Below are 121,896 nucleotides of genomic sequence, written 5' to 3' on the forward strand. Positions count from 1 at the left end.
CAACCCTTTGATCTTCAGTTCGGGGTTATTTGTTATGTAAATTATTCAAGCTAAATAATCTTGTTTTAAATTATTGGAAATTATTATGGGGTTTTTTTATAGGTGTAGATTTTACCACAAAGTGTCACAATTTCTGTGGTTGCATCTACACATAGGTTTTAATCATGATATAGAAAATATTGCATAATATACTTTTTGACCTCTGCAAGCAGCAGTCAATGTAGGATGGTGGATGTTATGCATGAAAAAATTCAATTTGTGTACTTTTTAATGTGAATATTAAAATGGGTTTTGTTGTGCTATTATTTTGTTATATTTGATAAATTCAGTCAGGTGGTTTGGTTTGTATGTGCTTCAGTGGAACTGGACAAAGATGATGAAATTTTATGAGCATTTAACATCTATTCTTTATCATTATATGACTCTTGCAATTGCAATTATTTTTAATGTACTGTAAAACAATAAGAATGAAAGTGACCATTTTATTCTATTAATTCTATTTGATACTATCAACAGTATTGTTTCTCCTCCAACTCAGCATGCTGTGTTACTTTCTGACGAAGATTGTAGCACTTTCCTCAATTACTTTGTAAATAAGGTGATGGACTTGAGATCCAAAATCTCCTCAAGTGCCTCCCCCTATGAAGATGCCCCTTGTTGTCCTGGGTCATTTACTTCTTTTTCTCCAATCACACTCAATGACTTAATTGCAGTAATAGGTAAAATGAAATCCTCATCATGCTCCTTAGATATATTACCTCCCTCTGTCCTGTCTGGGACTCTCACCAGCATTGGTCCCACACTACTATCCATCATCAACAATTCACTGAGGCAAGGCCTATTTTAAACATGCTGAGGTAACCCCTCTGTTAAAAAAAACAGAATCTAGATCCTACCTCCCCTAGTAGTTATCGTCCTATTTCAAGATTGCCATTTATAAGTAAATTACTAGAAAAAATTGTAGAAAATCAGTTCAGGTCCTTACTATGCCAATTGCAGATTTTTGACCCTTTTCGGTCTGGCTTTCAAAAGCAGCACTCTACGGAGACCGCACTCTTAAGGGTCTATAATGATCTACTAATGGCATCTGACGCAGGAAATTGTTCCGTGATCATTTTGCTAGATCTTAGCGCAGCCTTCGATACCATCGACCACAAAATCCTACTCAACAGGCTGAAGGTTCTGGCTGGTATATCTGTCACCGCCTTAGACTGGTTTTCTTCCTACTTATCAGACAGGACCTTTTCTGTTAGGACTGATAGGTTCTCCTCTAACACTGCCGCCCTAACCTGCGGGGTTCCACAGGGTTCAGTATTGGGTCCTTTATTATTTTCTTTTTATATGCTTCCTTTAGCTGGCATTATTCAGTCTTTTAGTGACCTGTCTTGTCATTTCTATGTCGATGACATTCAGCTGTATATGTCCTTTAAGCCTCCTCAGCTGGATAGGCTGTCCACCCTAGTCCAGGCTTTAACTCAAATATCTGATTGGCTTTCTAACAATTACCTTGTTTTAAACATGAACAAGACAGAGACCATGATCATAGCTCCTCCTGATCTATATTCTAAAATCAGTCAGGTTCTTGCCCCTTTCTGTTCTTCTGCTAAGCCAAATATTTGAAATCTTGGAGTAATATTTGACTCTTCTTTGGACCTTGACTCACACGTAAAATCATTTGTCTCGTTCATGTTTCTTTCATTTAAGGAATATTTCTAAACTGCGACATATGGTCTCCTTAGCTGAACTGGAAAAAATTGTCCATGCATTTGTGTCATCGTGTTTAGATTATTGTAATTCCCTGTTTACCAGCTTGGATAAATCATCTCTTTCTCACCTCCAAGCTATACAAAACGCAGCAGCCAGACTACTAACTCGCTCTAGCAAGCGAGCTCACATCACTCCTATTTTATGTTCTTTACATTGGCTCCCAATAGATTTTAGAATTCGTTTTAAAATTATTGTTTTAACGTACAGAGCACTAAATGGCCAAGCCCCAGATTATTTATCCAAGCTTCTCACAAAATACACTACTGCTCGCCGTCTCCGCTCACAGAGTCAGAGTTTGTTGGTTGCTCCCAGAACACGTCTGAAGATGAAAGGGGACAGAGCCTTTCAGTCTGTGGCACCAAGGCTGTGGAGCAGTCTACCTCTACAACTACGTTTGGTTGACTCTGTTAATCCTTTAAAAAACAGTTAAAAACTTTACTGTTTAAACAAGCTTTCTGTTGACCAATGCTTTTCATATTTTTATATTTTTTAATTTACATTTAAACTCTATATTGTGTATACTGTGCATTTTGCTATTTATTGTACTGTTTATTTTAATCTCTGTGTGCAGCGCTTTGTGACTACCTGTCTATGAAAAGTGCTTAATAAATAAACTTTACCTTACCTTACCTTTATGCAATGCTAATGAAAACATTTTGACTTAAAGAACCTTCAACAGTCACATGTCAGATTCTGCCCTGCCCTATGGTGACAAATTGAGCTACTGATATGCAAATTCTTCTCTAATGATTGTGTCACAGAAACAACACCGATGGCTGTCAGTGGAATGAACAATAAATAAATCACATGTGAAAGCTGACAACCTGTGGACAAGACGCTGTAGCTGATTCAAATGTATGAATGTGCCCGCGACACATTTCCAGGTACAGTGGCTTGCAAAAGTATTTGGCCCCCTTGAACTTTCCCACATTTTGTCACATTACAGCCACAAACATGAATCAATTTTATTGGAATTCCATGTGAAAGACCAATACAAAGTGGTGTACACGTGAGGAGTGGAACGAAAATCAGACATGATTCCAAACATTTTTTTTATAAATAAATAACTGAAAAGTGGGGTGTGCGTAATTATTCAGCCCCCTTTGGTCTGAGTGCAGTCAGTTGCCCATAGACATTGCCTGATGAGTGCTAATGACTAAATAGAGTGCACCTGTGTGTAATCTAATGTTAGTACAAATACAGCTGCTCTGTGACGGCCTCAGAGGTTGTCTAAGAGAATATTGGGAGCAACAACACCATGAAGTCCAACAAACACACCAGACATGTCAGGGATAAAGTTATTGAGAAATTTAAAGCAGGCTTAGGCTACAAAAAGATTTCCCAAGCCTTGAACATCCCACGGAGCACTGTTCAAGTGATCATTCAGAAATGGAAGGAGTATGGCACAACCTACCAAGACAAGGCCATCCACCTAAACTCACAGGCCGAACAAGGAGAGCGCCGATCAGAAATGCAGCCAAGAGGCCCACGGTGACTCTGGACGAGCTGCAGAGATCTACAGCTCAGTTGGGGGAATCTGTCCTTAGGACAACTATTAGTCATGCAATGCACAAAGTTGGCCTTTATGGAAGAGTGGCAAGAAGAAAGCCATTGTTAAAAGAAAACCATAAGAAGTCCCGTTTGCAGTTTGCCACAAGCCATGTGGGGGACACAGCAAACATGTGGAAGAAGGTGCTCTCGTCAGATGAGACCAAAATGGAACTTTTTGGCCAAAATGCAAAACGCTATGTGTGGCGGAAAACTAACACTGCACATCACTTTGAACACACCATCCCCACTGTCAAGTATGGTGGTGGCAGCAGCATGCTCTGGGGGTGCTTCTCTTCAGCAGGGACAGGGAAGCTGGTCAGAGTTGATGGGAAGATGGATGGAGCCAAATACAGGGCAATCTTGGAAGAAAACCTCTTGGAGTCTGCAAAAGACTTGAGACTGGGGCGGAGGTTCACCTTCCAGCAGGACAACAACCCTAAACATAAAGCCATATCCATGTGTTAGAAAGGCCCAGTCAAAGTCCAGATCTAAATCCAATCGAGAATCTGTGGCAAGATCTGAAAACTGCTGTTCACAAATGCTGTCCATCTAATCTGACTGAGCTGGAGCTGTTTTGCAAAGAATGGGCAAGAATTTCAGAAGATGATGGACTCATTTTAAATCACTTACACCGGCCAGCTATCACATTTAAAACATGGTCAGTTGTATTAACAATAAAACCCTATGATGGGAAACCTTAGGTTTTGGGATCCATATGGATGCTTCTTTGACACATAACCAATGATGTAGACAACAAGGACTGCAGGTGCCACCCCTCAACCCACAGGATCCAAAGGGTCCGCTGCCAGTTTCACAAGATCATACAGGACACGCCCAGAAATTAATGTGGAAGATGTAGTATGTAGGTCAGTAGTATTTATTTTTATGTGTTAGTAGAAGGCAGATAAATTTTCATTTGTGTCAAGTTGAATAATTATTCCCTGTAAACTCAGTCTCAGTGATTCAGCGTTTCAAGAACTCCCACCCCACTCTTCACATATTTCTCGGCCCATTATGAAATCCTAATATGCAAATCTCATGATCTGAGGCAGTGCCAGTAACCGCAAACAGCTAAATGACAGGTAAGCTGAAGACAAGATACCAATTGTCTGTCTAGCTGAGTTGCTTTTCAGTTATGTCTTCACAGACCGGATGATTTCAAAGTTTGTGGTCTGGTGAGCAGGAAGTGGGTGGTACGTTTATGGTTGTTGTATTGAATCCGTAGTATCTGGCCTGAATTCATGTGGGATTTGACTTCTGCATAATGTGTCATTTGTATTTGCATTTCATGGGGGTGTGCAAATTAAGGTAATGTTCCAAGACAACCACATCCAGCTGGACTATTTACTGTTTTCATTTTAGTCAACTACTTTAAACCCTTAATTCCAGGATAGGGTATATGATCCCTCATTAGATCACATGTCATTAGTTGTTCTAATGGAAACAGATCTGGTGGCTGTCACTAACGATAAGATATCAAGTAAAATGTGTTCATTTTCTCATGAATGCTTTTCTTGCTGCAGGCTGAAAAATTCTCTCTGGGTGATGTTGTGAGGATTACATAATGTATAGGGGTTCTTTTTAACTACTTGCTATCATGCAATTTGTTTGGAATAGATGCCTCCTTACGCCAACATTTTCTACAAAACATGAGGAAGCTTGATGCATATGTCAGCAGTCAACTGTCAGAATAAGCAAAGCTAAATTATTGCTGTTTCTCCCCACAAGCTAAGTCTTACGCACACGATTGTGAAGGTGGGTAATTCACTTCGAAGTCTGTTGTTATTGGGAAAAAAAAGAGCAGGCAGATCTGTTAATGGCCTGGATGATACCGATGACAGTTGTGTTGGCATGAGAACGTTGCCACTCAAAGTTCAGAGGTTAATGAGGATTCCTCTCCTGCACCCATGCCAGTAGCAATACTGCAGTGCTGCAACTTTGCCATTAATAGAAGGATAATAAACTAACCCACTCATGGTAAGCATAAAAATAACAATGTCAGAAAATATCAAAGAAAGCTTACAAAAATTTACCACAACTATTCATTTCACCTTTATTTACATAGCGCCAAATCACAAGAACACTCTCCTCAAGGCGCTTTATATTGTAAGGTAAAGATCCTACAATGATACAACAACTAGTAAATTAACTCACCTAGTTTTTGGATTCAGTGGCTGCTCTCTTTCTTGTCTTTCTTGTCCCAGTCAGGTTCTCTCACTCAGCCCTCTAACCTCTGTTGACAGCTTAAGTCTATTTCTCCTGTGGACCTGTGCACCTCCCACTTCCTTATACCTGATAGTGAGGTACTTCGATTAGATTGACTGTTTAAATGTGTATGGAAATGGTTGATGGGTTGGTTTCAGATTTTGGCAGCTCGGAATATCATCCTCATGTTTTGAGTGTGTGTGTGTGTGTGTGTGGCACTCGTCCAAGCTAGCCCAGCAATAAGAAAGAAAAACCTGCTGGAACAGGTTTCAAAAGATCTACTTGGTGCAGTCACTGGCAGCTGGCAGCCCTCTCTTCCTCCTTCCATCAGTCTTTTCTCTGCCTTTCTGAATGTTTGGCTGTCTGTACGGGACATAAAATACAGCACCGCTCACAGCACAGAGCGGGCATCTTGCCCTGCTTTCTGAGCTTGCCCATGGCAAAGGCTGCCTTCACTATGATCTGTTTTCATTTAACTATTGAGTGTTCAAACAAACATGCGCACAGGTGAATGCAGGCAACACCGTTTGTGCATTTGAAGCCTGCAAGAACACAAACGCGCCAGATGCAGCAATCAAAGCACCAATGACTACTCTAGTGAACAGAAGCAGTCATTCTGGAAATGTTAGTTTCTGATGTAACCAGTAACAGTAAATGTCATACCTCGTGGATATATCCACCAGTTGTTTCTTACGGTCTGCAGAATCTGAAGTCAAACTGATCTTAGGACCATCAGGCAGCTCCCACGTACATTTTAAGATCCCTGATATTTTTAGGAACTAGTGTTTAAAAATCAGCTGTTAAGCTTGAAAAGAAACTGAGGTAGATATTTACCGAAGAATGTGAGAGAGGGAGTAAAGGTATGTCAATACAGGTAGATTCCTATCCTATCCTCCCAATGAACCAGGAACAACAGCAGCCTTAGCTCGTAGCTATACCTTGAACAAACCCTGTCCTCAGTGAGAGGGTGAGGCCGAGTGACAGAGAAAGACTGAGGATTAGTTACCGACTGAATAAACTCTTGTGTTACAATGCAAGGCCTCTGCAGAGTGAAGATAGTGCCCAAGGCCTTTTCTGCCAAAGATGAAGATCTTGAGGAGGGAGTAATGTGGGAACAGATTCCGGGGGGCTCTTCAAAGTCTCAATGTCTTCTGGAAAATAATTGCTCCGGTGCTCGAGTGTTCTCAGTTGCAATATCATGTTTTCTAGAGCTGAAGCAACAAAACAATGCCTCTGACAGCAAGTCAGAGCACAGTTTGTACAGTTTTGAACTTGACTTGTATCTTTAGAATTACATCACACGTAAGCCAGATCTAAAATCATGACAGGTGAGTGAATGTTTAGAATGAATGTTGTTTTCTTTGAGGGCTTTTGCATATAATTTACTCTCTGCTATATGCAAATAAAAATCCTGCAGAAAAAATACAGTTTGTACAGTTTTGAACTTGACCTATATCTTTATAATTACATCAAACGTAAGCCAGATCCATAATAATGACAGGTGAGTGAATGTTTAGAATGAATGTTGTTTTCTTTGAGGGCTTTTGCATATAATTTACTCTCTGCTATATGCAAATAAAAATCCTGCAGAAAAAATACAGTTTGTACAGTTTTGAACTTGACCTATATCTTTATAATTACATGAAACGTAGGCCAGATCCATAATAATGACAGGTGAGTGAATGTTTAGAATGAATGTTGTTTTCTTTGAGGGCTTTTGCATATAATTTACTCTCTGCTATATGCAAATAAAAATCCTGCAGAAAAAAAAAATGCACACTAACTTGCAGATCCAGTTTAGTTGTTTGATCAGGTCAGTGATCAGCCTCTAACCTACATTGTAAGCCATTATGAAAATGAATGGGATAAATAATAAATTAAAAGGATGACATTTTCATGTCTGTTTCTTCTCTGACCATCCCCTCCATGTCACCACAGACTCGCTAATAGCAGATATGGCAAAATGGTATGTACCTTAAATAGATAAATATCTCTACTGACACGCTGTTGACGGGCATGTACTTGTTAAATTGCTTCCTGATCTTTATTTAGCAGCTGACGGCTGGATTAGTCCCTCATAGTTTTTTTTTTTTAAACTTTCTTTTTTATAACAGATGCACCAAGGTACCCGCAAAAACTAAAGTCATTCCTGGAATTTAAAAAAAGACCCCAAAATGATCAACATAAAAATGGAAATTTGCTAAACGTGTTAGCATTATTAGCCTGCTAACTTTGCTTTTGCTCAAAGCAAAGTTGTGCCGTAATATGTTAGCACACCACTCATATGCAGTACCTGCTTCATGACATACTTTACAATGTGAAACAGACGTCATGTTTGTGATTTGTTGGCTAATATTTGAATTTTGACCTGGTGTTGTTTGCTTGTTCTTTAAAGATATTAGTTTTATGTGTTGTTACCCAATACATCACTAACAAATTCTACCATCATCACTAGTCGAGTCGACAGTTATCCATCCATTATGTTAATTGTTTAACTAGTTTAGGGTCCTCTGGGTGTCTGGAGCCTATCCTGGCACTCATTGGGCAAAAACTGGCATTCACCCTGGTTAACTAGCAGGTCTCTCATTGTGTTAGTTATTGATTAAAAGTCATGCATGTATATGTCTACCTTTCCTTTCAATAAAATTTTAATGGTGTTTAAAGGTGGTTGGAGTATTAAGACTAGGTACCAGCTAACAAATGAAGCAGTTTTTTTTGTTTTGTTTTTTTTTTTTGGGGGGGGGGGGGGGGGGGCTGCAATGATTGGCTGATCTCATAACATAAACCCTTATTTTACTCATATCAAATGTTTACACTGGGGAAATGTATCATTTTAAGAAAAATGCTCATTTATTTTGAAATTAATGGCAACAACACATCTCAAAAAGTTTGGCCATTATAGGGTGGACCTTTAATGGTGTGGCTGCACGTGCTCTTCCTAAAGCAGACGTTATGACACGAGGCCATCGACTATATTTTCTTCCTTAGATCCACAGCTTAGCCATCCTGGTTAATTTAAGCATTTGAAGCTACACACGTGTCAGTACACAGTACACAGCACTTTATTGCACACAGGGGTGTGTGCGATAAAGTGAGAATAGAGCTGAAATTCCACATTAGAAATAATGATTTATGAATGGCCTTTAAAAACTCAGGAAAACATTCAGAGTGCCTGAGGCAGCGAGCTTTATCACCAAGTACTTCACATTTATGGCTCAGTGTGCACTTAAATGAATTCAGTAATTACAGTTGGTATCCCAGGGATATTGAATAATAAAATGTGCAGCTGTTTCTCCAAATGACTGTTCTTGGTATCCCATTTGAAAAAAATTACCATTTCATGACCAGTTATTAAAAATCAGAGGTGCATTAAAGCAGTAAAGTTTTCCACCTGCATTTCAGATCATTATGCATCATATTGATTCTCTTCTCACTTATTATTACACGATCAGTAGCTTGAGTCTTGGGATAACCCAGCTGTACTGCAGCATTACAGGGCACAAAACACAACACTGGGATGTGAGTGGTGTAATAACCCCTCACATCCTATATAATGGCATAAATGTTGAGTCTTACCTCTGATAGCTGACATCAGTTGGACCTTCTTGAACCTCCATAACTGTGAGAATCAAATCCCTGAGATCGAGTGATAGATTTTCCTTTGTGTGATGCTGTTGTCCAGCCTTTACCAGGAGCATGGTCCGCAGATTAAATAAAAATGTTCTGGGCTTCATAACTGCTTACTCCTTTGACCCTTTGAGTTTTCTGCTTCCACCATTTTAAAGTCCTTTTTGCCCCATGCCTTCACATACAGCAGATATACGGCCCCCTGCCAAGAGGTTCAATGAAATGTTTTCAATCAGCATCATATAATAGATTTTCCCGACCTTCAATCATTTTTGAATTTCTCCCACATGACCCCTTGAAAGGATTTGCCTCCTGTTCCCATGGCTCTCCTTAAATCAGCCGAGGGGTCAGTGGTCATAATCCTATAGATGGCAATGAGATTTGAGCCCATCATTAGATTTAAAAGTAACTACAACTCTTGGATCTGCAGTGTCGCTATTGTAAAGATGTGCTTTCTTTAAGTAAGTTAAATATTCTACCTTTGATCCAATAATCAAAAGTTTGATTATCACATTTCTGTGTACTACCACGTGTACAATCTAACCATACTGACAGAATTGCAGTTTGACATGTATGCTTAATACCAAAAACACAATTTGTACTGAGGTTGAACAGAGGAACAGCAATCCCCATGAAGCCATTTTTATGTAGATATCCTGTCAGTAGACCTAATGTGAACCATTATGTAAGATGTATAAAATGCAAACACAATAAAATATCCATCCATCTATTCATTCTGTTCTGCTCATCCAATTAAGGGTCAATAAAGTATCATTAAATCAAAATAAACTAAAATGATGCTGCTTGGGAATCAAGTGCAAATTCATATCGATGTTGTGGACACTGAAAGAGCCCATCTAAAATACAGCAAACATAACATTTCAAAAAGCATTTCAATATTGAGTGAATTAAGATATTTTATGGGGCCACATTTTGCTCCATGTTCTCTATTTTTCACTGATTTCACCGTGCTTAAATTGGGGCTAACCCTAAAATCATTATCTATATTGCAAAAAAAGGGGGGATTGTTCATAATATGAGTAATAAAGATTATACAAATCCCCTATATCTAAAATCAAAAACATTAAAATGAACAATCTACTTCATTTTCATATATATATCAACTATATCAAAACCATGTTTACCAGGTTAGGCAAATAACAAACTGAATGCACAGTTTTATACCTGCACAACAGACTTTTCTGAGAGGTCAGAAATTAATAAAGCATAACATTCAACCACTAAAACTATTTTTTCTGCCCAGAAATACAAGTAAAGAACTGTTTGTTATTTACTTTGTAAGTTTGTAACCTGCTTGTTGTAAAACAGAAAATTTGAAAATTGATTGAGTGTTGTCACCCAGTAAGAGGCCTCAGTGGCTATCAGGCCACACGAAGTAGCTTTGATTAGAACTACAAAGACAGCTGCAAGCCTCGTTGCTGCAGTCCTGCAAAAGTAGGAGATGTTTTTCAAATAATTAGTACTGCTAATATTAGCCCAGCTTGGAAATGCACTCAGCTGAAACGTGGCTATGTTCCCCGCGTTAGTGGCTATGATGGCTGTTATGACTCCAGCGGGATGATTGCTGCCTTCGCTCAAAGAAAACAAATTATGTCTAATGCTTGACCCGAGACAATGCAATGTTTTGTTAACACCATCAGCCTTCTAATAAGATCGATGGCAATTTATCAAACCACGGAGGCACGTTCACATTGCATTTGCTGCTTAAGCTTCCTGAGATCAGTTTCCATGGTAATATTCAGGATATTATGGCCATGCAATTAGATAATAAAGATCAGATATATGAGGATTAATATAAGCTGCTTATCAAAAAATTGGATATAATCTTTATCCAAAACCCTGTGTGCATATCAACATGCTCACTTATAGAGCTTTGTATGTAAATCTATACAAACATTAAAATACTATAACAGCCAAATGATGTGCATGGCCAGGCTGTAAAGCTTTTTGTTTTGCAATACACTTTTTTAAGTCACAAATGACCAAAACCAAGATGAACTTATTGAAGTTTTAATACATTTAAAGGTTAGTAAGATATAAGTGATTTGTATCTCTGCCTCTGAGAGTCATAATCACTATGTTGTGGGCTTGTTTGAAAGGTTTTCATGATATACTTCTTCTTATTGTTCTTGTTAGTGTCATGTTGTGTCTCACCATGAAGGCCAGTATAAGTACGAAGACCTTGGTGGTAACAACACTGCTGGAACGTTCAGTGAATGTGGCCAACAGCACACACACAGCAATGTCGAAATGCCAAAGAGATTAACCTCTTTCTTTTTCTTCTTTCTTCAATCCACAGTGGAATTTCAGACTTCTTGATCCCAACATCCGAATATTAATAGACTGCATTATCTTTATAAAAATATGGTCTTGATGAACATCTGGCAAATGCAAATCATCTTCAGCGGAGCATAAAGGATGCTCCGTGGAACCACGACAAGAACAAGGAGACAAAGAAATACAATAACATCAAAAGCATCTCGATAGCTGTTTATTTTCTGTCCGAAAGCCTTCCTCTATATTGTCTCCAGATAATGAATGTATTTCGCAAAGATGAAACACAAGAAAGCTGCCAAATCAGTTGTTAATGTGTAGTTGTAACTTGGTTTGCACTTCAACAGGTTTTTCCACTTTCCCAAAGTGACTAATGGACTATTGGCACCCAAAAGTCTGCATCACACCTTTTAAACCAAGTGTGTGTTAATCATTATGTCACCTTTCTGTGTGCAAAACACACTGATGTTTCAGCTTTTTGAGGAGCACCAAGGCCTTGTTGCTCATAAGCAGGAGCAAGACATGCTCAACTTAAGTTACCAAGGAAGAAAAATTAATCTTTGACACTGAAGTAGTTTGTCTGATGAACAGCACAGCAGGAACTGCTGCACAGGCTTGACCTTGAGGCTATCAGGCTACATCTCTGCAAGGAGTTGGGATAAAGTTAATTAGAAAGCACTGAATCAGCGAGATGAGTTGTCACAGGCGGTAAAAGTAACTGACTGTATCTTTGGCTGTTACAGAAAACAGCATAAATCGTAAAAAAGCTGTGTTTTTATCTTTAAGAGAGAAGTTACAGAGGTTAAACTGTGACGCAACAGTGAAAAGCACACTTTCCTTTGTGCTGCCTGTATAATCGCAGTATGAAAAGTCTTCTTACTTTAGAATCGCTCCTCTTATCCTCCTAAAACAAGCTGACTTGTGCTGTTATGATGCTTGCTCATCATAACCGTGTCAGTGTGACTCTGCAAATGAAAGCACAAATGTAACGATGGTTCCATTTCAAGTGAACAGGAAGACTCATATAAAATAGAGCCGATAAACCTTCAGTGTCAGATTTCATACCTTTAAAATCTGATCCTGAAAAAGTGCCAGTCATCTTTTTATCATAAAAGTGTTAATAACTTTATACCTGTTATAAACAACTATACTGATCTCATTAGGTGACCTCTGGACTTCCCACAGCATCAGGGGTAAAGTGGAGAGGGTGCAGAGCAACAATGATGGTCTTATTCTGGCCACAGAACATCGTATGCCTAATTTCCTATATTAAATTAAAAAATCACGATTCTATTTCAGCAAATGGGTCTAAAAATAAAGCTCCTAGAAACGTGTTAATAAACCCAAAAGACTAGAGAAGCAATTATTACCAGGTTGAGTGAATCATTCATTTGAACATCTGACCACGAAGATACAATAACAGCCCGCACTGATACAAGATGTCGCTATTTGGTGATCGGTACACATCCAAAGCTGTGTAATAAGCAACTACTGTGCCAAGAGTTTGTCTTTGTTAAGGAGCACAGTGGTTTCAGCCAAGTATGAACTCAGACAAAACCAGAAATGTGACTATAACAAGCGCATGCTCCATGCTTTTATATTCATCTTTGATCGCTCCGTTGATTGTTTGGTATGTCTTCTTGCTTTCATAATCCTTTCTATTCTTTCAGAGTTGTAACATTTACAATCCACAGAACCCAAAATAATGAATTGCAGACATAACAAAGAAAGAGCGAGCAGTAAAAGGATTTTGGGAGAAACAATTATCAGTCGCTGACAAATACATATAAATGCACACAGACATTATAACAGTTTAAATATATAGCAGCTAAAAACGTGCCTGCTATATGGTACTGCTATATTCCATGATGCCCATCAATGGGAAAAGGATAACATGCAGCGAGGTACTCACAAGCAAAGGTATGCACTGTATCCCAGTACAGCACCGCTGACACAACACCACTTTGTCTCCTGTGAAGGTAAATAAGGACATTGCTTCATGCATGCTTTATTACCTGAATATGATCCCACATGTCAGTTTGGTCAGAGATTACATGATGCCAAGGGTCAGTGATGGAGGCCTGAACATGTTATAACAAAGAAGACAACATAGAACAATAATATAAATCCAGACAAATGTATTTTTTGATTACCTCTCAATCTGATATATATTAGGTTTTGCAAAGTTTGGATACAAATGTAGATTGTTCTGATTTTCAGCTATTCCTTGTAGGATATTCATTGAAAAACATAAGAAGAGGCAGAAATGCAATTTAGATCAAAACACAGTCTGTCTCTACACGTGTATTATCCCCAGTAAGCTACATGTTACTATGTATTGAGAAAATCCATAGTGACATATAACACTATACACTGTAAAAAGTAAAAGAGGACTGTAAGCTCCTCTTAATAAATGTAGGACCAACCTGCAGAGGTCCTCACCAGGCTGTTCAACCCCTCCCTGACTCATGCCACGTTCCCACCTGTCTGAAGGCCTCTACCATCATTTCCATCCCCAAAAAGACTGGTATAGACAGCCTCAATGACTACAGACCTCCAGAGACCTACTACAGTTTCTAAGGTAGAAATTAAATTTGTATTTTAAGATGTGGTCATTACAACAGTTACATTATCTTACACATTAGGTCAACTGATTTGGTAGTGGGAATGTTGGACGTCATTCCACCTAACTCCAAAATAGCCCAAGAATAAATCCCTGAATGTGGTTGATTGAAAAAGTTGAAAGATTGGTTATGTCTCAATGCAGGATCATCTGTAAAAACATGTTTTAGTCTCCGATGGGTGTAACTTACCAAGAAGACCAATGTTATGATTCCAGTGTAAAACCTTTCATAAAATTAAAATGTTGACAATCCAGAGCATTCTCCAGTGTGTGTGTGTGTGTGTGTGTGTGTGTGTGTGTATGAGTACATGAAGTCAAATCAGTTCTGCAGAAAAGAGCGATCAGTGTTATTGCCTGAGGCAAACATGAGTTGTGTAAAAAATAAAAGCCCCTGATATCTGCAAAGATAAAGGTATTTTTCAAAGTTTTTTTAAATAAAAGGATATCAGTGAGTAAACTTTTGCTTTAAAGATAATATCTTAGGTTGTGATGACATTTCGGTACTGGCATTGTGCTGATGGGTGGTGAGATTCCTATAAGGGCATTGCTCAGGAATAGCCTACAGAGAGTTTGTGCATATGTCAGAAAATCAGAAAGCCTGATACAAACAAAAACTCAAAAAAAAACAACTTTAAATTTCAGATTAATGAGAAATATATTTTAGATAAAAACACAATTACCTACACTCACTGTCGACTTCAGTGGACACACCTTGCAAGTACTGAGTTGGGCCCCTTTCATAGTCAGAGCTGCTTTAATTCTTTGTGGCATAAATTCAACTAGATGCTGGAAACATTCCTCGGATAGTTGCTGCAGATTTGTCAGCTGCACACCCTTGATGTGAATCTCTTCTACCCGTTCATCCCAAAGGTGTTCTATTGGATTGAGATCTGGTGACTGTGGAGGCCATGTGAGTACATAAAACATCCTCCTGGAAGCAGCCATCAGAACATGGTACACTGTGGTCATAAAGGGATGGACACGATACTCAGGTAGGTAGCTCACTGGACATTTTCTCTTTTTCAGACTGTTCTCTGTAAACCTTAAAGAAGGTTGTGTGGCAAAATACCTGAAATACTCAAACCAGCCCATCTGGCACCAACAACCGCGCCACGTTCAAACTCACTTAAATTATCTTTTTTCCTCATTCTGATCCTCAGAATCAACTTCGGCAGGTCGTCTTGACCATGTCTACATGCATAAATGCATTGAGTTGCTGCTATATGACTGTCTGGTTAGATATTTGCGTTATCCAGTGGTTGGTAATAAAGTACCTGGTGCGTGTTTCTGTATTGAATACACCATAAATAACAGCTCTTGCTGTCTTTCTTGTAGTGCCATGGCTACAGGCTGCCAACCATAATAACCACCCACTGAACCTTGTCAGTTTTTTAATTAAACAATTGAATTACAGAGAAAACGACAGCAAGGGCGGCACCTTTTTGTTTTTTACACACCCAATTGCACCTACACATTAGTGTGTGGGTGAAATGAAAGCCAGCAAACATTTTACAGGTGTTTTTATTGGCATGTGGTCGAAACTTTAAATAACCTACTGTCACTGTATGTAATAACAAAAAGAAATTACATTAAAATTAATCAGAAAAACATTTTGTTACAGCCCTCAAGCTTTTCTTACTGTGACTTTTAAATTACTGCCAGATAGATGTTGATAGGAACCTGAGGGCTAATATAAAAATCCATATTATTGTTTGCGTATTATTAAACGCTATATAAATTTTACCATCAATTAAAACTAACAATGGCAAAAATAATAGTGACAGCAATGTATTTTGGTAGATGTGTAATTATTTTAAGTATCTTAAATGTTCTCTGTGCAGCATAAAGAAACTGAAATTTGCTTGTGAAGAAGAAAGATCTGCATGCTGCTGTTGATCACTACCTGAAGGAGTGGAGCTTAAAAAAGGAAAGCACCCATCTGAATGAAATAAAAGCTGCCAAGACTCACAGAGTACTGATGTGTGCTTTCATTTTCAGCATTGCTCTGTCACCATTTCTGCCAATTGACCTGAACCACCGCTTGTGATTCAGCAAACAGAAGTGAAATTAGATTTCATTTGGTCTCAAAATAACTCAGAACCATTTTAGCAGCCTAATCGTGCAATTATTTAAAAGAACTTAGATCTTATATTTATTAATGCTGAGTTATTCAGGGGTGAGGAAATGTTTTATTATCAGTGTTCTATTTTATTGCCGCTTGAGGGTAGATTTCTAAGAGAAGTGCCAAACTTTTACAGCCAGTGTCTTTTAATGTTCCCTTCATGTCTGTCCTTGACTCCTCTGTTTTATTCTCTTCTTAGCCGATTATCTCATCAGGCCAGCAAATACAGATGTTCTCTGTGCCTTTTATACTGACTTTGAGCAGAATAAAAAGAAGAAAAAAACATGTGTGCCCACATGACTCAAATCATGTTAAAATCAGGAAGGATTTTTTCAACTGATAGTGCAGTATTTTTGCAAGGCTGGAAATAAGTGCTCTAAAGTTGGCTTCTCGTTTGAGTCTTAATTTTAGATCTCTTTTAAAAACTACAATTAAAGAATCAAATTATGCAGAATATAGGCAAGTAAGCATCAATACTTTTTCTGAGTCTGAGAAGGTACTTCGTGCAATGATGTTAACAAGCAAGCACACTAAGGTTAACCAACTAGGTGTAACTTATCTATACTGCATGAATCCAGCCACATTTAGTCTGATTTACCAGCCAGATCAGCCCCAGGGGTTCAGATGAATGAATTACTCATAATTATATTAATAACACTTATCAAATTACCAAAATCAGCATGTTCTTACTCTATTATTGTATTCATGCACTGTCTTGCCCTGTTGTTCCCTAAAGATTCCTGATATTTGGATTCTCTGTATCTGTCCTGCGATTGTTCTGGACTTCTTTATATTACAATGAGCATTAAAGCTTTTTGAGTCTCCCAAGTCCTGCATCCGGGTCCATGGTTTGCCTTCCACACAGTTCATGGAATTAAAATTCTTCCAAAATAGGTCATTTCTTTATTTTATATATAACTTCTTGATAATGCCTGTTTACTGTAGGCTATTTATCAATTCAGGCAAACATACTTACACCTAATATAATTATAGTTTTTTGCAAAACACAGCTGCTAGTAAGGTGTAAGCGTTGAAGTGGCCAGTGAGTGTATGTAAATATCTAGATATATAGTAATACAAACACACAAATAATAATACGAAAAAGAAATGTTTCGTTAACATTTTCCTTATGTTTTGTTTACTTGTTTGCATCATTTCAACATTTTAATTTTTTAAATAAACTGTTATGTCATCATCATTGTCATGAAAAAAAATGAAAGAAAAGCTGTAAGAGTACAATCTAAATATGAGAGCTGTGTTGTTATGGGGGGGGGGGGGGGGGGGTAAATTAATTATTTAAAGACATAGTTCGTTGATTCATTTTGGCACTCGTGACCCACCGCAGTTATCATTTCTGAATGTAGTTCACCTCTTCGTCCAGCAGAGGCCGCAAAGCCCGCGCTTTTACGGTTTCATTGATTTTGGCTGAGCTGGCAGTAAAGTTACCTTCGCTCTCATTAGCGTAACCTTTGTTAGCCAGCCGCACACGTTAACACTCTCGTTTTCACTGTATACTCCGTTAACAGGCAGCTTAAACTAGTCAACACACTTAATGTTTACAGTTGAGTGGATTCAACATGGACGAGCGGGACACTGCGGCGATCCTACACGGAGATGTCCTCAGTGACACAGCGGAGGAACCACAGCTCGACGTAAACAAAGAGGAGCCTGGTGTACCGACCACCGACGTCGAGCCTGTTACATGCTCGCTGCCGGTGTCCGTGGAGCCGGTGTTGTTCCTGTCCATGTTCTCCCTGGCCCTGCAGGCACCTCTGTCGACCCAGTACCTGTGGGACCGCATAAGCGAAGACCTCGGCTACAACGGCTCCAAGAGGTCGGAGTGCGGCAACAGCTCAGCGCCCCCCGACCCGCTTCAGAAGGTAGTCCGGTCACCCTGAAATGCACTGCTGCTGCTGTCCACGTCTTTTCTGCCTGGGAAAAGCAGTAGAATTACCCTTTAATTTAAAAACCATGTATGCTGTTACAAATAAAGGCTTTACAAAATGAGTAAATTGTGAAGTATTTTTATAACAGGAAAAGCTCAAAAACATCCTTCATTAATATTACGTTACATGTTTATAACCTTAAAAGTGCAATGTATTTTAACCCTTTTCTTCAGGCTCTATAATGGCGGAAAACTTAAAGGGGTTGTAGACACTATAACACTGTTGATTGATTTTATTAATGAAGCCATGCATAAAACAATATGCCCACCCCCAATAGGTTTAGACTAGTCCCAAGTAGCACCACAGTTTACAAGCACTAAAGAAGTAACCTGACAAAGCCCAAGGAGAAATGTGTGATTTAGTCCACAGAAGGACTGTGGTACCCTGCTTACCCTCGTCTTTTTGCTACTTGGAATATTTATGCAGGCTTTAAAAAGAAAAAAAACATTTATACTTAATATCTTGTATATAAAAAAGATGAAAAACTTCTCACTTTATTTATTATATTTATTTATTTTCGCTGCACACCATGAGTCAGGGAAACACGACATTTCAATCCTGTGTATACCCGGGACATATTGCAGAATGGACAATAAATCTGACTTTGACTCTCACATATCTCAGATCATGACTCACTAATCCAATAATGTGTTGAAAAACCAGCAAACTTGCAGCATTATTTATTATTCATCACAAGCCAGACACAAAGTAATGCTAACATGCTAGATTTACAGTTAAATTAACTGGTTCAGTAGGAGAGGCCATCCCATGTTGTTGATTTCTTCAGGTTGCATAGTTACCCTTGACAAACAACAAAATGAAAACAGTTATTGAAGGAACTGCATGCAAAGCAATTCTAAAAATAAGCCATTCCTGTATCATATTTGTGTACCTGTTCTAACAAGTAAAGCACACTCGTATAGTTATAAGCATCACCAAAAGGGCCATTTTTTATCACGCAAGCCCTTTAAAGATATGCAAGACCTCCTGTCAAGTGCTTACAATTTGGAGAAAACAAAAGCAATGCACAAACAAATACACACATAAAGACATGCAGATGTGTTTTAAAGGCTTTTTTTTACAAGTAAATTTATCATCAGCACCTAAATGGCTGCATGTGTAGTCATTTAAGGAAAAAAGGAGTTGTAAGCCTTGAACCTACAAGCAGTTCAACAATGAGGAACAGCAGTCACATGCTGAAAATGGGAAAAAGGAATACAATCTACATGCTCAAAAAGGTGAAGCAAAACTAGTGTTTGGGCAGATTCGATGCAACGATGTCTAGTTACGCTGGTGCACAGAGTTACACCTGGGATGCAGCTAAGAAACAAAAAGTAGAAACACAGCATCTATTAAAAAAATCTTCTCCACCTCTTCGCTGATCACTGAGATTGATTGTTGTTAAATGTGTCTTTTTCAGGAGGTGGAAACCTTGACAGCACACTGGAACCTGTACATCAGTCTGGGGGGCTTTTCTGTCGGGCTCTTGGTTGTGCCTCTCCTGGGCTCTTGGAGTGACCTCGCTGGTCGCAGACGAGTCCTCATCCTCCCCAACCTTGGCCTGGCCCTGCAGACGATCGTGTACCTTGTGGTGATGTATCTCAAGCTGCCCGTGGTCTACTTCCTAGTGGGACGGCTGCTTAGCGGCCTGTCAGGTGATTTTAATGCCGTCCTGGCAGGCTGCTTTGCCTATGTGGCAGACATCAGTGACAGGCGCTCTCGCACCTTCAGGGTGGCAATCCTAGAGGCGTGTCTAGGCCTGTCAGGGATGCTAGCCAGCATCATTGGAGGACAGTGGCGGCGGGCTCAAGGGTAAGGAATGTGTGTTAAAAGGTTCATTCACACTGCTCTAATATATCTAAATCTATCATATAAGCTTTACCTCTCTATTTCTGTGCTTTGTTTAGTTACATCAACCCGTTCTGGCTCGTGCTGGCCACCAACTTGGTGTCAGCTCTGTATGCCTTCCTCTTTGTCCGTGAGTCTGTGGTGCCAGACCCGAGTGCTAAGCTCCTCACTACTCGACACCATAAAGCTGTCTGGCACCTCTACTCATCAGGAGGCAGCAGCAGTGAGGCTGGAGGACGATTTCACAGATGCAAGCTGTGGCTTTACACGCTGTGCTTCTTTCTGGTGGTGACTGTTCACTTTGGCTCCAGAGAACTGTACGTGTTGTACGAGCTGAGCTCGCCTCTGTGCTGGGGCCCAGACCTTATTGGCTACGGATCAGCAGCTCACCACCTGGGCTACCTGAGCAGTCTGGCGGGGCTAAAGATCATGCAGCGCTGCATGGAGGACTCCTGGGTGGCTCTTGTGGGTCTTGCCTCCAACATTGTTGGTCTGGTGGTCTTTTCTGTGGCCAACAGCACTCAGCTCATGTTTACAGGTGAGAGGTGTCGGAGCACATTTATAACCTCCAGATGGTTTATAAACCGATTGTAAAAAGTTAATCTGAATGTACTATGTGAGGAAAAATGTGAGGTAGGATAAATTAAGTGAAGATGACTTCTACTATTGTAGTACTTTAGCCATGATTAGGTATTTTCTCTCTTCTATTATGTGTAATGGAATGCGGCCTCTGCCCAAGAAAAAGTCTCGTCTGTGTTAAGACTTACAATATATATTGGTGTCAATTTAATTTGGAGTTAAATGTCACTGCAGCATGGTGGCACAGTGGTTAGCACTGTTGCTTCACAGCAAGAAGTTCAACTTTGCTACCTGGCCGGGGGCTTTCTGTGTGGAGTTTGCATGTTCTCCCCATGTCTGTATGGGTTCTCTCCGGTACTCTGGCTTCCTCCCACAGTCCAAAGACATGCAGTTGGGTTAATTGGTGAATCTAAATTGCCCATAGGTGTGAATGGCTGTCTATCTCCCTATCTTAGGCTGGGAACCTGTCCAGGGTGCACCCTGCATGTCGCCCTGTTGTAGTTGGGATAGGCTCCAGCCTCCCTTTAGACCTTTTCAAGGATAAGTGAATGGATGAATGTCTGCTTGTTACTTTAATTATCTTCCTGTATTTGTGCTTTTCAAATCCTTTTACCCTATGATATTGTAATTTTTAAAGCGAATTTTAAACATAATGACATATCAGTGAACAAAAGGCCACTGATTGTAGCCTTGTACTCAGGGTTGTCAGCCCTGAGTACAAGGCTACAATAAACTGTCTCTGATTGTAACCTCTGGAAATAATTAACACAGTTTATTCGCCCGCTCTGGATTATTTCATGGATATTGAACAATTACACGCGTATAAACGTAAAAATCTGTTTTTGTTTTGTTTTTTTTGTCCCCAGGTTATGGTCTGTGTTTGCTCTTCATGACATCGACACCTGTGCTGAGGTCCAAGCTGTCCAAGTTGGTGGAGCCGTCAGAGCAGGGTCAGCCCGTGATCGTGTACAAGTGTTACACATTTAAAACCAAAGCTGTGAGGATTGTGTGAGAGAGAGAGCTCAGTGTGTCAGCTGTGCAGTGGTGGAATGAGCCAGTGAACTAATTAGATCAGCAGCACAGTTGAAGCACATGTTCCCTTGTCACGCGGGACAGCTTGTGCTCTGCAGGTTGTATGTGTAACTGTGTTACTGGGTGCGTGTGTGTGCTTTTTCTTAGGTGCCCTGTTTGCATCTGTTGCCTGTGTGGAGAGCTTGTGTTATCTGGTGGGCAGCGGTGTTTTCAACTCCCTCTACCCAGCAACCCTGCACTTCATGAAGGGATTCCCTTTCCTCTTTGCTGCTATCATCCTCTTCATCCCAGCTGGAATAATAGGGTGAGTCTGTTCATGCCTGTGTGACTGGCTTTAGTCTTATGGGCTGTAAACAACCAGAAAAATGTCATTACTGACCATCTCCATGTCTGTATTTCTAGGACTCTGCAGTGTTTGGAACAAAGGAGAGACCAGAGAGATGCCACAGTGTCCTGACCTGCAGAGAGGTGGAGGGCAGGATCACAAAAGAGAGTGCAGGTTCATCCTGGTGTTAGTCTGAAAGGTGAGCAGAGGCATCTGTCGTGTCTGCAGTTTTATTCGCTCACCCAGGGATGGGATTTTTCCATCTTGTTACACCAGAAAGAATAAGTAAGCGATGAAGAAACCACATCCTGACTGACAGTTCTGCCAAACCCAAAAATGTGTCTTTATAATTAAAATTTGATGTAATTTTTTAATATCATGAGCTATTTTAGAGAGCAGATCATGACACTGCAGTGTCGTCACAGATTCTATGTAACTCGTCAACAAAAACAAAGAAGTTATTTTGTAAATTGCTGATTTCTGATTTTGTCCAAGTGCTCACTAATACAAATATCTGATCAGCTGATCACATGGCAGCACCTCATGCATAATAAGTGGAACCTTGAAGTGGATGTGCTACAGCAGCAGAAGACCAGACACACTCCTGTTAACTAATCCCTGTTAGTTAAAACCGTGAATGTATGTAATTGTTGTATATCTCCAGGTGTCACTGATTTAAGCCATATGTAGAATCAATCAGGAATGTTTTCCATTGTATGAATGTTAATCATTTTTATCTAAATGACTGCTTCTGCATTACACGCTGATCTGTGAAGTAATGCAGAAGCCGTGCACACAGTGTCACGTCCTAGTTGCACAATGAAGGAACAGGAGCTGCAGAATCAGCTTTAAATGCACAAAGGGAAGTTACTTGGCTGAGTGAAGTTTCCACTGACCTACCATTAACTGATTAGCAAGATTCAGGTGATCATGTGACCAAAGCCATCCTTAGAAAACATGTCTACCTGACTGAACTGAACCTGACTGAAACCTGTCTGTTCTTCTATCATTTCCAATATTTAGCAATCTGAATAAATTTTAGAGTACATTGTTTTAAGTGATAAAATAAGAGATGTTTGTGTTTTAACTTTTGACATTTTGTTTTTTTCTAAAATTACGTTTTTAAAAAATGCGATTAAATTATGGTTTTGCACTTCCAGTTCTGTCAACAGAGTGATCTGTTATAATATAAAGTGTGATAATTTAATGATTTCAAACCCCAAATATCTTGTTAATCGAGTTACACAATTTTATTTAATAAACTTGATTAACACATCTGGATGACTGCTTTTGTTGGTTTATACAGGTGTACATTTATGCTTCATGAATACAGGACAGGTGTGTCAGATTGCTGTATTTAATTATTTATTTATTTTCTGAACAAGGATACACTTTGGGGCAGTACAGTGGTGTGGTGGTTAGCACTGGTGCCTCACAGCAAGATTGTCCTGGGTTTGAATCCACCGGCTGGTTCGGGCCTCTCTGTTCTCCAGTGTCTGTGGGGATTCCCTCCGGGTACTACAGCTTCCTCCCACAGTCCAAAGGCACGCATGGGGTTAGGTCAATGGGTCATTCTAAACTGGCTGTAGGTGTGAATGGTCATCTGTCTCTGTGTGTCAGACCTGCGATAGCCTGGCCACCTGTCCAGGGTGTACCTCTCACCCTGTGACAGCTGGGTGAAACAGCCCACCCACTCCCAAAACCCTGACTGGATATGCAGAAGATGGATGGATGATACATTTTCAGTTCAAAAGCAGACATATAACTATTGGACAGACTGTGGTGAAGTAAGTCTTATGTCAGCAGTAATAATGGATTACACAGTGTGGTAATTCACAATTACACCGTAAAACAGAACAGATATTGAGGTACTTTTTACCCACTTTTATTACAGAACAGTATGTATAACGCTACATGGAGTTATTCCCTCTACACATATTTCACTTGTTTATGGTTAAATTTGGGGCTTAGATTAAACTCACAGTAGTCACTCATCCTAAACAAATCAGCAAGTCTGCCAAGGAAGAATTCTTCTATCACAACACAAACATGAAAACGGGAGAAATGTTGGTAAAATCAGAGACCTGCTTTGGTCCATTTGATGTACACAGGTTAAAAAAACGACGACTGCATGTAGAGGAGCTTTGATGAACACTGATGTGTTAGCAGTGATAATGTTGCTGGGTGTCCATGTCAGCTGGTCTATCACAGTTATTTTCCTGAGATACAGAAGGCGCTTACTGTACCTGATTACACATATACAGCACTGACTAACATTAAAGGCTTAGAGTTTTTATATACAATCCCCTTATCAGTTCTATTTATTGTTAATAATTAAGTGTGTGTATATCAGGTATTCCGGTCAGCAAGTAATCTAAACATCCGGATTCATTTCACATGCATTAGGTCAGAGCAGGGAAAGCTGCCAGACTATTCACTGTAGGTTATGTGGAATTTTGGCATCATGGATAGTTATTATAGCTGAAATCAGACTGTGTTTATCTCAGTTTATTTCTTCTGCTCTTTGGAGCCGTCTGAGCGGTCGACTTGGTCTTGGGGTCCTTTCAGAAAGCGCAGGATCTTCTCGATCGTAGCCTCCTGATATTCGTGGGACCACCTATGTGAAGAGACGTCAGCAGGCATTAGATGATGTCGATTCAGGGAAAACAGTTCCCTCTAATCTGAATTTTTACACATCTGCACTAAAGTGAATGAAATATTAATGAGAGAAATATGAGTGCTATTGGGAGATTGTAATAAATGCAGTACAAATGGAACAAACAGCTGTGGTTTAGACCTGGTGGGAAAACAGTTTCCCCGCACATCACAACAGGACTGCGTCCACTGTCCAATCGGAGCACAGTATGCAGGGACTCACTTGATGCCGTTGAAGTTGAGAATGGCTCTCATGTCTTCTGGCAGGGACATGGGGTCAGGCCATGCAAAGTTTTCTGTGACAGGAACTATGTTCTTCTTACCAGCCAGGGCCGTGACTATCTCCTGGAAGATGAAACAAATGAATTGAAGATAATCTATCTGAATTTCACTCAGCAGCTTCCCTCATAAGGGTAAAACTGCCTACCACAACACAAACACTGCTCAGGAACAGTGTGAGCAACACGGCAAAGAGCCCGACACAAGAATCATGCTTTCTCATAATAACATGCATCCTAACCATGTTATTATGAACCTCTATGTACGCTTGGTTAACCTCTAACCAAGGATAGGATGTCCTAGAGCAAGTCCAACCCCACAAATCACAGGGAGCAGACACCACAGGACCCCTCCAAGGGTCCCATGTCCTGTTGAATCAGAGGTATTTAATGGCATAATATTAGGCAGAGTGATTTCCGTTAATTCAGTTTTTAGTCATGATATTTTATTAAAACCAGCCATCATGAATTTAAGTGGGTGTAAATGGAACTATAAACCTATTCATGAGTTTTAAGAGAGTTGCGTTCCACTGAAAATACAAAAACACTATCCAAAAATGACTCCACAGAACAAACTTTAAATGCAAGCTCACAAATCTGATCTGATGTAATCCAATTGCCTCATGAACAGAACTACTGTGGAACATCTCGAGAAGAGTTTGAGGTGCAGTGATCTGACATTTTTCAGCAGAAATTAGACATAATTAGCCCTGACATTTCAACCATCGTGTGCAGGAAATGGAAAACTGACCTTATGCACCCAGTCCTTCATGGCTGTGTCTCCCATACACTTGTCGAGTGCACTGGCAGACAGGACCAGGATGAAGTTACGTGCTCTCTGCACACTCTGAATGAGTTTGTCCTCAAATTTACCAGCCTCCAGCTTCTCCACATCTATGAAGACGCTGTATCCTCGAACCTGCAGGTGCACCTTCAATAGGCTGGGAGCAAAACAAGATGAGCAGGATTTAATTTTAACCTTATCTGATCTCACTCTTCATCCTGAATGACCTTCTGCACAAAATCTCCTCCAGTTCTAACCTGGCCAGCTGGGAGCCCGTAGTTCGTCTGTAGCTGATGAAGACGTCAGGCCCTGAAGGCTGTGCATCTGTGCGGCTCAGTTTTAAGGGCCCGCGGCTGGTAGACAGTATCTTTGCTCTGTGGACGCCATTCTCAATGTGGCAGTCGTGCTGGAGCTGCTTATCGGTCAGGCTCTGGATGTTGTGACGGTCCACGCCTGACTGGACTAGGCCGTAGGTGTACTGACGAAAACGGGGGTCCACCTCGCTTAACCAGTCGGCCATGTTGTTGGGGTCACATGTGGAGTAATTGGCGTAAGTCTTCAGCACACGCAAGTCTCTCAAAAACCTGGATGATCAGACAAATTAGAGGGGGTTTTTTTTCTCAAGACAAATAAACACGGGTTCAAATATTATTCACCACTTGCCTCTTGCGGGTAAGGTTGGTAGTCATGCTCAAATCACAGCTCAAATCTTCATCTGTGATGTTCAGAAGGAGGTCTCCATCCACCTGGAGTTCCTACGTAATAACATCACCAAACACATCAGGTCAGTTTAGTCTGATTTTATTTATAAAGCATGTTTACAACAACAAAGTCGGCCAGCACACTGTACATGAAAATCAGGGTTACACAACATAATAAAAGATACACCGCACGCGCACACCATTGCCCACACACATCAATAAATATATCTGAAGAATCACAAATATACTAGAGGCAATAAAGTACCTAAATACCTACAATTTTCACTCTAGGATAAAAGCCAAGGAATAAAAATGAGTTTTAAGCCTTACTTTAAAAATGTACAAGGTGGGGGCAGTCTAATTAGCAGTCCAATGATATTCTTCGGTGCAAAAGGCAAAACTGACCCTAAAACCTTTCTCTCCACTAAACCACTCCTAAGACCCAAAACACATCCATGTCAGTCCAGCTGTTAAACTGAGCTGTGCGATGAACATGTGGATAGATATTTCATCTTTCTGTAGGAATAATGTGTCGCTCACCTGAAAACGATCGCAGTAAGCGCTGAAGCCGATCTGCTGCAGCCACGTCTGCACCTCACAGGTTTTCCAGTTGGGCACGCTTGACAGGATTCGTTTCGGTACTTCCTCTCCCATCATGCTCAGCGCCCGCTTAGCGAGGGCACAGACTGTGGCATTGCTGGAGTACATGACGATTCTTTTGAGGCTCTGCACAGCACCAATCTCTTGAAATATCTGAAAAGGGAGGAGAAATTGGAGATAAGCCACAATATATTTCAATTTTAAGTGAAATAACCACCTGCCACAACAACAAGGCTTAAAAGGATCTGTCAACGCTAAAACATACATCTCTTCATAAAATAAAGGCAAATAATTAACGTGAGAATTTTCTTAAATTTTACTTTCCAATTAAGGTGAGGTTGTTTTGAACTGTTATCCATCTTATACCTGTCGAGTCATCTAAATACAAGGAGTCATGCTAAATAAAGCTCAGTTATTCAGCTTTTCTTAAGTACTGCTAAATGGTGATTTCAATCAGTAAAGTTTCTTAACAACATTAAAATTGCACAAGACCCTGAAGCACACTGAATTTGTTTGCATGTTTTGCCTCTGTAGGAGGAAGATGAGGCTACTCTTGTCCAGGCTGAACTGAAGAAGCAGCAGAGCCTTTCTTGTGGAAAAACCTGAACTGCTTTCTCTGCTTTTTCAGGCACACTTCCTGCAGATCTTTGTTCTGTTTTATGAGGTCTGTCTTCTCTCTGAAAAGTTCTTCATGCTGCACTTACACCTTCTTACACCTTTTCTCCAGTTCTTCTAAGGTTTCCTGCTTTTCTTCATGTTTTTCTCGCAGTTCTTTGTTTTCCTCTTCCACGTCCTTTTTTGTTCTTCTTTTTTAATGGATTGTTTGTAACGCCTCATGTCTCTGCTGTAGTTCTTGAAGTAAAGACTTCATGTCTTTCTGAGATTTGTCCTCCTCAAACATTACACACAAATCTTCATTGTTTTTCTCCGATACTTGAAGCTTGCACATGATTTGTTGGTGTACCGCTTCCTTTTGTTCCTTCTCGTTAAGCAATTGTGTATTTCTTCTCATTGCTTTGTCTATCTTTCTCTGTGGCTTGGAGCTTGGATTGCATCTCTTCATGTGCTGCTTCCATAAAAGCTCCTTCTGCTCCTTCTCTCTTAAAAGTTGTGTGTTTCTTCTCAGAACTTCGTCGAACATCACTTGCAGGCCTTTATTTTTTCTCCATGTCTTGGAACTTGTACTGCATTTTCTCTGCTTTTCATTTTCTTTCAACATTTCTGTAATTTGTTGCATTTTTCCTCTTTCATTTGTTTAACCCTGATCTTCAGGTCTTGTTTCTCCTTGCATAAATGTTCTAATGCTTTTCTGAGGGCTATAAATACACCCAGGTGAGCAGTGCTGGGATCTTCCCTTTGGCTTGGGTGGTGCTGTGACTGAGACATTTTGGGACCTCGATACAATAACTCTGTAGAGGATTTAGATGTTAGTAATATTTGTTAAGTAATGTTTTAATTAATATGTTGAATTGTTAATTTATTTTATTAATTTATAATCAGTTTTGATTCAAATATCTATAAAATCCATGCACTTCATTAATCTAAAAGATAAATACTATGTGTCAGCCACTGGAAGTATTATTGGTTATTTTATACATCTGATGTTTTTCCAACTCATTAAATAAGAGAGACAGTTTTACCTTTGTGTTGCGCTGACGGGACTTGATGCTGGCCTCAACACACAGGTAAAAGGCTGCAATGCACTTTCCCTCCACTCTCGTGCCATCCAGTAACGGCAAAAGTTGCTGCAGGTCAGATGCGGTCCTTCCCTGCATGCTGTCTGCACTGTCCAGTAAACTGCGGGCAAAGTCCTCTGGATCCAGAGATGCGATGAACGGCTCCACTAGCTCCAAGGTCCCTGATTTCACCACCTCTTTCTCAATTTCTCTGTTTGCAGCTAACACAGTTACAGCCAAGCAGGCATAGAAACGAATGAGTTCATCCTCTTTGGAAAAGGCCAGTGGGAAGAGCCACTCAGCTGCCCGTTTCTCGATCATCCAACGCTGGCAGCAGTGGCCTCCATACATCGCACAGTTGGCCAGTGCCACGGCACAGTGGCGCAGAACAGTGGGGTCCGTACCTCGGCACCAGAAGAGGAGGGTGTCCAGGGCGCCGTTGGTGATGAGGTGGATAGACGTCTCCTCGGTGTGTTTGAACATGTGCTCGAGGATGCCCGAGACGCTCCGAGCCAGCTGAGCATCTTCCTGCTGACGAGTCAGATTGAGGATGACCCCCAGACCTATGCGAGCCACGTAATCCCTGTAGACAAATTTGGAAGATGGTAACAAACGCTAAATACAGACTTCATACAGTCTGGGAGACTGAGTGACAGCACTTAAGCAGCCAAGAAATTGAAGTTTATACCCACCATCCCACATTCTTTATCACTAATTAACAGAAAAATTGATCAGAGTTTATTTACACAGCTAACACCCATATTTGACAACTGTTAGAATTTATATTATGGCATGAACCGATCGGTTAACTAAAGAGAAACGACAGTCTCTCATTGTTTAAAGAACTGAATGTCAGCCAGTCTGCAAAATTGCAAAAATTTTGAATGTGTCCCAAAGTACAGTCGCAAAAACCATCAAGCACTACAACGAAACTGGCTCACATGAAGGAAAGGAAGAACAAGAGTCACCTCTGCTGCTGAGGATAAATTCATCATCATCGCCAGCCTCAAAAAGTTAACAGCACCTCAGATTAGAGTCCAGATAAATTCCACACAGAGTTCCAGTAGCAGACACATCTCTACATCAACTGTTCCGCCACGAATCAGGCCTTTTCGATCAAATAGCTGCTAAGAAACCACTACTAAGGAAAGCAACAAGCAGAAGAGATTTGTTTGAGGCGAGAAACACAAGGAATGGACAATAGACCAGTGGAAATCTGTGCTTTGATATGATGAGTCCAAATTTTGAGATTTTTGGTTCCACCTGCCATGTCTTTGTGCGGCACAGAAAAGGTGAACAGATGGTTTCTAGGAGGTGTGATGGCGTGGGGGTGCTTTGCTGGTGACACTGTTGGGGATTTGACCCAGCATGGCTTCCACAGCATCCTGTAGTGGCATGCCCTCTGTCACCTCTGTCAGTGCGCCCCAGGGCAGCTGTGGCTACAATGTAGCTTGCCATCGCCAGTGTGTGAATGTGTGTGTGAATGGGTGAATGACTGAATGTAGTGTGAAGCGCTTTGGGGTCCTTAGGGACTAGAAAAGCGCTATACAAATGCAGGCCATTTACCATTTACCATGCCATTCAATCCGGTTTGCATTTAGTTGGACCAATGACCCCAAACACACCTCCAAGCCGTGTAAGGGCTATTTGACCAAGAAGGAGAGTGATGGAGTGCTGCGCCTGATGGCCTGGCCTCCACAGTCACCTGACCTAAACTCAATCGAGATGGTTTGGGATGAGATGGACAAGCAAAAGGGATGAGACGGAAGGCAAAAGTGCCAACAAATCCTCCGCATCTCTGGGAACTCCTTCAAAACTGTGACAGGTGTACATAAGAAACACTGCATGGTTTTAAAAGTATTCAGCAGACAGATCTCAGTACATGCAGGTAGAAGGGAATCACTTACAACTTGGTTAATGCAACTAAAAGTGTGCCCTGGAGTTCAGTTGAAAGAACCCTTTCACTGTAATGATGATAACAAGGTGGATGGACTGCTCTGCATATACTCCGACCCAGCCTCTCCTTCAGCTGCAATCAGCTGCTAGTACATTACAGCACAACACGTTTGAAATCCTGACGACACCAAACTGATGATCTTCTCAAATGCAAACTCAAAACCACTGAACCACATCACTGCAGTCCTGGGCTGTGAATCAGTATCTCAGTATAAGTGCTTAAGAATTATAATAGATGACTCACTCTCTTTTACACCTCACTTTCAGCAGCTGTCTGTATTTTGAGGCAACAAAGAGACTTGTTGCTCCCCCGTCATATCAGAGTTGTTATATGCACTTGTATAATGCCTGCAAGGAAGTTCCTTCAACTAAAACTTCATACGATTTCAGGTGAATATAAATGATCAGTTACTTCAGGCTGTAGAAACAGAGCAGAGGTGTCCTGCACAGCTTCATCTACTTTCGAACTGCATCGGGACGCTGTAGCACCACTTGTACTATAAAAATGAACTTTATTGCTTGACTGACGCGTTTCGGCTTGTAGTCTTCATCTGGATCTGGAGAGTAATTATCTGGATCGTGGATGCCAAGCAGTAAAGTTGTTCTTTATGCTACAAGTGTTGAGCTTCACCCTCTTCATGCTGCAAATATTTGACCACCCCTGTGTTCTGGCCCCAGACTATGACATTTATATTGATGACTTGGAAATGTACTACACTTATTTTGTGTATTTTTGCTGAGCACTCATTTCTGAAACTGTACTGCTGCCAGTCTTGGCCAGCTTGCTTGTGGAAAGGAGAGTAATAATCTCAAGAGTCACATTAACCCCATTAAATAAAGGTTCAGTAAATAAAGATCACATTTTATAATCATTTACTAAGTGATTACTAGAATACTCAGACAAATATGGAGACGCACAAACACAAATACTGCACTACCCGCAGCAGTGTTTAAACTTTATGTCTAAGTACAAAAACAGACTGCAATGTAGTACAGTCTACTGCGGTCCTACACCGCATCACACCGTTACACCATACCTGTTCTCTGAGATCAGTATCTGCTCCAGCAGTTTTGCAGACTCGTAAGTGATCTCCACAGCGGGCAACTGCTGGAGCTGAAGCAGCAGCTCCAGGCCTCCATGCAGCCGGATCCTGTTGCAGATCTCCTCGGCCACTTGACGACCCACGGTAGGTAAAACCCAGGCCTCCTCCACCAGCTGGAAGATCTCCGCGATAGCCCTGCGGGTCTCATCTGAATTCGATGTCTCCCTGGATGACTTTAGCCTACTGATGGCGGAGCGCAGTGCGGGAAGTGACGTGTCCAAAACCGCCTGGACGTCGGCATTGATCCCCGGAGAGATGGCCCTGGGGTCGCATGCGGAGCCGCTCCTCCCTCTCTGCAGCCGGCTGACGTAATCCGGGACTGTGAGCCGGTCAGAGCTGAACATGATGTAGAAATGTCGGTAGAGCCTCCACAAGAAGAGCGTCAGGGAGAAAAGCATCTACCGGCACAAACAATGTGATCGATCTGGATGCGCACTTAAGGCCTGTGATCCGTGTTCAGCCTGCTGGCCGCCCTGTAAACAAAGCCAACTCCTGCAGAAAAAGCAAGGCCTCGGTTATTAATCAAAAGTGACAGCTTTCACCAAATCGCACATCTCCTCTCTCTGGGTGTCATACCCGCCAGTAAGCCATTAAAGACTTCTGAGCATATCTTGAGCAGATCAGCGGGTATTTACGCTTCACAGTTGCTGCTTTTTGTCTCTCTCAGTAGATGTGTTAGTGGGCACAATTTGTAGAAGTGTCCTTAAAGCGCACAAGACCTCGAACCGAAACGCTGGGAAGCACGGCCTGCTCGTTTTGCTAAGAAGAATAACAATAAACTATTGTTGTCTGTATCCTCGCTCGCATTCATTCACCGAGGCTTGGCTAACAAAGAAGACTTTTAGTTCTCATAGTTTCCCTTCCAACGCATCCAGCGCGCTGCAGCGGATTGTTTTCTCCAAAAATATCAAAAGTAACGCTCGTACCCTGCGGAAGTTCCTCGCCTGACATCCTTTGGTCAGCATCCGCAGGCTGCCTGCATCTTCAAGGCTTCGCACCGCCCACCGGCCCCGGATATGTTATCAGTGATGTACAGTGAAAGAAGCAGCACCGCTCCTCATCATCTCTCAACTCCCTGCATCACAGCCGGTCAGAGCATGCGTATAGTGGCAAGGGCGTTTGTAAACACTGCAGGCCTTCTGTATGTATGTATGGAGGGCCAGGAGTGGCGAAATGAATGAATTAAATACGCCATTAAATCATTAATTAAATGTGTCGATAATTAATTACAATTTGAAGTAATTAATTAAATAAATATTTAAATAATTAATAAAATGCCCATTCATTTCATTTAAAACATTAAATACATCATTTTTTATTTATTTCAAAATTTATTTAATTAATGACACATTAATTAACAATTGCTTAATTGTATATTTGATTATATAATTTTTGACAAATTTGATTAATTATTTATTTATTTCTTATTTTAATTAATTATTGAACCATTTAATTAATTACTTAATGATGTATTTATTTAGTATTTAGTATTTTTTATTTAGTATTTAGTTTATTTAGATGTATTTCATTTTGGCAGTCCTGACCCTGTGGCTGTCTTGATGAATTCGTTTTACCTGTCAGCCTCACCCATCAAACTCAGGGGGCGGGGTTAACGCTGTTCAAGGCAAAGCCATTGCTTTGGCCTGGTGGCCATTCTTTTTAGTGGGCATTTCTCCACACCAACAACCAGCATGTGGAAACTAACTAAACTGTACTTTGAAAAACCCTGTTTTTGTCTCACCAAATGCACTTTTATTATTTTTTTTAGTAGTGGTTTAATCTTCAGATATCTGGTCGGTTTGTCAAGATAGAGCCTACTTGCAAAAGTTCTTCGATGATTTCGGAGATGTCTGCCCAGCTCAGACTCACAGCAAAGCATGTGATAGACCTGTTCCCCTCATAAGCCTTCGAGCTGTTATACCACCGACAAAGCTCAGGTCCTGGTACACAACTGTCATAACCCCCGCTGACTGTACACCGACTTCATTTACTGAGGTTATATCTATCGGGTCTTTATTTCCTGATGTGAGTCCTACTTGTTTTAGTTGCCAATTCCGAATTAAAACTATCATTAAAACATGTTTAACATAGAGAGCGAGCAAATAAATACGATTGACATCTGAGTTTTGTGTTTTTTGTTCAATAAGCAGTGTGACCGGTGTATACACGCATAATCTTTACTGAAAGAGATAACACTGGTGTTTCCGTCAGTAACTGTTAGGTTTAACTGTAATAGGCTTGTTCGACACTGTGAAATACAGACTTCACATGTTCGACACTAATATTTTTATTGTGAATATTAATGATGAGGGTAAACGGGCAGTCCAGCTGCTGCCTCGGAGCCGTGTACACCAGGAGCGAGGTCAGCTGTTAACCCAGAGTTTCCCAGCTCGGTCACATGAAAGTGTTGCATCAAACTAACCTAACGGTCATCTATGAATCTAATTCACAGGTCATACCAATATTCTTTTACAGAAAATAATGCTCATTACTGCCAACTATTCCAGAGAAAATCTAAAGCATAAAGAATATAAAAAATATACCAGTCTGAGACAACACTGTTATAAAAGAGATGAAGGCTTCAATTTGTCGCAGATCAGATTCATGATGTGTGTTCTGTGGTATCTGCATTTCCATCAGCGTAAGACTTGCTAATTAAGACTGTTAATTAGCAGCAGATTAAAATCAAGTATAATAACATTTATAGGCTACATTTAATAAATCACCAAATGAATACCTGCATGTTCCCGTGACAATGCCAGGCACCATGCTCATTTACAACACATTCCTCCATCATTCCCCCTTAAATCATGCTGTAAATAAAAGACTGAGTGAAAACGTGGCGCTTCCAGATGACTTTAAAAAGAAATTATCAATCAGTTTGAGTTTGTATTCTCTTAGCAGCGGACTTGCTGCTGTTTAAAGGTTTGAGAGTAAAGATTAGATATAAAAACAAACGTCAAACATAGACTCAGTCCACGTATACATTTGATATTAGGTCAGCAATTACAGTGGCTGTGTCCTGTTTTAAGATCTTATATGTACAAATTGTCTGACCTGCGTCAATCCAGCCGCTCAGAGTCCGTGGTTACCATGGTTACTTGCATAAGAGCCTGTGAATTAACCAGTGAGATGTGTTTCATAGTTTCTAACAAACTTTTGACAGTTAAAGGTAACGTGACGAAACACCAACATAGAAAAAATAAATACATAAATCAAAAGGTGAGCGTGAGGGTCGTTGCATACGTCTGCCAACTATCTGTGACCCTGGATATGAACTGTTTAAAAGATGAGAGGTTAAATAAATAACAGATGTTTACAGAATATTGTTTTGGTTCCAATTGTGTCACAATAAAATATACTCAGCATTTCAATATTTCAATTTAATTGAATTTTATTTATTTAGCACCAAATCTCACCAACAGTATTGTAAGGTAAGGGCTACAATAATACAGAGAAACCCCAACAATCAGAAAACCCCTTATGAACAAGAACTTATGTGATGGTGAGAAGGAAAAACTCCCTTTAAAGAGGAAGAAACCTCCAGCAGAACCAGGTTCAAGGAGGGCAAACATCTGCCACGACCAGCTGTGGGTGAGGGGAGGAAGACAAGACAAAAGACACACTGTGGATGAGAGCCAGAGATTAATAATAGCTAATAACCAAATGCAGAGTGGTGTATAAAAGTATTAAAAGGATATGTGTACAATAGTTGCTTACAGTTAAAATATCTATAATTAATATATTGCAGTTCATAATTTGATGCCAAAAATTCCTATTTAGCAAGAGACCAGATATTATTGATAAATGTTTCATTTTTAAATGAAATGAATGAAGATGCTTTTCACCATTTTTTCATCAGAAAAGGCCTTTAAAGTTATTATCAGCCAGAGTAGAATATCTGTCTTTAGAATATTTGGAGTCAACGTTGATTTCAATAATTGAAATCTGTAAAAAATGACCACAAACTACTTAAAATGTACAAACAGCTTTGGTCAGAGGTCAAACAATAATCCCCACACCCACCCCATTGATCTTTTCCCCCTCTCAGTCTGTGTTTATTTGTCCGAGTAGACAGAGGTCTGCAAATAAGGTTCAAGTGAATGAGGAGGTGGGGTGACTGGCACATGCTTCCAATGATAGGGAGCACACAGGCCTTCATTATTTCTTCAGTCTGTCCTCGGACACAGAGGAGGCAACATGGACCTGTGGGCCGTGCTGCTGCTCGCTCTGCTCGCCGACACTTTGGCTTCAGACGGTGAGTCTAACAAAATCTGCTTTCGACTTCATGGAGACTTTGCTGTGAGAAACGTGGAGTAGCTTCGTGCTTTGTTCAGGACCCTGCTTCAGATCTGATTTGGGGCCTATTGCATACAAATTTGGTCGGTAAAAGTTGAATTATGTTCATTGACTGTTGTTTTAAAATGTCTGACGCATAAACTTTGAGGCGCTAGCAAACAATTTGCTTAACAAGTAGGCATATTTATTATTGTCAGTACAGCTAATAAAAAACAATTCATTTGATTATTTTCGTAATAAATTAATTATTTTGTTTCCAAAATGTTGTTAAATATGTGGAAAAATGAGTAAAGTCTTTAGAGCACTTTGTTAAATCTACAAAACTGTAATCATTTCGAATTATTACAACTGTCCTTTAATATATTGCCTAATTCACTTCAAGATTGAGTTTTCCATATCCCATGAGTCTGTGCTGCTGGCATGTAGTCAAAGCCTCATGGGAGCTGTAATCAAATTTACCTTTATTAACCAAAGGAGGAAATGAATTTTGTCCTGAGGTACAAACAGCAGAGAGAGGGAACGACTGAAGCATGTTGTTTTATCTCCAGAGTCATGTTTGGACCGCTGCGAAAATGGCTTTGACGCCCGGAAGAAGTGCCAGTGTGACTCCATGTGCAAGTACTACAAAAGCTGCTGCTCTGACTTTGAATCCACCTGCAATATGATGAGTAAGAAACCTCTCTGCTCATTGGTTCATTCATTCTGTTAAGAACTCACAGGTCAAAAATGGATGTTGACATTTCTCTCACACCCCCCTCAGCTCGCGGAGACACATTTCAGTTTGCAGAAGATGATTATTACGATGGGCAATCTGAGAGCACGCCTCAGCCCACACGTCGTTCAGCACCCAACCAGCTGAGGCCTACGCAACCGCCGGACTTCAATCCCAGAGCGCAAGAACGCCCTGAGACCACGCTGGAAATGACCAGACCGACCAGACTGAGAGTCTCTAACATCCCGCCGACACGTGCGGCACACCCAGACACCCACACATTGGAGGACTCCATCACGACCAGCGCAGCAGCCGAGGTGACCACAGTTCCTGCCACAACAGCCACCACCGTGGCCCCTGACCCAGATGCTGAGGTCTGCAGTGGCAGACCTTTTGACGCCTTCATGCAGATCAAAAATGGCTCCATCTATGCTTTCAGAGGTCAGTGAGTGAATTCATCTGTTACAAGACAACCTTTCAGGCTCTGTCGTGGTCTCGCTCATGTTTGAAAGTAACAAATAAAACAGCATGATCGCTCTGGCTTTGTTTTCCAGGGGAGTACTTCTTTGAACTTGACCAGAAGGCAGTGCTCCCTGGTTATCCAAAGCTCATTAAGGATGTGTGGGGCATCAGCGGGTCCATTGATGCTGCGTTCACCCGCATCAACTGTCAGGGGAAGACCTACATCTTTAAGGTGGAACCAAAACAAATCAAATCCAATTATCTTTATAATTTTGATCACTTTAATTGTTTGCAACTCTCCAAAGAAATCAAATGCTCTAAGAGAACAATAATAATAATTCAACAATAGAACAAAAAGATAATTCAACACAACAATAAAGTACTGTCGGGCGAGGAACCATATTTGGTGACTTAAGTGGACATGAAAATTGGCCTCCTCGTGACTCACTGGGAGGTTGTAGCAACACATGGATTTCTCCAAGCTAATCAGCAAAGATCAGCTTATGTGACATTATTGCATCTGACCAATCATTAAAGGCCTGGAACATTTTAAACTTCCAATTAAATTCTTCCTGAATTTGGGAAATTGGCTTTTCCCCCGTACCTACTCCCACACTTGTGGTTAAAGCATTAAAACTAACAGGGGTTGGCAGGGCTGCACTCTGATATGTGTGTTATATTTATGAAAATTACCAGTGTGAAACAAGGAAAATGTTCAAAAATAAATCCTCCTTTAAATATGTATGTTAGTCTTATAGTCTTTTGTAGAAAAAAATGCTCTAAATGTGGGAGGAATCATATATGATAACTTCAGTGACTTTGCACTATAAAAAAGTGAAAAAAAACTTTGAAAAAAGTTTGCTTTTTTAATGTCCTCCAATAACACTCAAATTTTCCATTTCCATGTATTTCAATGACTGCCTTATAAAGGGCAAAGCCAATATTGGAAACATTATGTCATAGTCTAGTTTAAAAGTATTTTAAAAAGCTAATCTACTACAAATTTGATGTTTACCCATGTAGGGAAACAAGTACTGGAGGTTTGACAATGGCGTGCTGGATGATGACTATCCCCGAGACATAAACGTTGGCTTTGACCGGATTCCCGATCATGTGGACGCAGCGTTTGCCCTTCCTGCCCACAGCCACCACGGAAAAGAGAAGGTCTATTTTTTCAAAGGTACAACCAGATGCTTTGGTTTGCATACATCTCCAGCTGTTCCTGTAGTACTGAACATCAGTGGCTCATCATACCATCCTTTCTGCAGGTGACCAGTATTATGTGTATGAGTTTTTGCACCAGCCGTCTCACGAGGAGTGCATCAAAATGTCTGAGAGCTCTCCGTCCACTCCCTTCAGGCGCTACACTGATGTGTACTACAACAACTATGAGCGTTTCTTCGGCGAGCTCTTCTCTGACCGTGAGTTGTGCAGTTATAGACCTATTTGTGCAGACAGGAGTCACACGTGTGTGTGGTTTAACTTATTTTTAATCTTCTGCAGTGCCTCAGCATCATAGTAAGCACCACTTTATTAACAAGGACTGGAAGGGCCTCAGGTCTCCAGTGGATGCTGCCATGGCGGGCAGAATCTACATCAGTCCTTGGAGGTCGACACGACGCCGCTACAACAGCCAGCAAGGCCAGCAGTGGGACCAGCAGTGGGACCAGCAGTGGAACCAGCAGTGGGGTCAGCGGAGACAAAATCGTTCACCCTCCTGGGGCTCCTTTGCTGAGCAGGGAATGAACATGGGGCGGGAATTTGCTGAAAGAGGGATGGAAATGGGTATGAGACTGGCAGAGAGGAGGATGGAAATGGCAGAGAGGCTGGGACAAGGCTGGGACAGACGGTGGGATCAAGACTGGGACCAGGACAGACGGAGAGATCGTTATGGCCAGAACAACAGAGGCAACTATGACTCCAGAGATGACCGATACGGCTACGACTTCCAAAGGGAGATGCCCATACAGACCGTCTACTTTTTCAAAGAAGGTAACAGATTCAGAATGGGACGCACCGTATCAAACAATGTTTCTGAAAATGTATTCAATCATTTATTTCCACTGCCTTACAACATGTGGTTAATTGGTTATTTTGTAATTCATAGTAATATAAATTAGAAAAGCAGCAAAGCAGCGCATTTAAAAAGAGCAGTTTAACATTTTCTTTGTTAAATTAAGCAACAGTTTGTAGATTTCAGTCCATGTTGACATGATAGCATCACACAGTGGCTGCAGTTTTATCGGCTGCACATCCACCACATCCCAAAGGTTTTCTCCTGGAGATCTCATGGCTGTGGTCATTTGAGTGCAGTGAACTCGTTATATTTAAGGAACCAGTTTGAAATGATCTGAGCTTTGTGGCATGGTCTGCTATCCTGCTGGAACCAGCAATAAGAAGATGGGCATGCTGTGGACATAAAGGGATGGACATGGTCAGCATTAATACTCAGGTAGGCGGTGTTTGAGAGGCCCAAAGTAAGCGAAGACACCACCACCACCCTGAAATGCTGGGAAAAGGCAGGATGGATCCATGTTGTTTTTTTACAACAAATTCTGACCCGACTATCTGAATGTTTCAGACTAGGCAACGTTTACCCAAGCCTCAGTTTCCTGTTTTTAGCTGGCTGAAGTGGCATCCAGTGCGGTCTTCTGCTGCAGTAGTTCATCTGCTTCAAAGGGCTGAGCCTTCAGTGATGCTCTTCTGCATACCTTGGCTGTAAAGAGTGCCTTTTTTGAGTTACTGTTGTCTTCCAATCAGTTCAAAGCACTTTGGCTATTCTCCTCTTACCGCTGGCATTAACAAAGCATTGCACACAGAAAATGCCATTTCCACACTCCAACACTCCATCTGTTTGTGGCAGAGGGCTGCCCCTCCCTGAACCTGGCTCTGCCAGAGGTTTCTTCCTGTTAAAATTGAGTTTTTCCTTCCCACTGTTACCAAATGCTTCCTCACTGGGGGCTGTCTAATTTGGGGGGTTTTCTGTGTTTTGCTGTAGGGTCTGTACAATTTAAAGCACCTTGAGGTGACTAACAACCCTGTGACAGTCAAAAACAACCTTTCTTCACCATTCTACCCCTAACTAATGAAGTTATCAGTGAGTGTACATTAATCATTACAAAGTCAGCTAGAGCAGAAGGAAAGAGAAAAGGCATATCCCATGAGTTATTGTCTTTATTTCAAGGTTTCCTGGGAACTGTAATCAAATCAAATCTATTTTAAGGAAGATGAGGATGTTAAAGAAAAAAAAAATCTCACGCTCACAATCCCCCACAGCAAAAACAGGGTCGTTATTAACAGCAATGCTTGTGAAGGCTACTACAATAATGGTTAAATGACTAAATAACAATGATGATTTTATCATTGTTCAAATATTGTGTGTTTGATCTTCACACTGATGGCACATAAACTAAGAGCTGAGTCACAGCTGTAGACGGCAGACAGCTGGGGGAGGCAACAGGAACTAACGTGCTCTGCTATCTCTCACCACACACTAGTTTCATTACATTTTTAATGCTGTATATAGTTCATACAGCAAAAAACAGATGCCTAAAATTGTTTCTGTTTTATACTTTACTCCAAGTGCATTTCTGTTTGTAATCTTTACGTCATATTCAGTGTCATTCTGGTTTATGTTTAACCACTACTCCACACACTATAATAATAGTATAGTATGTGTACAAAGCAGACAATATGAATGCTAACTGTGACTAATGACTGTGACTGGTAAGCATGTGTTGAGTGAGTTTTTGTGTTTTCTAGATAAATACTACAGAGTGGATATCAGGACTAAGAGAGTTGATCCTGCTGTTCCTCCGTACCCCAGATCCATCGCCAAGTACTGGCTCGGCTGTTCGGACACCCCTGGAGCAGAGAAGAAGTAGTTTCCAGAATTTTCGTTTGTTATTTTGATCAGTGCAACCCAGTTAGCGTATAATAGAGCTGTTGTTTTTACTGCAGTAGGCAGTGGTAGGGGTTAAGTGTTGAACATGCGCAGTGTAACACACAGCTAGCTGACTTCAGCAAATATTGGTGTATCGGTGAGAGTCCACATGCAGCTTAGGGCCAAAGTTCAGCTGGTTGACTTTCAGTCAGCTTTATTAAACGCAGCTAAAGTGAAAAACATTTAACAGAAAGACCCAGAGACAGCAACGTTTATCCGTCTGACAGCTAAACTCTGTTAATGATAATTAATCTGCAATTATTACTGTATTCATTACTGTGTATTCTGAATAATGTATCTACAAAAGCCAAAGTGTTTATTGTCTTTTTATTAATCACGGTCATGTTTATACAGTGAAATAACAATGCTATAAAATATTAACACAGACTTCAGGGGAGGTTTACTTCACCAGTGGTCACAAGCAGGGCAGTAATGTGTTTCTAACCCCACAGCAGTGTTTGTGCGCTGTGGACTCGCAGGAAACTTTAACATCGGGTCACAGAAGTACAAACGTTTTTACAATTCCAGTTCTCTGACTGATTTATACGATAGAATAAACAACCCCGCCGGGCTTTTCCCTCATGTGTAAAGCATGTACTGATTCTGAGTGAATCGCGACTACAATCTGTTACAGCCTGTTCTTACCTGAGTTTCATCCAAGACTAATAAAATATCCACAGAGCAGCAGACTCAGATCCTTTCCTCACACTTAACTGAATCAATCAAATCATGCAAAAAGTTCATCACACTCATTTTATTATCTTCTGGGAACCCACCCAGATGTTCATCACTGCTTCTTTTTCCACAAACTTCCACTCTTTACTTCCATTTATCCTTTCTGACTACATAAGCACAACAGGTGCAGATATTACATCTGTCCATCCATCCATCATGGGGGTGCTGGAGCCAATCCCATGGGTCGTCACACATTCACATTCACACTTTCAGCCTATTTAGGTTCACTAATTAATCTAACATACATGTCTTTGGGCTGCGGGAGGGACTCAGAGTACCCAGAGAGAACAGAAAGGCCCCAAAACAGCCAATGGATTCAAACCCAGGACCCAGCTGATGTTGCTCCTAAAGCTGTTGGCTAATGAAAGTCTAAATGCAGGACTTTCACCCACGAGACTGTAAGTTTGTGCTAATGTAAAAGTAAATATTTTGATTTTTAGGCTTAGATTAAAATAATACTAAAAAGAGTAGTTTCAGTTTTCAGTTGTAGTTGTTTTTAGGTTAAGCCAGAAACACTTGGTTACAGGTTTAGGGAAAATATGTTTAGTGAGTATTGAAAAAGCCTGAAGAAAAACTAAGTTGCAAAGATAAAAATTCATAACAGCATGATCGGTCAGTTCAGAGTCATGGTACTGGGGAAACATGGGTTACAGTGTGGGAACAACGCCAAGGCAACAACGGACTGTGTAGCGTTCTTGTTAGAAAACACCCTATTTTCTTGTTCCATCTGTTGTTTGAAATTTCATTAACGGTTGCTATTTTTAAATGAACAATTTCTCTGTCATTTCAGTCATGTGAGCTGCAGCTGCACAAATCTCTCAGAGAAGCTTTCCCCATTGTTCAGTTATAACTGCAGGATAACAAACATGCGGCTGTTTTTCGATCAGTCCTGCTGACACGTTTTCTCAGAGGTCACGAGTTTTTGATCTGGACATTTTCGTACCAGGGTTCATCAGTCACACTGACCACCGCTCCTTCGTTGGTGATGATTTCAATGGGGCTTGCGCCATCTCCCACGGGTCTCAGAGTCCGGTAGGAGCTCTCAATTTGTTCTTCATGATGCGGGGCAGCGTGCTGCCTTTCGTCTCCTTCGGCCCGCAGATTAGACCCCGAGTCAGCTGACGCCACTTCAGGCACGCTCTTTAAAATGGACGACAGCGGTCGTTTTGGAGTGCCACTCTCTGTTGGCAGTGTGCCATTCGATCCAGCTGCATCAGAGGAGTTGTGGGAGGAGTGCTTCCTCCTGATTGGCTTACAAACTCCAGCCTCCCTTGTAGACGGTCCTCCCTGCTCCCAAACAGCCGCCCGAGCTCCCAGCTTCTTCCTGGGTGGTTTGATGATGCCTTCACTCCCCTTCGGCTTAGGCCTGCCAGACTCCTGCTCTTTTTGCCTCTGGAGGCTGCCCAGTCTTCGCAGCATCGCCTGAACGGGCCCCTCAGAGCTCGGCTCTGTTTTTGCGATGGGCTTACCCGCCTTACCCACCGTCACATACACAGTGGTGACCTTATGAGAGCCCCCTTCTTGAGCATCAGAGGTGGACGATGTCCCTTTATGAGCAGCTGTGTTAGACATAGTCCGTCTCCGTCCTGATGCTCCAGGAACCTGCAGAGTGGATCTTGATGGGGTTCTGTCTACTTCCTGGTCAGCCTCCTCACAGTTTAACTCCTGACTGTCGGTCACATCCACTCCATCTTTCTCCTTCTCGCCCTCAAGTCCGTTCCCCTCCCCAGTTCTAGCTGTGCTTCCCTGACTTTGCAGGGCCGATAGCATCAGAACCCCCCAGGATGATTTGGGTTTGCTGCGAGGGAGAGCACAAGGGTCCTGAGCAGAGCCACGCCTCTCTTTGGGGCTGAAGCGGGTGCCTTCTGCAAATGAAACGGATGGCCGCTTGGCCTTGGCAATGCTGGAGGTGCGAGGGATGTTAAAGGGTGAGGAGATGTCCTCGCTGCTGAAGCCCGACGGGTCTAAGAACATGTTACACTTTGAGCTCATCTCCTGGAACTCACCGCCCGCCACAGCCGGGATGTCTAACAGAAACAGAGCAAAACATCAACCAGTGCCAGAAAGAGTTTTTAAAAGTGGCAGTTCTACCTTGCACCAAAAGAGGGCACTATAAACTTTGTTAACTGGTGAACTTTATTTTTGCCCCTACCTTCCATTGGAGGGACGCAGTAAAGAGCCTCTCCCGTCTCCTCATCGCTGTCGAAGGACGATCCCTCCGTCACCCAGCCAGAGGAAGGAGGCTCAATGAAGCTGTGGTTAAAGGTCAGCTCAGGGTCATGGTGTGACACTGTGTGTGTTTACATGAGAGATAGAAAGCAGATTAATTTAAAAAGAACTAAATATCACAGCTTCTGGTCATAATTCATGCACACAGTACAAGTTTTAAAAGACTTCAAATCTTAATGATGATTAAAATAGTCTTTTTTGTACTTTTATGAAGTTTGTATACAATAGTTGCATTACACTGTGAGCACTGTGAGTGGCAAGACTGACCGGTGACACGAGGCAGGCCAGAGGACCAGGCAGAGATACACGGCAGGGCAGCGCCAATGTTTGCCAGGACGCTATAAACGTGATACTTCATCCGAACCAAGAAGCCGCCATCAGCAACAGTTGTACTACGACCAAAAGAAATCATGTAAAGTTATATAGAGTGATAAACGTAGCCTGCTTTCCATGTTTTATCGGCATAAAATGCCTAAAAGAAAGGTAGCTGCTGACCTGTCTTTGTCTCTGTCACCAGCCGGGCGTCCTCCACAACACAAGCAGCAGCAAACTACAGCAAGAAGCAACAGGAGCAAAGGAACCAGCACACCCGCAAGCACAGCACCTCTGTAACCTGTCATTCAAACACACACACACAAACATGTAAGGGAAAGTACAAGACACACTAATGTACACATTTATACACAAAACTGACAGATAACTGAGTGGATGGATGGACGTACTGTTAGGACAGGCTCCGGTCACAGAGTCGCAGGCCACCCCTTCACCGCAGTCGCAGACAGAAGAACAGTTGAAGCCAAACCGGAGGGCAGGGCAGCTGTTGTTACAGCTGGAAACATCCATGAGTCACAGTGAGTAAGAAAGTTAAATCAAGATTTTATTTTAGTACTGGGTGAACACATAACGATGACGTACAAGCATCACAGAGAAGAAAGTTAAGGGGGCCACGTTTTCCATGTTTTAACCTACTAACCTCAGATCGTACACTCAGAAAAATTTTAAATTTGAAGGCTTCTTGAAAAGACTTCAATGTAGCTTTATTAGTTGAAACCTTGACTGCGATTACACCAGTGGGCAATATATGGTTGGATAATGTAAAGGACATCCAAGTCATGAAGGTAGTTAGTTTCATGTTTTTTACCATGGTTGGTGTGACTACAAAACGTCTGCAATGCTACCACCTTTTGGAACATCCCACAACTAATTAGGTTAATTGCAAGTTTCTAAATTGCTTGATTGTCAGTTAAACACAGTCTTTAACTGATCTGGGAGTGCAGTTTAACTATTTAAAATCTTAACCTTAGATAAAAGCTGCATCTGCAACAGTAAGTTTATCCAACAATAAGCAATGCTTTAATTTTCTCACCTCTCTCCCTGGAAGCCTGGCGCACAGACACATTTTCCTGTCACATGATGGCAGTTGCCATGAAAACAAGGACTACACGTCAAGAGGCAGGCGTCTCCAAACCTCCCGTTAAGGCAGCGCTCCTGACACCTGGACGAGGACAGAAAAACGAGGACAGAGATTACTAACACACTTACACTGTTGGTGGTACAAACTTCCCATCCTCTATAAGCAGACTGTTTTTGAGCTTAAGTGTAATAAGCAGTGCTAATGTTTTACCACATGGATCATTTTATTAATTTTGCATCTTTAGGCAACTTAATCCATAAGCTTTAACTCTTCCAAGCAACTCTTTGAATACATCATGTTCAAGAGACTGCAGTACAGTTGTAAGCAGTGAATAACTTGGACTTTTTAGCAGATTCATCTCTTTTTGTTAAACTCAAATCATCTCTTGTCTTCTGGGTCTGACTTTCTGATTATGTCTCTAGTCAGCGAAATGCGCTTTGACAGCCAACTCACGGATGTCAGAGCCTCCCATGAACAGCTGTATGCACAAGTACGGAAGTGTTTTCAGTCCCCAGATCACACCACAGGATGACAATGGAGCTTCTGACAAAAATAACTATAATCTGTGACAGACAGACAGTTTTTTCTATTTACTGATTGATTGATTTTTCAGTGATCAGTGTGGTTCAGCATATGAACCACACTGATCACGGGATGCTTCCTAAGACCAGTGAGGTGCAGGCTGCTGATCATTTTTATTCTTTTTTTTTTTTAAATAACACAGTGATTAAGTAGCCAGTTATTACATTTAGCATTTCTGTATATTTAGAACCCCAATTCCTAAAAAACTTAGAAGTAAAGATGGACAGAGGTTCAAAAAATTGAGCCATTAACTTGTGGAACAACTTCAGCTTTGACTAATTTTTATCTACAACAGAGAATCTGAAGAAATCTCTGTGTGCAAGGGACACTACCAAAAATCAAAACCCATGATCTTCGAGCCTTCAGACAGCACTGCATTAAAAACAGACATGAGAGATGCTACAAGACCCTTTCACAACATTTTGAGATGTGTTGCTACCATCAAATCAAAAATGTGTAAATATTTTTCTTTAAATTGCATTTTCTATGTTCTACTGTGACTAAAATGCGAGTTTATGAGATTTGCAAATCATTTCATCATTTTACTCACGTCCTACTTTTTTGGAAATAAGGTTTTAATTTGAAAGCTACTTCTTTCCTTTTACCTATTAATTGCTTTGATTATGTCAAAGTGTAAAAATGCACCAAAAAAAGGTGAAAAATAATGACTCGTAATGTACTTTGTAAAGCAGTTAGTTGTAAATAGTGTAAATTTTTATTGTTGCTAATGTTTCCCCAAAATATGCGCGCACACCTGGGTCCAGTCCATCCGGGATCACAGCTCTGACACAACCCAGTTTTTGGGTCACATGGTTCATTGTTCCTGCATCGTGGACACCCTTCTTTGCAGCCATCACCATGGAAACCAGATGGACATGGGCGGTCGCATCGCGTACCGTTCCAGCCCGGCTCACAGGCTGCACATGTGCCATCGATCAGAGAGCAAAGCTGGTTGTCTTTACAGTGACCACAACTGAAGACAAGGGATAAAGTTCAGCAGTGAGAACACACACATTCACGTGTATCCACCTTTCTTTCCACACACACACAGTCGTGTTTTTATATCCTTGTAGGGACATCTAATTGATATAATGCTTTCCCTAGCTACTTACCCTAACCATCAAAAATGAATGCCTACCCCTAACCCTGATACTAAATACACATTTTGAGTCTCACAAATGCCTTCGAACTCACGGGGACGGAGATTTCGTCCTCATAGGGGTTGTTGGTCCCCACAAGTATAGCAAGCTTTCAATTTTTGGTCCCCACAAAGATATGTAAACATGATATACACACAAACACACAGAGACACAGACACACACACATTGAAACCTACCTCCTTTTACAGTCAGTGCCATACTTTCCTGCTTCACAGGGCTGGTTGCAGGAGACGCCCCTGTATCCTGGGTGGCACAGACACGTCCCACTCATTACGTCACAGCTGCTGTGTTTGAGGTCACATTTACAACTCTGGTCACAGCTGGTTCCCCACATGCCAGGCTTGCACTCGCACACACCATTGCGCTGATTACACGGGGACTGGTTACAGTTGCATGGGTTTGTACACCTCATCCCCCAGTGCCCCTTGTGGCACTGACACTTGCCCGTCTGCTGGTCACAGCTGGGGCCTACAGACCCACCGATATCACACTGGCACGGTTTGGCACAGGTTGAACCCGAATAGCTGGTGTCGCAGGTGCAGTTTCCGTGGATGGGGTGGCAGCGCCCATGCCGGGAACACCTGCAGGTTTGCTTGCATAGTGGGCCCCAGCGGAGTGGGTGGCAGGTGCACTCGCCAGTGGCTGGATGACAGCGCCCGTTAGGATAGCACTTACATATCTGACGGCAGTCTGGACCCCAGAACTCAAGAGGACAGTCTAGAAACAACACACCAGTGAGTACATAGAGAGCTATTACTAGACTAAAATATAGTAGTTATCAACACTATAATGTTTTTATATTGTTATTTTTCTTCTTTCTTCTACAATGAATGGACGTTTTAACTCACTCGTTTTGCACTCAGCACCATAGTAGCCAGGTGGGCAGCGACATAATCCAGGATATAAACAGATCTCACCCTTCAAACAGGCCTGCTCACCCTCACATACAGCTGCACACAAACACAAAGAGAAAACAAAGCCAATGTAGAAGTGGTAACAGCATAGGAATAATAATCATCAGAATACTAGAACTTACGTATTGTGCACTCTTTTCCCTCCTGGCGCCATCCAAGGCAACAGAACAGGTTAGAGGGATCCCTAAGAATTACAGACATCATCAAATCAGCTTGATAAATCTGAAACCTTAGTAGATAAAACACTCCAGTGCCTGCATTCAGCCATGTCATCCTAAAGAAGGATGGGCCACACAACCCACAAGCCAACAGTACAATCTCATGGCACTAATATTCATCACAAGAACTCAAAGCCAGACGAAGGCCGCCAAAAACGTTAATTCGGTAACCCGTTGTTGCCACTTAAGACTCAAAAGCCAGTATGTGAAGTGAAGGAAAAGCTGGAGTTTACCTTATATTCTGGCAGACGTTCTTCCCAGCAGGATCCAACGTGTGAGCACAGGCCAGTGAGAAGCAGAGCAGAGCACTGAGAGCTCCGAGGAGAAGCTTCATCTCCAATCTGAAAGCACAACCAGGGACAAATATATTCCCGTCTTTATTTCTGCTCCCAACTTGTCTTTGTCTCAACTCGAAGGGAGCAAAACGAGGGGCAGTACCTATCTCTCAGCCTACCCTCCACCCTTCCCTCCTTCCCTTCCCTCTCTCTTTCTGTCCGGTGAGTCGTCTTGTGGCTCCAGCGTAGCCAGAGAGGTCGAAGCCCCCGGGTTTCCTCTTCCCATTTCCTGGGGAAGTCAGAGCCACTTCCTTCTATTCAGCCAGACACAAGAGCTTTTTAAAGATGGTCGAACACTAACACACAAAACTCGCCGTACACAACGATGGGGCGCGTACGAACAAACACACACGTACTGATGGTCACCCTTTTCTCAGAATCTATTGCAGTAGGTCTTACAGGAGATGATGAAGGAAGCCTTTGTCTTCCTTATAAGTCGTGAAAGCCGGTGAAAAGATGCCCATGTGATCAATTTGAGATCCAGTGAAAGCTTATTCAGCATTCTTTGTTCCTTTTCTTATGAGGGTAAAAAAAATGAACTGAGATTGTTTCACTTTTGTAAATATATTCTTTGTTTAATAGATGTTTTTATTGAAATCTCAATGTCACACATTTTCAGTTGTTTTATAATAAAATTCACTCAGATGGCAAATAACACCTTAAATGTGTTTACATCATAAAAACAAAAACAAAAATGCTCCATTACAAAGATGCTTACAAAAATAAATTGCCCACAAAGGATGTCAGGAGAAGGTGGTTTTGCTCGATGTTCATTCATTCTCCCTTTACACATGCCACTGGCCTGCCTGAGTAGTTTCTACTACATTTAGAGGGAACAGATGGGTTCATTTAAAGTGGTGGTGCTGAAAGCACACGTTTAGGGCACCACCATCAAATACCCGAATACTGATACATGATTGATTGATTTTTACACTACGAGCACTAAAATAAGGCTCATGGGGTTAAGATGCACTCTCCTAACCTGCACTGCACTCACTGCAACTTTTCTGTTTCCTTGTGCATAGAAGTGCTTCAGATCATTTAACCTCCGAAGACCTGAACTCTTCCACGGCATGCATTTTTAGTTTCTCTTTGATATTTGGACATATTGGGGCCCGATGAATGTAAAAACAAAGAATTACCAGATTTTTTTTTACTTTATTTTTGTTTTTAAGAAAAATAAGAGCCACATATGAGCATATTCATTTAAAATTTTGATAGAACAGTAGCAGTATAATGTCCTCGTGAGTGGATATCAAGCCCTTGTAAAGCAAAATTGAGTATTTTGGTCTAAATAACCCAAAATGTGATGTCCACATATGTGGACGCCAGGTCCTAGGAGGTTAAACATAGAGTAACCACATGGCTTTAAAATTCCCTCACTGAGGTATGAGTTAGATTGTATTTGTTTGTGAAAATATTTGTATGAGTTATAAAATGAGCAGAACTTAATTTACTGCTTTATGCACTATTAAAGTAGATAATTATATCTATATAAAACTCAAACTATGTCTTTGGTTTTTTTTAAATACATATAAACACTGAATCTGATTTTACTGAATTACCAAAAATAAAATTTTTTTTCTTAAAATGAAAAAAATCATGATTGTCTTGCTGTACAGAATATCATAGCAGTATTTCTTATATCGTACTGTAGTTACACAATGTTCCTCTTGTTTTCTCCTTCCATGATAAAGGGGAAGGCATCAGACATTAACTAATCATGGTTGAAACTTAATTTCAGGAAATAAGAGGGGATTGTTTAAATGCGCTTCTTTATCTTCCCGTGGTGCTCCGGGTCTGCATTCAAATGTCCTCATAACCTTTGCCCTGAGCAAAAACCGCAGAGAAGTTGTGACTGAAGTGAGGAGAAAGTGTTGTCTGAGTGTCAAACTTAGAGAAATCTCTCAGTTCAATCTCTGTGGTCAGTAACGCGTTCAGGAAGACCTCAGCTGCTCCGCCTCCTCATTGGCCTCGGAGTCTCTGATGATCTCCCAGGAGGAGTTGTTCACGTCGGTGGGACCCGGGCCGCTGCTTGACCTCGTCAGGAAGCCAAAGCTGCAGGCGACAGAGCAGAAGGGACAGGCCTGAGATCAGATCTGCAGTCAGGGATTACTGCTAAATATAGACTGGGATTGACAAAATCTGAGGAGGGTGACATTGTTAACAGAGCGAGGGAGATGGAGTGATGTCTGCAGTGTTTCTGCTTTTATTCTTTCTTTCTGAGTGATTCATTTTCTTATTGCTCTTGCTCTATGTTTATTGACAGGAACAGTGCAAAGCGCTGAAGCTGTTGAAAATTAATTTATGGTTGTTTCATTTTGCCAGCATTCTGTTTCAGTAAATGTGCAACAGATGTGGAAATGAGACGAATGACAGCTTTAATCAGCACTGAGACCTCATGTAGGAACGAAAAGAGCACTAATATAAGCCGAAACATAAATATAAAACACCACCAGGTTCTGCTGCTTTTTACAAACCAGGACTCTGGCTTCCAGTCTGACCAATGCGGAGTGATTGTGCAACATCGTACTCACAAGTTTCGAATACGTGACTCAGCCGGTTTCACTGTTCCATCCACTTCTGTGCCATCCACTTCTGTTTGGCCAAACAGAGAACTCCTGTCTTCCTCATCACTGTCGAGGAAAAAACAGTCACTCAAACCCCTTTCACTTTCTGAACATCTTTTTAAATCCGCGCATTGTTTCCTACTGTTGTTCTAGAAATGATGTCTGTAAGAAATACCTGCTGCTGCATTCGTTGTTAGGAATCCCAAGCATCTTGGCTTTAATGAGCTTTCTTTTTTTCTTGATGGCAGAGCGCACAGCTTCTAAGAGAAAACCTGGACACCTCTCCTCATTCAGTATTTCCCTGCAGACACATACAGTCCTTTCAGCGTGTAGACAACTTCACTGGCACCATGACCATCAACTAAAACTAGAACACACGCACCCAAACAAGAAAACCCACCTCTGATAGTAGCTGAGCTCCTCCTGCACCAGGAAGAGGTTGGTTTTTAGCTCGTTCCTCTCGAAAAGGATGTCGCGCACCTCCTTCTTGGTGAAGCACGGCTGATCGGGATCCTTCTGATCGGATGTTGGCTTTTTCTTTGGCTCCTGTGCTGTTGGACTTGGTCGGGACTGACGGGACAACAAGCAGTGATCAACAGGTTCATTAAACCACAAAGCTGATTCAGCAAAAAGCAGCAGTTATTTGATCAACAGTGCAAGCTTAAACTCTCTAAACACTCTAGAGTGACGTTGGAGTCTAAAGTTCACAGATTTCCCTTTTAAGGCCTTAAGTAAAATATTAAGGTATCTCTAAGAAGCACCTTATTCATTATGCGGGAAAGTAAAGAAACATATCTGTCGTATCCAGTGTGAAAGGTGTGCATACCGGCGTGTTGCTGTTGGTTCTGTCGAGCTGTGCTTGGAGGTTTTCTATTTCTTTGTTTTTCTCCTTCAGGTCGGCCTCCATGTCGGCCTTCCTCTCCACGGTGCTCTTCAGCTGGGCCTGCAAAACATTCTGCTTGTGTCGCAACTCTGCATTCATTTTCATAAAGCGGTCCAGCTGCTCCTGAAGCTACACACACACACACACACACACAAACATACACATATATATATGATTTACAAATTTGTAACATTAGCAGTACTGCAGACAGTTATAAACACAGCTTATGGCTAAATCAATGAACCAAGGCTGACCCACAAAAATGGAAATTGGAAATGTGGTATATAAGATTACTCTGCCTTAATATAAAGGATTAAAAAATAGGCATTATTTAAAATAAAAATACTCCCTGGTTAACCAAACCAAATCAAAGCCAACTCTTTTACTTCCCCCAGTTGACCATGAAGTGAGTTTTTCTTTCTGTTTAAAAGTCAGCTGATTGGTTGCAAAACGCCAAGCATTAACAAACACACCCAGTTATGGCCGCTATTTAAATCATGTGGTATACATGCCCTTGACACACATACAGCCAAGATGAAAACAGTGCCCTGACTTGTCTAAAGTGCAGCTTAAATCATCAAGCAGTAACTGCGTGGATAATCCCTGCCCTCTTTTCCTGACAGTTAGCACAATTTATGCCTTCCAGTGGCTCCTTTAAAGCGGTGTACATGATGCAAGTTCTCTTGTGTTGCTGTGCGACACATGACTCCACGACTGTGTATGTAAGTATGTACGATATATATAGAAATAACACAACACATAAAACAGGGTTTGAGAATAATGAAAAAAATACTACTGTTTCCATGAGAAAAGCCAGAAAGTCTGTAAGGAAACACAACTTGCAGCCATAAATTTGATTGAGTGTAACCATGTGATCCACATGGACAAAGAACACTTTTTATTATTTAAGGGCTGCGCTTCATACATGTTTTCATCTTAATTCTCAAGTGATATATATATATTTTAGTGTTTGTTTATTTATACTTCTACTATTTCCTTTTGCCTTTAAAAGAAATGATAAAATGTTTTGATTAAATTAAAGATGTTTTCAGTCGTTATTCTTCAGTGAAGAGTTAACCCGACCCAGCTCCATCTTTAGATTAGTTTCCATTGTCACCATGGGAATCATCTGCCTCAAGGCCTCTGCAGCAGTCAAACTTGTTACTCTAGGTCACTAAAATATTTGTAAGTGGAACATCACAACAGAAATGTCAAAGCTTATAATGTTATCAAAAATAGATAGACACACTAGCCACTTTATAAGCTATACCTTTTCAACTGCTTGTTTAAACAAAGATCTAATCAGCTGATCACATGGCAAGAGCTGAAGTTCAAACTGAGCGTCAGAATGTGAAAGAAAGGTTATTTAAGTGACTTTGAACGGGCATGTTTGTTGGTGCCAGATGGGCTGCCCTGAGTTTCTCGGAAACTGCTGATCCACTGGGATTTTCCCACACAACCATCTCTATAGAGTTTACACGAAGTGGTCCGAAAACGAGAAAATATCTAAGAAAGTTAATCTATCATCCTCCTAAAAAGAAAGAAAGAAAGAAAAAAGGTTAAGAGTGAATTATATTGTATGTCTCCTTACCGCCTCCACCTCTTTGGTGATAGTAGTTATCTCCTGGCTTTTGGCCCTCAGGTCATCTCTTTGTTTATCCACCACCTCCTTCAGCTTTAGCATCACCTCACGCTCCTGCCGCTGAACACGGTCTAACACACACACACACACAAATTCACAAAGTGTATCAACTTTGTGTAGCTACTTTTTTAACTATTTTGTCCCTCTTTGTTTTCATAATTTCATAGCTTACGCTCATTCAAATTGGATTTAACATTTAACAATCTGTGTTTTATTGTTGCTAATGCTCATAATAGCTTACTCGTGTCATCCCAAACTCTTTCTAAGAAAATCTGCACTAAATAATATCGAAAGACAAAAGTCAGCATGAGAAGTAATTACCACAAGACCTCAACATTACACGAGCTTAATACCTTAATCCCATTTGTGTCGATGTGCACGAGGACAACACGCTGCACGTAATCTTGATTCATTCTACAGAGACTTAAGATTTCAGAGCACAGACAGTATCTCTTGCTTGCATCTACTGTTATCTTGCTTTGCAAATAGTTTCGCTTTTACATTAACAGATTCTTACACTCTGGGACCTTTAATCAAAACTGAAATAACTGAAAGCATATTTGCGGTGAACCTCAGTGGCCAAACAGCCATTTCACTTTTACTACATGAAATGAATAGTCACGTTCACCTGCCTCAGGGCGTCCTGTCAAATGAATCACAAAGTTAAGACGGCATGAGTTTATCTGCCAGTACGCAAAAACTGGAGTCAGCAAGGCGACTCCAGCCTCTGGCTCACAGCTCTGCGGTAGGGCTTCTACACGCTGGGATAGAGATGATATATTCTCTCTTTCACTTCGCTCAGCCACTTTAAATTATACAGAAACTAAGCATCAAATGGAAATCATGCCGACTGTTTTTCAGTCAGTGAGCCTTACTGTATATTATATTTAAAAGACTATTGATCGTATCTATCTGTTGTTTAATTTTTATAGTGTACAGAGTAATTGTTCAGGTTGTTATCGGGGTTTAATTTTAATGTTTGCTTTTTCTGAACACTTTCAGCCAGCAAAAATAACTGCACTATACACACAGCGATGGCCAGTTGGACTGGTTTCAGCCTCAGAGCGTATGATGGTTAACCCACTGCTTTGAATATTTACTGGAACTGGTTGATGTCACGTTTACAGACTAGAATGAAGTAAAAAAAAAAAAACATAACCACAAGACCTCGAGGTTGATTTACCTGTTTGAAGAGCATGCACTTACTGCACTTCTATAGCATGTTGAATTTTGTTTTGTTTTGTTTTTTTAAGGGGGGGGGGGAAGGGGGGGACTGATTTCCACATAGTTCCGATTTTAAAAGCCTATAAGATACCTAACGTTACAGTTCACTTCAACAAAAATAATTCCTCATACATACCTTCCTGTGCATGGCTGCCTCTCAGCCTGCTCTCCAGCACCTCCCTGTCTTCCTGGAGCTGCTGTATCTGGACCTGCAGCTCTTCGCACCTCCTCTTCCACTGCTGCTCCTTCTGCTGAAGTTCCTGGATGAGATGACAGGAGTCAGACTGTGAAACTAAAACCTCAAAAGCAGGTTCTATTGCATTTTTAGAAGGGGGGGAAAAGATCTGATGTAAGCTGTAGAAAATCTCTAGAGCATTCAGAATCTGGATTCAACTTGACCAGTTGTGTCCAAGCAGGTGTGGCAATTTAGTGTTAAGTCATTGCAGATGTTTTTCTTTTCCAACTTTGTTTTATTGATTTCAACCATGACATACATGACAACAGCAAAGTCTATCTTGATTTCAGAACAATTGTATGTCCATTATACCCTCCAAACCCCCACCCCGAATTCTCCCCCTTCAAGGTCCACACTAGACAAGACACCGCACAGATCCAGTCTCTGCACATAAAAAATGTCTCAAGACCCATACACATAACAAGCATAAATTGCAGATGTTTTTCTAATGGCTGTGAGACATCTAAACAGCAAAGTCTGACTTCCCAGGACAGCAGAGCTTTTCCATATAATGGCAGCACAAACACTAAATAAAGAGAGAAATAGTCTGACAAAAGACAGTTCATACAGAATAAATGTTGTAGCTCTGAGAAATCCCCAGGAGGCTGGTTATTTTTGTAGGAGCTGTTTGACAGCCAGGTCTATCTGTGTGAGCCCACCTCACACAGCAAGCAAAGGTCTCCAGACTTTCTGAAGGTCTTACAAAGATTTTCTTTGCACATTGGCTGCTTTTTTAATCATTTCCAATTCAGTCCATGAAATGTGTTACTAGCAGCCAATTACAAAAATTCCCATTTCTTTTGTTGAATCTATGACAAATACCAACGATAACACACTTTGTCAGGCAAAAATATTACTTTTGTAACATTTGTAACATGAGCTATTAGCTGAAACTCCCTGAGGCAACTGATGCTGTGATTTGGCGATATAAGTAAAATTGACTTGAACTGAAGACTTGGCCTCAGCATGTTGTGCATTGTTTCCTTAAAAGATCTGAGGAAACTGGACAAGTGGAAGACAAAAGAAGAAGTAGTAGGCCTAAAACAGATGAACACTATCTTAAAGTCATGTCCTTAAGAAACAGGAACAAAATCATGTCAATCAAAGACATGACACAGAACCTGAGAGATGCATCTAAACCTTCGTTTGATCTACTATCTGCTGCTTCATCAGATATGCTCTCAGTGGAAGGGTGGCTGCCAAGAGGCCATTCTTAAAGAAGGAAAACAGGGAGAAAAGACTGAGAAAGAAGAGCTGGGCTGAAAATCAGTGGCAACAGGCGCTATAGAGTGTTGAATCTGAATTTGATCCATCATGCAATACCAGCATAGCTTCACTCTTCAGCATGACAATGATCACAAACACAGGACCTCAACATCCATGAAGCAGTGTGACATCCAAAGCAGAGTTTTGGATGTTGGCTAAATTAGGTGGCCAATCCAAATATTGACTTTGGAGCTCCTTAGAATTTGACATGTTCTGTTTTTACCTTATAAACTGTATTTCCTTGTATGTATGCACATGTTTCAATAAATCGTTGCATTTTCCTAGCAAAATATAAATAAATGAGAGGTGGCACAAAACTAGTGTACAGTACTGCAGAAGCTCCTAAATTACGCTATGACTTCAAGAAAGTATTAACATGGTTCTTCAACATTTATAACTCTATAGCTACAGTTATAATTAATGAAAAGTCCCTTTTTAAATGTGGTACTTTACACCAAGTGAATGGTGAGATGCTACTTAAGTGGCTGACTGCTAGCTAGCTTCTTTTTCTAGTGTGGGTGGTAACACTCCCAGTGCTAAAGCTAAAATCACTGCTGTGTGATCACTTCATGTGATTTATAAAATACATTTTACAATATATAACAGAGGACATAACAATTAAAGTTATACCATGCCAATGTTAAATATTCTCATTGAAAACTGTTAAATTACAGAGTCTAAGAATAACTGTCGGTCTACGTGGTTGCCTTGACGACACGGGGCGGCACTTCAGGTATTTATAAGTGCCGGTGGATTGATATCAAACAGGCAGTTATAAGGTTTATATCACGCGAGGTCATGCAAATATATATGCAAGAGTAATTTTAGTTTCACAGTGACATAGTATCACAGTAAAAAAAAAAAAAAGAGTTATGGAGCTACGTTTTCAATACAGTTGGGAGCAGTAGCATGTAGGTTACCCAAACGGCGCAAAAATCACCTCGAAATACATCAGACTCGTTGACAAACAGCTCTATTAACCTGCTGTTATAACACAGAGACGCACACTCGGTGAATAACACGCACAGGCGCCGTTGTATTATTTACAAAATGGTGGTGTGACTGAAAATCCCCCGCGTCTCTCACCCGTATCTCGTTTTTATCGTTGGCATCGTCGTTTTCCTTCCCCCCGCGTTTCTTCTGCTGTTGCAGCTGTATGGTCTCGAAGGTCTTCAGAAGCTCCTCTTCCCTCAGTTTGTGAGCGTGGTTCCTCGACGCGAAGCTCTCCAGCAGCTCCAGCACTTTCACTATCTTCGGCACCAGACCCTCAGCGCTCTCTTTGCCGTAACCGTCGATGAGTTTCTCCACATCGGTGCCGATCACTTTGGCTATCTTGTACACATCATCGACGGTGAGAGCGGAAAACGTCCTGCCGAAGCAGTCCTCAGAGTTTTTGATCTCTGAGAGCGTCTCCATGTCCGAGCCCGAGCAGCTCGCTTCACATGCTCTTAATTCGGCTATCGAAACCGACAGGAGAGACGTGACGGCAAACCGTCAACCAAATCAGCGTGCAAATTTTAAACCTCACCCTCTGCTGACACGTCTGAACTTGACCTGCTCCGCTTACGACGATGCCACTTCATTTACTTAATGTGTGGTCACATTACATCAGCCTACCCAAAAAAATAGACACCGAGCACAACAGTGGACAGTAGGCTGCTGTGTACTCACTGCTGGGTCCTCCTACTTTTCTGTCCAATGTAGTGCGAGTACAGAGAAACATGCACAAGTATGCCTGCTAGGTCGAGCTTACTGATGCATGCAGCAAAGCGTAAACTTAATTTCCTTTGCAGATCTGCAGTCAGAAATGCTGACCTAGAACTGTCTAGGGAAATAAAATAACGGCAGAACTGCACATAAACCTGGAAATATAGCTTCATTAACCAAGACTAAAACAAAGTAAAGTCCTGGCTTATTATGGGGATACCAATGTGCTTAAGCAAGCAAGTGAAACCAACGTGAGTGGTTCAAGGGAAAGCAATTTGACCTCTCAAAACAGGGGAAGTGAGCCAGAAAGTCCCTGTCCAGCCTTACTTCCCCTCTGGGGGCCAAAAAACACCCAAACCTGACATTACCACCACACTGTTCATAAAAATTGAGATCTTTATTTAAACTCAAGCTATGGTGTGACAGGATGTACAGTACGACATACAACACAGTAATAATGGGGCGTTACTGGCATGAAAGAACAACTTTCAGTTTCATTTCTCAAAAGAGTGAACAGTAAGCATATCATTTCCCCTTCCTAAACAGAGGTCTCATCAAATATTATACCAAATTATTGTGTACTGAAAACTACACAAATGCACATGTGAGATGCCACAAAGACTGAAGTAGCCTTACTGTAATAGAGGGCAGGGTAGAGTAATATCAAAAAGGATCCTAAAGCCTTTACATTAAAAAACAAAACAAGAATTCCATCATCACAGTTACATCTTTTTCAATAGCAATATTACAGGTTCTGAAATCTGAGCGCCACATAATTCTGGCAGAGCTTTCAACGAAACAGGTCAAGTGCAGCGCGTCTGCCCTCAGGCGTACATGTCCTCGCGGTCGGCATTGTAGATCTCGCCCTCCTGCAGAGAGGCAAAGTTTAAGAAGTGCGAGGGCCGGTGGACTTCGTGGTAGAACTCCTTCGGGTTGGCCAGCTGGAGGTCGTACTTCATGTTTGGATCGTGGCGCACGCCTGTGGCAAAGAGAATTGACAGGTTTATTATTAGCATATATAAATAACTAGAGCGGGGGCAGGGGTGTCATAAGGCCAGCGACCAGAACTAATTTTGTTATTTTACACATTTATCATGCAGAAAGGGAAGGTGTATTGTTGTATATCTTACATTAGGATATGTCAGGGATTAAATGTTTAGATAAATGTCTTCACATTTTGCCTAAATGTCCGGCCAATTTAAGGTTAAAGTGCAAAATGAGTTTCACATCCCTGGATCTAAATAATTGTGAAGCAAATCTGCACACTAAAATCAATGAAACAGACACTGGGGCAGTGGAAACATCAATGTATCCTACTGATCATTCAAAAAACAAGAAAACAAAACGTTGCACTCAGGGCAGATTTGGCAACAGATATATAGCAAGCAATACTAATATAAATACAAGAGCTTTGAATACTGACCCATGAAGTTGTAGTTCCAGGAGCACTGGCCAGGTACCATGAAGAAGCCCAGGAAACGATCAGACAGCAGCATCTGCACTCTTTCATAGTGAGACGGCAGGTAACCTTTGGGGTTGTTGCCCTTGTCCGTGTTCTGGCGACCCCATTCGTACCCGCTGGGTGTCAACTTGTAGGCTGTGAGCGTGCACGAACCTGGGGTGAAGCTGAAAAGCACAGACAAGACACTCTTAAGTACGAGTCAACTATGTCTGAAAATACAGTTATAACTACAATTTCTTTTAAAGAGTCTGGTGCATTTTTTAAATTTATTTTAGTAATTAAAGCGTTTTTAAATAAAATTATAATATAAATAAATGGATTTCCAATAGAATCACTATACTGCGTATTGAACTTTCAATACTTTAAACTCCATTCACTGCTACAGATTTTACCTTCCTACATTCTTTTCATACCAAAGTAATAAAGCCTACCTGCAAGTAATGATGATGGTCTTTTCTCCATCCCATGAAGGGTTATCAGCCATGATCTTGGCGTGGGTAGTGACATCCTGTGGGGACAGCTGCGGCGATTCATTGGGCTGCGTGTGAATCCAGCCAAGGGGTTCCATTTCCTGTTTAGGGAAAATAAAAATAAAGCTTTAAAGCTGGAACAAAGCAGCCAGCAACGCTATCATGTATCAATTGCTAAGAATAAACCGGAACTTACTTTCAGGTATTCATGACCAGGCAGCTGGTTGGGCAGGTGGACAGTCTGGTGAGTCCCCCACTGGGGCACCATGACAATACAACGGATCTCCTTCACCTGGGGGTTGTCAGGTGGGCTGGTGCCATACAGGTAGCCTGCAATCTGGAACAAAATAGTATGGTCAGCATATATACCTGAGCATGTTGTTACAATGGGCTCAGTTGATGAAGTGATGTGTAATACGATGAATACATACCTGTGCTCGCAGATCTGAGATGCAGATGAATTTCTTGAGGACATTTTTGGGCAGGATGTAGGTGTAACCCGTCTCCTTGATGTCATCAGATGAGACGTAGATGTGGTTGGTTCGGAGATGGAGGTTCGCAGCAGATATGGCCCTGACATGGGGAGAGAAAAAAAACAACAAACAAACAAACATGATTTATGTCTTCATATTTTACCCAATCACGAGTGAACTCTTAAAACAAAGTCTGAACCCCACAGAAGCTGCGTTCATACCTGACTCTCCATTCAGTCTTGGATGAGAATGTCTGGGTCTCGTAGTTGGAGGTGGTGGAGGTGATGATCTCGTCTCCATGCTTGTTGACCGTGCGGGTCTGTGTGGCGGTGAGCTGCGACTGTTCTTTGGTCTGCTTCTCGATCTCAGCAATTTGCTGGCGCTGTTGAGACGGAGCTGAGATCTCCATTCCCAGGATGATGTCACGGATCTCAGACTGGGTCAGCGAAGCTACGTTCACACTGAAAGGAGACACAGGAAGTATTGACCACAAAACTGGTTATATTTAGCTCCAAGTGACACAAAACAAGCAGCTATTTGAGGTACTTACAGCAATTAGCTTGTGCAAAACTTGGGAACTCAAACTGAAGACTTACTTGTTCTTTTTGCCATAATCAGCCAAAATTAGATCTTTGAGTTGCACTTCCACCTTGATCCACTCCTCATCAGTGAGCGTGGGCCAAATGTGATGGGGCTCGGTGATAGTTGTTTTGTCAGGTTTAAGGATCACCTTGGCACGGTCATTGTTGACATGGAGCGCTCTGAGGATCAGGATAAGTCGAGAGAAGGCCTACGGAGCAGACAACCAAACACAAACTACTTACACAGGGAAGGGAGTAAGGGGGCTTTAACAAAACTTTAACAAAAAACCACCATCGTTGTAAAACAATTACATACAATTTTAACCCTGGTGTGAAACTCACTGTGTAGGACGAGATGGTCTTCAGCCAGTCATCATAAAGGTTGAACAGCACCATCTGTGGTTCTGTAGCCTTCAGGATCAGGTCTCCAAACTTCTCCACCTTCAGACAGGCCTGGAAGGGCAGCTGCAACTCCGAGCCTTTGATCACAATGTTGGGGAAGTCGAGCAAGTGGACCTGCACAGGGAGAACAATGTATCACAAACTGGAAAAGTGCTGCAGTGTGGTTTCACCTTTGAAAAAGAAAAAAAAAGAGAAAAAAGAAAAAGAAAAAAAATCACAGAGCTAATCTTCTAAAGTTTTATTAGCATAAAGAGTCTCACCTCCAGAGGGTCGAGCATGCCCTTCCTGGTCACAATGATCTGTTTTGGCTGCTCCTCCACTGGGAGGGAACGAATCAGAGCAGCCACTTCCTCAGCTGTTTTCCACTTGGCCAGCTACAGAGATAGGAAAAAAAAAGAATCAAGTTAAACACCTTTGATAAAAAAAAACCAAAAAACTAAAAAAAACAAAACAAGTAACTTACTAACTAAAGCCTTATATTTCATATCTCTGCCACAAGCTATGCTGTATTTCTGAGAGTAAGGGGATGTACCTGTCCCAGACGTTTCTGCCCAGCCCACACAGAGGTGTGAATGATTTTGAGGAAGAGCTGACCGGTTCTCGGGTTGAAGATGAAAATGGCTCCATTGATGGGCTTCGTGGTCAAGTTACCCTCAAAGGTCTGTTGAAATAGGTGGAGAATACATGTGACTACATCTTTTGCATTTTTTAAAAATATTATTATTATTATTATGCAAAAGCAAAATACACTTTACTTTCTTAGAATTATAAAAACACCCTTTTACCTTGTGGATAGTGACTCTGTAGACATTCGTGTCATCCACAAACCAGATGATCTGGTTGGAGAACAGTTCACCGTAGTTCTGTGAGGACAGGTACGGCTCAGTGGGCTCAGAGGAGTACAGCTGCAGACCTTTGCGGATGCGTTCCCTGAGCACATACAGGGCAGGGTTGGCCTTCATGATCTTAGCCATGGCCTGCTGGATCAAAGGCTTGCCTCCCGGGAACCAGTTACCATAAGCACTACAAAACAAGATCACATAAAATGCTGGGTTTAAGTAGATGCTTAAAGATAGGAAACAAGATTCTTATCTTCAAACAAGACAGTGCACAAAACCTGGCCCTTAGACAATCCTAACCTGTGGAGGTTGTAGGCCAGATCAATAGCAATGAGCACCCCAGTGGGAGAGGGGTAGATACTCATGTTGTCTGTGGTGTAGTCGAGGAACTTGGCCCTGGCATAGCGCTCGATGTCATGGGAGTCATAGTCACCCCATCGGAGCTGAATGTCAATCCAGTACTTCTGTGTGGTGGTGCTGTCCATCACGTCCCTGCAGGAGGAAGTGAACATTTCAATTTAAACAAGATTTTCACTTTTCTGTTTTGGACCTCATTATTCTATAATAAACTAATGTTTCATCCCCTGAAAAACTTAAAATCATGCTAAAAGTCATACTTTGAGTCAGCAAGCAGAGAAGGCCGGGAGACGTTCCACTTGTATGATGCAAAGAGAAGTATGTCAGCACAAGATGAGTTCATCTTGTAGGACTTCCTGGGGTGGATGGTCTCCTTCTGCACAGTCTCAATTTCCAGAGCATCCAACTCCTGGTCAAACACCTGAAAACCAGAATCAGAAAAAACATACAAATTTACGTTCTGACTTGCACAATAATTCCTGTGCTGAGGAAAAAGTTTGGTAAATGAACAGAACCTACCTGACAGAGATCCATGACAATGCTCTCATGGATCTTTTGCCACAAGTGAGCCCTGAAGATCTGAATGAGGGAGATCTTCAGCGTTGGGATCTTGCCGTGCATGAAGATTCCTGTCAGGTCAAGCTGCACTTGGAAACCCACATACACCTAGAAACAAAAACATACAAACTTTAAGCCACTACAGACATTCTTTAGTTTTCCTACACAACAAAGACTCATATGTTCTGTAAGATGTTTCTTTTCCTCTCTGGTTCCTGGTTGCACTTACGTTGGCTCTGTTGATGGTGGGTGACCACCAAAGAGTGAAACGACGGTTGGGGATTTGGTTGAGACCAGATCTCTGGGCATTAGTCAGCTTCTTCCATTTCATGGACTCCTCAAAGCCACTGGCCTTTTCCCTAAAACGCACAGAGAGAGAATCTGTTTTTAAAGGCAATTAATTTTTAAAGGCAATTAATTTAAATTTAATTAGTTTCCTGGCAGTTATACACTCCCCAAGTGTATCGAGAAAAGCACACAAAGTGATCCAAGTGTAAAGTCTATTGTGTGATGCTTGCAATATAATTAATTCCTGTAAACATTTAAAGTGCTCTCACCAGAAGAGACCCTCCCAGGTGGGGAAATAAGTGCCTTTGAAGAGTGTGTGCTCCAGAATGCCCTCCACGCCACCGAGCGCCTGGATCATGTCTGTGCGGTAGTTGTTCAGGTTCCACAGTTTGCCATCGTGTCTCTGGTGTGTCCACCAGAACGGATTCTGCTTCAGCACCTGCAACCAACCAAGGAAGAAAATACAATTAATAGCTGGAAATAGCTAAATGATAAACATCATGTAATAGCATACAGACACGTGCATGACAAATAAAACTGTAAACAGTCTTGTTGATTGGTAAACCATTAAAGTCAACACAACTGCTGCAGAGTGCAACTGAGACCAAGAGTCCCAACTATTTTTAATCTGCTTGAATTTAATTAGGAGAATGCCTGAATTATTAAAAGGCACTTCATGTTTTTATATAGAAAAAAAAAACTATTTCATCTTAACACTTTGCACATCGCTGTCTCTGTCATACCTGGTACTGTTTAAAGTCAGTTCTGACTCTCCAGCCTTTGTCATAGGCCAGTGTGTGTCTGTCCTTCTGGAAAAGAGTGTTGATCCTGGGGATTCCTCTGTCCCAGGAGTCCTCCAAATCCTCCAGAGTTAGACGCCTGGAATAAAGATGAAACGCTGGTTATTATGGTGTCCAAGCTAGCTGCAATGAGTCCAAATCAGATAAGAGAGTAATCTGCTCTACCTGTTCTGGGCAATGGCCTCCTGTCTCTTGAGCGCATACTCAGCCCAGACCCTCTGAGAGTCGATAAACTCGCTCTCCCACGGCTGAATGTAACGATACAAGTTAGGGATCAGCTGGTCTTCTTCGTGGCTCATTCCAGACCTGAAGTGGGTGATGCCCACATCTGTCTGCTTGGACCACCTGTTAAAGAGTGAGACAAATGATTGTGTGATTGGTTAAGACACCACAGCTGAATGAATTTACAGACTAGAAGTTCACACAGATCTGCAAGGAGACCTACCTCAGGTCTGATTGCGGGATAAGCACGTGGCCCATGGACAACATGCCGAGACCGCCCAACTCTTTGGGAGTGTAGAAGACCACGGGAGGGAAGCGGCTAGGCATTTTGGAGTTGAGACCGATCTTAATACGTGTCTGAATCTTGTTCTCACACTTCACCAGCAGGTCCAGTAGCTCCTGTGTATTTACCACAGCCTCACGGAAGTAGGTCATCAGACCAATCAGAGCTGTGTTCCACTTATTCACAATCTGAAGGTTAAAAATCGAGAAAGTAGTAAGTTTTCCTGGCTCTGAATGCAGCTATAAAAGGATCAATGAATGTAACAATAATACTCTAGTTTATAAAAAGCAAGATCTCTGTTAACCTTGGTGAATGTGGTGGATCCAGAGGCCATCAGGATCTGACGCACTCTGTTGTGAAAACGCTGCATTGACTCATCATCCACCCGCAGGAAACACTGTGCTGTCCTCTCTTTGGTCACCTGAACAAATAAATACAAACGTGAACTTCAAGCCCATTTAATCAAAAAAGGGAAAGTCTCTTTAGTCTCTTTAATTTGTTTTCTAAACACTATAGCAGCAGGTTTGTTAGCATTATGAATTTCACCTCATTCTGCAGGTTCCAGACACCATCCTTGTGAGTGAACTCTTCATAGCTGGTGCGACACTTGGGAAGGATGCGGCACTCAAACCCACACATGTTGAAGAGCAGGTTGGGGTTGTCTTTGCTGTACACGGATACAAAACTGTTCTCCCACTGGACTGTGGTCACAGACCTGGGCAGGCGATTCTTGATGTCCCAGAACACTGCGCGTCCACTGGGAAGATTATTAGACAAGTTCAAGCCATTTTTCATAAAGTCTAATTTTCGTTATGTGCAATATTCAACAAAGATAAGATCTACATAACAATAATCTACAAGCTTAAGAGTGAAAGGTTGAAAGAAAAACTCACAGATTCACATCATGCTTCATCAGCCTCATCCGGGCATCACGAGGCCAACACTTCTTATTGTTGTAACCCACAATGTTCTCATTGTTGGGGTCCGGGTGCTCTGTCAGATACCTCTGAATCAGGTCCCTGGCCTCATCAGCAGAGAATCTGGAGCCACAAAAACAATGACATCACTTAAATGTGTAAAAACAAACAAGTGAGAAAATGTCATCTTATCACTTAGTGCAATCCTACCTGAAGAAGATGTGGATGCGGTCGATGTAGCGGCAGTACAGTCGGATTGGGTGAGCGCTCTCCGTGGCAGTGTCTTGAAAACTGAGGAAGTCGTTGGGCATCTGAGGGGGACCAGCCATCTCACTGGCACGGTGCAGGCCGAGAACCAGGAGGTCCATCACCAGACCGTAGTACTGCACGATGAACGAGGCAAACTGGAGACCCCTGATGATGCCGTAAGAGTTGGTGTGGTTCATGTCCTATGTGAGAGGAATAAAGATGAAGAGAAACACTCAAAAAATAAATAAATACATCTAATCAGTTATCTTTAAAACTCCTATATGAAAAGAAATAAGCACCCTTACCTTGTAGTTGATGACCACGTTGTTCTTGGCTGTCATGTAATCAGCAATGTTGTGGTCAACGATAAGACGCAGCAGCCTGTTGAGCAATGTCAGATCAATCTTCTCGTACATCTTCTCATAGCGGGACTCGAGCATCACATTGCACTCTCCTTCTCCAGTCTCCCACACGTCCTGCAAGTTGTTGATGCCTGAATGGAATAAAGGAGCATTTAAATAAAGCTGAAAATGTCATCACATTTGCCCACAATGTTATTCAAACTGAGATTTGATTTTATTCTGGATCCTTTCTGAGATACTACACAACACATTCAGCTATATTTGAGTCTTACCTTGGCACCACTTGTAGACCAGCAGTGGTGGTGGTTCTGTATCAGCAGGTTTGATCCAGGGTGGGAACAGGCGTCTCTTGTCTGCTTCATACCACAGGTACTGGTCCAGGTAGGCATCAGTTATCTTCTCCAGGGGTTCCACATCATACACTGGCACCAGGTGGCTGTACAAGTCCATGAACTCGATACCCACCTGCAAAAGAAGTAGTCACTTAGAAACTAACAAACGGATGTGATGATAAGAAAGACTTTTACAACAGAGAAACTCAACGTTGTAACGGAAATCAATTCTTCAGGTGGTTTCCCAAAACAACATCCCAGTAACTATGTATCTGCACAGAAGCTAGGAAATACTGCCTCACATTTATGTTACTTATGTTTGTAAACTGACCAGTGAAACAAAAAAAATTAGAGCAATATATTTTCTTCTAGTGTTCTCGTCTACTGTTTAAAGCCAGAAACATCCCTGTTAACTAAATGAAACTCTTAGAAAGTATCCACACATCTTCTCCCTGACCTCTTTGAAGGCTCTCTGTGTTAGCAGGTGACGCTTGATCCTGGAAAGAGCCTCGTGAGGGTTGTCGTAGGCCTGCTCTATGAGCCCGAGCTCCTCCCTCTGACTCTGGTTCAGACGAGACTTCACGCTGGAGGGATTTAGAGTGGACATGGAAACAAAATGAATAATAATAAAAAACATATTCTGGCAATTCTGCTGCCTGATGTGAGAAAATATGCATCGCTAAAGTTAAAGGCAATGTTCTCAGCTTGCTTACCTGTATGCTTCTTTGAGCCTCTCCAGCGCCAGGATGAGCAGCTTGGTGTCATGTTTGTAAGACAGTGGAGGGAACGGGATTGGTGAGAAGCGCCGACTCTCCAGCCAGTGCACAGTGGTGGTGTAAATGGCCACGGCCTCTTCTGCAGTGATGTAGGGACCATCCTGTAAACAGAATACACACACTTTCAATTATATGGCAAAAAACTACAGGATGCAGCCATTTTTACCTTTGATACAGAGATACAATGAGACCTGTTTTCATATATTATAACATCATGTAATAATCAGAAAAGTGTCTGAATAGCAAAGGGCCAGTGGCAAATGCAACCAGCAATAAAAGAACCACTATTCACTTTAATATTCCTCCAGTTCTTACGCACAGGCAGGCAGTCCAATGCAAGTGCGCCTTTGTAGGAGGACAACAATCAACATTTCACCTTAAATGCGTTGACACTGTAGAGACTTTACTAGAGTTCTTTTTTAAGCTGCCTTCTTAGAGTATTACCTTCAGGTAGTTGTGCTGTCTCTCCTGTTCAGCTTTCAGGTACAGACGGGTCAGTCTGCCCAGGTTTTTCTTGCACACCGTCTTATCCACAGTGGCTCCGCGACGGATTCGCTCACGGTTGTAGTGGGCTGTGTTGGTCCACCAGTCAGCTTTGGCCTTCACGTATCGCAGAATCATGTTCTCAATAGGAGTAGGCAATCCAGGTACCTAAAGTGAAAGAAAAAGGATAATATTAGGTATTTTATTCTCACTTAAATTCTAATTTTTAACAATGTTTGTAGTATCTTTGTGAAGTTGTTCCAATATCTAATCAGTGCTTTCAATATGTTTTCCTTTATTATCCAATTACCTGATATTTTATTCATGTTACCAAGAATTTCAAAAATTCTTTTAAACCACAGGCCATCCATTCAAACGTAACAAGACACTCAAATGTCAAAAAATTCCTGAGGGGACCTGACCTTCCATGGGATGTTTGCTTTCCAGCACCTCCAGGACTCGCTGAGGTGCTGCAGGATGGTTCTGGCCTTGTTCTGTTTGATCCCCTCAGGCATCATGTCCAAGATGTCATGCATCACAGCCGCACGCAACTCCAGGTCAAAGTGAGACTCCACACGCTGTTTGGTCACAGTCTTTGCAACACCCTTCGAGTGACGTCCTGCAGAGGAAATCACAGCAAAACCGCCGCTGCTGCTGAAACTGCTACAGTTTCCCTCAGAGAATAACTCTGATTGTGTCAGAGAATCACACAAGTAAAATATGTATGTTCAGACCTTCAAACTGTCTGGCCAGCAGATTTCCGAGCCACCGCTCCAACAGGGGGGTGATGCCCCTCATGAAGAACAGCCACACCCTCCAACCAGGGGCCCAGAAGCCACAACCTGGACCCTTGCCCACAGGACCCTGAAAACACAGACAAGATTAAAACTTAAATGTGATTGTGGGAAAATATTTATACAGACAACAGCTTCACCTTAAGTGTGCAAATTGTTAACATTGGGCAATTACTCACGGTATTGAAACGGTAGTAGATGAGATGCTTCAGGTCTTTGCACATCCGGATTTGTCTCATCAGCTTGTACTTGTACCGGTACATGCCTGTGAGCTGACCCACATGAGCGAAGATGTACTGCAGTCCGTCAGCCAACTGCAACACAGAAACACACCTTTGAGGTTGGTCACGTGTGCAAATCAATACATAAAAATAACTGCTGAAAAAAAAATTCAAATAAAATCATGTTTTAATCTTATGAACGTGAAAAAGATTTCCCAAAATCCTTTATCAATACAAAAGATACATCCTTGCATTTTATACTGCTTTTCATTAAAGAGCGCTTTTACCGCTACCCTGTGAAAGCAACGCCTGCACAATTTCCACTTCACAACTAACCTGGAAGGCATCAACATTTCCCAGTCTGTACTGCACGTGGCTGTCAACCACCAGCTTGCTTAGACGGAGAACCTCTCTGCACAGATGAAAGGCATTGCCGAATCGCGACTTCTTTCGCTCCTGAAGGAGGCAAAAGAAAACAGTCATAGGTCAGCAATGGTCAAAAGAAGTGCACTTCATACTAGAATACAGTCAGACACTTAACAAAAACAAAATGTGAAGTTAGATCCTGCTCTGCAGACTGTACCTTTGTGGTCAGTGTCTTGACAGGCTTCAGATTGAAGTTGTAGTCCAGATGCAGGTAGTTGAGGTTCTTACGATGGATGAGCAGATTGAGCATGTTGTAGCCCTGTCTGCAAACCTGCAGGCCAACCTCCACCCAATCCAGCTTTGTGGACTGGAAGAACTTTGTGGCCTTAAAGGAGCGGAATAGGTATCTACAAGACAACAGAGGGATAACTTTTACAGATGAACTTGGATAATGAGCAAAATAAATAAAGGTTTAATGAAAAATGCATGAAAGCAGGATATCAAAATAAATCCAAGGATGCTCACCTCTTCTTCTGGGCCTTGGGTGGTCTGTGTTTGAGAGCATTGAGCACATAGTACTTCAGCAGTTTCTGGTATGACACACGTACTTTCACTGGCTGTCCAGCAGGGCAATGCTCGCGGTACCTATAAAATATTTTAGCAACAAATGTTTAATACTTAGACTTTTTATTTTTAAATTTTAACTCTAATGCAAAACAAAATCTTCCACACAGCCGACATCTCTTCAAACAGTAAAGTACTTCAGATTTACTCCTGTCCTAACAGCTTCACAGTTTGCTCACCAGTTCTTGATCAGGGGGATATCGATGGCACGTCTTGTTCGGCCAGATCTGAGGTTGAAGGGTCTCGGCGCCCACAGGAGAGCAATGCCATTGGCTGTGTTGTCTGTGTAGAGTGGGGTTTCTTTGAGGAAGGGTTCCACAAACTCAGCAAGCTCAAACTCCTCATCATCATCTGGCAGAGGCTCCTGACTCTGAGAGGAAACGGGAAAAACAGTGAATCACTTTTAAGGGCAGAAGGGCTGGAATTCAACAGACTATAAAATAACTAGAAGAGTTATCTGAATGGTGAAAGGTGATCTGCAGCTGCAGCCAATAATAACAAGTCACCTTTCATTTTACTATTCCTCCAGTTCTTACGCACAGGCAAGCAGTCCAATGCAAGTGCGCCTTTGTAAGAGGACTTTGATGCGGGGTGTTATTCACCAAAGGGAGACAAGTAGATAATGTGCAACACTTACCTTAACAGAATGTCTGTGTGAAATGGGGTTGATCAGCGGGTCAAAGTAAAATGCAGGAAGATCGGGGTCTTCTGTTTTGATAAAAACCACATTTGGTGTGTGGTACCTGGGGAAAAAAACCAAAACGTCAAAAGTGTTGCTTTTATATAGCCATTATGAAAAATAAAACAAATCTATGACGTTTATAAGCGATGAATGTCTCTCCTGTCTTGAATGAAAAAGGATTTTTCAGTCAGCCGGTATTTCAAGTAAACAGCAGTTCTCACCAGGTGAGGTGGACGTGGTGGGGCAAATTGTTGTACAGGTAGGGGAAGGCAATTTTGTACTCTGTCCTGATGGGCTGTCGGATGATGATTTTGTTGATGTCGTTGAACTCGTTCCAGTCTTCATCCCTACAGAGGACACAGAGGAACCAGTTAGGACACAAAACAGCGAGCTTCTATTTTCACATTATGTTTGGAATCAAACAGCAATATCAAACAATTACAAGAAACATTTAAATTCTGCACTTTATTAACATTAATAACAATAAGTCTTTAGAATATTAATTTTATAAAAGGGCGAAAGAACATACTGGAGGTTGATGTCTCTGACCAACGGCTCAAACTTTGGTCCTCCAGGGATGGCCATGTTTAAAGCCTTGGACGTGAAGAAAGCCTTCAGGTCAAAGAGGTAAAAGTAGTTTCTATCAACCAGATCTGTCAGAAGCTGATTGGCCAGACGGTACAGTGTGGACATCATGGGCAGTGTGAACTGCCAACGACGATAGGTGGTCCCATTCACAAACCTGAGCAAGACAAAGATAAATCATCAATTAATGTTTTAAGCAACATATCAGTTGAATATGTAAACCTCTGTCTGTGAAGAGAGCCATGGCTGCTTACTTGGCTGTGTCCTTGAGGGGCTGATGTTCATAGAACCAGTCCACAACTGAAGCATCTTCCTCTGGATCAAGCTCCATCTGAATGGCCTCCAAGGGTTCCACATCAAGAATATTGTCAGCGTAGTCCAGTGGCGGCTCCTCGTCATCAAAAGGTGGAAAGCGCATTCTTTTGAAGTGCCGACGATCTCTTTTCTCACGACGCATCATGATCCACATGGTGCTGGGATTAAAATCGGGAAAGAGACAAATTTACATTTTATTGAATGGAAATGATCACAGTTGGTTTTCAGCAGTGGAAACTCTCCCTTACCCCCACTGTGAAATGTAGACTGGCTCAATGACCCAAGGGATTTCATTGACAAATGAAATGGCTCCAGTGATGTGATAAAGCACGGGCACATCTCGAATCTGTTCCCAAGGCATCGGCATGTTTTCCAACAGCTTCAGCACTGCATGGGGCATGTACTTGAGGGCACTGTTCAACAAACAGACACAGAACGAGCATATGAAGATGTTATCAAGAAGAAAACACACGGACTTTTGTTAAGACTTTTAAAAAGGGATAAAGGAGTCATCTTTACCCAAGGTAGACCCTCTTGTCATGGCGAAACTTTCTATTGGTCATGTCTCCATGGTCCCTGATGATCTTGCGGACATGTTCTGGTGGCATATCCTCCTTCTGAGCATCCACAAAGCCAAACTTTCTCTTTTCTGAGTAGCGCTTTGCCTGTAACTGCTGCCATTTTCTTGCTGTAGAGTTGAAAGACATTTAATAATCGCAAAGTTAATCTTGTCCATTTGTGACAACGTCTTCGCTAAAAGCTCAAAACATGGAAGTCCCGCTTTAGTGGATACAAACAACATACCCTTCTCTTGTAATTTCTCCTCAGACATGTAGTCTGGGACAGGTGCAGGAGGGGGCACACCAGGCGGCACAGCAGTTGGTACCCCTGGTGGCACACCGGGTGGCATCGCTGCAGGGACCCCTCTGTAAGGAAAGGCAGCTGCCATGGTGCCTCACTATCCAAAACAAAGACACAAACCAAGGTATTAAAATAAGTGAGTTTTTTTTATTATAACTGTATATAATCAAAACCCTGAGGAGAGAGGCGTTACATGTCAAAAAAGCCAACTTACATTTAATTTAACTGAAACAAAAGACTGATCAGAAACATATTACACTGGCACATGAATTCCTTGTCTGGCTCCTGCAACCCACAGATTAAATAACAGAAGCCACAAAGTGAACGCGTGTGCTTAATGCCTTGCAAAGTCTAGAAAATAGAATGGCCTTGGACATAAACGCCTTTCAAAAATAAAAACTAGCTTCTTAATTCGGTAGAAAATGCATTTATTGCACATTAACTCATCTGTGTAACTTCAACATCTTCGTGCTCACAGTTGATGAGCTAGCTACGTTAGCCTAACATGGCCTCCCGGATGGCACAAAACTGCAACAGCAAGGCGAACTTTGCCCGCGTTTAACTGTTGATAGCTCGTTCAGAAACAGCGTAAACTCGGGATATCATTCATAAATGGCTACATTATGTGACAAGTAACACAGTGTACTTCACGCCGCAGCACCTGTTAGTTATTAGGCCAAGCGTGGAGGAAGCGGCAACTTAGCCAACTGCTAAAGCTAGCACGGTGGCTAACGATTGAGTGAGAGGTAAAACTAAGCAATAACAGAATGCAGTCAACAACACGCACCTCGCTTACTTCACTCCCAGTGTTTCTTATCGTTGGATAAAGCCTTAACCCGCACACAGTCAGCTAGCACAACATTTCTTTCTTATTCTCCGTGTTTTCCGCCTCAGTGTTGGGCTGATGTGCGCTAACACAAAACGGCATAAACGCACGACGCACGACGGCGGACACACGATGAACGAGCTTCAGTAGTATTCACAGACGGCGGTTACGTCCGATATTTCTCACCCCCCGGTAAAGAATCTGCTTTACGTCAGTAAATATGCGTAGAAGTTAAACAAGCGCAATTTTTGCGAATACCCGTATGATCCTGTTTCCGGCGCACTACTGCCCCCTGCAGTGTTGGAGTGCGATCCTGTAAAGTTTGTTGCTTAAACAAAAGCATGATTTGCTGACTTGTTGTATTATTTAATCACATTCAAAATATTTCATTACAGTGATTTTCTTCTTGTTTTATTTCTGACCTGAGGTCATTTATTTCTTTCGTCATTTCCCTTTCGTCCTTTGTACTCCTCTCTAGGGACTACAAACACAAATGTAAATCTCCAAAAGTTGATTCTGTTAATGTGGACGTAGCGTTTTGTGGGAGAAACGTTTCGTCACTCATCCAAGTGATTTCTTCAGTTTCACCCGAGGACAGTCTGGAGACTGAAGAAGTCACTTGGATGAGTGACGAAACGTTTCTCCCACAAAACGCTACGTCCACATGAACAGAATCAACTTTTGGAGATTTACTTTCCTGGATGATTGAGAATGCATCAAGACAAATGTAAATTGCTTTGCCGCCACCCCCCGCCAAAAAAGGCCGTCACGACAGACAAACAATGATGCCTTTATTGTGAAAAGACAACACCGGAAGAACGGCCAGATGTGACCCCACTCTCGTCTTTCACACCAGTACACTGACTGATTTTTACACCATTTAAACTTAGTTTTTGTAATTTTGACAGCTTCTCGGAAGAAATGGCGACCAGTGAGGACGTGCGGGAAAATGTGAAGGTACTCTAGTCCTGAGTGTCGCCCAGACACTGCTCAGCTTTCTGTTCATTCACAGTTTATGGACATTTTTTTTTATTTTGTCCACAGTTATTCGAGCATTGCAGAATAGTTAATTAATTTATAACCAGTGGAATTTATTTTGTTTTTAATAAGTTTCTTTGCAGGTTATTTTATATATTCTGCAAAAGAAAGGTTTGCGGTGTCAACTTTGCAGTACGTTGTCTTAATAAACGTGCATGAGGACAGCTGTTAATGTGGCTGTGCAGAAATACTACGGCAAGCGACTGGAGTCCTCGGGTGATCTGCAGACAGGTGCTGCCTCCTGCGGATCGTCCTGCAGACCAGCGCCCAGAAGTGTTACCGAAGCTCTGAGTGAGGTTCACCCTGAGGTGACCAAAAGGTGAAATCTCGCTTTGGAATCATAAGCAATTAAAGGTGTTTTTATTCTTACCTGATATCAGCAGTGGAAAAAAAATCCCAGCCGACCATATTTGAGTTGCCTAAAGAAAGTTCCAGGATGATGATGCACTTTGTAATATTCAGTAGCATCTTCAAACATTTCTAAGCAGTGTTGTCTGTTTTTCTGTGGAGCAGAAGCCACGTGCCTGCTATGTGACTTCAAAAAAAAAAAAGATAGACTCAATGAGGCCGTGGATGGTGCCTGTAAACACAAATATGAATTTTTCCAAACTTCATTTTGGAAAAGCAAGGCCAAACATTATCACAATCACAAACTTTGGACATCTTACTACCAGACACCACATCTTTCCATAGATTTTCCACTTATCCTGATCTTTTCACTTTTGCTCAGGCTGGAAGCATTTGGTCAGCTGACATGGAATAGACCCAGACAATCAGATTTTTGAGATTCCCACTTATGGGATCATTCTATAGAGCCTGATTAGAGACAACAGGTTTTCCTGTAATGACTGGTGTTATTGGCTCTCTTCAGGTTCTTCGGCTGTGGTCTTCCATTTCCAGCAAAGCTCGAGGGCTGCAGAGTCCTGGACCTCGGCAGTGGCTCCGGCAGAGACTGCTATGCTTTTAGTAAACTGGTTGGGCCGAATGGACACGTGACTGGGATCGACATGACACAGGAGCTGGTAATTACAGGTTTCTGCACAGATGGCACTTTGATGTCTGCCCCTTCCTGATGTGGTTAATTCATGTTCTTTTAGATCACAGCAGCTCGTCAGTATGTTCAGTATCATCAAGATAAGTTTGGCTATAAGGAGCCCAACGTCACATTTGTCCAGGGCTACATGGAGAACCTCAACGAAGCCGGCATTCAGAGTGACTCCATGGATGTAGTGATGTAGGTTTAAATGATGTAGTTGTGTTGGCTGTCAGGTGAAAAAAAGGAGCTTTAATTTGGTTGTTAAAGTTTTTTTCCCCTCTTTGTAATCTCTTCAGATCCAACTGTGTGATTTGTCTATGTGCTGATAAAAGAGCAGTGCTGCAGCAAGCCTACAACGTCTTGAAGGTTACCCTGACGAATCATCATTAACACAAAGAAATGTTAACATGCTTTCACACACACACAAAGAAATATAGGAATATAAGATGCACCCACTTATTTCCTACAGGAGGGAGGTGAGCTTTACTTCAGTGACATGTTTGCCAGTAAGATCATCCCTGATCACATGAAGCAAGATGCAGTCCTGTGGGGTAAAACAAACACTACTTCTAAATCCAGTTAATTCAAAGCCAACCATCTCTGCTGTCACCGATAACTCTTCAATCCCCGTCTCCTCTGACTTAGGTGAGGGGATGGGCGGCTCTCTGTTTTGGCCCAATCTAATCTCATTGGCCCACAGCGTGGGTTTCAGCTCTCCACACCTCGTCTCAGCGAGCCACATTGTGGTCTACAACAGTGAGCTCAAAGCAAAAGCAGGTAACAAAGAGGCACATTTTCAGACAGCATTCACTCTGATTTCACAACTGAGCAAGCTCTTCATTTTGTAGGCGACATCAGTTATGCTTCAGGCACTTACAGGCTCTTCAAGCTGCCCAGAAGTCCAGCGATGTCAAACGCTACTGTGACGTATAAAGGGACGTTGGCAGAATTCCCAGATCAGCTGGACTTTGATTCCTCCCACTGCTTCAAGGTATAAAAGGCACCCTTTCTCTTATCAGCATGTACGCAGAGACATTTATTAACCTGCTTTTATTCTAAAAACATAGGTGATAATTAGTCTGGAAGTGTTATAGTTTTTAGTTTCAGAGGAAAGACATAGATATCCAATGAAACTCTTTTCTCTTACACAGAAAGATGTATCAGTGCAGGTAAACGGAGAGATGGCAGCAATCCTCCAGAGTTCTCGTTTCTCCTCCGACTTTAAAATCCAGATGTTGGATAAACAGGAGTCCAAGTCGGAGACAACGGCAGAGGTATCCAACACCACAAGTTCACTGTGGCGAAAATGCTTTTAAATGTTAACTTTTTACCCCTTGAGAGCGAACTAAGAAAAACTCTTGAAGCTCTTTTCTGAACTGAGCGGTCGTCAAATCACGTTTTTAGTGATATTGACTGAGATGTCAAAACTCATCATTAAGGGTGCAGGTCGTTAATTGGTGTTTTGATATCGGTAGTAAACGCTTCAGCGTGCCTAAGTTATGATATTAACATAGTTTTATCTTTTCAGTATTGCCACCTCAACCCATTTCTGCTGGCTGACAAACTGGGATCCTCCGTGAAGCAGTGCTCTAAAACAAGCAAATGAAGACGCAAGTGACTGATCTGAAGGCTTAACAGAAATGTTATTTTTGAAGTTGGCTTTATAAAGACATAATTTTACTAACTTATGGGGAATCTTGTAGATAATCTCACAGATCGTGGCCAGTGACGTGTCTCCATATTTCATATTTAGACATTAAAATGTATTTTGTAGAAAACACAAGTATGTTTCTCTGTAACACTATCAACTCAGAGTTTGAGCTTCTTTAGGCTCATGTCATAATTACTATGTGAACAACAACATTTACAGAAGTGGAAATAAAAAGACTTAATGACATAATAACCCGTGTTTAATATTTGATATGGAATTTTACAACAGCATAATAAAACGACTGCATTATAGGGGATTTAAACAGCAACATTCAGGTACTGAAGTGGATGCATGACAAGCAGCTGCCGACAAGCTGACAGTGTTAAATACGAAATGATGTAAACATTCAGGGGTGTTGAAACAGAAAAGTGTCGCACATGTTTAACATCTTTACCACCATAAAGGAGATCTCTTTATTTTAAGGAACTAAACCATGTTTAAAGATGCTGCACACTTTCTCATATCATAAGGAATACATGAGCTACAACTCTGTTGTATAATGTATTAAGGCACTACAGTACACATAAAAAAGAGGTCAAAAACAAACTTTTTATCTTATTTATCTTTCATGGGCAGTATTTTAAAGTGTTTTGTAAATGTAAATGTATTCTCGTGTGAAGTGTAGTGACGTGTGTGTCTAAGAAGTTTTGAGTGTATAGTATGAAATGAAAAAGACATTTAAGTAACTGAGAAAGTTGATAAAGTCTTAACATTTTCAGCTCATAAAAACATCTAAATGCACTCAGTGGCCACTTTGTTAGGTACACCTGCTCAACTGTACAAATATTGAATCATCCAATCACATCACAGCAGCTGGTTGTCTCTTGAAGTTCAAACTGAGTGTCTGAATGTGAAGGAAAGCTGCTTTAAGTGACTTTGAATGTGATGAGATTGTTGGTGCCAAACTGGCTGGTCTGAGTATTTCAGAAGCTGCTGATCTGCTGGGATTTTCCCACATAGAAATCTCGAGGGTTTACAGAGAACGGTCTAAAAAAGAGAACATATCCAGTGAGTTCTCAGCATAAAAATGCCTCGTTCATGTTGGAAGAGAATGACCAGACAGCTTCAATCTGAAGCTGAAGGTAACAGTAACAAATAACCATTGGTTACAATCAAGATATCTAGAAAAGCATCTCTGGGAGCACAGTATCGCAAACCCTGATGCAGATGAGGTACAGCAGCAGAGGACCACACTGGGTGGCACTCCTGTCAGCTGAAAAAAGGAAACTGAAGCTTCAGTTTACACAGCTCATCAAAAATGGACATGAGAATGTAAAATGTTGCCTGGTCTGATGATTTCTGTTGCGAGGTTTAGATGGGTCAGAATCTAATTTAGCATAAACAACATGAAAGCGCAGATCCCTCATGTCTTGCCCCAGGGATTCAGGCTGCTGGTGGAGTAGATGTGTGGGGGATTTTTCTTGTCACAATTTAATGTTGCATTGCTAACCTTAACTACAGACTGTACCTTCTTAAGACATCACACCTTTAGTAAAGCAACCAGAAAAAAAAAACGAATTAAAGAGATCAGTGTGCACAAAGAGAGAATTCAATAAAGCTGTGACTGCTACTATGGTAACAGGGCTCTTTAATAAGAGCAGATAAGAGAGGCTGGCTGGTTTCCAGGCAGCCTGAGGCAGAAAGTGGATTAACTGATGTCATGTCAGACAGAAGGAGAGAAAACCAAAGCAAGAGATGACATCACTCATCGCTGAGAGGCGTAAATCCTGGTTATATCTGCAGCCAGCTCAGGTCTTCAGCTCTGAACAGAAGAGAAGAGGAGAAAACAAAGATTAAACACTGAGCAGCTTTCACGTTATAAGCTAATGGCTGGGTTTATTGTTTTTTAAAACATGAACTAAGGTTGGTTTTGGTAGCATACAGTAGTGGTTAAAACTGCTATAAATAATAGTTGTCATCAAATTTTACTTTAAGTATTTTTCATGTTTTAGATTGCAGGTTGTTTTAGCATAAACACTCCAATAATAACACTTCCAAGGCTAAAAAGTGAACTTTCAAGCTGCAGTTTTTCTAGTGAACGCATATGGCTTCTGATCGTACAGAAGTCAATGTCACTCCCATCAGTTAGATGGAAGATTAGATGTTCGAACATTTAATTTCAGAGGTAACTGGAAAGCAGCATGATTCACTTCAATTTTATTTATATGGTGCCAAATCACAGCAAAAAATAAATATATATACATAAATAAATATATATATATATCACCTAAAGGTGCTTTTTTGGGTAAGACCCTACAATCATACAGAGAAAACCCAACAGTCAGACAACTCCCGACAAGCAAGCACTTGGTAACTGTGGGAAGGAAAAACTCCCTTTTAACAGGAAGAAACCAACAACAAATGTAACCAATATTACAGTTGAGGAACTAAACATTTTTGTATATTTTACGGTCTAACTTGTATAAATGCAGGAGAGCACTCACTGAGCCTGTGCTTTTGTTAAGATTTGGCCTCTAGCCATCAGCTCTGCGATGCGAGCCACGGCAGGATCGAACATCAGGCTGGCCGCTGCCACCACCACATCATCCCTGTCAAAAAAAAAAAAAAAAAAGGGTAACGTGAGAAATTTTACACACAGAGGACGAGCTGTTCAGCTGTTCGGGGCTAACTCTGCACTCACTTTATGTAGAAAGCCAGAAATTTCCTTTCTTCCACTTTGCCTTTGAATATAATTTCTGTGTATCCTTCCCCATAGCCTAGAAAGAGGAAATGTGAGGAGGAACAAAGATTTAACACAGCCTCGTCTTAAAAAAAAATTACATTTTAAAGGTGACATTTAGAAGTCAACACTCCACCGGTGTATCGGATACTCTTCCCAAGCAAAACAGTCCAGAAGAAAGGAACAGACTCGATTTTTGTGGATTTCTTCAGCATGTTCAGAGCCGCTACTCTTCCTGGTACAAAAAACAATGATAAGGTTTAACTCGGCATTAAATCACCCATTATAAGTTTTCGACTGAATGAAAAACACAGTCCTTCAGCCTCTCACCGTGAGCGTGTGACATTTGCCAGTGACCAATGCTGACCCTCTGGTCGCCTCGAATGGTCAGAGGGAAAGAGGTAACATCTCCAGCGGCAAAAATATCTGGTACGTTGGTCCTCATGAACTGTTAGAATAGATGAATAAAGGCTACAGCAAGAACCTCAACATAAGATGTGTAAAATACATACGTGCAGCTATTCCCTCCAGTCATCAGGGCACACAGTTAGGGCTATGATTCTTTTTAGTTTTTGCCTCTGTACGCCACCACAGTGGATTGTAAATCATACAATCAAGAGCTGATTGATTGCGAGGACTTTCATGACATAACATAGGCATCCAAGCTTGACAGATGATGTGATATGCTTCAGATCTTGAGCTTTTTCTGTCTTTCTCTATACTTTTCTCCTCCCATCACTCTGGTACACATTCATCTTGTTTTCACCTGTCCAGAGATTTATTTCCAGAGCTGTGCCAGCTCTTTTAGATGTTTTCTGGCAACGTCTAATCTGACCTTCCATGTCCTTGAGTGAAATCAGTAGTTTTCACCTTGATGTAAACTCTCTCCATTTACATTCATGACGTCGTCTCTTGATTGTAGACTTTGAAAATAACACTTTCGCCTCCTTGAGAGTGTTTATGACTCTGTTAGATGCTGTGAAGCTGTTTTATTTAATTATTTATTTATTTAAACTGAGGAAATATTACTATGATCATGAACTTACATTCATTCTTTGTAAGAATGAACCAGACTGTTGATTTTACAGGTTTATTTTGGTTAGTGGTCATCAGATGTGCAGATAATGTAAGAAAGAAAATTTTAATATTTTTAACGTAGGAAAAGCAAAAGTGTACTCATATTGACGATGCTGGCTCACCATCAAAGCTTACGGTAACAGTCAAAGAAACGTAGACACTTCTGGGTGCCATGCTTTATGCTTTAGTTATATCAGCATAAGTTCGGCTGTGCCCTCTACAGGCTGCGTTACCTTGTCAACAATCACAGCTTTCCTTGAATCCACTTCCACCTCGCTTCCTGCCAATAAGTCTGAATTGGGGATTACACCTGAAAAACATATTTGACTCTGATATTGGTGGAACTACACAGGAAGTTTCTGTCTGACTTTGTTTAAAACAATCATCACTCATAAAGCAATGTTAGCAAACACCACACATCCAAACGTCTCCACACTCAAACACTCCCAAACTTGATTTGCATTTCAGGCAGACCTTCTGAACACTGAAGTAGAAAAATAACTACCAATGCCAGCAATCACAACATCAGCCTCCAGGACTACACCACTCTTCAACACCACCTGCTTCACCTGAAAAAACCCCCCCAAAAAAACATCAGTTATGGCTTTGTTTAAGCAGACTATATTAGACTTCAGAGATAATGGGTTATTTTACAAGCGATACCATGAGGGTTGATGTTTGATCTTTGTTAATAATGCTGTGGGTGACATGTATTCCTGTTCTACAATCATTAACCAAACCGTCCGTCATGAAAATAATGGCAGGCAGAGATACCTTCCCATTCTCTCCTCTGATCTCGGTGACTCGATCGTTCATGTGGAACTTCACATTTTTTTCTTCCAACATCTGAAAGTGAAAAACTGTGTTTTAATTATGTTAATTTTAAAAAATATCCAAAAGAGTAGCACTGAAAACTGTTGTCATCATAGTTGCGCACTTGCATACTCAGCTGGCCGATCTCTGACCCCAGAGTGCATTCAAACGGGTATTGAGTAGTGCCAACCATAGCCACACTGGCAGCTTTGTCTGAAAAGTAGGACGCCACCTCCATACCTAATATGCAAATGAAAAACACATAAGCGACGTGCACATTTGTGTGGCGTAGCTGTCAGAGCAAAGAGCGTCACGTCAACCCCGATGGGCAAAAAGATGAAAGGTGTCTCATTCTTTAACATAAAAAAAGAAACCTTATTTAATAACCTATGAAAGACGCTCCGGTAACAACTACTTTCTGGCCAAGGCTGGAGCTGTAAATGTCTTTGGCGTCTTCGTAACTCTGCAGTAACTTTACTCCTTCCAGGTCTGAACCAGGACAGGTGAGCGGCCGTGCCCTGTGAACAAAAAAAATAAAATTTTAAAAAGGGACCACAACTTGTGACATGTTGTGACACATACAATGTACGTTTGCTTTTGCTCATTAAAGACGGTCTCACCTGCAGCCTGTTGCGATGAGGAGCTGGTCGTAATGCTGCAGAGTGCCATCACTCATTTTCACTTCCTTCTTGGCCGGATTTACTGACACCACCTGCAAAGCAACATACAAACCTTACACATACACAAAAACATACCCCTGTAGTCAAGTCACTTCACTGGCTCCCAGTTCAAAACACAATTACAGATTTTTTTCATAGATGTGGCCATATGGGGGTGATAAAAAATATACGGGTGGCACACCAAAACATAATTTCTAGTTTTATTACGCCGTTGTCAAATATAGGTTACCTGATAAATACTTGAAAAAAAGCAGAAAGAAAGGTATTATATGTCTAATTAATTTCCTGCTCTTAAAGTTGATGTCACTGTAAACAGGTACATTTGAAAACCAAATAACATTTTGAAATCCATAATAATCGGTTTTAATGGACTGATCGACTGGAAGTCCCAACCATCGCTTTAATGATTCTCAGCGGAGCTGAGCAGAAGATGCTTAGGATTCACTCTGCCTGAATGGAGTTAACTTTAAGAGCAAACTTGTTCAGGAAAAACAAATAAGTATGAGATCACGTAAGCGTGAACTGTTGCCTTTCTCCATGTTGACCCGGAAATGAACCAGTGATCTGCCCAGGGACTGGCATCAGCTTCTCTGCACCCTAATTACATTTTTACCAACATAGGACAGTCTTGCTATCAGGTGAAGATATTTTTATAAAACTGCAGCACCTGTGGCAGTAGCTCAGGAAGTAGAGCAAGTCATCTATTAATTGGAAGTTTTGTGGTTTGCTCCAATTTGCCTGCCAGTATCCTTGAATTATCCTTGAACCCCAAGTTGACATGCTGTATAAAGAGCTTCGACTGCTCAAGTAGAAAAGTGCTATACAAGAACTTGTCCATTTACCATTTTACCGTCTCCAGAATTAGATCCAAGTGTGCTGAGGGTGCTTTCAGTTACTGGCCTGAGGTCAGTTCCAGCTGTGTCTACATTCAGAAACACACTTAAAAACCTTTCTTCTCTCACAGGCCAAGAAACTGGACTAAGTGTGTGTGGGTGTGCATGTGTATGTTTGCTTGTATTTTAGTTTTATTTTGCTGTTTTCATTGTAAACCTACACAGGCATTTATGTTTTCATCCTCTGTGCTAAGCACGTTGAGTCTGAGCATAATTAAATGTACTAAATAAATAAAACTGCTATTAATACTACACCGATTACCAAACAGCAGACCCTCTTAAGGCCCGCAGATCTAACTATTCCCCAAGAGAAGATTGATTTCCAAAACTTGGCGAGAGTGCATCAAAAATGCATTCTAACCTCTTTCCTCGTCCACATCTCTATCCCGTATCGTTGATAAAAGTCATCTGGCCGGAGAAGGATGCTGCTGCTCTCCACATTCAGAGCCTGAAAGAAGAAATGCCACTCACTAAAACCACTCAGAGAGAAAAACACAAATCAAAAGGCAGAAATACAAACACATGGAGCATCTACCCCCTTATCCTGGTGCTTACCTTGCTCAGTTTGGGTTTATCAAACGGAGGTACGGAGTCTTTAGTTATGATGATGATGCGACCCTGGTAGCAATTTTGCCGAAGCGTCTCAGCGCAGACCAGAGAGGCGGGGCCTGAAATTACAGTTTCAATGTTCAGGACTGTGATTTTTTTTTTTATACCTCCTAGTCTCTGTCTTCACTTTTGCCTGAATACTTTAAATAGTACAAAAAGCTGCCATGCCTTAAACCTGCCTGTCGGTTAAAACAGACTGATGAATATTTCCATCTCATATTCATTGCAAAGTTCTCACCTCCTCCTACGAGCAGAATAGTATGTTTGACGTCCGGCACCACACTGCACATCTCTTTCACCCGTTTGGTTACGGTCAGAGACTGAGACAAACACACAGTGCATTGTAACACAACATAAAAGTGCACTTTGGTTCATTTTAATCGTCTTATACCTGATCTGCCTTACTTTTTTGTTGATTGAAACGTACACCTTGCCGTCTTCAACTTTGACCTGTTAAATGAAACCACATTTATGATTGTTGCCTGACTGTAGGTTAACAGAATAGTTTCCCTGAAAACATTTTTTAATAGGCAGAAATTTTGCTGAACCATAATGAGATAGGATAACAGAACCAGACGTGTATAGGTTTAGAAAGAAAAGCCCTTTTCATACATTATCTTTGCCTTTTTTTGATCAAACGTTCCCTGATTGAGAAGCTCAGATGCAAAAAAACACAGCCTATCTCCTAAATGTTTTTCATAAGCACAAATATAAATATAAATATTGTTAAAATGATCTGAGCCTTAATTAATTTAAACTCCTTTAATATATCTTTATTCTTTATACAATTACATTAAACTGGAACCAGAACTTCAACAGTATATTAGTCAAATCCTCTCATGAGCGATCACAATACACGTTACCTCCTGTAAAAGTAACATGTATGACCTTGAACTTGAGCACAATCTGAGTGAAGACGCATTAGGTGATCACAGTGATCCAATTTTTGACCAAAACTCTAGGTGTAGTGATTCTGGTGAAGCGAGATGGGACAGATGAATGAGGGACACCTCACCATGGCATAAGCTGATCGACTCTTTGGGCAGATGAGCTACAAAATGAATCCATCAATTTGTGAGAAAATGTAATAAACAATGGAGAAAATGACCCAAATGCAGGAAGCCACAGAATCAGAGGTCAAATCCAAAAATCCAGCTGTTGAATTGAGGTAGGTGTAAACGAAAAGTGAGGGATGAAACAAACAATACCACTCGCAAACTTCTCTAAAGCCTTTGACCAAGAATATCTGACAACATTGCAGTGTTAGGCAGGAGGTGTTTGTATATTTACTGCAGAGACGACTGTGGCAGTGTGGCAGAAAGAGGGCTAAAAAAAAAGCCAACGTAAAATATTTCACAATACAGGAAGTGACTGAGCAGAAAACCAGAATCATGACAAAGAAAATCCTGGATGAACTTGTGACAAGTGCCATTTCACCTTGTAGCAGGGCAGACTGTCCAGACCTGGATAATCCTCAATATCTCCATTCCTGACATTGAAGCACGCACCATGAAAAGGACATCTCACTCTGTCACCAACCAGTGTCCCTGAATTGACAGAGCATGCAACTTAAAAAGTGAAAGAAAGCGAGAAAGATAAATAGCCGAGACGTAACTTAAGTCCTTACCCTTGATCAGAGGTGCACCGTAATGAGAGCACGTGCCTCCAACAGCGCTGTACTGACCCTCGCTGCGGACTAGCAGCACCTTCTGATCCCCCACAGTTACTTCTTTCATTCTGCATGAACACAAAAGGAGAAAAAGAAGAAATCATTATAAAAACCTTTTTTGGTTTTTACCATTTTCCTCTTTTATTTTGATGTTGTTTCTAACGTCCCTGTCTTTGTGCTCTTTCCCAACAGCTTGTAAATATCACATATCGCTAATTAATTTGCCAAGTAGTGGATCACACAATTACTGTGCCACCTGAAGGTCGGTCTGCACATCTTTTAAGATTAGCAGCAAAGGCCTGGCTTCAGGGCTTTCTGCCAAAGAGCTTTCTTCTCCTTTAAACTATTTCATTTACTTCGGCCACTTGGTTTGGTTTAGGAAAATATAACATCTTGGGTTCAAATATATCCTTTCAATTACATTCACCATTTCGTTAAGAAACGTTGGAATAAGATACCATGCTTCCCTGGGTGACAGATCAGGTGTTTGCTCCCAGTGTTTGTTTTTCTTAAATTTTTCGCTGTGTTGTATATGACCATTGCTTCTCTGATCCCTCTGCACTGGTTTTGAACTTTTGACCTGGTTTCCTGTTTGCAAAGGTATCACAAACAGATGTGGTGAATTGCATTGTGACTTACTGTCCATCTTTGAGATCAGCCTCCTGACACACCAGTTCCGTCAGCTCCTCCTGGGTCTCCGTTTGACCGGTTTCTTGGCACTGATTCATCCTGCAATACGTTAACCACCCTAAGTAAACATGTTTGCTGTTAGAATGACTGGGTGGGCCCGCAGACTGCCAAGATTTATGATAATGCATGTCTAGACCAAAGTCAGCTACAATCCATCTTAGTAGAAAACAGACAACATGCAGGATATGGCCAGAATAACCACACATGAATGGATTTAGCTGCTGTGAAACATTTTCATTGCAAATACTCCTACATTTCAGCTGAAACGCTTCCTGGTAATTAAATATTAAACATTAATCACAGCTCACGTGTTTCTAATTAACAGAAGGTAAGAGAGCAAATGCAGAAAAAAATATATATGTTGGGTACAGAAAACACTTTCTGCCTTGTTCTTCAGAATCGATGAAGATCATATACAGACTACAGCTGTACAGCAGCCTATTAGTATAACAAGGGTTAAAATGAAGTAAACAAGCATCATTATTTATATATAAGAAGGCCAAAACTTTAGGCTAACACTAAGACCAATAGGTCAATGATGTCAAACTAATTTTACATCGCAGCCCACATCTTAACCTTTTCTTTACATGCTCTCTTTAACCTTATTACCCTTCATGCTACAGACAAAATTCAAACCATTTCAGAAAAAAGACGAGCGGGGACATTCGGTGTATCATTGTAACACAAGACACTCGCAGGGCACTGCTGCCTGATCAGCACATGGTAAAACTTTTAGTTTTACAGCCAAAATGACTGAAGTAGTCTATCAGCCTGTATAAATCAGAATTAAGGGTCTATCGCCCTTTGTTTTAGTGTAACAAAGTTTAACTACGCATTTAATTCCTGAAATAAATTGAGGAAAAGAAGTGCAATTCCAACAGTACATCTCAGGTTTTCTACAAGACAACAAAATCCTGCTGTAGAGAGAGAAAAAACAGGAATTTTGCTGTCATTTAATTGTTTAACTAGCACTTATTATTTGTCATTATAATTATTATTAGTATTATTTTTATTAATGGCGCCATAATGAACAGCCAAGGGGGAAAGGTCTTTATCAGCAGGAAAAGCTGTAAAACTTATATAAAAAAAAACCCTTTTGTACATGATTTGTTGATAATCTGTTAAACATAAATAATGTCAAGACACAATGAGATGGAAAAAAAAAAATTTCAGAAGCTGCAATCAGTTGTTGCCTGTTGTGAGTTTTATACATCTTTATTTATCCAGGTAAACAGTCTCAAGAGAGACCTGGACAAGCTGGCAGCAAAACATAAAAGTTCTGTAGAGATATTTTAAGTAATAAAATGGACTGGGCTGATAACAATGTCAAACACGGAGTGGGGACAATAAAGCAGAGTCAAAAAGTATGCTTGCAAAAACTGGCCACCTCTTTATTTCATATATAAACCTTTCATAAATCACAATACCTGTTTAGCTGTGTAAACAATATTTAAAAAACGAAAAAACAAAACAAGTAACAAACATGTAAATAGCAGAAATCACTTTTTGGTATGACATCGGAGTCTTTGCCGTCAGATTTTGGCTACCGCTATAGACTGTGATTTACATCTAGCTTACAGCGATATCGAAATCTCCGCGTGCAGAAACTACGCATTATTTCCACGTGTACAATAAAAATACAGCTAGCTGGTTTAAAGAGAGAAACAGCGAGCCCCGTGAGGCTGCACTCACTTGTTTCCTTGCACCTGAGCAGCACGGAGGAGAATACCAGACTGTCAGATGAACACCCCCCGCGTGACAGCCAGCCGGTCCCGCGAGCTCCTCCCTCAGCCAACCGTAACCGAGGAGGAACAATAAAGGGATTGACAATTTGCTGCACAGCACGTATAGCGTATACAGTCCGTATACGGGAGGAACAGACCACACAGTTACGCCATGAAAAAAAAGATTAGCGCTGACTAACGAAGGATCAGTACGAACACCTGTGTACCAGAGGATAGATACCTGCAGAGGAACCGCTTTTGCAGGTTTTAATCGGCAGAATAGCAAGGAGCAGGGGCGTTACTGGGCTGTCGTCAGTGGGGTGGCACACCAGGGTGGGGGGAGGGAGGGCATTTAATCAGAAATGATCAGCAGCATGCTGTGCATGTTCATTTGTTTGTTTTCACATGAGCTTTGATTTGATAAGTATCTGAGGCTGAGACCACAGGACTGTAAAACATGATTGTTGGGCTTCATTTCTGTACTGAACAGTCTTTCTAAGATTAGATAAATAACAATTAGCTAAAATATAGTTTATGTTAGTTTGGTAAAAAAAAAAAAAAAAAGTTATCAAAACATTTTTGAGATTCTGGGTGTCCACACCCAGTTTACTGCTTTTTTATTATAACACCTGTACACATTTTCCTAAATATTGCCACTGACTTCCTCCCTCCATATAATAATAATTAAAAAGATTCAGACCAATAAAAACTAAACTTATACCAAACAGTTTCAAACTATTAAAAACAAAAGTGAAATAAGAGAATCACACCTGGAAACTAACTGAAACTGAATTTAAAGCAAAAAAATAAATCAAATAAAATGAAAAAGTGTGCGTGCTTGCCCATGAAGTTTTCCTCACAGGTGTACAGGCGTGTGAGAGGAGGAGGACACTAGCGTTGAATTTGTCCAAACCTGTCACCTCACCTCTCGCACATACAATGGATTGCTTTTGTCTTTGCAAACAATAAGCACTGTTGGGAGTGTCGAGTTTCAGGGGTTTAGGAAATAAATGGATCATGACAGTTACAAGTAGGTTTTTGCTAAATCACCATTGCTGAAGTCTCTGTCCTACCCTTTTTGACCACTTTATAAGGAACATATAGGGGGTTTTTTTCTCCATGGTAGGACTCACAGTCAGAACAGATACATGCTTTTACAACAACAGTGGTTAAGAACACACTTGTTGTGGATACCTTCATAATCAGCTTCGTTTAGAGGTCAAATGATACTTCAGGCGTGTCATTATTAACAGAAAACAAGAGAAGAGAGGGAGGCAAAGAATTGCTCCCTGAGTCTTGGACCCTTGGTTTTTAGTTTTCTGTTCAATGTTTTCGGGGGTTTTGAGGAATCTATGTTCATGTTCTGTAATATTTTATGATTAGAATAAGAAATGAGAAATGAATGTATCAGAGGAGCAGTTCAGGTGAAGTGAATTTGGAAACAAAGTTGAGAGAGACGAGGCTGGATGGTTTGAATGGAAAAACAAAGCTCCCAGCACAAGAAAATAATCCCAAAGGATGGTGTGAATATGGTGGGACGGAGCCATACAACCCCTAAAGGGAGCTGCCAAAGGAAGAAGAGTTCATTAACAACAATACACAAGGTTATCAGAGCTCAAGACACAATCATTCAAATGTCATTAGCCTTGCTGTGAAAAAATACAGTTAAAACATGAGACTGAAATCTGCTCATGTTCTCTTCTTATCTTTTGCTAGTGTGTCTTATCTTTTTAATTGTCTGTTTGTCAAAATCATTGAATATGTACACTGGACAATCATTCCACTCTAGAAAGAGAACAGTTCAAACATATCATTAAAACCCCCCAAATTACCATTCCCATCACCAAATTACCAATCATGAGGCAATGTGACCTTCAATAATGTAGTACCATATCATAGTGTGCGTGATAGTGAAACCCCTGAAAACTGTTACCTATAATCCATACTCATGGATTTATGTGAATCATTCTTTTATTGGATCATGATGCTGCTTGACATAAGTATGGGTTGTTTCTCACCTCGGTCCAACAGAAAGAATGAATATTCCTGTGCAGACTGTTGAATAAATGCATGAAAACCTTAAAGCTTCTCACCCTCATCTTCTCAACATAACAGGCAATGCACAATCAGGATCCAAGGCGGTGACGCTTTGCCTCTGGATACTTTTCTTTAAATCTCTGTTGATTGTGAAATTTATAAAAGAAGCGTGCTTTATGCCTGATGATTCATTTGACTTCTAAACTAAACTAAGCTCGAAACTAACCGCTGTTGTTGTAAAGGCGTCTTTCTCTCCTAACTTAGAGTCCTACTCTGTGGGAAATAAAACAACAAAAACTAAATGTTCCTGTGATGTAATCGGAAAAGGGTAGGACAGAGACGACAGCAATGGTGATTTAGCAAAAAACACACTCATTTATTTCCTAGCCCTCTGAAGCTGGACACTCTAATCGTGCCTGTTGTTTGCAAAGACAAAAGCAGCCTATCATATGTGTTCGAGGTGGGGTGACAGGTTTCGAGAAATTCAATGCTAGTGTCCTCCTCTTCCACTTCCCACACGTCAGTACAACTGTGAGGGATAGTGGTGTGCGGATCGATATTGAAATATCGATTCTTCTGATACCAGTAATTTATGTTCTAGAATCGATTCTCATATTAAAATATCAATATTTTAGTACTTTGGGGTAAATTTGTAGTTTTTCATTAACAGGAACACCGTGGAAAGAAACTATGTCAATCGAATCGTCTAAATTGGAAGGAACTACAATTACATAATATGTACATAATACAGCAATTGTGGCTCAAGAGTTGGCAGTTCGTCTTGTAATTGGAAGGTTGCCGGTCAGATCCCCGGCTCGGACAGTCTCGGCCATTATGGCCTTGGGCAAGACACTTTACCCGTTGCCTACTGGTGGTGGTCAGAGGGCCCAGTGGCGCCAGTGTCCAGCAGCCTCGCCTCTGTCAGTGCACCAGGGCAGCTGTGGCTACAATGTAGCTTGCCATCACCTGTGTGTGAATGGGTGGATGACTGAATGTATTGTAAAGCGCTTTGGGGTCCTTAGGGACTAAGTAAAGCGCTATACAAATACAGGCCATTTACCATAATACAATTATATATTGTATTATGAAATACAATGAAACATTAAGTTTTTGTACAGAGTATCAGTATTGGATCAGTATCGTTGATACTACCGTGAATTTTACTTGGTATCGGATCAGAAAGGAAATCAGTGGTATCGCAAATCACTAGTGAGGGAAGTTGCACACACCCACAGAAAACTTATTAAATATAAAACACTTGTAGCAGTTTTTGGACTTTCGTTTTTGAGCTTTCCATGTTTTTTGCAGTATTAAGATGTGTATTTACACTACTTGTTCTCAGTAAAAACTCTCAGTGAAGTTTGAAAAATGAGTAAGTAGGACTTGAATAGGTGGAACAGATCTGGTCCTGGGATTTTAGGTGTGAAGGCTCTTTTTGTACTTAAGAATTACTGTGGGGAGACGAAATGGTTAAGGGCATTTTCCAGGTCAAATAAAGAGGCGCTAAAAGATAACATTTTGACAATAAATCTGTAAGACAGTTGAAAGCCTTTAATGGTGCACCGTTTATTTGTCCTGTTACGTGACTCAGCAAGATTGAGCAGTGACATGTACTTTACTGTGGCAAAACCATCAACTTATATGAAGACAGGAAAACCTGCCCTGTCATGATTTGAATCCACTGTTGTGCCAAAAACATTTACTTAGCCAAGAAGAGCTCTATGAACTCTCTATAGTCTGCTCTTGTTAGCCAATTTACTTTTTTATGTAGGAAAAGCTTTTTACTTTAGTGTTTATTTATTTATCATCATTAGTAATATTAATAGATGTATAGTGTATTGTGTATACTGTACAGCCAGAGATGAAAGGCAGGGGAAAAAGACACCACAATTCTGTTACTAAATACTGTTGGGATGCATGAATAATGAATAATAATCAAATGAACCTTTTAACATAAATGACATGGAGTACACAGTATTTACATCCAAAATAAAGTATAGTTGCCATGAACCAAAGGTTCGCACAAGGAATGGACCCAAATCCTGACGCAACACACCAGGGAACTTTTTACAAGAGTCTTTATTGAACCGTGAAGGCTACAGGGAAGTGAGGACCTGGGTAGGGATGGCAACGGGAACAATCACGATGGGAACTAGAGAGAGGGGCGGGGGAGACTGCAGCGATAAATGAAGGAACGAGAGAGGGGTGCAGGTCAGGCCCGGGGCAGCCAAGCACGCAAGGAGGAGAGACAGATGTTTACAGAACGGAGGAATGAGAAGTCAACTCCAGGTGAGACCAATCACAGGAAGCGACACCCTCTGTACACAGGGAAGACAACATTACACGAGGAAAACAGGTAAAACAATTTCCAAAAAGAGCTGCCTAGTTACCACCGAAGAGTGCATAACGAACTGGCAAGGAGTGGCAGGTTGCCATGTTTTAAGAAACCCTCCTGCTGATTACTTGTAAAGGCCCAGGTGAGACGCATGAAGCTCCACCCCAAAGGGGTGGACAGGAGACCGGCAGCCACAGGTGGAAAAACCCCAGACACTCCCATGGACCATGACAGTAGTAGAAGTATAAAGTATCATAACACAGAAATACGTTCAGAAGGATTTTGCTTTAGTGAAAAAGATGTGGCCCTTATAGTCTATCTTTGGCTGTATGTTTGGATTTTAAACAAAGAGGTCCTTTCCTGTGTTGGGAAACACACACACACTGCTATAACCCCATGAGCCATAACCACAGTTCTGAGAAACATCTCCATTATGTCTATAGTTTTAACATAAACATGCCGTAACCTGAATGTGAGGTGTATTTATCAGCCAGTCTCTTATAATGTCTCTGACCCAGCATACACGAAATCAGTTAAACCAGTGGGTGTTAGTCACCTTACCAATGGTAATATATTATGATCTAAATGGGGGGAAATTATATGCAATAAGATATATTGGCCAAAAATATTGAAGTGTATTTTGTGCATTCAAAGAACTTTTATTTAAATAGTAAGTAAGGAAGATAAGACAAGATAAACCTTTATTAGTCCCACACATGGGAAATTTTTGGTCACGGCAGAAAGTATAAGAGCAGTAAAAAATTAAGCGAAATAAGAGAAAAGCATAAAAACAATATAATAGAATAAGTTAAACAGGATAACATACTATACAAAATAGAAAGAATGCTATATACAAATAGAAATAGAAATTGCACATCAAGGAGAAAGAGCGAGAGTTACAGTTGTGTGTGTCTGTGTGTGTGTGTGTGTGTGTGTTGTAGAGTCTGACAACAGTGGGGAGGAAAGACCTGCGAAATCTCTCCGTTCCACATTGTGGGTGCCGCAGCCTGACACTGGAGGAGCTGTTCAGTGCTGTCAGAGTCTCCTTCATGGGGTGGGAGATTTTGTCCAACAGGGATGACAGCTTAGCCACCATTCTCCTTTCACCCACCACCTCCACTGGGACCAGAGGGCATCCTAGAACAGAGCTGGCCCTCCAGCTGGCCCTTAGAATATGGAAGTGGGTATATTAATGCCCTGACCTTGGTATTTATATAACATTCACACACACACTGTCAACTTGAATTTATGCAATAACTTTGGCTGCCCAAAGACACTTTGACACGAGGACTGGGGAGACAGAGATTGATTAGTGACATTCTGACATTGGCCGTCCCACTTTTGAGCTACCCCATATGGAGGAGGTGGTAGAGCTCGTTCACCTCTTATGTGGATGGCTGTAGCTCAGGTGGCAGAGCAGGTCAGCCACTAATCTGAAGGTCGGTGGTTCGATCCCAGGCTGCCAAATATCCTTGGGCAAGATACTAACCCCATATTTGCCTACTGGTAGTGGTCAGAGGGCCCGGTGGCCTCGCCTCTGTCAGTGCACCCCAGGGCAGCTGTGGCTACAATGTAGCTTGCCATCGCCAGTGTGTGTGAATGACTGAATGTAGTGTGAAGCGTTTTGGGGTCCTTAGAGACTAGAAAAGCGCTATACAAAGGCAGCGCTATACAGCTGAGAAGATTATTAAATCTTACTTTAACCCAAAGTGTATTGTTTTTTAATCTATGCTGCATTAGTCTTTGGTTGTTATACTGGAATAAAACACTCATCCTACAAATCATTTTGCTCTTCTTTGTAGCTCAGTACGCTTTATGGTTGTGTGTGTTTTTGCTTTTAACCTCATGATGTCGCTGTGTCATTAAAGATCACAGCAGTCATTGTGTGCATGTTCAGGTCCGGACGTGAATGAAAGCGGCGCTCGTTTGGTCTCTACCACAGGGAAAAAGAAAAAAAAACATGAGTGGGAAATAAAACATTAATTTGGCTTCCATGTAAATTCAGAGAAGAGTGGATCATACCACTATTATTTATTTTGCACACATATATCATAAATATGTCAGAATCAAAGCACCACGCTTTCCCTTACATGATCTGTAGTCACATATACAAATAAACTACTACTCCCATGAATCCGCGGTGGTTTCTGAGCCAATGATTTGCGTTAGAGGCGGTGATGCTTTAAAGGTTGTTTGTAATTTATAACTTTGTTTGTGGGAGGTTCGAGTGAATTCTGGAGTTTCTTTTTTTGAATAAAGCAACAATAACAAGCTGTTATAAAAACTGCACATGATGGTCCAGTAATTAATATCTGTTTGCACATTCAACTGCTGTCTTTAACAGTTGGTAGAGAAGGTCGGAAGGAGCTTCACTTTGCCTTTGTTGATATGAGAAAGAATGTGACAGGGTGCCAAGGGAGGAGCTGTGGGACTGCATGAGGAGGTTTGGAGCGGCAGAGAAGTATGTGAGGGTGGTGCAGGGCAGTGAGACAGTGGGGAGGTGTGTGGTCGGAGTGACAGATGCGTTAAAAGTGGGGGTGGGATTACATCAGGGATCTGCTTGGAAGAGAGTCTGGAAAGGTGGAGGCATGATGTGGAGAGGAGTGGAAAAAAAGTCAGTGGAAGGAGGACAGAATACATCCGTGTGATGCGGACAGGTGTAGCAGTGAAGCTGCAGGGAGTACAGGTAGTTTAAATACCTGGAGTCAACCATCCGAAGCAACAGACAGTGCACAAGAGAGGTGAGAAGATAGATCAGGCAGGGTGGAGTGGGTGGAGACAAGTGTCATGGGTGATTTGTTACAGAAAGATAACATCAGGAGTGAATGGAAAGGAAGCCTGCTCTGATGCACAGTTTGAAGAGAAAGACCAGAGGCCAAGCTGAAGGTGTTAAGATTGAAGAGGATGGACATGATGAGAAATGATTACTCCAGAGGGACAGCTGGAGGTTTGGAGACAAAGGTAGAGACCCAAGACTGAGATGGGTTGGACATGCGCATTGGAGGAATGGTGGACAAAAGGATGTCAAAAATGGACAGGAGCAAGTTCATGGATGTAGTGAAGGAGAACGTGCATGATGATAGGGTAGGATGGAGGCAAATGATTGACTGTGGCAACCATCAAAGGAAACAGCCAAATAAAGAAGATATTTCTTTATTTTTATAAAGTTATAAATTGTAAATGAGAGTATAACCGTGCGTAAAATAGGCAGTGTTGTATTCACTAAAACACTGTCCCGCAGAGCCTCTCAGAGCAGCAAAGTCTAAAGTACACATACGTATAATGTTTATAGTCGTTATGAAGTTATGAGAGGCTTTTCGGACAGCACGTGAACTCAACACAACACGTGAAAACGCGCTTGGCCGCGCCCCTTCATAGTAGGGCGGGGAGAAGCTGCTGTTTGGTGTGTTGATGTCAAAAAGTTACACAAGCACGGATGAGGTTTTACAACAGGGTGGTTTCACAACTGGAAACAGGGCATCACCCCGATAGCTTCCATTCACACCTACCGGTTCTTCCTGTGATCGCAGACCTGTTCTTTACGGGATTATTATAGGCAGAGGAGGGAGAAGAAAGAAAAAAGAGAGAGAAATCACTCCACGTTCAGTGCATGTCAGCGGGAAATCATTCACCAGACGCGTCCACGCCTTCTCTCTGTGGACAATAAGCGCCAAGCCGTGCGTTCACGACCCTAACGGAGCGCCTGGTGACCTGAGCTGATCGGGGGCTCTCCGGTGTGTTAACGTGACTGTCTGGGTCGTCGCAAACAAGTAAGACCGCTGTCGTGTGTTTGTCTGGGCTACGGTCGCCAGCAGCACAGCCACAACCACCACTGTCGCGTATATACATATATATCAGTACTCACTTCGTGGAGACTGAGGGGGGAGGCACTTGTGGCTTTTGAAGTCTTCACCTCGTGGACCAAACCTTTTCGCGATGGAGTTGGGGTCAGTGATTTTGACGATCGGGGGTTCTGTGGGATTTTTCAAGTTCGTGAACAGCGGGGTCGGAAAACTCCCCACACCCGAGTCTGCCTGCAGGAACGTTTGGAAATGGAGAAACATCTCCACATCGTGTGTGCACAGTATGATCACCGCGACGTGGGCAGTGCTTTGGTAAGAAGTTAAGAAGTTTTTTAATTCAGTGTGGATCTGCTTGGAGGAAAGGAAAATGTTGGGATTTGCTTTTGGTTCGGTTGTGCGCACAGATGGATGCGCAGGGATGGGTCCATAATGTGGTTTTAAACACGGCTGTATTTGATTGTATTTTTAATGCTGTTTGGGGTTTTTTGTCACTGTTTACATAGCTTATGGTTTATTCTGCTTATCCCTATGACCCCATGTGTTTAAAAAAAGCGCACTTACTGACCCAGGCATTTGGAAAAGCTTTATCTGAACCGCTGTCAATCCGTTTTTTCCAGCTTTTTCCTGCACCCGCAAATGGCCGAGGATCTCATAGAGACTCATTCCGTGTTTTCTCATGTCTTGGTGTCTTTCTCAATCGGTGAGTAGTCTCCTATTTAGCGTCACAACTACGAGATAACTATGTGTACGGTTTTACTGAGTGCAACCATCCTAAGGGGAAGTGTGGAATCTAATTCCTGGATGGCGCCAAAATAGCTCCAGACTAAAGGGCTTACGTCGTTTATGTAAAACCTTTTATTTTAACGGGCAAATCCGAGCCATAGCTTGGCAGTTATCTATATTAGATTAACCAATTGGGCACCTTTTTAATTGAATTTCATCTCAACAAATGAAAACAAAAGTGCTTTAACAGAGCTAGGCTTACTGTTCTTTTAAATAAAACTAATCATGATTCGATATTTTAGTTACATTTATATTTTTTATTATTTAGATATTTGTTTTCTTGATTTTATCTATTTAATTCAGTTTTTTTATGTACTTTATATGCATTTTTTTGTTTTTATTTAATTGATCCCTTAGTGCAGCAGATGTGGGTAGGAGTGTCAGAATGTGCATGTTCAACCTCTGGAGACATCAGTTTGAACCACTTGAGTTTTAAAAATTTCCAGTTTGGCCATATCTCCATCTTAGGAAACAGCTGTTGTTTTGCTACAAAATTAAACCACTACTGAGTTTTTTTTAATGCTTGTGGTTGTGAGTAAGTCAAACTTCTTCAGAGCTTCAAACAAAATAACTGTAATGCCGCACATATGTTACATGTTGCCCCAGAGGTCCAGTAACAGGTGCAGCTGCTGCACGAGCTGTGCAGGTTTACCTTTTTACCCCTTTTTTTATAGCACTATCACCCATAGGTTCAGACATATAACCTTCATCCAGGGCTGATTTATTACTTTTACCCTCTGCACACGTCTCTCACCAGCACACCCAGTCAACGTTTTTCTTAACAGACTGAGAAGCAGATAACCATTTACCGCCACTCCAGCAGCCACTTCAGAATCACCAGATAACCTGACAAGCAGGTCTTTGGGACAGCTTCAAACCTACACTGACTGATGAGCTACTGTGCGGCCCTGCTGTTGTTATGCTGGTTAATTCACCTGACTCATCTAACAGATTTGTTAGATCGTGAGCCACCATTTAAAAAAAAAAAAAAAAAAAAAAAAAACACGATTTTTGAGGGTCATGGGTGAGAACTGGGTAACCGGTGAAGAGTGTAAAGAGTCCATGCTGGAAATGAGACTGAAACAAATAGTATTGTTTGTATTGCTACAGTTCTGTTAGCAAATGATTAAAAAGGTCTATAAGTCAACTTTTACATGGTCGAACGTGCATGGTTTGACTCAAAGATTGCTCAAAAAAGGCAAGTCTGCTTTACTTTATCTGAAAAAAATATATTCGTAAGTATATTCAACAGCAATTATTGAGTTTATAAAAAAATTACTTTTTATTTTTATTTTTCTCACTTTTATCCCCCATGTGAGGGATTTTTCTGTAATGTTTGTTTACCTGCTGCACATATATTTTCCACTTTATTTAGGCTAATTTGTAAACTTGAGATATTTCTCAGTTTTTGAGATAAATAAAGTTTATATTATCAGATAATCTGAATCATACCGGACCAAATCAGAATGGTGTGGACATTAAAATGAGCATTTTTACACTCTAGAGCCTTGGAATAGTGAATAAGCTAAACCACAGGTTTAACCTGCTCTCTTTTTTTACCATTAAATTAATCAATATCATCGTAGCAGCTACCAGGATGTGTTTAAACCTAAAACTGCGTTTGACTGAACCAATTAAGCTCAGCTGAAGTTCACATACTGTGTATCAAGTAGGCTACATTGAATTTTACCATCAGCTCTCTAAACCAGATTAGAAACTTGCAAAAATTCGATTTCCCCTGATTTCATTAAGATCTTTCAAACCAAGGTGCTCTTGCTACCCCGATTTCTTAAAATAGCAACTTTGCTCTGTTTTTACTTTTTCCTCATTAATGCTTTGAGTATTCTGGAGCAGCCTTTGGCACGTGAGCTCTCTTAACTCTGCACATTTATTGGATCTGTGCCGGGCCAGCGAGGGCTAACAGAGGATTCCCGGGATATTTGACATTCCTTCAGGAAACGCTGCTTTGGAGGGGAGGAAAACGAGGAGCAGTGTTGGGATCTGAAGATCAATGAGGGGCATTATCATCGGTCCCAAGCACTGGGTGTAACCCCTGTTACAGTCATGTGACTTGACCAAGACGGCAACTGTGCAAAGAAAGTCACTTGATGTGTGCAAGCTGTCCACATCAGATACCACAGAAAGGCAGAAATGTGGAGTGATTCTGGGCCCTCAGCAGGTTTTCAGAGACTTTAGGGCAGCAGATTTGTGCACTGTTCCTCGCTGTGTTACCACGCTGCAGACCTCACAGTAACATGACATCAGTGGTTCCCCACTTTTGTCCAGTACATAAAGCTGTCTCTGAGATAAAAAAAATTTTAACACAATATCCTGCTTTCTCATTATTTAGTGATAAGCATAATAAGATTCATGCCATATATGTTTTATTTTACTTTTTAAGTACTGTTGTGCATCTCCTTCCAACCGCCTGTCAAACTTAGTTTAAATTGGGAGATTTTTTGTGTATACTTTTACTTAAAAAATGCTATTATTCCCTGTTGTTTGAAAGTTTGTGAGCACTTGTGCGTAAGTACAGTATAAAAGATGGCCGTAGCTTCTATGACTTCACCCATTCATGAAGTTCTGTTATGAAACCTCGCTGAGTATTGCCATGTTGGTGTTTTGAAACCACGACTAATAAGGGGCGGGTCTTACTGACTGTAAGTGCTGCATCCTCCCTGGCTAACCACTTGTGAGTTATTAGCCAATGAGCCTGGATGATCCCCTGCTCAGACACTTAAAATGAGCACAAGTTATAAAATGGACTTGATGTTTTATTCGGTCTGACCTGAGCCCATAAACTGCTCAGGAAAATGTTTATAGAGGTCAGGATATTGTGGAGTTTTCCCATAAATCTCTGTATGATCACAAATCTGTATGCAGCCCATGTGCAGCTCTCTCATTAGGAGTTAAGAGGATGGAGGTTTAAGGCTTCACCCATCTATGAAGGTGTTTTTCTACCACTGGAAAAAATAACATTTTCCCAAAACAGAGCGAAGTTGTAACTTTGAGTTAATAACTCCAAATGTCGGGTTAATTTCTCAGAAGTCAGTAAGTTGGCATTTTGAGAGAATGGCCAAAAATTAGAGTTTCGGATGGAGAAATTGTTGTGTCAATCTTTTATACTTGCAGTTCAAGTACTCCAGCTCATTCCCGTGCCTATAACAACTTCAAGCGTTCAGTGTTGGTGGGTTTCCTTACAGGACAGCTCTGGTCCTTCTGCAACATTTGTACTGATTTACAGTGGCTTGCAAAAGTATTCGGCCCCCTTCAACTTTTCCACATTTTGTCACATTGCAGCCACAAACATGAATCAATTTTATTGGAATTCCACGTGAAAGACCGATACAAAGTGGTGTACACGTGAGAAATGGAACGGAAATCATACATGATTCCAAACATTTTTTACAAATAAATAACTGTAAAGTGGGGTGTGCGTAATTATTCAGCCCCCTGAGTCAATACTTTGTAGAACCACCTTTTGCTGCAATTACAGCTGCCAGTCTTTTAGGGTATGTCTCTACCAGCTTTGCACATCTAGCGACTGAAATTCTTGCCCATTCTTCTTTGCAAAACAGCTCCAGCTCAGTCAGATTAGATGGACAGATTAGATGGACAGTGTTTGTGAAAAGCAGTTTTCAGATTCTTACTTATGAAAGTCTTTCAACAAAGTCACCGAAGTCACGTATCGGCCCTAAAATCACACCGTTTGACTTCCCCTGCTTAAGTAAGCAATGCCCCGCTAATGTAAGCATGACAATCAAGCTCATTTGGAAGAATCCAGTAGAAACTGATCTTCTCTGCCTCTCTGAGCTTTGGTGATTGTTCTGTGTCAGCTTTACACTGGAGCTGTGCCCATCATTTAAAAAAAAAAAACACACACACACCCTCCTTTTTGTTTTTGTTCTTTTTTTTGTCACTCCTCTTTTTCACACCTGTGTGTCAGACAATACTGAATGAATCATTATGAAAACACAGCAAGTCATGTGTTCCAGTTGGCAGGTCACGACTTTGACTGAAAATAACCTTTGAAGCTGAAAACACTGGTGATCAGATAATAGAAACGCGTAAATTAAAAGCTTGATGTCAGTCCGCATGGATTATTTAATCTGTGGTGGGCGCTAATTTGTTTATGGCGAGTGGAACCCAAGCTTGACAGAAGGGTCCTGGTGTCAAATTTCCAACATAATGGAGTTAAATCCAGCATCGATGAATGCCCCGCGCACTCTCACACCCCATCCGTCCCCATCCTCAAGCCTTCATTATGTTTTCAGCATTTTAAAAAGCCGTCACCATGGATACGGCTAATAGCAGGCAGGGGCGCATAGCAGCGGAGGATATGAATAGGCTCTCTCTAAGAGGCATCTTGGTTGCCTTCGCTGCCGTCACGGAAGCAGACACGTTTGGATGAGCTCGAGTCCAATGTCGTCAGAGGAATCTGGTGCGTTTGGCTTGATTGATCGAGTGATTAACGAAATGCTCTCTGTGTCCACAGGTTACTTCATCTATGACTTCTTTGACATGTTGAGGAGCCAGAAGCTGAGCCAGTCCTGGGAGCTGCTCTTTCATCACATCGTGGTACGTGTTCAAAAATAAAAATAAAAGACAAATGATGTCATATCTTGGCTAAAGTTGTTTCAAGTTATAAGAGAGGCCTCTTCCAGAGTGATCTCAGCTCAGTATTGGTGCACCTGCGAGAAAGACAAAATACCGGTCTTTCTTGTCAAGTAACATAGAGCGAGGACTAAGTAGATGATCATACCAGTGCGACAGCCTCCCTCCACTTCACTTCAACCTGCTTTTTTGTGAACTTTGAAGTCCTCCTGACTTCCCCCCTCACACTCACTGTTCAACCACTCATTTGTTTCTATCACATTCCTGTGAAAGCCGGGCATCTTAGTGGCATGTTGACCCCCAGCATGCTGGCACATTTTCCTGAGGGGAAGTGGAGGTCAGATGATCTGACCCTTCCTCCGGCTTTGCTCTAAAGAGGGAAAGGAGATGAAGTGGCAATATAGGGAGAAAAAAAAAACCCAAAACATCCTCACTGATTATTTTCTCTCCACGCTTCTGACTGCATGACCTACATCCAGGACCATGCAGGTGTTGTGTATTGCTTTCTGTTGCCAAGCTCTTTCTCTTGTTAGTGTAAGTGTATTACTGGCAAGAGCTTTGTTGAAATTTTATCAGGTGCAGGTTGCTGCCAGGGCTGGTGCAGATTTGTACTGTGCAGCAGTCACAATTTAAGCCTCTGTTTGGGTGTTAATAAACTGTGTGGAAGTATTTTTCTGCAGACTTTAAAAAGCAGGTCACCGGACAATTATCACGCTGATCTTCCAGTTGCATATTTGTAGATGTAAAGTATGTGTTAAAAAAACATCTCTTTGTATTTCGGAAATGCTATAAATAAATGCTATCGCTAGAAATATACAGGAATATTTTTGGCTCATCCGTTATGGTTTTTTAATGCAAACGATTCCAAGATAGTATATGGAAATTCCTTATACACGTCATTTCTCTGATATCTGACATGCATCATCGATCTGGTATTGTCTCCACTCTTCTGTGAGGATTTGGGTTGTTTTTTTTTCCCTTTAACCATTCACCAAAGAGCAATGAATCCGCCTGAATCAAGTGTTGTTTTAGGACAATGCCCGACATGCATCCAGGCCAGCATGCTGGTTTTGGTGGGTTTTTGAGAGTGAAGCTGAGCAAAGGAAAAACAGTCTCCGGTGTGAGGTGACACTGAGAGCACATGAAGATAAATATGGTCCCCTTTGTTAGTGCGCTTCCTTTGTTCTGCCACACAGCTTGACAGCCATGTTAAGGCCCCGTTTCAACCAATCCCATCACTTGATACTGTAGCTGACGGCTGGTCAGTAGTGTTCGCGTTGTTATTGTATTTTCCACCTCACGTTTAAGTTGAACTTTTCTTCTCCATCTTCGGTAGTTAATCCAATCCCTCATTTGAAATTTAAGAAAACTTCTTCAGTTGTGAATTATTAGTTATTTTACATGATGCCACAACAAAAGTCTGCTCAGAGGAGTTGATGGATTCAAAAGTTTTCCCTGAAACAGCACCAGAATGTCCGATCAATTACAGAAAGTGTGCATAAGCAAATAATACAAAAAATATTTGAGATTTTCTTTGTGGGTTGCTGGAAGGACACTGTCATTATCAAAGTGGTCACTGAGCACTTGACCCGGCAGGAGGAATTCTGTTTGTACTCAGTGGCTAGAGTGCAATTTTTTTGTGTGTGTGTTTCCTAAAATTTCAAAAGTTCTAGATTAACATGCAAAAAATAGACTTTATTAATCTCTTTTTCTTCTAACTTGCCAATGTCAAACCATGTGTGTTCTTTGAATTATTAGTAATGATGCAAACACTTGCACTTGGAGAAATACTTGCATCTAGCAAATTTGCAGTTAATTAAACTTTGGAAGGTTTACAAGAAACCACTGGTCAATCTCAGTCTGCACAGCATTAAAAAAGAAAAGTTCCCAGCAACACCATCTTTATGGCTGTGCTCATATCCAATAGTTTTGCTGGACCAGGATTTGGGGCAAAATAATAGATTATTTGGTGTTTAGGTGTCAGAAACTGTTCACTAAATGTGTTTGTGGACATAGTTTTGAGCGATAACTTCACTGCATCCAACTAAGATAACAAACATTGGAAATATTGGAATGGAGGGCTGCTATTGATTGATTTTTCTGGGGATTCTCAGTGTGCATCTTTGTCTGGCTTTATAGGTGCCGGGTAACACTTCAAGTATTATTTTCCAGCATTATTTTGCTAATAAAACTTTGGCAAAATTGGTTTTTAGTTCTTATTCAACTCAGACATCACTGTCCTTACCACCTCACCAACCTGCAGTTCAAAGCTGCTGTTTCCGAAGGGCAGCCAATCGGAAGAAAGTTGTCATATAGAGAGGGCAGGTGTAAGGTAAAGATGGATTATTGTGCAAAGATACTCTTGTGGAGTAAAACAGTGCCAAGATGGAGCTAGAAATGAGCTTTGCTAGAAATTCTCAAATGTTTTGGATTATTTGTGGGAAACAGCTCCAGCATCACTTGTCAGTAGGTGACAAAGGACTAACTGGGAGGAGATATTTGTTTTCCCGTTTTTCTGAAAGTCTCGTCTTTTTCTCTTTCACTTCCTGGAGGTTTAGTGAATGGGTGCTTTGGCCAGGCCAGCTGGCTTCGGATTGTCATTAGAGCGTGGGAGGCCATTCACACAGCTCTCTGTGCTTCTCAGCAAACTAAATCTCTTTACACCCTTCGTTTCCCAATTGTACCATTCATCCTTTTCTGTGACGTCTACCGCTTCATTTCAGCGTTAAGCAATCCTCCCTCAACTCTTTCGCAATATTGACATCATCTTGACTAATTTCTTTTCTACTTTTGTTGCTCTTTTCCTTGTTTCTTTCAAATGCATATGGTATACAGAAGGTTACTGTGTCAGGTGTTCACATACCAGTCACCTGAAGTCCAAAACCAAGGAGTTTTCCCAGTGTGCTAAGACCTGAACCCAGTAAGACCAGCTGACCATGCAGTCCTAGAACAGAAGGCTGCTCTCTAGTTAATCTTCAGCTCATATGGGCAGCCAGCTGATTCATATTCCCCCTGCATTTCATCTCCCCATTGCTGCAGACCCAGACCTAGTGTACAATCTGGCTTTGCCTGAGCAGTGACACATGCAAACTAAAATGTGCATATGCCATGCTGCATGTAGAGCAATTGTGTGACTGGAAGACACACCCTCCCATATTGTCCACAAGTTATTGGAAAATATGGGAGGGTGTGTCTTTTAGAGAAAAGTTTTGAAAATGTGTTTAAAAAAATGTGTTTATCCTTATAGGTTGACTGCTGATTAATGTAGGCCATAAAATACCATGGGCAAAACAAATCCTCTGACTAAATATTGTTGACTGTACAGGTGGACCCACGTGTAAAAATACATTTTGAATGTCAGTTGTGGTCACACCTGCTGCTAGGTCTTGTAAATGTGAAGTGCACACTAACTTCAGTGCAGTTTTGCTGATCTGTTCTCGCGGTCCAGGAGAAATAATAAGTCAAACTCTCCATGGAAAGTTTTTTTTTCCCCTCCTCCTTATTGACTGCTATGCAGAATACAGCTTCTTATTTCGGTCTCAGAAAAATGTGGGCCCTGCCACACTCACTCGGGCCTGATGAGATCCTGTCTGCCGTAAACTCAAGCTTCCTTTGCAAAACAGGAAGGCCTGATCACTCTGACAGGAGTCGGGTGGCTTCTTCTAAGGGTCAAAGATGTGTACCTACAATGGTATATTTAATATGTGATTAAAATATTGTGCAGAGCTTTCTAGAGTAGGGCATAGTTAAATAATGTCAATTTTTTTTCCCTTTGTTTGAGCTAAACTGTACCAAAGTGATCGTTTAAAGAAAACACCCACCCCTACGATGAGTATGTTTCAGCCATATTTACTCATGACTCTCGGAAACTGTGAGCACATAATTAAAAAGCAGAAGGACGCCAGCCAGACGCAGTAGGACAGACTTTTTTTTTTTTCCATGAAGCCTGAAAGCATGTGAGTAACAGTATATATTGGTTTTAATGATGATACACAGTAGAAGCACAGATAAACTCACAGCTCCTTCACAGGGGATTTTACGTTTTGCGGCATGTTTTCTTTCATAAATGTCTGTCATCCCTCTCTCATTAGGCAAAATTTAGTTATCTTCAGTGAGCCGTACCATAGCAGACACTTCTCTGAAGCAGATCAGGGCTTCACAGGTTAACTGACTGCTTCCTGACTGCTGTAGCTCTTTAAAAACCCAAATCTAAGTATAGTATTGATGATGATGATGATGATTCTATTTTTACTATTTTTACTGATGATTTACTATTTTTCCTCCTCATCATGTATACTCACATTAGTCCCATGTAATACTTCTAATGCTCAAGTTGGTGTTTTAAACACAAATGCAGAATTATAGGATTGTTAATGAGGAAGCCATTAACTTCTCAGCTGCTCTGTTATTTCCAATATTGCAATAAAAAGCCCAGATCACACATACAGTTAAATATGGAGCTATTAATCATCTGTCACATTACTTCTAAAAAAGGTTCACCAATAATTTATTACAACAACTCAGTAATTTGGAGGGAAACAATTAAATTAAGACATAACTATTAGGGGTGCAACGATACACAGAATTCACGGTTCGGTTTGGTTCGATACTTTGGTGTCACGGTTCGATATTTTTTCGATACAAAAAAAAATGTTCATGCCTTTTTAATTTGTCATTTATTAAATTTTCACAGCACATTCTGCACAACATCTCTGTGCGTTCGTCATTTGTTTGAAGCCAGCTCACCTCCTGCAACCACTTTTCCGAGAATACTCGCTTCTTTTGTGGTTCGGACTCCTGACATTTCTTTGGAGGTGGAGGAACATCATAGTAATTGCTTAAAGGAGCTTCTTCGACATCGTTAAGAATTCTAAACAAATGTCTGTCCTCCTCCTGAAAATCTTATGTACGCAAACACGCGTTGCAACTTCTTATCTTGTGCGTGTTTTTTATTTTGACAGCGAATGCGCACCTGCGGACCACTTATGTGCAGCCCTGGTTATTTAGCTCGTCATATTGCAGCCACAGAAATTCTTTTGTCCATGAAGTAATAAATAAATAAATAAATAAAGTAATAAATAAAGCTGCACTTTCTTTTTGCCTTATAGTCTGATTTGTCATAACTTTTCCGTTTTGTGGTAAGCTTTTCTTTGGCTGTCACTACTTCACCCTGACCTGTCTTATTTGGCTCAGCAGAACTAAAATATGTATCCTGCTGCTTTTACACACGCACTCACATAACGCTCAGCGATTCTCTGAGCGATCAACCTCTCACATGTTTAAGCTTGCTGCGGGAGATTTCACTTGTCATGTTTGCATAGTAAGCTAACGATTGATGAGACGATGTCAGAGGAATTGGTGGATATTATCATCACTCACCAATCAGTACTGTTGCTCTCTATACACAGTTCGCGCGATTGCAAAGTGAAAGCAAAAAACAAGCGCAAATTCAAACGCGATTTCAATATGTCACATATTGACAGTGGCTCACCGATGCCAATGACATAATTACCCAGCTACATTTCCGAAAGAATGCAAAAGCATTGACATATATTTTTCCTTCCTACGATAGCCCAACGGGTAGGGCAGAGATAGATTTTGGTAGCCCGACTGGAAAAATCACTAGCCCCAGGACGTCAGGCTAGCGATTTTTCCAGTCGGGCTACCAAAATCTATTTTGCGAGCCCTGTATCTGATTGAGGAATCACTCATCTTTGGCAAAGAGAGTTTATTACAGAGAAATTGCTCTTTCCAAAATAAAAGCTATACTATACACTTCTTCTGGGCTATATTCTCAGCAGCATATTAAACATATCAGGTCCCCATAAGGAGAATCATGTGCTAACGGCTGTCTAAATGACTCGGGTAAAGTTTGTAGCATGCCTGCTTGTTGTTTTTCTCTGCTTCCACTTGTCTTTGCACTAGGATGATGTCGGCGTAAATGTGCAGTCATATTCGTTGTGTTTCCACTAGTGTTGTCAGTGTAAATCTCATTGAAATGACGTTAACGGCACAACACTGCAAATCTCCGTTAACGAGCTACCGCGGATCGCCCCGTGCGTGGGGCTGGACGGCCAACACGTTAACGAGCTAACTGCGCTAACACACTAGTTCCCACCCATGTAATTGAGCATTGCTGGCACATCCAACATACTGTTTTACTTTAGTCCATGACACGCTTACCTTCAGGGTCATACGTCACATGAAAACCAAAATAGTTCCAAACGCCAGATCTGAATGAGGGTGGGGGAGGTTCAATTTGCCATGTTGCAAGGAGAGCTTAACTTCTGTCTAGCTAGCTTGCCCTGCGCTCAGTGAATCTGCGTTCGACTACTCCGCCTAGGCTGCACTGTCAAGCGCAGATCCACTGAGCGCTCAACACAGACAGCACCGTCAGAAGGAAAGTTGATCAAATAAATTAAAAATTTTGTATTGTTCGATACATATGCGTACCGAACCGGTTCAATATCGATACGCGTATCGTTGCACCCCTAATAACTATGTAATAGCTTTTACCATTTAATTACAAGGTAATACCAAGTAATAACTCTGCTGGGTAATGTTAAACTAACTGGGGGTAATAATGTAGATTCTAATGTAACAATACCTATGAGGTAAAACCAGTTGGCAATAGTAGTATTGTAATATAATGACTCGCAAACAATCTGGAACTAAATATTTTTAGTATAATTATGTAATGGTGACGATGTGTAATGCTGAAATTTAAAAAAATTATAACCCTATACATTACTTGGCTAAAACATTGTTAATACTAGGCTGTTTCTTACTTTTAGCTTATATGTAAAAGTAAGATATATGTAATTAAATAGTTTTACATGGTTACCTAGTTCTAAATTATTGCAACACTATTATTGTGTTATTATAGTGCTGTAAACAAAGTGCAGTTGGGTTCTTTTGCTTTAAAGCACACCTTTCCAATAGATTTCATGAGTAAAACTGACTCAGTAAACTCCTAAATATAGGTCAGAGAGCTGCATCAGCCTTATCTTTGGTTAAAGTGACTAATGTCCTGATTATGTTGAAGTAAATAAACCAAAGAATTGGACAAATCTACACCTAGATAGTTGCTCTTGTTCTTCTAGATGTTGACAAATCCTGGATAAACTTCTGCTGTGTCCATTTCGTTTCTATCGGTGTTCCACAAAAATCCTTTTAGCCAGGTTTTCAAATTCAGTCTGGGATAGTCTCAGTCCTTCTTGCTTCATGTTGTGCAAACATCAGATATTAATGGACCTTGTGTCAGTTTACCAGGAATGAAAACAGATATTTGTGGGAGGAGAGCTCAGCTGTCTCAAATACCCAGTGGGGAATGCCACATTTAGAGGCTTGAACATATTTTATTTGGCTGTCACTGGTGTCAGGACGCATGTTTACTGGAATGCCTTGCCTGCCGCAGATCCTCTGCATCATTCGACACTGAAACCTGATTAACCTGCACATTTGTAGCTTTATCAGCTACTCCTTCCAGTATTCGTTCTAAGGAACCCTGACTCCACTGCAGAACTCAAATATTTCCTGATGCACATGCAGACATTTGTTGAGCCTTTACCTCCTCTGCCACTGGAAGTTTAACATCAGCCGTTTTTTAAGCGCATATGACGTGTTTTTGTTTTTGTCTTTGCTAGTAGTCGTATTTCAGCCTGAGAAATACAAAGGCAACACGCTGAGAGTAAAGTAGGCCAATGAGATGGCAGAGAGTGGAATGTGGGCATATATTTATTTTGGCCATGAAATATGGTGTATCCATGTGTATGTTGGTCTTTTTTTTTTTTCCTTTGGTGGGGGAACCCCGCAAGTCCCCAGATTGTGTGTATATCCAGACAGGAGGGCAGACATCTGGTCTCCACATGAACCTCAGGCTCCCATGAGCAACATGGAGCAGAAAACCTCTAACTTCCTGAGTGGGCTTCTGCAAATGTGCACTCGTTCTCCACACATTTCTGTTCTGGAGCCATACATCATATATCACACACTCTGCCTTGTTCTCCACCCCTCCATCCTTGTGTGACTGCCAAACATCTCCCCCGTCCCCACTCGTCCACCTACTCTCCGCAGCTTGTACCACCCACTCACATGGCTACATACCAATGAGATTCTCCACACTGGTAGTATAATATCTGGTTTTTGTTGAGGTTTTTTCTTTTTTCTCCACCCTCATGGTATGTCTGAAGAATTTCCTTGTCCGTTGTTTTTGAGACAGGCACAGTTTATACTCATGATGCAACAAATACAAAGTAGGAAAATAAAACAACAATTTCAGTGACCGCAGCTTCTTGTCTTGGATGACAGAGATGCTTTGGACCTTGTACTTGTTTGTTTATACAGAACTTTTTGCCTGCTGTAGAGGCATTTGACTTTGTTTGTTATGCCTGTTGCAGTAGCATCTTATCCCACCGGGTCTCACACGTTTTACCGGTCCAGCACCAGATAGTGGCTAGTTTTTATCTGTTTATCTTTTTTACTGCTCATTTCCTGTTTCATATGTTTTGCTTGGGGCTTACTAGAGTAACTTTGCATAATTCACAGTTCGGGATAAGAATGCCTTCATGCATCACATTGGTGATGTTCCCAAAGCTTTGCACCATTTATACCAGTGGGAGAGCTGACGAAAACCTCCACATCAGCGCTGGTGTAGGTGGAGAGACGTTTTTCTAATGCTTTTTCAAACTGCTGCAACATCCCCTGTGTATAATCTGACTCTCTGAGCTCCTGCACTGACATGTCACTAAAATGGAGGTAATGTCCTTGTTCCCCAACATCCGACGGAGACCTTGTTAAGTGACAGAGTGTAAAGGCTGGTACGGCTCCATGCCTCGATCATACCTTACGTGCTTGCAAGTCTGCTGGGGTCCGGGTCACATAGTTTTGTTATTTTGTACACTGTCTTGCAGACAATGTCACAGATTGCTGGAAACACATCGGCCAAATAGTTATTCCTGTTATATTTCTTTGAAGTCTACACCTAGGGTGCATAGGGTGCCTGCATAGTTGGTGCTTACTAATGTAAAGTGACAACAAAAAACACTGGCAAGTTTGCTCATGCTTCTCTTACAAGAATTAGTTACCGATTCATCTGTAGTGCCTGAGAAGTTGAGGGGAAAATATTATCATTGACTCTTGGATTTTAAAATGTTTTTAAGACAAAACCATAGAGAGCACAGCAGCCAAAGCAATGTGAAGCCCATCACGGTGCATCAGTCTTAAGTGTCAGTGAAACTTTTCTGTTACAGTGGTTTCCGCCTACAGCAGGAAAGAGCACACATGCCATGCTTCCCAAAGAGGCTGGCTTTGAAAAAGGGAAATGGCGCTTGTTCTTGTTGGCATAACAACCAGGAATGCTGTTTGTAGAGTCATTCATCTATCAGTGGGTTTACAAAGGAAGGAGTAGATGTCGGTAAGCTTCAGGTCACGTCAGAAAAAGCGAGGTGGGGCACATAACAACTGTGTGTTTGTTCTCCACCAGTGCCACACCTCATAGTCTCAAATGAAAGCTTAAAAAATTAATAATAATTAAAAAAAAAAAAAAAAAGAAAATAGTTACTGTGGGAACACCAGAGGTTCTTGTGTGTGATTGGGTGTGGGTGGGTGTGAAAGCATGTGAGAGCACAGCGGAGGAACAACCTTACATTTAACCTTTGTAACCATTTCATTTCCATGTCGTTAGTCTCACCCATCCTACTGTAGTCATCGGGATTTTTTTCCTTTAAAAAACTCACCAGTGCACGCGCTAACTGTAGTTCAAACTTGACAAATTGTGGGTTTCTTGAGTGGCAGAAATGTCTTTCCAACCTCAGAGCTAATTTTGGCTTCAACCTCTCATTAAGAAAGGCAACAATCATTAATCATTAAGGTGAACACAGTGATGGTCTGTGTCTGATATTCCAAACTAACATGCTAGTTAAGATTTTAAAGCATTTTACCAACTAAAATCTTATGATCTTACTTTGCAAGCAGTGAACAGGACAAGAACATAAATATAACACAATGCAACACAGTAGTGACGCACATAACAAAGATTGCAGGATGGTGACACACAGCTGAGGTGTGACACATTTGAGCATTTTCACTGTTGTTTTGAAACACAGAGGGACACTCGTAAGGTAGCACACCCGTCACGATAAACTGAAGGTGCACTGACCCTAAAGCACGCTCCTCTTCATCGTCTTTTTACCCCACAGCCAAGAAAGACAGCTGGAGTATTGCTGTAACCCACCGGATGGCTGTCCAGGTGGGCGGCGTGAACACAAGAACTCAAGAACGAGGCAACTTAAAACTATAGGCGCATCTCCTAAAAATCTTATACAAATGGTAAATGGCCTGCATTTGTATAGCGCTTTACTCAGTCCCTAAGGACCCCAAAGCGCTTCACACTACATTCAGTCATTCACCCATTCACACACTGGCAATGGCAAGCTATGTTGTAGCCACAGCTGCCCTGGGGCGCACTGACAGAGGCGAGGCTGCCGGACACTGGCGCCGGGCCCTCTGACCACCACCAGTAGGCAAACATGGCGTTAGTATCTTGCCCAAGGATATTTGGCATGCAGCCAGGAGGCAACCTGGGATCGAACCACCAACCTTCTGATTAGTGGCTGACCTGCTCTGCCACCTGAGCTACAGCCACCCAAGTACGAATCCTTTGTGAGACATTGTCCCAGCTTTTCCATCATGTGTGTTATTAAGATTACAGCGTTACAGGATAAAGGTGTCAGTGGGGGCTGAAATGCTGGTGAAGGAATCCGAGTAATAGCTGGATGTTTGTTGATGTAGGTCAAAGGTCTGATTCCAATGAGTCGCCCCCTGCTGGCCTTTAGTAAAAAATGCAGGTACTTCAGATCTGGAAGCTATGTTTATCTTTGCATCCAAAAAGGTTTATATTCTCTTTATTAACAAAAAGGTCTGTTGAGCCTACGCTGTCTTTAATGGAGGATTATGGATACAGCCGTGTTGTGGTACTTTAAGGATTCTTCTCTGTCTTGTTTTACGGTTAAAGATGACCAAAACATGCACAACTGCAAATCCTATCATCAGTGCTCTTCTCAAATCCTTGGCCACTGCGGACAGAAGTTAGGTCATTGATGAGGCATGCAGTCCACTGGAAATAACCACTACCTGTCTCTGCACAGCCAGTGCCTGAAAACCTCGATTGACCAAAGCTGTTTTCACACAGGAACGTCAGCGATGTCGGGATAATCCAAACGTTGTCCAAAGATGAGGTCACTCGCTTTAGCCCAGCTGTCGCTCCTGGAAATGTGTGTGATTTACTGATTTTTAGGCAAGGGTGCCACCTGCGTAATGTGTGCAGGAGTTACCTATTACAGGATTACCTCTTATTATCTTTGCATACTATCCAAAGAACAGTAGACTTTGTGCTATGAAGGGAAAATAAGTAGTAGTGAAAAAGGCTGGGACGCCATAGAGCTGCTGTGCCCGTGTGAAAATAGCTCAAGCTTCACCAAAACTGATCAATCACTGAGCCCTGCTCTGATGCTCCATAGCCTGTATTTGAAATGGCACATGCCCGGCTACAAATGAAAGCCATACACACAATTTAAACTGATCACGGAGATGCACGAACAAATATTTGTGCAGTTACTCACCAGATGTTGTGCTGCTGTCAGCTGAGCAGAGTTAACACAGGTCTCATGATAGCAGTTATGGGCCCCATGCCTCATTCTTGTACACAGGCCTGCGTGAACCTTCAAACTTTGGATTGTGCACGTGATTGTTAGCATGCCATGGTCCCATCTCCCCATCACTCCACTGCTGGTGTACCTACTAACAACTTTCCAGCATCCTATACATTGAGCTTCTTTGTAGTTTCCTCTCCATCAGCTTCACTTAAGCATTTCCTGCCCTCTTCTTTAGACACACTCGGCCTATCCATTAACAGTTTTTTTATGAGCTGTGACTATCTTATGTGCTTATATATTATATGTGTAGAGCAGTAAATAATCAATAAAAGAACATGCACCTACATCCGTTTATCAGGATTATTATTATATGGCACACTGTGTTGCACAGCTGTACTGTGCTGTACTCAGACGGGTTTGTTTGATTGATGAAGCACCTCCCTAGTCTCCCATGTCTGTGATATCTCCCACACATGCGCACACACGTAAACTGCAAACACAGCGTTGCACCTCCCTTGTTAATAACCTCCCTGCCTTCTTTAGTTATTATTCAGCGTTCAGTTTGTGCAAACGGCACGTCACCGAAACCTGAAATTCTTCTCCGACTGAGTCACAGTACGAAGTACTGAAAGAACTGGTTTGTCACGGGAATCTTTTCGCTAACTTTCGTCCCATTTTTTTTTTTTACAGGTGTTACCTCTCTTTGCAACAATGTTTGATTGAAGATTTCTGAAAAAGGAAGAAATAACTTCCTCTTTCATCAGGTTTATCCACTCTGGTACTTCTAGTCAGTTCAGCCTGCACGGACCGATTTTCAGCACAAATATAAGTCTATGCACATCTATCACGTGAACTTTGCCCCACTTTTGGGTTGGTCCCTTTCCTTTAAAGCTTGGGAAAACTTGGGATTAGTGACAACCTCTGTCATCATTACTATCTCAGCGCCCAGCGTTTTCCCCCTGAAATAGGGCAGAGGTGATGGTCCCTCACCGGGGTCTGTCTAATTGAGCCCACAGGGAAAAGAATGCAGCAACAAACACTCGTGCTGCTTTGTTTTCATACAGGTGTGTGTAATATAGGTTCATTACTAACTTATTATAGACATGTTGTTTGAGACTATTTTTCAATCAAGTTAAAAAACTTCGTTTATGTTTGAGCTTGGTGATTTTAGTGAAGTGGCTCCCCACAATCAATTTAAAGCCTTTCTGGATTTTTTTTCTTTTCTTTTATATGTTGCAATCATCTCCTGCAGATGAAGCATTAACATGTTTTTCAAAGAATTAAACTTAAAGTTCATTCTTGACATAAAAAACTCAATCATGACACAAAATCTTCCTCAGATAAGCTTCCTTTAACTTTTTAACCACTCCCATATATAAAACAAGCTTTTCAACCAGTATATTTTCATGTTAATGTGTTTAAAAAAAATCTTTTGTTTTTTTTAAATTCCATTTTGCTGTGGGTTGTGCAGTTACCTGCTGGGGGTCATATGTGGGTGTTCCTGTGCTCCTCTGTGTGAAAGATGTGCTTCAGTGTGGCAAATCCAGTTAATCCTGAATTAATTCCATCACGATGCACATGCACTCTGCTCACACTCCATTATATCATTGGAATAAATAAATTCAGATCATTTTTTTTAGCAGGACTTTTGTGCACATCCCTTTTTTTTTTTTTTTTTTTTTTTTTTTTTTTTTTTACATTCTTTTCTTTTCTTTTTTTTTTACACGACCCATTACCCAGCCACTCTCAGCAGCCTTGAAAAGTATTACCGAAGATGTTTTCTGGCCCTGCGTGGCACTCTCCTATCAGTATTCACATAAAGATTAGGTCAACGGCTGAAAGGACATGAACAAACACCAATAAAAGAGCGAACCGCCAAAGTGGACACACGTGATTTTTCTCTTTAAGTAACCATGGAGAGGGGCGGGTGGTGTTGTTGTAGTAAATGTAGTTGTTTTTTTTTATTTTATGACACAATGAACAAAGACTAAATCCATCTGTGTCACCTTATCACCGGATTGTATAAGGACCCGTGTTCTGACGTGGTATATTCACCCACATCAGATTAGACTTCAGATGAGCCTGGATAAAGACCACTGCTAGATTCTGTAACCGTAGTCTGGCTGCTTATGGGGGGCGTGTGGATATGTGGGTGATTACACAGGTTAAGCAGACTGCTCTTTTTCTTGAGTGCTTGGGAGATGACAGAGAAGGGCACTAAGGGTTATTGATGCGTTTAGCAGCAGGAATAGAGCTTGGATGTGTTTTTCAGTCAAGAAAGACCCTCCACTGTGCTGTTCTTACTGTAGTAAATTAACCTGAAGGCAGTGAGTGCCCTCATCAAAGCACCAGAGGAGTTGATCCAGAGCTCTCAGTTTGATGTGGTAGCTATTCATGGAAACTCTGTGTTTTGTGAAGGAGGCAACAACAGCTTTCACTCACATTCACAGTTGTTTGGAGGCCAAACAGGTTTTTGTAGCAGCCTTTAAAGTCGGGCATGGGGATTGACTTGCTTTTGTACCAACCTCATGTGGCCTCCAGAGGAGCTGCAGTTTTTGAGTTGACAATTGTCACTTAGATTTGAATTCACTGTGAGATTGTGGGTTTGCTCACTGGAGCGTCTGTGTGATGATTCGCAGGTGTCCGGTCCTCTGTTGGTACCCGTGAGAGTGTTTTCTGGTGCATGTTGTGTGTTTAAATGATAACAGTCTGGACTTTTCATTCATCCTTTTGGTTTTCAGTGGTGGAAACGGAGCGCACTGTCCTTAAGTGTGACATGGGGTTTTTGTCCTTACTAAGTTACTAATTACTAAGTTGCTCAATCGATTCATGTTGTTGGCAACCTGTGACAAAATGACATGACACGTCACCTTGTTATTTTGGGGGGTTTGGAGTCAGCACCTGTGCTGCCACAGAGGAATGTCAGAGAAGGGTGACCGGGCCACTGCTGGGTGTGTGATCTCACCTGTGTGTGAATGTTTGGTGCTGTATGCCTTTCACATTATGAGGCATAGGTTGGTTGCCAAATGCAGTTCCTAGTTATTACTGTCATTATGAGCTAAAGGCAGGTAAATGGTGTGATTTGTGCTCTGATTACTCAGTGTGTGTTTTGTTGTGAGTGAGTGAGGTGGAATCCAAAAATAGTCTTTTACAGTTCAAATGAAATCTAGTGAGGTAACTCCTCTGTGCTGCGGTCACAGTGTGCACTTGCTTTTAGGAGTTTTTAGGAGTTTAGGAGGAAATGAAACACATCCAGCAAAGAAGAAGACGTTGAACTTTACCTCTTGGCACTAATGGATCTGCTATATTGTAACATGTGCAACTCTGGGGATGGTGTGACCCTCACATGGCTTGTTGCCTAATCTACAGGAACGCGTCACATGACATTTTGCTACATTACAATCATCACATGAAACACAAAAACACAACATGTTTCTCCAACAGAGCCAGCCCTGTTTGTAAAGGTCATTTTGTCACTTCACACATCACAGCACCCCGTGACCTGTAGCAGCTGTTTTCTGCTTTTTCTTAAGTCCGCCTTTATTTCCAGCTTCCACTCCTAATGCATAAACAAGCCAGTTTAAGCGGTGCAATGACTGAGTGTGAATGAAGCCTGATGAATGTGCGCGGCTCCTGTGGAGTTGGCCGAACGGAGTATAGACGCTCTCCTGTCATCCAGATTTTATACCTGAGACTGCTGGGAAAATTTTGCACAGCAGCTTTTTGTTTTCTTTCTTTCACAACATCCCATAATTTTTGCAGTATGACTCCTCCAGGGTTTGAGTTGTTTGAATGATGATGCTGCCACCTTGTGGCGCGTCCGTGTCAGTTACATCACAGACTTTCATAAGCACTGTGTGGGAGTGGCGGTGCTTCACGTGGTCGTTAAAATCCTGACATAAGTGGCAGCGTTTTCAGGGCAGAAGTTCAGATGTTCACACATCCGCCTCCTCCTGATAGGCTGAGAAGATAAGAGAAAGTGACTGCTTCAAATCTCACTGCCATGTTTTTAGATTAAGTTACAGTGCTATGATTTTTTTTTTTTTCTTTTATCATATCAGTTATCAAACTCCATTAAGCACATAGTGTCTGGTTAAACATTATCTTGTAAACTTATTCAATGATGACGAGCGTAAAAGCTTTTAAGATATGTATATATGCTCTCTACACTCACAGGCACTTCCATACATGCAAATAAAAGATTAAAGGAAAGCTAACCTATAAAAATGTGTTTTCAGGAGTCATTTAAAACAAATAACAGAGTCATCAGGAAGGCTGTTCCAAAATAAGGGTGCCACAACCTCAAATGCACGATGGCCTCTGGTTTTAATATCAGAGTGTGGGAGAGTCAGGAGACCCTGGTTAAAGGATCTCCTGCAAAAATGGGTGTGATGTGTGAACACTGGCTAGTTTTTGAAGTGCACCAACAAAAAAATATTCTCCACAGCATTACACCAGCATAAAAAGTGTATATCTGGTTACTGTTGCCTTACGATCAGCTCAGAACAGCCTGTCATTCTCCTCTGACCTGTGGGATCAACACCACACACAGAACTGCACTGCGTATTTGCTCTTTTTCAGCCCGGGAGATGGTCATGTGGGAAAATCCCAGCAGATCAGCAGTTTCTGAAGCACTCAGACCAGACCGTCTCGCACCAACAACCATGCCACATTCAAACTCACTGAGACCCATTTTCGTGCTCATTTTGAGGCTCGCGTTGAACCTCACTTGATTGTGTCTAAATGCATTAAGTTGCTACCGCGTGATTCGCTGATTAGATATTTGCATTAAAGAGCAGATGAGTATCTAATGAATCTGCTGGTGAGTGCATCACAATGGAAAAAGTGATGCACTCACAGACGAGATGAGAGTGATGTTTATAATCCTAGTGGTAGTTATGGTAGAACTAGTAGTAGTGGATAATACTGTTTTTGTTTTTTCACCAGCTGTAATGTTCCTCTGTGCCGTTTTCTCTCCTTGTCTTCTTCTGTAGGTGATCACCTGTTTCGGCCTCGCTGTGGTGTCGTGCCGCTACGTGGGCTTCGCCGTGGTTGCCTTGCTGGTGGAGATAAACTCAGTGTTCCTCCACATCAGGCAGATCCTGCGCATGGCCAACATGGCCGCGAGCACGCTGTACCGCGTCAACAGCATGATCAACCTGGGCACGTACGTGGTGTTCCGTATCAACACGCTGGCCTGGATGACCCGGTGGCTGGTGCTCAACAGGGACAAGGTGCCCCTTCTGGCCTACACGCTGGGCAGCGTGGGCATGGCCATCATGACGGCCATGAACATCGTCCTCTTCTGCCGCCTGCTCAGGAGCGACTTCTTAAAGAGCAGCACCCGGGAGGCCAAGAAAGAAAAGGAGATGTAGAGAGGAGGGGGAGGAAGGTGGAGGATTCAGAGGGGCACACGTTACTGTACATTAACACGCCGTGGCTGAGGTTCTGTACTGTCTGTACTGCAAGCATTTAAATACTCATAGCTGGAAAGACCGAGAGATCTGCACCTCCCTTACATTACAGGTACAAGCACTCCAAGTGTAATCAAACAGCCTCACCTCAGACCCATCTACCGATCAGCTGCAGTTTTTTCTCCCATATTTCAGTGCTTCATATAAACAAATCGAGGCCTTGTGAGACACCAAACGCCTTATTGTCACACGGCGTTTCAGCTCAATCGATCCTAAAATGTAGCTCGCGATAAGTGACAATGCACTGAGCCCCTCTAACGTCCATGTATGCAGCCAGCAGAAACAGAAACATAAATATAAAATAGCTCTCTTTACTTTGGAACAATAATCTCTTATTCATATATAGACGTATATCTCTATACATAGGATATATACACGTTATGCTGCTGTGAGTTTTATTTCTTCGGTGGGGGTGACGTCAGAGGTGAATGCCTTTCCCACCAAATCTCCTCAGCTAAAAACCGCCTGCTACCTCAGGGCTCGCACCAGTTCTTTGCCTCTTTCCAACACTCGCTATGCTGCCGGTGATTGGCAGCAAAAAAAAAAAGAAAGAAAAAGAAACAAAAGTAATGTCTGCCTGTTGAATAAAGAAAATCAAGCAAATGCAAATCTTTGCTTAACGAAAGAATAATGACAACTGGGAGGCAACAACGTGTGTCTGTTTTGTCCTTTTACATTTAACCCTGATGCTTAACACAGCTCGTGCCCTTCAGTTCGGCTCACAAGGCGGGAGTTTCGCGTCGGTAAACCTCAGAGGAACGAGGCGAAATCTCCACTGATGGCATCACTGTCCATGAGCGGGCAGCTGCGCTTTAAACTTGAACCCTGTGAAGTGAAAGGAAAACCTAAATGATGTAGATTAGTTGAGTAAACTCAATAATTAGAATAGTGATTAATATTTCAACAGTGCGCCGTGGCGTGTGCGTCTGCAGTAGGAGCTTTCAGACAGGCAGGAAGTATCAGCACATTCCTACACCTCACCTCAGTGACCTCAGCTCAGCCAAGACCACCAGAGATGCTTTTACTTTGAAGGGTTTTTGTAGATCTTTGCCATCCTGCCTTTAGTTTTAAAGTCGCAGATGAGCGCGACAGAAAGCAGAGAAACCCCCGAGGTGGGCGGGAACAAAGTGGTCTGAGAGCTGTGAATACAGCAGACTGTTATACACACAGCCTCTCCTTCCAGCTCAGCTCACAGCATTATAGCTCTTCTATGGCATGGAAATATAATTGATGCCATTTCGTTTTTTGCTTTTGATATTTTTGATGTTTTGCCTTTGTGTATAATCAGTGTTTGATTGATTTGTTGTATATCTTTGTAATTTATTTGTGCTATAAAAGACGAGTTTAAGGTGACACGGTGTTCACAGAGTTTTCCTGTCGCTGACATGATTGTGTTAAGACACGTTGTTAGAGGGTGGGAAGGCATTTTTTTTAGCAACTTTTTTTTTCTCCTTTCTTCACGTACAGTTTCCTCACAGTGTGTATGCTTGAATATGTTTATGTTCAAGCCGTGAAAAGCAGGCCTTCCAGCCCCAGTAACAATCACAGGGCACAGCAATAAAAAAACACTATTTGGGAGAAGGCAAAGTTTGAGTTATTGTTTTTTTTATTATTATTTTTTATTAATTTTCTTTTGAATGTTAAATTTGCTTTTTTTAGGGCAGCTTTGTTGTTGGTAATTGAAGTTCTTTCTAACAAACAAGCTTTCACTCGTGAACTTGTTATGAATACGGCTGTAATGTTATCGAAATCGTACTTCTATGATATCATTTGTTCATCATGTTGCTGTGTGCTTTAATGAATTGTGACACGCCTTAGCAGCCAAGTTGTATTAATGACCTGATGATTTTTTTTTTTTTTTCTTTTTAAAGCATTTGTAGCTCTGATCACCTGTATGGCTTTGATTTCCAAATGCGACTGTCCCCAGACCTTATGAGGTTAAATATTAAAAAATATTAAATATTGTGGTTCAATATTTGTGACTTGTCGGCATAACGAGAAAATATTTAGGCCAAGAGGCATTCTGAAGTCCACCAACTTTATCAAAACACACAAATTATAATTGCCCCATCAGTGTGCCCTTGTTTATTCATTCATGAAGTTTACTTTTTTGTTTCTTTCTTTCTGATGAAGTGATAACAGTGAAGATTGTTGACACTGCAGCTTCTCGAAGACTAATTGAAATACTGTACTGCAGCAACTGAGACTAGTTTCAGTTTTGAAAGCAAAAATCATCCTCTGTCATCAGACTGTCGCATATAAATATAACGGTGTAAATATAACAGTTATTTTTTCAAGTTTTGTCAAAATTGTTTTGTAATTAAAATTGTGATATGTATGTTTACCTAACAACGCTATTTGTTTTAATGTGTCGATTAAAATAAGTGAATAAAATCAAAGGAATGAGCGTTCTGTTTTAGTTTCTCTGCAGATTTTTGGATTAGCATCGGGGTTATAAAAGAAGAAGCCAGTTCGAGGTCCAGATCTGGAGCGTCCAACTCACTATTAGTCATGGGTGACGTGACCCAGTTTGATCTCAGGTGGGCCCTACTAATCAAAGGCATTGTTCATATTAAAGAAACAAAAGGTCCGCGGAGGTGACACAAATGCTTTTGGGGTCAGGAAGGACGTCCTGTCAAATATAACATGTGACACTCATCACTGTGGTGACCTCTTAAATCTATCTTCTTTTATTTTGAAAAACCAGAACTATTTTAACAGGGATTTTTTTTGTCCATACTCTTCTGCTATTATAAGTGCATTAAAATGTACAGATCACAGTGAATCTACGAAAAGCACTAAAGGTTAGATAAGTTAACAAGTTTTAGAAAGAAATGCAAACAGCGTTTACTTCTTTATAGCCCAAACTAACTTTACACATGTTGTTACACAACATACATTCATGTTGTATGTTCTTCACTTAGTCCTACAGGGGACTGGAGACCTGACCCGGTGTGCTGCTGGGATAGGCTCCAGCTGTGCAACCACTACCCAGAACTCGAGAAGAGTAAAAATGTTGGACGAGTTCAAATTTTAGCAACCTTGGTCTCAAGGTCAAAATCAGAAAAATCTACTTTTCTGATGATCAGCTACGATTTTCAAATTTAGGCTATAGGTGCATCTACCAGGAAGCTGAGAGGGAGTGACAGTTGAGTTTTGGTTTTTTATTCTCCCTCCTGAAGGAGGGAGTATGTAATTGGATCTATGTGTTTGTCTGTCTCTTTGTTAGCACTCTGGCATCCACA

General features: G+C 41.4%; 9 protein-coding genes across 11 annotated transcripts; 4 read left to right on the forward strand and 5 right to left on the reverse strand.

The window, feature by feature from the left end:
• Window positions 1-17,578: 17,578 nt before the first annotated feature.
• Window positions 17,579-23,196, forward strand: slc46a1 (solute carrier family 46 member 1). Of its 2 annotated transcripts, none has more exons than XM_035912663.2 (6): window positions 17,579-18,070; window positions 19,557-19,948; window positions 20,044-20,522; window positions 21,430-21,529; window positions 21,743-21,899; window positions 21,998-23,196. In XM_035912663.2, the coding sequence occupies exons 1-6, from the start codon at window positions 17,768-17,770 to the stop codon at window positions 22,109-22,111; spliced, it is 1,545 nt and encodes a 514-aa protein (XP_035768556.2). In that variant the 5' UTR covers window positions 17,579-17,767; the 3' UTR covers window positions 22,112-23,196. The 2 variants fall into 2 exon arrangements, with proteins under 2 accessions (XP_035768556.2, XP_006802103.2); XM_006802040.3 differs by having other exon boundaries at window positions 21,430-21,513.
• On the reverse strand, window positions 23,177-32,756 carry sarm1 (sterile alpha and TIR motif containing 1). Of its 2 annotated transcripts, XM_006802039.3 has the most exons (9): window positions 32,600-32,755; window positions 31,608-32,165; window positions 28,579-29,197; window positions 26,879-27,091; window positions 26,301-26,392; window positions 25,895-26,221; window positions 25,605-25,794; window positions 24,799-24,920; window positions 23,177-24,537 (listed from the first exon to the last, which is right to left on the reverse strand). In XM_006802039.3, exons 2-9 carry the CDS (start codon window positions 32,069-32,071, stop codon window positions 24,429-24,431), a joined length of 2,136 nt encoding a protein of 711 aa, XP_006802102.2. In that variant the 5' UTR covers window positions 32,072-32,165; window positions 32,600-32,755; the 3' UTR covers window positions 23,177-24,428. The 2 variants fall into 2 exon arrangements, with proteins under 2 accessions (XP_006802102.2, XP_087707080.1); XM_087850954.1 differs by having other exon boundaries at window positions 31,608-32,756.
• A 3,001-nt stretch (window positions 32,757-35,757) lies between these two features.
• On the forward strand, window positions 35,758-41,804 carry vtna (vitronectin a). The gene is made up of 8 exons (XM_006802036.3): window positions 35,758-35,931; window positions 36,521-36,640; window positions 36,733-37,125; window positions 37,239-37,378; window positions 38,170-38,326; window positions 38,415-38,567; window positions 38,650-39,138; window positions 40,909-41,804. Exons 1-8 carry the CDS (start codon window positions 35,874-35,876, stop codon window positions 41,028-41,030), a joined length of 1,632 nt encoding a protein of 543 aa, XP_006802099.2. The 5' UTR covers window positions 35,758-35,873; the 3' UTR covers window positions 41,031-41,804.
• Window positions 41,410-48,803, reverse strand: scarf1 (scavenger receptor class F, member 1). Its single transcript, XM_087850955.1, has 12 exons — window positions 48,780-48,803; window positions 48,575-48,682; window positions 48,246-48,307; window positions 48,058-48,159; window positions 47,386-47,926; window positions 46,804-47,022; window positions 45,420-45,548; window positions 44,776-44,882; window positions 44,549-44,666; window positions 44,321-44,445; window positions 43,977-44,114; window positions 41,410-43,851 (listed from the first exon to the last, which is right to left on the reverse strand). The coding sequence occupies exons 2-12, from the start codon at window positions 48,673-48,675 to the stop codon at window positions 42,737-42,739; spliced, it is 2,757 nt and encodes a 918-aa protein (XP_087707081.1). The 5' UTR covers window positions 48,676-48,682; window positions 48,780-48,803; the 3' UTR covers window positions 41,410-42,736.
• Window positions 48,804-49,221: 418 nt separating this feature from the next.
• On the reverse strand, window positions 49,222-58,171 carry rilp (Rab interacting lysosomal protein). The gene is made up of 8 exons (XM_006802035.3): window positions 57,583-58,171; window positions 55,132-55,255; window positions 53,721-53,842; window positions 52,073-52,258; window positions 51,647-51,816; window positions 51,422-51,547; window positions 51,214-51,312; window positions 49,222-50,734 (listed from the first exon to the last, which is right to left on the reverse strand). Exons 1-8 carry the CDS (start codon window positions 57,910-57,912, stop codon window positions 50,614-50,616), a joined length of 1,278 nt encoding a protein of 425 aa, XP_006802098.1. The 5' UTR covers window positions 57,913-58,171; the 3' UTR covers window positions 49,222-50,613.
• Window positions 58,172-58,585: 414 nt separating this feature from the next.
• Window positions 58,586-73,500, reverse strand: prpf8 (pre-mRNA processing factor 8). The gene is made up of 43 exons (XM_006802034.3): window positions 73,293-73,500; window positions 72,449-72,602; window positions 72,164-72,332; window positions 71,893-72,057; window positions 71,584-71,802; window positions 71,274-71,486; window positions 70,966-71,091; window positions 70,700-70,805; window positions 70,242-70,432; window positions 69,964-70,083; window positions 69,656-69,845; window positions 69,409-69,528; window positions 69,031-69,165; window positions 68,792-68,921; window positions 68,480-68,676; window positions 68,019-68,225; window positions 67,512-67,675; window positions 67,256-67,382; window positions 66,739-66,931; window positions 66,410-66,597; window positions 66,066-66,304; window positions 65,832-65,978; window positions 65,485-65,695; window positions 65,243-65,359; window positions 64,879-65,126; window positions 64,599-64,778; window positions 64,377-64,512; window positions 63,903-64,072; window positions 63,575-63,704; window positions 63,307-63,453; window positions 63,048-63,208; window positions 62,731-62,922; window positions 62,377-62,614; window positions 62,124-62,252; window positions 61,852-61,965; window positions 61,532-61,705; window positions 61,205-61,398; window positions 60,830-61,069; window positions 60,567-60,708; window positions 60,332-60,472; window positions 60,097-60,236; window positions 59,627-59,829; window positions 58,586-59,182 (listed from the first exon to the last, which is right to left on the reverse strand). Exons 2-43 carry the CDS (start codon window positions 72,591-72,593, stop codon window positions 59,028-59,030), a joined length of 7,053 nt encoding a protein of 2,350 aa, XP_006802097.1. The 5' UTR covers window positions 72,594-72,602; window positions 73,293-73,500; the 3' UTR covers window positions 58,586-59,027.
• A 652-nt stretch (window positions 73,501-74,152) lies between these two features.
• zgc:153372 (arsenite methyltransferase) lies at window positions 74,153-77,648 on the forward strand. Its single transcript, XM_006802032.3, has 10 exons — window positions 74,153-74,288; window positions 74,555-74,688; window positions 75,241-75,391; window positions 75,467-75,603; window positions 75,702-75,771; window positions 75,875-75,956; window positions 76,051-76,182; window positions 76,254-76,396; window positions 76,557-76,679; window positions 76,934-77,648. Exons 1-10 carry the CDS (start codon window positions 74,253-74,255, stop codon window positions 77,009-77,011), a joined length of 1,086 nt encoding a protein of 361 aa, XP_006802095.2. The 5' UTR covers window positions 74,153-74,252; the 3' UTR covers window positions 77,012-77,648.
• On the reverse strand, window positions 77,284-88,156 carry aifm4 (apoptosis inducing factor mitochondria associated 4). The gene is made up of 19 exons (XM_087850956.1): window positions 87,920-88,156; window positions 86,177-86,285; window positions 85,496-85,605; window positions 85,306-85,415; window positions 84,274-84,318; window positions 84,107-84,188; window positions 83,815-83,927; window positions 83,621-83,707; window positions 82,307-82,398; window positions 82,074-82,204; window positions 81,811-81,926; window positions 81,648-81,719; window positions 81,379-81,442; window positions 81,107-81,183; window positions 80,127-80,244; window positions 79,933-80,031; window positions 79,758-79,833; window positions 79,561-79,665; window positions 77,284-78,878 (listed from the first exon to the last, which is right to left on the reverse strand). The coding sequence occupies exons 2-19, from the start codon at window positions 86,263-86,265 to the stop codon at window positions 78,848-78,850; spliced, it is 1,617 nt and encodes a 538-aa protein (XP_087707082.1). The 5' UTR covers window positions 86,266-86,285; window positions 87,920-88,156; the 3' UTR covers window positions 77,284-78,847.
• A 7,586-nt stretch (window positions 88,157-95,742) lies between these two features.
• tlcd2 (TLC domain containing 2) lies at window positions 95,743-121,047 on the forward strand. Its single transcript, XM_087850957.1, has 4 exons — window positions 95,743-96,438; window positions 96,744-96,826; window positions 101,405-101,487; window positions 118,172-121,047. Exons 1-4 carry the CDS (start codon window positions 96,260-96,262, stop codon window positions 118,550-118,552), a joined length of 726 nt encoding a protein of 241 aa, XP_087707083.1. The 5' UTR covers window positions 95,743-96,259; the 3' UTR covers window positions 118,553-121,047.
• The last annotated feature ends 849 nt before the right edge of the window (window positions 121,048-121,896 follow it).

Source organism: Neolamprologus brichardi, chromosome 14, assembly GCF_056152115.1.
Source record: "Neolamprologus brichardi isolate AB-2024 chromosome 14, ASM5615211v1, whole genome shotgun sequence".
Lineage (NCBI taxonomy): Eukaryota > Metazoa > Chordata > Actinopteri > Cichliformes > Cichlidae > Neolamprologus > Neolamprologus brichardi.

Excerpts from the sequence above, each read along its gene's own strand:
- scarf1 (XM_087850955.1), bottom strand. The coding sequence starts at position 48,675 with ATGAAGCTTCTCCTCGGAGCTCTCAGTGCTCTGCTCTGCTTCTCACTG. Across the intron at positions 45,549-46,803 it reads CCCGGATGGACTGGACCCAG|GTGTCAGGAGCGCTGCCTTA; the intron begins GTGTGCGCGCAT and ends GTCCTCGTCCAG. Across the intron at positions 44,446-44,548 it reads GGTGACAGAGACAAAGACAG|TACAACTGTTGCTGATGGCG; the intron begins GTCAGCAGCTAC and ends TTTTGGTCGTAG.
- zgc:153372 (XM_006802032.3), top strand. The coding sequence starts at position 74,253 with ATGGCGACCAGTGAGGACGTGCGGGAAAATGTGAAG. Across the intron at positions 74,689-75,240 it reads CACCCTGAGGTGACCAAAAG|GTTCTTCGGCTGTGGTCTTC; the intron begins GTGAAATCTCGC and ends GGCTCTCTTCAG. Across the intron at positions 76,397-76,556 it reads ATTCCTCCCACTGCTTCAAG|AAAGATGTATCAGTGCAGGT; the intron begins GTATAAAAGGCA and ends TCTCTTACACAG.
- tlcd2 (XM_087850957.1), top strand. The coding sequence starts at position 96,260 with ATGGAGTTGGGGTCAGTGATTTTGACGATCGGGGGTTCTGTGGGATTT. Across the intron at positions 96,439-96,743 it reads GCGACGTGGGCAGTGCTTTG|CTTTTTCCTGCACCCGCAAA; the intron begins GTAAGAAGTTAA and ends CGTTTTTTCCAG. Across the intron at positions 96,827-101,404 it reads CTTGGTGTCTTTCTCAATCG|GTTACTTCATCTATGACTTC; the intron begins GTGAGTAGTCTC and ends CTGTGTCCACAG.
- slc46a1 (XM_035912663.2), top strand. The coding sequence starts at position 17,768 with ATGGACGAGCGGGACACTGCGGCGATCCTACACGGAGATGTCCTCAGT. Across the intron at positions 19,949-20,043 it reads CAGTGGCGGCGGGCTCAAGG|TTACATCAACCCGTTCTGGC; the intron begins GTAAGGAATGTG and ends TGCTTTGTTTAG. Across the intron at positions 20,523-21,429 it reads CACTCAGCTCATGTTTACAG|GTTATGGTCTGTGTTTGCTC; the intron begins GTGAGAGGTGTC and ends TTTTGTCCCCAG.
- aifm4 (XM_087850956.1), bottom strand. The coding sequence starts at position 86,265 with ATGAATCAGTGCCAAGAAACCGGTCAAACGGAGACCCAGGAGGAGCTG. Across the intron at positions 82,399-83,620 it reads AGATGTGGACGAGGAAAGAG|GTGGTGTCAGTAAATCCGGC; the intron begins GTTAGAATGCAT and ends GTTGCTTTGCAG. Across the intron at positions 81,443-81,647 it reads TCAGAGGAGAGAATGGGAAG|GTGAAGCAGGTGGTGTTGAA; the intron begins GTATCTCTGCCT and ends GGGTTTTTTCAG.
- sarm1 (XM_087850954.1), bottom strand. The coding sequence starts at position 32,071 with ATGCTTTTCTCCCTGACGCTCTTCTTGTGGAGGCTCTACCGACATTTC. Across the intron at positions 29,198-31,607 it reads ATACTGATCTCAGAGAACAG|GGATTACGTGGCTCGCATAG; the intron begins GTATGGTGTAAC and ends ATTTGTCTACAG. Across the intron at positions 26,393-26,878 it reads CTTACTGCGATCGTTTTCAG|GAACTCCAGGTGGATGGAGA; the intron begins GTGAGCGACACA and ends GTTATTACGTAG.
- vtna (XM_006802036.3), top strand. The coding sequence starts at position 35,874 with ATGGACCTGTGGGCCGTGCTGCTGCTCGCTCTGCTCGCCGACACTTTG. Across the intron at positions 35,932-36,520 it reads CGACACTTTGGCTTCAGACG|AGTCATGTTTGGACCGCTGC; the intron begins GTGAGTCTAACA and ends TTTTATCTCCAG. Across the intron at positions 36,641-36,732 it reads ATCCACCTGCAATATGATGA|CTCGCGGAGACACATTTCAG; the intron begins GTAAGAAACCTC and ends CACCCCCCTCAG.
- rilp (XM_006802035.3), bottom strand. The coding sequence starts at position 57,912 with ATGGAGACGCTCTCAGAGATCAAAAACTCTGAGGACTGCTTCGGCAGG. Across the intron at positions 51,548-51,646 it reads GAGCTCAGCTACTATCAGAG|GGAAATACTGAATGAGGAGA; the intron begins GTGGGTTTTCTT and ends ATGTGTCTGCAG. Across the intron at positions 51,313-51,421 it reads AACAACGAATGCAGCAGCAG|TGATGAGGAAGACAGGAGTT; the intron begins GTATTTCTTACA and ends TTTCCTCGACAG.
- prpf8 (XM_006802034.3), bottom strand. The coding sequence starts at position 72,593 with ATGGCAGCTGCCTTTCCTTACAGAGGGGTCCCTGCAGCGATGCCACCC. Across the intron at positions 69,846-69,963 it reads CCCAAGGCCCAGAAGAAGAG|ATACCTATTCCGCTCCTTTA; the intron begins GTGAGCATCCTT and ends GTTGTCTTGTAG. Across the intron at positions 65,979-66,065 it reads CGCATCCACATCTTCTTCAG|ATTCTCTGCTGATGAGGCCA; the intron begins GTAGGATTGCAC and ends TTGTGGCTCCAG.